The sequence below is a fragment of the Mercenaria mercenaria genome, chromosome 4, assembly GCF_021730395.1.
Source record: "Mercenaria mercenaria strain notata chromosome 4, MADL_Memer_1, whole genome shotgun sequence".
Lineage (NCBI taxonomy): Eukaryota > Metazoa > Mollusca > Bivalvia > Venerida > Veneridae > Mercenaria > Mercenaria mercenaria.
In genome coordinates this window covers 40,663,539-40,780,445 of record NC_069364.1, presented here as the reverse complement: position 1 = coordinate 40,780,445, position 116,907 = coordinate 40,663,539, and the positions used below count along the sequence as shown (strand labels likewise).

General features: G+C 35.0%; 8 protein-coding genes across 12 annotated transcripts; 4 read left to right on the top strand and 4 right to left on the bottom strand.

The window, feature by feature from the left end:
* Positions 1–5,195: 5,195 nt before the first annotated feature.
* Positions 5,196–8,600, bottom strand: LOC123551513 (uncharacterized). Its single transcript, XM_045340500.2, has 2 exons — positions 8,100–8,600; positions 5,196–7,429 (listed from the first exon to the last, which is right to left on the bottom strand). Exons 1-2 carry the CDS (start codon positions 8,408–8,410, stop codon positions 6,094–6,096), a joined length of 1,647 nt encoding a protein of 548 aa, XP_045196435.2. The 5' UTR covers positions 8,411–8,600; the 3' UTR covers positions 5,196–6,093.
* Positions 8,601–11,194: 2,594 nt separating this feature from the next.
* On the top strand, positions 11,195–19,300 carry LOC123551512 (sodium-dependent glucose transporter 1-like). The gene is made up of 3 exons (XM_045340499.2): positions 11,195–11,587; positions 16,003–16,294; positions 18,028–19,300. The coding sequence occupies exons 1-3, from the start codon at positions 11,528–11,530 to the stop codon at positions 19,122–19,124; spliced, it is 1,449 nt and encodes a 482-aa protein (XP_045196434.1). The 5' UTR covers positions 11,195–11,527; the 3' UTR covers positions 19,125–19,300.
* Positions 19,301–21,482: 2,182 nt separating this feature from the next.
* LOC128556322 (uncharacterized) lies at positions 21,483–25,456 on the top strand. The gene is made up of 2 exons (XM_053540999.1): positions 21,483–21,736; positions 23,176–25,456. The coding sequence occupies exon 2, from the start codon at positions 23,189–23,191 to the stop codon at positions 23,933–23,935; it is 747 nt and encodes a 248-aa protein (XP_053396974.1). The 5' UTR covers positions 21,483–21,736; positions 23,176–23,188; the 3' UTR covers positions 23,936–25,456.
* Positions 25,457–25,574: 118 nt separating this feature from the next.
* On the bottom strand, positions 25,575–28,290 carry LOC123551511 (uncharacterized). The gene has a single exon (XM_045340497.2). It carries the CDS (start codon positions 27,153–27,155, stop codon positions 26,070–26,072), a length of 1,086 nt encoding a protein of 361 aa, XP_045196432.1. The 5' UTR covers positions 27,156–28,290; the 3' UTR covers positions 25,575–26,069.
* A 3,065-nt stretch (positions 28,291–31,355) lies between these two features.
* LOC123551510 (exodeoxyribonuclease-like) lies at positions 31,356–60,332 on the top strand. 5 transcript variants are annotated; one of them, XM_053540994.1, is made up of 11 exons: positions 31,356–31,529; positions 39,612–39,665; positions 43,217–43,276; positions 44,448–44,501; positions 46,151–46,210; positions 50,054–50,224; positions 51,269–51,467; positions 52,398–52,469; positions 56,079–56,225; positions 57,433–57,613; positions 58,471–60,332. In XM_053540994.1, exons 1-11 carry the CDS (start codon positions 31,506–31,508, stop codon positions 58,592–58,594), a joined length of 1,146 nt encoding a protein of 381 aa, XP_053396969.1. In that variant the 5' UTR covers positions 31,356–31,505; the 3' UTR covers positions 58,595–60,332. The 5 variants fall into 5 exon arrangements, with proteins under 5 accessions (XP_053396969.1, XP_053396966.1, XP_053396970.1 ...); XM_053540991.1 differs by having other exon boundaries at positions 39,612–39,668; positions 43,214–43,276; XM_053540995.1 differs by lacking the exon at positions 39,612–39,665.
* A 2,812-nt stretch (positions 60,333–63,144) lies between these two features.
* Positions 63,145–66,468, bottom strand: LOC128556743 (uncharacterized). The gene is made up of 3 exons (XM_053542407.1): positions 66,311–66,468; positions 64,613–64,916; positions 63,145–63,393 (listed from the first exon to the last, which is right to left on the bottom strand). Exons 1-3 carry the CDS (start codon positions 66,375–66,377, stop codon positions 63,333–63,335), a joined length of 432 nt encoding a protein of 143 aa, XP_053398382.1. The 5' UTR covers positions 66,378–66,468; the 3' UTR covers positions 63,145–63,332.
* Positions 66,469–74,549: 8,081 nt separating this feature from the next.
* LOC128556742 (zinc-binding protein A33-like) lies at positions 74,550–87,109 on the bottom strand. The gene is made up of 5 exons (XM_053542406.1): positions 86,717–87,109; positions 80,510–81,063; positions 77,063–77,139; positions 76,444–76,584; positions 74,550–74,863 (listed from the first exon to the last, which is right to left on the bottom strand). Exons 1-5 carry the CDS (start codon positions 87,061–87,063, stop codon positions 74,708–74,710), a joined length of 1,275 nt encoding a protein of 424 aa, XP_053398381.1. The 5' UTR covers positions 87,064–87,109; the 3' UTR covers positions 74,550–74,707.
* A 4,857-nt stretch (positions 87,110–91,966) lies between these two features.
* On the top strand, positions 91,967–116,266 carry LOC123552828 (tyrosine-protein phosphatase 10D-like). The gene is made up of 19 exons (XM_053542151.1): positions 91,967–91,974; positions 93,129–93,351; positions 95,071–95,199; positions 95,442–95,508; positions 98,694–98,876; positions 101,506–101,655; positions 103,563–103,701; positions 103,994–104,061; positions 104,408–104,510; positions 104,665–104,763; positions 105,385–105,472; positions 105,998–106,088; positions 108,240–108,316; positions 109,535–109,669; positions 109,924–110,046; positions 111,151–111,311; positions 112,891–113,026; positions 114,281–114,359; positions 115,350–116,266. The coding sequence occupies exons 1-19, from the start codon at positions 91,967–91,969 to the stop codon at positions 115,367–115,369; spliced, it is 2,079 nt and encodes a 692-aa protein (XP_053398126.1). The 3' UTR covers positions 115,370–116,266.
* Positions 116,267–116,907: the final 641 nt, after the last annotated feature.

The window sequence follows — 116,907 nt, the reverse complement described above, 5'->3', positions numbered from 1 at the left end:
CCCAACTCTGGTCAAGCATGTAAACATTATGGCGGGAATCTCTGATCATGATAGAGTACAAGTGCACTCAGATGTTAAGCCAAGGTTCAATAAAATGATATCCCGCCTAGTTCACGTATATAAAAAAGCAGACTGGTCAAAATTTCAGCAGTTCATAAAGTCTAAATCCCCTTCCCTGTTTAAAGGTTACAACATACGGTCTGTTGAAGACCTATGGTCAGAATTCAAAGAGGTACTATCTGAAGGTATGAATCTATTCATTCCAACCAAGAGAATAGGTTCAAGACCCCAACTACCATGGATTATCCAAAGCATTAAACGTCAGATTAGAAAAGGAAATAAGATGTCCCAAAAGGTCAAAAATAACATTAATCCCAAAGTCAAACAACATTACATAAATTTTAAAAATCCTGTAAGGAAAAATATCAAACAAGCTCATGACAGCTACATAGATTATGTCCTTGAATGTCAAGGTGATCCGGATAACCCCCAAACAGGTCAAAACTTCTCTCGCAAGAAACTTTTCTCCCTTGCCAAAAATGCCAAGCAAGATTCCCAAAGCGTTTCCCCTCTTCTAGAGAAAGGCCAACTTCATAAGGATGACAAAAAGAAGGCCAATATCCTCAATCGTCAAATCCCAATCTGTATTCACCCCAATGTCACCTCTCAAATTAGGCAATCTCTGTAAAATAAAAGTGCAGTCTCTACTCTCTATACCAACTGATTACCAGTCAAAATATCCCCTAATGACAAAGGTCACTATCGGCATAAATGGTGTTCAGAAACTCCTCTCGTCCCTTAAAATAGACAAAGCATGTGGTCCCGATGGTCTTAAGCCGATATCATTCTTAAAAATCTTAGTGAACAAATCTCACCACTAGTCACTATATAAGCTCTTTCAAAGGTCCCTTGACACGGGCACTATCCCAGCTGACTGGTCCAAGGCCAATGTCACTCCTGTTTAAGAAGGGCGACAAAAGCAATCCTGCAAATTACCGGCCTATTTCCCTAACTTGTATTCTTTGTAAGTTACTGGAACACATCATAGCCTGTAATATTACCAAGCATTTCCAGGTTGACAATATCCTCTATGACCTACAGCATGGGTTCAGATTAACTGGAATAAACACATCAATTTAGTCACGTCCAAAGTTACCCGAACACTGAACTTTATTAAGCGAAATATCCCATGCAAAAACCCAAAAGTTCGGGAAGTAGCTTATAAAGCGCTAGTCAGGCCACAGCTGGAATATGCTAGCTGCGTCGTCTGGAACCCTTATACCCAACTTAACATCCACCAGATCGAAATGATTCAGCGGAGGGCAGCGCGATGTGTTAATCATGACTACTCCCCTTACAGCAGTGTCACAAACATGTTAAGTCAGCTGAGATGGCGTACCCTTGAAAATAGGAGATCTGATTCACGCCTCCTTATGTTCTACAAAATAGTGAATGGGTTGGTTGCTGTACCACTTCCTCCCTATCTCAGCCCCCATTCCGTCTAACAAGACATATGCATCCCCACTCCTATACCCAGATCCTCACTCCCTGTAATTACTATAAGTACTCTTTTTTTCCAGCCGCCATAGTGCTTTTGAATTCCCTTCCAGTACAACTTGTGCAAGCCCCCACCCTGAACCAATTTAAGCAGGTTGTGACCAAACTTGCACACAATGCTTAACATGATAGACCTGTTTTTAAACTGCTTTTATCTGTACATCCTTCTTGTTTTTAACACTATCAACTGTATTCATGCTTGCAATACACACCGTGTATTACTTTTATTCTCCTGTCCATTCTACTTTTAAATTTCTTGTACAGGCGCGCAGCTGCACGTAATACTCGTAAAGAGGAGTGATGCAGTATAAAAAGATAGATAGATCATGGAATGTGGGAGAAAATATAATGAGTGTGATGTAATTGTTACTTATTCTCCTGTTACTTTGTATAATTTTCTGTGTTCCGGTTGTAACATGTTCACATTTTATATTATTTTGTATTTTATGTCACATGTTTTTATGAACCATAACAGTATTAAATAAATTTTGAAATCTTTCAAATCTTATTTTCATTATGACTGCTCTCTGTTTTATTTGTCACTTGCTCAAAATGAGCCTTACGGAGTAGCAGATACAAGATACAAGAAGCTTTATTTTACATTGGACAATATAACAAGTTAACATTAGCTGTTGAGCCATATTTTCCGACAAACTTATATAAAACAGAAATAATTAAAGCATCTAAAAGAAAGACATAATTATTTATTTACTGTGTTTAAGCATATTTAAAACGTATATGTTAAGTAAAATATGAAGAGATTTAGATTAAACTACTAATATCTATGACAAGGTTAAAAGGGTACATAAGACAGTTTAATTAAAATACAAAAAAACCACAAAAGCATAATAATAATAATAATAATAATCAGTACTTATAATAAATAGTTATAATAGCACCATCTGCAAACCCGCCCGCTTAGCTTAATAGGCAGAGTGCCGATCTACGGATCGCGGGGTCGTGAGTTCGATCCTCGGGCGGGCCGTATGTTCTCCGTGGCGATTTGATAAAAGACATTGTGTCTGAAATCATTCGTCCTCCAGCTCTGATTCATGTGGGAAAGTTGGCAGTTACTTGCGGAGAACAGGTTTGTACTGGTACAAAATCAAGGAACACTGGTTAGGTTAACTGCCCGCCGTTACGTAACTGAAATACTGTTGAAAAAAAACGGCGTTAAACCCAAAACAAACAAACAAACAAACAAAGCACCATCTGCATATAAAACTGAGACATTGAATAATGTATTACCAAAGAAGACATATTTACAATTTACATGCTAAGAATAGCTCATTATGGAAATAAAAGAAAAACAAACAAACATAATGAACATATACTCCAAAGTAATCAGAACTCCCGTCTCTTACCGACGTTTGAATGTCTTACGTTTGAATGTCTTATCTGTCCAACCAGTCTACTCGTCCAGTTGACAACAGATAGTCTTCTCTATGGAAAATAGGAAAAAGCACAAAGGGCATAAGTGTCTGACAGCCCTGAGTATATAGACAAGCATATAAAGCTAACCTTTACGCTGCTATACTTCTAAAATGGACTGGTCCATCATTCAGTTTGGGCAGTATCAATTATTATTCAAAAGGGGTGTTCACTGAAAATTTCGTGACTGAACAGCGAACAGTGCAGACCATGATGTGCAGGCTGATCTTGGTCTGCACTGATCGCAAAGGCAGAATCACTTGCCACCAGCAGGCTAAAGGTTGAGGAAAGAATATAAAATTACAGATTATACAGTATAAACTTTCAGACATCAAGTTTTTACGTATTACTGAAGCTAACAAAACATGCACGTTCCAGTCAAAGGGGGTGTAATTAGGCTGTTAGAAGTAAAAAACAACTTAAGACAAGAATTTTAAGGTCAGACACGCATCAATGCTCGTTATCAACAAGGATAAAAACATTAATAAAAAGCTAGGTATAACGGCCTTTACAGTTGATAATGACTTTAAGAAGTTGTGAAGAATTATAAAACAAAATTTAATTTCGTCGAGCAGAAGATCCAACGACATCTTCTCTCCTTTTCAAGATCACTAGTTGTGATTGCCTATTTAAGGCAAATTATATATATAAAACGATCACATGCACATCCTGAAACTTTTAAAGAAAAGGGTGTAACTAAATAGAAACTAAACAAATGAAATAACCATTGGGAACTTTTATGGTAAGAAACAAACCGGTATTACTTCAAAGAAATACATATAGCTTTTAAACTGTCTGTCTTTTATGAGGATTGAAGGCAATTAATGCCTGGTTTACCGTTATGATTTTTTTTGTAGGGGATTTGTATGACAATATAAATACATATCATATTACGAAAGCCAATTTCGTGTACATTTTAAGCTGTGATGTCAAGGCTGTGATATGCGCACCCCATTGTTAGTTTCCACTTTAAAAACTTCTTGGTTCCTATTACAAAATTATTGATGGATGACAGGTCATTCAATAAATACGTAAACCGATACCATAACTTCAAAACTAGCCCATAAAAACGTCTTACGTTTATATGACTTTGAAACCAAATCTGAAATTATGTTACCATGCATTATGTTAATTTGTGCTATGATCAGTTGTTAAAGAAAGGGATATGCTATGCGGCCCACGTCAGCGACGTCTCCATAAACGTCAACTTTGGTTACAAAATTATTAGTTATTAATTTAATAATGTTTTATATCTTTTGAAAATTTACAAACATTTTTTTATATTAAAATTCAGCGCATCATTTGAAGAATATAAATATTCATTTTCAACAAGATATCACACTTGTTTAATGTAAAAAGACATACATTTGACTAAAGCATGTTGATACTGGGTTTCTTTTATCATTCACTGGGAATATAAAACAGACTATTCATATTTGTACTATTGAATTAATGCTAATGGGTTTTTGAGATGTCTTTTAAGATAGATCAACTAAAATTCTTGTTTTCTACCGTAATTCAAAAGTTGCAGTCTCTGTTTACCAAAAATCTTGTATTATTTCATGTTTTGCTCAGATTTACAGATGTTTATGTGACGTCATTTTATGCAAGACCATATACAGCTTCCCTAGACCAAAAGTTGTTAATTGTAAATTTGAATGACCGATTGACTACATTTTACAGATACATCACTTAAAGGGTATACTCACAATGTTAATGCGATTTGCTTTTGCTAAAAGTAATGTAATTTATTCGCAGTTACTGATCTTTATACATTTAAGACGCCAAAAATGTCGACTGAGCCGCTAGCGCGTTGCTATGGTTATTAAACAACATATAGTCGTTCTTTTTCAATAATTACAATTGCAATTGGACATGTTACTGGTTATAACGGTACCAGTGAGTTATATTAAATTGCGCATAAAGAGGACAAAGCTGGAGCGACAATCTACGTTTTTATTGAACAACCCCCGTAGTTTCTTTATAAGTCAAGTCAACGTTTGTTTACACAGGAAGGGGTGCATAAGTTGCTTATCAATCAATCCGTCGGGATTCTGCAAATGCTATAACACGAAAAAACATGCATTATCCCTACAATATTTAGAGGGTTATCTTATCAAGAAAAAATATGTCGCAAGCAGTGCACTTGTCGTTGAATAAATTAATAACTTTAAGTTTGTAAAGGGAGCAATGTAAAAATACGCATATGAAAGACAAATGATTTTATTTATAAGCATGGTTTGAAGTATATCATTTCGATTCTAACACGATATCAAAGATTATTATTTACATCCTTGACGGCATCCACCAAATATTTGCTTGTTTCTGTGCTTTTGACCCAATGACGTAATAATTGTGATTTACAAACAGTGATTTTGTTGCATAATATTTAACGACAGAGTCTCAGTCTTCTTTGTTTAAGGTAGTTCTGCACGTCCGAAGCAAAATTTTATCTACAACGTAAAATTAGATTAAACCCTGATTTTTCAAAACTTCAGAATATATTTAGAAAAAATCAGCGAGTAAAAAATGATAGAGTCATGTGCTTCATTTTTTGCTAGACTGATCTGAAAAATTTGGACCTCAACATAACAAGAGTCTATGGGAAAATCACAATTTTCATTACATTTTCTCGAACAGAAATTGTTCTACAATGTAGTTTTTAATGAAAGTTCTCACAGTCATAAATAAACATATGGCCTATTATATAGTGAAATAAAATGTAGATCTATAGGTCCGTGTGCTTTGTTTTGAGATATTTACCCTTAATTACAAAGTATGCAAAAATCGACCCTATCTTTTTTTGCCGAATTTTCTAAGTATATTTTGAAGTTTTGAAAAATCAATCAAACCGAGTCTGCTATTATTCTTCTTGGTTGCATTCTTTGCTTCCAAAGGTTTTTTTTTTTTACAGATTTTATTAATCAATTCTACATTGTAGAATTTTTTTTATCCGAACGTCCAGCACTACAGGAAAACAAATATGGCCATGTTACAATACAACGTCATACATAACAACGAGGTGATTGTGTCATTGGTCACTTTTGAACGGAACAGAAAAATATACAAATAATCAGTTTTCTTTTTATTTTTCCTGCTACAGTTTTAATCAAATTCAAAAGCGATCAAATGGTTGCCATTTTTAGTGACCAGAACCCTTGATTTACGTTGGTCGAAGCATACAGAAACTGGGCTTTGTATACCGTCAGATGCATTGATTATCGGACCAATTTTCTCCCCAGTTTGACTCATAAGCATTACATTATGTGACAAAATTCCAGTAATCAGAAGATTGCCATCACCATCTGTGCACACGCCATATGCACCTTTCAGTTCTGACCCAGTATATTGCCATAACACGTTTCCTTCAATACTTAGAGTAATCAGACCTTTTCTGCTATCCGCTACATGAATTTTAGCACTATCATCACTGACGGTAATGTCACGGCTCTCTGAGAATATGGTTTCTCCGTTGTTATCTTGAAAGATAGTTCTTTGTAATTTACCGTCCATGTCGTACACATACACATTCTGACTGCCATCAGATATATAGATGTTGCCTTTGGTTAGTGCAAGTCCAAAACAGTTGTGCTCCATTTGTAGAGTTCTAGTTAATGTAAGTGTGTCTTTGGTTTCGACAAACTGAATCACTCTATTACTCAAGCTAACAGCGGCTTCCCACTCACTTACCCTGCACAATGACCTTGGTGACGCTGAAAGACTACAAAAGCTCTTCACTTCGTATGTTTGTTTGTCTAATAATTTCAATTTGTTGTTAGTGTTATCAGCTATGAGTATGTTGTCGTCTCCGGTTATGCAGGTGCCCCAAATGTTACAAGTATCTGCATCATCGTCTACTTTGATGTCATGAGTTGTCTTTTCTTTAATAGAGCTGAAAGCGATTTTCTGATCACGAACATACCCAAGCGACGAAAGACGGTTGAGGTACGTCTGGATGGAAGAATCACCTTTGAAAAATAATTTTGTTTTCTTTGAAGGTTTACCCACACATCTGTGTAAATCATCGGCGGCTGACGCTAAATTTTTGCAAAGTTTTTCAGAAACAAATAAAGTGGATTTATTACTGTCAGTAACTTTCAGCCGTGCAAGTTGCTTTTCCATCTTATGTACTACCGCATCTATAGACCGTTTATCATTACAAAGCTTCCTGTCTAAGTGGTTATACTTTTGTTCAATTTCCTTTGTCGTCTTACTTTCTAATTCATCAACTATTTCATTTATCTCATTTCGGAAAGCCTTTAGCTTGTCCAAACACGCAGTCTTCATTTTCGCCAATTGATTCGTGGCAGTGAGGCATGCTTCCATCAACTGTTCCAATTTTTCTTTACTGGCAGTAAGTTCAGATACAGATTTCTGAAGAGCATCTGTACTAAACAATTCCTGAGCAATATCTGGTACGTAATGAATATCGTCACAGCCCCTGAAATGTAATACAATAATGTACTTTATGTTGTCAGCTTTAATGTACAGGACTTGTGACACAAACAATAGTCATAAGACAGGATTTCAAATGCCAATATCCCTAAATTCCAATTTTTAAAAGGAAAATATTACTTTTTATCGCACATGGTTTGTAGAAAAAATACATTACGAGCATACATTTATATGAAAAGGATAGATTTGATTTAAAGTGTGAAAGTCAAGCTATTTGATACAACTATCAAAATAAAATGTAGTATTGTTTACAGTATCAGCACGAAATGAATGATATTTAGCTACGGCTTTTATCTAGGTGGTTTAATAATGCTATACAAATATAATATATGTATACATGTACACTTTTCACATAAATCCTGTTTCAAGTGATTGCTTCGAATACTAATATTTACAAAGTTTACTTATTAAATAAACTGTTTATGCGAATGAGGAAGTAATTGTCATAAGTTCGTAAAAACTGAGGTATATACGAATAGATCAATATACATGTAATGTGTATATTTACGTCTGTTCAAGTTAAGTAATCTCATTGAATCAATGAGTTCATATCAAATATCATTCCTGTAATAAATTCTTTATCGTTTACATTCAATTTTCCCTATATTACTTTCATAATATACATACGTGAGATACCAGTAAAAGAAAAATCTTACTTGTAATGAGGGGTAAAACAAACTGAACAGCCGACGATATCGTGTGTTCTGCAGTACATGTCTATACTTTTTGCTGGATGTTTTAAACATCTTTCCGTCGGCACTTGAAGCACTGTTGAACCTGTTAGCTTCTGCGATTCTTCTCTTCCAGTTTCAGTTCCGTCGGTGATCTCGAGCAGTGTATGTTGAGCAAGTATAGAGAAATTCTCGTGCATTCGTACACATGTTTTACAAAAATATTCCTGACATTCAACACAGTATTTGTCAGCTATATTAATGTTATTATTCCTTTTACACGGTAAACAGTTCATAATTATTCCGGATCTACTCAATGATTAGATCTTATATTCTCAGACGTTAAATAGCACGTATTTAAATAGCATGTATTTATGCTAATCCAGATCAGTTTATGTATATTTGCTGTGTGTATATAGGTTGTGTGTAACTTATAGCTGATTAGGAACTTTAAACCCACAGCTTTACTTATGAATCGCTAATGATAACATCTTTAGTATTCTTGTGTCAAGAGTTGTTGGATCAACTATGTTAAAAGGTGGTTCATTGGCTGGAACATATTCTCATGTACCCAAATGCTGGATTTCATCCAACCTTGGTATTTATAGCGCGCGTCTCAGTCTTTTTAATAAAAATAAATCAAACCAAGTTTCGATATTTATAAAGTGATGACATCTTTGTAGGAAGATACTAGAAGACAAAAACTAAATATGTGCATAGGCCTAAAAAATTCTTTGTTTCCGGTAACATGTTCAAAATAATTGGGGTAGGTAGGTCGGAAATTTTTTTATTAAGGGAGACTTTTCGGAAATTATTTTTGTGTCAAAAAATGAATACAAATAGGGGGCCGGGTTATGCCGTTAGCGCATCAGTAAGTTGATTTCTAACATCATTGACCACGTTTAAAGCATGAAAAGTGCAGTTTTGCAACTTTTTGTCAAAAAGTTGAAAAAATTACTCTCCAAGGCCATAACAACATTTAGGGTCGGGTCAAAAATTTAGGGTAGGTCGGGATACCGGAAACAAACATTTTTACGCCATATTGATTGAAATATACACGAATTCGAAATACATTCGAAATTTCTGAAACGCAATTAAACTTAATTTTCACACATGGTTTCCATGCAAATTAATTTTGTAAAATCTTCCACAAATATATTTAAAAATCTTCATTTTTATGGCTGTTCAGTAATTAAGAAGATATAAAAGCAATATAACGATATTATAAATTAAGACATTAATTGTACTAAACATCAGCTTCTTAAATCAATTTGCGCGGGTTGCTTTGAATATCAGACCAACTTAACGAATATGTGTTATATTATATCATGTGTACACGAATATGATGCTGTTTTTCTATGGATCTTAACTTTTATTCATTGAACATTTATCAGTTACTGACATAAAACTATTACTTTACAGAATAATACATACAAAATGCTCTGCAAGATATTTGCCTGATATTTATGGCGATTTCTCATTGATCAAAATCTTGTGAATAGATGGTCTTGATTTAGAAATATAGACCAGTTAAAAAAACTCCTGAAAATAAAAAAGTTTGTACCCTGTTGAGTTTTTATGAAGTTATTTAAAAATATTCAAGAAAATGTGCAATTCCAACTAACATTGCGCTCTGACATGTATAAATATTTTTACATAGGAGAACGATTTTTTTTTTCTCAGATACTGTATATCATATAAGTATTGATCAGATGAGGAAAAATATGTATTTAACAGATAGAACGTACACGTATTTGAATAAATGTATATCGATTGCTGTGTTAATTAAGACTGTAGCACAGCTACGTATGGAAAGCCATTGCTGCCTTCTGGTGATGATATATAGCACTTTATGCTGTACTTATTTCAGCAGTGAAGCGCTAGACTGGTTACAGTCCTTACATTTTTTGCCAATAATACTCAGTCCTCTTATATTTATGTTAAATTGGTATTCTCTTACTGCCGACTGTATGAGTCTATAGCAAGATATTCAACAGGTAGTATTTTTCAGAATGAAAGTTCATTGACTGAAAATGAAAATATGATAAAATAAATTTATTATCAGACTAGCAGCTTGTCTAATGATGAGCGTTACGTTGTATATTAGGTGTCTTTTCATCAGTATGAGCAATGTTTTTAACATAATATATGAGGTGCCTTCAGATGTATATGCGATGCTTTCCTTTGATAGTGCGGTATCTTAAACTGTATATGCGATGCTTTCATTTGATAGTGTGGTATCTTAAACTGTATATGCGATGCTTTCATTTGATAGTGCGGTATCTTTAAAATCATCATGTTGTTTATGTGATGTTTATAATAACATTAGAAGACAGCTATGGCTTTCCATAGCTACGATCAAAATAAGCAATAACATTTTCATTTGATAAACTGGTATCTCGTGATCAATCTTGTTTGTGTTTGTAGGTAAAACTAATAATGCAACAGATGTTTATAGGCTTACAATAGTATTATGTACACGCAGGCAATCTTATCATCATTCATGCGGTTGCCATTTGTATCTGTGGTACGGTCTTCGTCAGACAGAATTGATTTATTTGCTGTTGTTTTCCATTCATTTTTGAAAACATTTATATTCCTAACTACATGTATTAAAACATAGTGGAAACGTATATTTGTATTTGGAAAAATTGAAGCGACTGGTACATATACTACCATTCTCTGTGTAATATCTTAAATAGCAAATACATGTCAGTTTGTTAGCAGATAATACAAATCTGAGAAACATATTGTCAACCGGGGCGATAGCAGATCAAAAACTATTTTCTAATTTCTTGAATCATTATACAATTTAAACAATTATTTAATAAAAATGGTTATCCAAAGTATTGCGCATACATTTTCGATCTATTTTCATGCCGTACCTCACGAAAAAAGCCTATAAATTAAACTAAACATATATTATATCGAATCTATTTCAAATAATATCTCATATTTATGATATTCATTTACACACTAAAAGCGTTGCCTGAGGTAGGCTAGCTGTCGTCTTTTCAGACGAAACATTGATTCAAAAGTAAACGGCTGACACGCGTGATATTATAAAACCTCGGTATCGAAACATTGATTCAAAAGTAAACGACTGACACGCGGGATATTATAAAACCTCGGTATAGAAAAACCAGAGACCATGACAAAATATGTTTATATTGTATATGTTTATACCAAAAATACCAAACCGGATGTGTATAAAAATGTTTAATACTGTTGTAGAATGTCAAAAATCAATAAAAGAAAAACTATCAACTATCTATAAAGATATGTAAGCCTGAAGATATGAAGTACACCAACGGGATAAAATTAATTAAGGAGTATGTAATATATCAAATTGCTCTCAATTTGTATATTTTATAAGTTTATAGACAGTAAGCAGACAACCGGAAATATAAGCCATGGAAAACCGACATAAAAAGATAGTCACCGTAATGTTGATTTCGGCATGGGTTTCGATGGTAAGTGATTTAAGTGATTTCTGTTTGATTAATTGATTGCCGGAGCAAGTGCCTTTCCGGCTAAACCTAAGCATTTTTCCTAAACGACTGACCAGGCAATGTGCGTGAAATTAGCCAGAGCAGCCAGAGTTCAGCCAGAGTTTAGCCAGAGCTTAGCCAGAGTAGCCAGAGAAGTCAGAACTCTGGTTACTCTGGCTGGCCAGAGTAGCCAGAGTTCAGCCAGAGTAGCCAGAGAAGTCGTAACTCTGGTTACTCTGGCTGGCCGGAGTAGCCAGAGCTCAGCCAGAGTTCAGTCAGAGAAATCATAACTCTGGTTACTCTGGCTGGCCAGAGTAGCCATGCAGAGTTCAGCAAGAGAAGCCATAACTCTGGTTACTCTAGCTGGCCAGAGTAGCCAGAGTTCAGCCAGAGTAGCCAGAACTCTGGTTACTCTGACTGGCCAGAGTAGCCAGAGTTCAGCAAGAAAAGCCAGAGTTTCTAGGATGTTAAAATATTCTGGCTACTCTGGTCAGCCATAGTATCCAGAATAGCCCGAGTCGCCTGGATTTTATTTGCTTCGGTTAGTATGGCTAGCCAGAGTAGCCAGAGTTTCTAGGGTTTTAAAAATAGCCAGAGTAACCTGGTTCACAAAACATTTTCCGTCTTAGCTGAATTTGATTATGTAACTTAATATGTTATTTCTATCTAAATAGCATGCTTAAACTGAATTTCAAGTTAATTAATATTTTCAAGTGGCTATTTAGAGTAGTCAGAGTAGCCAGAACTCTTGTTACTCTGACTGGCTGGCCAGAGTAGCCACAGTTCAACCAGAGTAGCCAGAGTTCAGCCAAAGTTCAGCCATAGTAGCAAGAGTTTCTAGGATTCTAACATGTTCTGACTACTCTAGTCAGCCAGAGTATCCGGAGTAGCCCTAGTCACCAGGATTTCATTTGCCCTGGTTACTTTGGCTGGCCAGAGTAGCCATAGTTTGTAGGATTTTAACATGTTTTGCAACTCTGGTCAGCCAGAGTAGCCAGAGTAACTAGGTCCCATGTTCACAAAAGTTTTTCAGTCTTAGCTGAATTTGATTATGAAATTTAATAATTGAGCCGTGCCATGTGAAAACAAACATAGTGGCTTTGCGACCAGCGTGGATCCAGAACCGGCTGCGCATCCACACAGTCTAGTCAGGATCCATGTTGTTCGCTTTTAAAACGTATTGGACTTGGAGAATCTGTTAGCGAACAGTATGGATTCTGACGCGCAGGCTGGCCTGGATCCATTCTGGTCTCAAACCCACTGTGTTTGTTTTCTCATGGCGCGACTCATATGTCATTTCTATCTAAACAGCATGTTTAAAACTGAATTTCAAGTTAATAACTATTTTCAAGTGGCTATTTAGAGTAGCCAGAACTCTGGTCACTATGGCTGGCCAGAGTTCAGCCAGAGTTTAGCCAGAGTAGCCAGAGTTCAGCCATAGTAGCAAGAAACCTGGTTACTCTGGCTGGTCAGAGTAGCCAAGTAACCAGGATGTCAGTTGCTCTAGCTACTTTGGCTAGCCAGAACAGCCAGAACTTCCGAGATGTCCATTGGTTCTAGCTACTCAGGCTAGCCCGAATAGCCAGAGAAAAAAACTGTTATACCTATTGCGAAATTACCCTTTTGGTTCTCTTAGGTTTGACTTCAAAAAATTGTCTTATTTTTCAGACAGCAGCCAATGTAGTCAGACGTTCTAGGATTTTAATATGTTCTAGCTACTCTGGTCAGCCAGAGTAGTCAGAGTGACCATGATTTCATTTGCTCTGACTACTCTGGCTAGCCAGAACAGCCAAAATTTCCGAGATGGCCATTGGTACTAGCTACCCTGCTAATCAGAAATAGCCAAAGAAAATACAGTAAAACCTGTTGCCAGAGTAGCCAGAGTAATCAGAACTCTGGTTATTGTGGCTGACCAGGACAGCCTGTTTCATAATTTTTGCATGGTCTGGCTACTCTAGCTGGCCAAAGTAACAAGGAATAACAGAAATACGCACGGGTTCTGGTTACTCTGGCCAGAACAGCCAGAGAAAATACAGACAAACATGTAAACCAGAGCCAGTTTTAAAATATATGACCCTTTTCCATAAAAATCATATTATACATGATCAGGTTGCACTAACTGTTGTATATAATTATAATGTAAATAAAAAGTTAGACCTGTTGCGTGTTGTGTGTCTGGTATATGAAGGCTGAAATTCACAAAGATAAAAGCGAACAGGTCTATATATTTCTGGTAGATTGAAAATCTTTAAAACAAGCCTAAAAATATCAAATAAAATAACAACAACAACAACAACAACAAAGAAACAGTAAGACGGCATTATTTTCGAACAAAGTTAAGAGTAACACGAATCATAAAAAATGACACTTTCAAAAAAAAAAAAAAAAAAAATAAAAAATAAAATAAACAGGTATATGCAAAGGCTGTCTATTTATATACATTGTAAATAATGCTTAGGTATGTTTTCTTTTATATAAGTTGTAATTTTACAAAGTAGCCTGCCTCCCACGAAGGGTAGATACGACGAAGCGACACCGATCCAACCTGGATCTTCAGTACTTATACGGCTGTATGCCATACCACACTGGACTGTGATTTAGTGCAGTGCGACCTGGCTGTCATGGTCTTTTGTTTTGCATTGACCCATTCTGGATCTTATTCATGGCATATTTTATCCCCAGTGTATTGTCTCATATTCCTTCTGTTGAAAAAAGGCACATAACTGAAAGTAAAAAACACATGTACCTGAAAATAAATACGCTATTAAGATAGAAATGACATATTAAGTTTCATAACTAAACTTAGCTAGGACTGAAAATATTTTGCGAACATGGTACCTGGTTACTCTGGCTAATCACATGTTAAAATCCTAGAAACTCTAGCTACTCTGGCTGAACTCTGGCTACTCTGTAAGAAACAGCCAGAGCAACCAGAGCAAATGATATCCTGGTGACTCGGGCTACTGTGGCTACTTTGGCTGACCGGAGTAGCCAGAACATGTTAAAAATCTAGAAACTCTGCCTACCCTGGTTGAATTTTGGCTACTCTGGCCCGCCAGAGTAACCAGAGTTCTGTGTACTGGATGAACTCTAGCTACTCTTGCTGAACTTTGGCTACTCTGGCCAGCCAGAGTAACCAGAATTCTGACTACTCTGGCTGAACTCTGACTACTCTGGCCAGCCAGAGTAACCAGAGCTATGACTTCCCTGGCTGAACTCTGGCTACTCTGGCCAGCCAGAGTAACCAGAGTTATGACTTCTCTGGCTACTCTGGCTAAACTCCGGCTGAACTCTGGCTGAACTCTGGCTAAACTCTGGCTGCTCTGGCTAATTTCACGCACATGACCAGGCATACAAAATATAACCTACATTTGTTTACGAGTTAGGTCGTTTTGGAAAAAATATCACCAAATCATAGAAAGAAAGAGTTGTTTTACATGAAAATTAAACAGCATATAAAATATATACCAACGCCTACAAAAGAATCATCAATTTGCTCACATATGTATTGAATTCTGGAAAGGGACTGCATGAAGGGGCCATACTTCTGAACAGTTCAACGCCTTTAAACACTCACCATTTTTAAAGAACTGTTACATGTCTATGTTCTGATGCAATTGCATTATAATACAGTAAGGTTAAACATGTATTAGACAGGTAGATTGATGGTAAACATGTTGTTCCTTTACCAAACATTTCTGTGAATTGGTGATAGCCTGCTAAACCTTAAAACTTTTTGTCATGTCCCGAGGTCCTGTCAGAAAGTTTAGTAGTATAAAATTTAAAAATTAGAGAGCCTTTACTGTATATATTTAAGCTTCGCATTTTAATTAGCTAAAGGAACTTGCACTCCGATTAACTATCGGACGTTTTTAAATTGAAAGTCAATTATGACGTCAATGATCTTAAATGATTTTAAATTTTATTCAGCATCAAGAATTTGCAAAATAAATATTGCACTATTAAGTTGCGCTTTATCGCCCTTGCAGAACTTGTGCATATTTCTCGATATAAATCTGATAATATCAGTTTGACTGAATCTGTTCACGAGAGGTAATGAAATGTACAACACCCCTCATCATGCCCCACCCCCTTTAATCAACGTCAATTTCAATATCATATTGTATTCGTCATTCCTTTTTGTCTGGTCTAATTTCTCTAAAATTTAACTCAAAATATGAAATGAAATTTATTTCCCGTTGTGCAAAAAAAAAAAAACCAACAAAAAATAAAACCAACAAAAAACAACAACAAAAAAAATTAGGCAACATTAACTTTAACCTGGATGCAGTGTTCTTCTGTGGTAATCAAAGTGTCACTGGACTGATCTTAACGCAACAGTTGAAACATTTGCTCATTGTACAAAACCATGAAAATAGTCAAAATTATTTTTTCAGGGTCTTTATATGGAAATTGGTGGACCGACAATGCTGGATCTTCGAATTCATTTCGATTCAAATTCTGAAGAGATAGCCCGATCGGTTTCTGCACAGGGCGTAGGCATTTTCTTTGGTGCTCTCATTGGTGGAATATTTGTGGATATGCTTGGCACGTGGAAAATTTTGCTAGTCACTGGGGCCCAGCTGCTTGCTACATTTACTATAGTGTCAATGCCATACGTGGGGAGCCTCTCCGTTTTATGGTTTATGTTCTTTTTGCTTGGATCTGCTGCTGGTATAGTAAATGTTTGTAAGTGTTACAACTCTGGTACTTCCAAAATCTAAGAAAAGAAATTATAGTAATAAACATTTGAATAAAATCTATAAGAAGATCCTTTGGAAGCATATAAACAAAATTCTGTATTTGTATACTTTTAGTGTGATAATTCTGCAGTCCATCGAAAAACCCTAAAACTGTAAAAGTTTCAATTTAGAGACTTATTTAAATGTTTCACAACTGTATTAAAGGTACAAATTCATTTCCATGTAATCCACCAATTATCCGTTCTGAGAAAGCTTTAAATATGACATCACGAGTCCCTGAACGATAAACAAACGATGGGCCATTCCGTGACAAATCATGTATATTAGTGACAAAAATGCTTTTAGTAAGTCATCGAACGCATTCAAAGCAATAATGACGTCATCGTGCATGGCGTGTATATATTTCTATTCACTTTTGGTAGTTCTACACGTTTTTGGGATTTTGCGATAAACTTTTCAGAAAAGTTTGAAATATCGAGATAATTTCTGAAAGTATCGAGAATGGGTAATCTAGCTAATAAATGTCAGTTGTGGACACTTACAGAAAAAGTATCGAGAAAATAATTTAAATAATCACAATAATACTTCAAGGAAACCTTCCACTATTGAGATAATCTTTTCAAAAAACTTCGTTTAAGCTAGATAAATTTTTGAAGTATCGCGATAGGTACCTAGTTATCTATCGCGATAGAAATAACCCGCCATACTATCTCGATAATTTGTAAACTTTCCAGAAAAGTGTGCATTTTTTTCTGAAAACATTTCAACAATAAATAATATTTTCTAGATATTTTTATTTATTTTCTGAAAACGTTTTAGGTCAAAATTTCGCGTTAATGCTTGGAACTGCCACGAGATGCTCGGTAACTATCACGATAATATTTTAAACTTTTCAGCAAAGTTTTTTCTGAAAACATTATGCCAATAAATTATTTTATCTCAATATGCTTTTTATTTCCAGGAAATTGCTATTGCGATAAACTTGTCAGAAAAGTTCGAAATAACAAGATAATTTCTGAAAGTACAGAGAAAGCTAATCTAGCTAATAAATGGCAGTTGTGGGCACTTACACAAAAAATACTGAGAAAAATAATAAGATTATCGCAATATTATTTCCAGGAAACCTTCCACTATTGAGATAATCTTTTCAGAAAACTTCGATTTATCAAATAACTTTTTGAAGTATCGCGAGCTACCTAGCTATATCGTGGCAGAAATATGCCACCATAGGTACCATATTAAATAAACATTTATAAGGATACAGAAGAGAACATGTTGACTTTCCAAAGACACAGTCAAAGATCAAAACATATTAACATTTATTTCCAAGATATGATAGGATAAAGAAGTTTCTTTTTGTTTTAGTCACAATTCTCTCGTTTGTAAGTTATAGAAATTTTATGTATATTTTTGTGACTTTTTTAAAATTTGGTTGAGGCCGTTATATCACAGCATCACTTGACTTTGCTATTTTTTTAAAATGTTAATTCAAATATATTTCTAAATATGTGAAAAATTTAAAAGCATGTTTTAGTAATACAACAATATAAGTGATAGGAAAGGCTTTTGCACAGATATTTGAGCGGATTGGGGGATTTGGGGGAGGGCATTAAAAGTTTCGTAAATTGCATACAATGTATAACAATATATTAACAATATATATCCTTCTATTTTTTTTTCATTCAGTACAGATTATTATTCACTACTTTATTTTTACAGCTGGTCAAAGAATAATCCTGGAAATGTGGAAAGAGAAAGCACCATCACCTATGCATGCTACACACATGGGATTCGGTATAGGTGCAGTAGCTGCACCGCTAATTGCAAATCCCTTTCTGGCCGTGTTAGATTTCAGTCAAAATAATGCTACTGCGGAAGGAAACAAAGGTGTCCCGAACTCAGAGTCTTACGTCATTGTTGAAGAGACACGTGTACAATACGCTTATGTTACCATTGGCTTAGTTTCGTTAATGTTGTCATCGCCATTTCTGATTTATCCGTTTATAAAGTGCTGTTTTATGAAGGACAGAGATCAGTATATCTCCTTTGACACTGAAAAACCATCTAAAATCAGCAAATTAAACAAAGTGATAGACACCATCAATCCTGCAACATATGCCGGAGGTTCCTTTAAATTTGGCGCATTTGTGTTCATTATGATAGCTCTGTATTTCTTGAATTTGGTCGGAGGTGAACAGCTTTTTGGAAACTTCATCAGAACATTTTCTGTTGATGAGCTTCATTTTCCCCGAAATGAAGCCTCATATTTGGACACGGCATACTGGGGAAGTTTCACTATAGGCCGCTTCCTCGGCGCAGTGTTGTCACATTTTGTTCATATTAGGACTTTATTATTAGCTGACGTATCTTTGAACCTTCTTGCGGTAACTCTTCTTGATGTATTTTCTGCAAGAAACAAAGCGATTCTCTGGGCTTTTACTGCACTCGTTGGCTTCTTGGTAGCACCCCTCTTTCCAGCTGGAATATCGTATGCAAACACACAGATCGAAGTCGGTGGAATGGTTCTTACTTTGATAGTGTTTATGGTCGGGCTTGGGCATATGTTATATATTTGGATTGAAGGTGCCTTGTACCAAAACTATGGACCAAGGACAACGCTGTATACACTGCAGGTATCAGCAACATCGGTGTTTGTTATTGCAGTAATATTTGTTGCATTTACGTACAAGAGAGAAGACAGATTTAAGAGACTCGGTGACGCAGAAATGGAAGTAACAAGACTCGATAGTGCAGTACCAACTGAAATGCGGTACACCAAACTAGATGAACATTCTACACAATCGGATGATTATTAATTACATTGCTTGTGATTGTTTCAATTCAATTTTATACATCTTTTCTTTAATTAAATTATTTACTGTCTCGCTGTGTACATTGTGTTGTTTTAAATGAATTATATCCTTGTTACATTTAAATAACTGAATCGTTATGTTACCTTTGCTTTAAATAAATAACTGAATCGTTTATAATATACATGTATTTTGTTTTTATTATTATACGACCACAGGTTCTAATTGGAGTATTCAGGTCTATAATTACAAATCTATAGCTATCATACTTAAAAATATCGATACAGCTGTTTCCGTGGAGTAATTAAGAAGTACGCGACGAGTCGATTCACAGTGTGCCAGATTTCTGTTATATAAAATCGTAGATCAAATATGGTAGCACTCTTCAATGGTTCCGAATAATATGTGACATCACGTGTTAATGACAATAAACATGATCTTTTTTCATATTAGAACGTTGAATAAATACGTTAATTTCATAAAAAAAGTAAAACTATGCCGATATAAGGCCGGACAAAAACTGTCGTCTAACGGTTTAATGTAGATGTATCAATGTACACTGTGTTTCATGTATTAATCGAAACCTTTAAGATTATTTCATTGGTTGTAGGTGCAGCTTGAGGGTACAGAACAGGAGATTCTGCTGAGTTACTTCGTAAACAGTTACCCAAGAGCCGGATATTCTCATCTGTATCTATAACCCTTCTTGAATGCCATTCGAGGGTGATTCAAATAATTCTGCCATTCGTATGTCTAAATTATCTTTCAGACAAATTTCACGTCATCCTTGCAAAATATTCTCCCCTTTTGGTGGCTTGCTATCCATGACCTAAATGCTGCACAGTTGTCTCCCTTTGATATACACTTTTTGTCCTTTTTGCAGTGGCCTGACATTTACCCGGCCATTGTTTGTAATGCCATAGTTTGTCCCATCTAGCATAAACCTTTAACTTCAAAATCTATGATAGACAGTCCTTTCTGAAATGCCAGTAGTCTGAGCTATTTTGGGAAATAGTATGTCGACCATCTTCTTCTACCATACCTTTAACGGCAGCACCGTTTTCCTTTGTTGCTGCAAGTTATGGCATGCCTCGACGGTTACTGTCTTGAAGACCATTTTGACCCCAAACGAAAAACTGTTCTTAACGTTGCTACAAATGTACCATGGATACGACACAATCCAGAACATGTCTCTTTTTGGAAATACCAACAAAGAAACCCAGGCATTAGTGTAAGCCCTGAATTTTCTATATTTTCTTTACGTTTTATCATAACATTGAAATATAGCCACTATATATGAGAGTGCATAATTCAACAATGGCTAACTTGGTCAACTGCAACTGGACTGAATTGATATTTCACAGGTATCCGTTTCCCATGCTGTAATGTACAATGGTTTCTATGGAAGACCGTTAGTGACAGAATTTACTGATTCACCCTCTTATTCAACAAATAGTTTGAAAAATAAAATCAAACAAATGACTTTCTTATTGCACTTTATTCTAACAGTAGCATATTTAATGCGCAGGATATTTATGTCCATAAACAGGAAATATATAATGACGTAATAAAGGCAATCAAATTTACGAGGTCCGGTTTTGTTTTACCAACTGCGGCCATTTTATTTCAGTAAAGCAAGGAATAAAGAAGAACTTTTTTACTTGAACACAGTTCTACGTAAAAGTATAAATTACTGTGTGAATCTGCTACGGATTTGGTTCATTATACGTCATTTACAGCAGAAGAGTAATCTTATACCACGGATGTAAGATCTTTTGGAAGCAGATAAAGAAACCTAGCGAAATAAAAAGCTGACTCGGTTTGATGGTGTCTGTTCATGAGACGAGATGTACAAAACTCGTCACGCTTCCTACCACCGGCTTTTAACACTATCGTAAAGTCATTCGGAAGGACTCGGTAGTTCCAAAAGGACCAGAAAAATACACTTGTTCAAAGTATTTTACGGCGTAGGGCAGCTAAGTCCCTGAAAAAATAAAAGTTAAAGTTTCGCATCAAACACAGCACATACACTTCCATTACATTTTCTTTTACAGCTTTTAATTAGCCAAATAATCGTTAAGATTAGCACACGTTCGTATTAACCAATTTAATAATGATTATCCTACTTATTGTATAAAGAAAAATGTATTAATTACTATTGAAAACCAGAAACTGATATGGACGTAATCCTAATCGATTCAATGTCGTGTCATATTGAAAATGTAAGTAACTAAATACTACAGATTGGATCTTATAATTGAATACGTTCCAATCGCACTATCTAATTCATTATTTATTTCAATCTACGCTGTCTTTAATTCATTCAAAACGTCTTTTCATTTGTTCCTTCTTTCAATGAAAACAGTGTTTCAAAAGGTGAACATGATGGTTATATATAATTAATTGTATGACAAGGGTATCTGAACCACCAATTCGATGTGAATTTGAACAGTCTTTTGTATGATCAATGGAGTGTCTTTAACGCAAATCACCATGACATTCTGCTGGAGAATACAGATGAAATATTAGGAGATAGACAGTCCTGAAGTCATTCCATGTTATACATAACAACTACACAATGTGTTTCGGACAATAACATGGAATTTACTAATTGAGAGGTAAGATTGTCATATTATAACAATAGTTTACTTCAAAAAAATGTTAATAAACACCATACATCTTTTTGATATATATTAATGAGCCAACAAGTTATTTTTTGTAAAGGGGTTTTCAAGATAACGTTATAAGACTTTAATGATTTACCTGGTCCTTAACTGCTACAAGAAGAAATCAGGAACTGCATTATATGACTTCGTTAGGTGGGAAAAAGCATCGAGAGTGAATATGCAAACATATCGCCTGTACCCAAGTCATAGTTTGACTTATCGATGTTATCTGGTCATCAAAATTCCGGGTTAGATCGGAAATGAAGAAAATAATCCAAGTATTAAATGTGGCGTAATGTGCAGTTATAATACAGAGAATTAAAACTCACGAAGGTTTTGCCCAACAACTACAAAATAACACTTATGAAATAAAACATTCGTTTTTTGAAAGAGGGTCATTGTCTTATATCATACAAAAGACAGATTTACGTTCACCATTTAGTGAGTGTATTGTCACTTAAAGTTTGTGCACAGTAATTTAATAATTTAATCTTTTTTGTATTCATAAGATCAAAATTTTAATCCTGTAATACCCTGAAGTTGAAGGAGTGTAGCTATTTGTTTTGATCATTGGCAGGCTGATTCAGAGGATAATCCTATATTTGTCATTTACTTGCCATTGAAATTGCTTCACAAAAATATTGACGCTGAACGATACAAGGCAGTTTTTTTTTTAAATGAATGAAGAATTAAACGAAATCCGTAATTTGTTCAGTAAGTGAAATGTTGGACATATTCTCCCAAAATATATTAAATTGAGGTAAAATGGACATTTAATTTGAAAACGCTCATAAGCTTATCTGACGAGCAATTGGATTGACCATGCAGTGTCATACGGGTGCTGCAAACAGATTTGTATACTTTTTATTTTTTGTTGGGAGTTTTAGTCACATTGACATTCCTAGTCTGACATTATTTCATACATGAGGGTAGTGTTTGGGAGAGCTGGACACAGATTTGTAAAGTTTATAATATTTGTGGTTGGAGTTATAGTCAAATTGGCATTACTAGTCAGGTATTTTTTCCTTCGCGAGGATAGGGCTGAGGAAGCTGGAAGCAGATTTGTATACTTTATATCTTTGTTAGGAGTTTTAGTCACATTGACATTCATAGTCAGGCATTATTTCCTACTAGAGGATGGGGTAGAGGGAGCTGGAGGCAGATTTGTATACTATATTTTTTGCTGGAGTTTTAGTCACACTGGCATTAATTCATAGTCTGACATTATTTTTTTACATGAGCGTTACGAGTTTGTTGGAGCTGGACACACATGAAGGGGGTGGGGAGCACTTGATTCTATTCGAGTTTCAGCAATCATAACCACTCGTCCACAGGTGACAAAAAACAACTAAGGCTATACTTTGACTATGTCTTCTTTCTATTCCAAACAGAAAAAATATCAGAATGGCTTGGCACAAACAAAAACAGTACGACCCTACAGATGCATTCATTCAGAATGAACGGCACCAAAAAGTTCTCGACCTGAAATTACAGAAAATTGACAAGCTTTGGTACAACCAACTTAGATTACTTTCACGTGATCGCCTTCAATTAACCTCGGATTTATTGCGCTTGGAAGATGAAAAAGGTCAACTAGAATATTACGATGAAAACATGGAAGTTCACAAACTGAAGAAATACACAGATGGGTGCATGCTACACATGAAACAGCTGAAAAGAGAACTAACTCATGACAATTTCAATTTTGAAACCACAGGTGCTATTCATATGAAAAGAACTATACAATCCATGAATTTACCGAGACTAGATGGTGGCTGTATTGTAACTCAGTCAAATAGACATAATAAAAAACCAAAGAAACCTGAAAAAAGTCAGTTGAGAAAAAGGCGAAAGTCGAATTTGATGAAATCAAAGATATTCAGCATATCAGATTCTAATCTAGACAAAGTATCAAAATACAAACAAGAAAATAATGAAAGTGACGTTTCCAAATCGGAACTGACACGTGTAACTGAACCGAAATTAGATACTGAAGCAACACAAAAAACTACTTTTCCGAACATATCGAGTAAACTTAAAGTGAGCAGAACGAATGAACAGCACAGGTACTTAAAAGAAAGAATGGCCACAGCTCTTGTACTTCCAACCGTGACAGAAGTGCCTCCGCGACAAAGGAAATTAAGCATATGAAATGACAGTTTTTGCACATAAATATTATACCGAATGTATACCCAAAATAACTTACCTGACACAGGCAAAATTCTTTTTATCTGGTTGTAATTCAATAGACATAAATGATGGTTTGTCATCTCAATTCACAGCCACTGAGTAAATTCAATGAAAGGAGTATGGACTTGGAAACAGTTCAAACAATAGTTGCCTTCGATACACCCTATTCTGACCGCTCTATGCTTACCCGCAAACCTTAACGGAAAATTATATAACGCGTTAGTTTAATCAGTGAACCCAAGACCAGTGAGCAAACATACACGTAATTTAGCAGGGATAAGATTAACCAGACAGAGTTATCATTAACGGCTTCAATGGGTTTAGATAGGACAACTTGCTACAACAACATGCCAAAGTTGACAAAAAGAAACATGCTTCCTCCTAACTTTCGCCTTTGAGAGAGCCAAGCTACAACATTGTAAAGTGATATTTATTTAATATTTTTGTAGAATGTTCTGTTAAATATAGCGGCGGACTACAGTGCTTACTCTGTATTGAACTCACGAACAGACTTGATTATTTTGCTTGGTTGCGTGTTATGTTGTAGGGTGTTGCAAATTTCTTAACGTTTCAAGAACAGACACAATACTTGGTTGCGTTCTATGGGATCTTCTTATAGATTTTATTTATCATAAAAGGGCATGTTGTCTATGAAAAGAGATTATTTTTCCAGACTTTTGGAGGGCACTATATGTTACAGAATTATAACAAGTCCATTTCCTGATATACAGTAATACAAAAGTATTGGAACGCACCTGTACACTATCTTCTAATGTATCACTTGTTTTGTGTTTTCTTTGAAAATGTCTTAAGGATTACAAAAAGGTATATTTTATATCTGTCCAACTCTTAGAACTGTTTGCTATGAATGACATATGAAAATTGCAAGTCGCACAGTGTTTTTACAATTATATTCAGTAATAACCCGTCCTATTTTCTTAAAGTTACAAAATACAGATAATGAGCAATGCAACTTATGAGAAAAAAAAACTGTAGAATGATACCGACTTTTCAGTCGAGTATGGTTAAGTATCAAGAAAGAAATATTCTTTATAGATATGACACTACAGCGCCGGTATCGTTTTCTTTTACCATTTTCCTCATGTTTCTTCCAAAATATGTAACGATTTTTGCTCGTTTGTAAATTCTATTCATTCGCATGCATTCTTGAAATATGATGATGGTGTATTTGATTTACATTGAAATTTTGGTATGCAAAATTAATGTACAGTATACTATTAACAACATATTTTCTGAAAGTATGCTGGTCTCCAAAAAGTATGTTGTGCAGTTTTTAAAGGTGGTAAATTTTCGTTAAAACATTCGTTAATTAAGTGCATGATTATATTCTGACACTGCTCCAATTTGATCAGCTTTAGACGGCTGTTTTCGTATTTGCATTTCAGTATCATATTAAAGGTGCTGTGTACCCATTGTAAAAATACATTATGTATAGAAGAAAGAATAAAATATAATAAAATCAAAAGTTTATCATTCTGTTTCAAGGGCAACAGTTACTGACAAACGCTAATGCTAAAAAGGGTGATAATAACACACTCTTAAATGCCAGTTGTTGTTCTTTGAAGACACTGACATGATACTCATCTGATATTTTATTTCAAGAACATACATGAAATCATTGGAACATCAGTGACTGTACATAACTGACAGAGAGAAAAAGCCTGTAGAATGTTGAAGTTTATTCCATCAAAACGTTAACCAAAGAATTGTATTGAATTAAACTTGAAAGAAAGTCAATTCGTGTTTTGCTGTCAGGAACTGACTGTTCATAATAATAGTTCAGTATGAAACAATAAGTTGTCATGAAAAAAAAAAATAAACAATCTTAGAGATATTAAGGTATGAGCATTAACAGATGACATATTCTATACAAATTTTCATAGTCATGTAGTTCTTATACCTATGGTGAGCATTCGAGATTAAGCATGACACCAAGAACAAATATCAACGTTTTGTAAACAAGTGGTGTAATATATGGACGGAAAATGTTATAAACATGTTTTTAAACACATTATTCGAACATATACTACCTAAAGATATCTACAACAACAAATCACGTGGTAAGAAAGTATGACTAGACATGACCGAATAGAAGGTAATCCTTTATGAGACGCGGTAATGGTAGTTTCTCCACTTTTTTAATCAAATGCATTTTGACACGTGACTGGACCAGCAGTCTTCGAATATTCAGACAGCACAATGTTTTCATTGTCCGTGGAGTAAATGCACACTCCTTCAAAAGTTCAAAGAATTCAGGATGCTCTTTCAATAGAAGAAATTTCTTGCCCTCCTTTCTACACAAGTCAATGAGTTCTAAATCTACAAGAGCACCACAAGATATAAGCATTTCTGGTATTCTTATGTCCTTCGTTGATTGTAAAGCCGTTGATATAACATTGTGACCGTTATAGCCCACGTGATTGGGATCGGCACCATTCAGCAGCAGTATTCGCACAGTGTCATAATCTGCCGCTCGGCAAGCAAGAATCAGTGCGGTTGATCCTCGTAATTGGACTTTATCCACGTCAGCACCACGCTGTATAAGAAGTGACGTCATTTTCACGTTACCTTTCATTGCTGATATATGAAGCGGTGTTAAACGAGTGTTGTCAGCCTTGTTCACGTCGGCTTCCTTAGATAGTAACATCGATTTTAACATGTCATAATTATTAAGATCAGCAGCATGCCATATGGATGTGCAACCACGCTCGTCAAAGGCATTCACGTCAAATCCTGCATTTACTAACATCTTAATTAGGTGGATATCAGCCTGAACAATACATCTATACATGCACGTCAGTTTGAGTTTATCTCTTTTCTTAAATTCTTCCAGTTGATAAGAAAAGTCCTTAATGTTTACAACGTATGTCAAATTGACGTCACATTTCCGTTTTATTAAGATTTTGACGACATCAGTCACGCCGTACAAAACTGCTATTTCTAACAACGTTTTGCCCAGTCTATCTGGCCTATCTGTACTTCGGAAAGCATGGTTTATATCAAGACCTTTCTTTAAATAATCCAAAATTTTACATCCTTTATTCATTACTATGCAATCGAAAAGACCATCCTCAAAATATTCCATCGTCACACAAGAGAATATCTTCTGTTCATCAATGTCTGAAGAATCTTGGTCATTCTTGGATGTTAGTAAACTCATTTTTCTGTCTTACTAAGGCAATGAATAATGAATGTTGTTACAATGTTCTCGACCAATCTTTAGCCATTTTCGTTCAAGACTGTCACTGGTAAAAGCTTATTTGATTCCATCTCATCAATATTTCAAATGTCTATTGCAAATCAATTTACTTCAGTGCAATTAAAGAAATACAGATGTAATTATGATCACGAACACTGCCCTGGATATTGTGCATACTTGATTGGACAGTTGCTACATGCGAAAAAACAAATACCCGGGGAGTGGTAATGTATATCATCTTTATTCGATCACATATATATCAAATATGGATACGTCTTAAGTTTAAATTTCTCTCATACGCTTATAAAACTTTATCACAACTGGTTTAGGTTATAAATCTCTTGAATCCGTATGTACAGCCGAACTATTTTATGTATACAGTGCATGTATACGTAGATTAGTAAAGGTTACTATCTAGAACAAATCTTAATACAAAGTAGGACGTGCGAGAGATATTTCATGGTGATCAGGAATGGTAGGGTCTGTAGTAACTTGGCATCTCAGTTGTCCAAGCCGCGGCAAGCGTACCTGACGATATGACGAAACACCTGAACAGATGAACACTACTTATTTACAACAGCAGCTAATGCCAGCCTATGCGATGCTGCTCGTCGTTTAATAGTATTTCACTTGTAGTTTTATAATTTAGTAACCATATCTAGAAACACTTTGCATTTACAGAAACTGAGAAAGATATACATTTCCACAGTGCAGTTAGGACAAGAAAGCGTCTTTGGTTACACAAACGTCTTTTGATACAGATTATCTAACGCATCTTTTACGAAAACATTTCATACAAATTTCAATGTTTTGTTAGTTTTCAACATCTTTAAAATAATGTTTGCATTAGTTGCTTTGATAAATCAAAAACAAACCTTGTAATTGTTGTTTCGCAGAAATGTGTTTATTATTTTCATTTTATATAAATTCGTTTAAACTTTGGTGCACTCGATTCATTTTATTTAATGTTCTGCCACTACGACATGTATGTAAACATATTTGTGATCGATTTATATAAACTGTCTAATCTCCCCTTGCTGGTATTAACTAGATCTATATAAAGATAGAAAAGATAGGTAATATTACATTTCATAATAAATTAGTAATCTAAATATATTTAATGCACGTACTGTATAAAGAAATGATCTACTATAACAATATTCACTCTGCCGTTTAACTATAGCTATATGTAATTTTGTGTTCCATATTTAGATATACTTGTCCTCGGTTATTATGGTCAAAATACTTCTTTATATATATTTTTTTAAAATCAATACAGTTTTCATGTTATCTGCCAACGTGTTTTGCATTGTAACACAATATGTTTGTCTCGGTGTCGAATAAAAGAGCTTAAAACTACCAAGTAACGTATCTCTTTCTGAAAATCTATGACAAATAGAAGAGAAATCTTATAAAAAGAGGTGAGAGTAGTTTGCCATTTTATCTTATAGGCAGATTGTTTAAAATCAGATTTGTGTCAAAATGATTATGAGCCTGTATAAGACTATTAAATAGCCAACAAATGGAGTGACACTATGTGGCTGCTTAAACAGGTGGTTGCTTAAGTCAGACAGAAATCAGAACAAATGTACGTTCGGAAAGTTAGCTGCCTGACTGCTTATAACAAGTGACTGCTTAATGCAGGTGCTCACTATGGCACGTTTACCTATGTGGAAAAAGTGTCCAAATATGGATCTATTACAGATCATTTTAACAGTTTCAGTTTAAGTATCATTAACTACAACTCCTGCAAGTTCCTTTTCATAATGATAGTCTGTTCATATGACAAATTGTTGATTCTACTTATCGAAAAGAGATTTTTTTTTATAATACTGTTGTCAGTGATCAGACCCCGTATTAATTGACATCACTCAGGTTGTTTGCTTTATATGTCCAGACATTATTTAGAAGTTGATCATGGCTTATCTGTTGTCATTATCTAATAAAGCATTTTTTCAGGATATCCGCCCTTTTGAAAAATGTTTCTTTGAATATTTCATCACAAAATCCAGGCTGGAAATAAATGCTGAATCATTACAATATGGCTATTCTTGCATAAAAAACTACTTTTTTCTCTGGAATTTCATTTTTGAAATGCTTTGCCAGGGACCTATATGTATATCTGCGCAGATTGACATATCATATCTGCGTCTTGTTCCTTCCATAAAAACCTCTTCTTGTAGCATAAAAGATGCAGTCTAGTCCATAATATGCTCTGTCTTCTGTAAAGGCATTGAGTACATACGTTTTTTTTGGTCCTTAATGTTTGCTTTTTATATAATTATACAGGAGCATTTTTGTATTTTACATGACTGTCATGCTTTTTGTTTCCATTACGTGTGTTAGAGATTCACCTGGCGGGGATTACATTTATTTACACTGTCCCGTGACTTGGGCATTTCCTGTTTGAAAATTATCCTTGTTTTTTTTTATGCACACAACTGTGTTGTTTGTGCTGTGTGGCGGCCGTAAAAATTATCTCCGTACACTCATTCAGTGTTGTTCTATATTCATCCTTCAGGGATTGAGATTCGTTCTAAATTTTTTATATCGTGTTGAAGGTTCTGTGTTTACTGACATCCGGGTACATTCCAGTTATCCCGTCCTATTAATTGAATTCAGGGAACACCAGCTCCTTTTTCCTAGGTTTGGTTTAACTGTCGCTTAACATTTTTTCATACTCAAAATAGCTCGAATATACTCTTGAAACTGTGTTCCTATTTACCAATTTTTTAAGTAATATGAAAAAAGATATTGGTAATATCTATATTTTTTATAATAACGAGAGACTTTGTTTGTAATAACGAGAGATAAAAAAATATCGTATAAAAACCTTCAGTACATGCTTTTTGTTGTTTTGTTGATTTCTTGATCCTAATTAGGGATATTTAAACATGTTTACCGTTCAAAACACTTAAAAAGAATAGTGGACTTACACTACGTTCAAGAATCGTGGGTTCCAAATCATCTTCGGACTGGATGGACACAGAAATAGACAGTTACGGCTACAGACTTACACATAGCTTGCAGATAAAAGGAATGTCCTCTCCTTGACGGACAGCTTAGTCTGTATGCGTCTGCTGTGTAATACCTGTAACAATTACAGGACATTGTTACTGTCTATTTTGGATATTTAAACAAACAAACAAAAAAATCCTTGATTAATTTTGTACGCAAACATGATTATTTTGCCGAAAATCTAATATTTACATATTTAAAAAAAAAACAAAAAAACATTTGATAAACATTTTTCCAATAAAAATAGTCATGTGAGTTACATTGGCCCCAAGATGATAAATAAATTGATATAAGAGAATTGCAAATGACGGATATAAAATAAAATCTGAAAAATCATCAAGATTATTACTGATGAGCACGGGAAAATTATTTATTATTATCCGACACACAAAAATAATGTCTAAGCGTGTCTTATACGATGACATAGGCGTTTTAAAATCAAATGATTTAGTTTCAGTTTTATGATTGCATATTTCGTGTTTCGTGATTTTCCTACATATCAGCGATATGTCACATATCTAATTGTAAAGCGCCCTTGAACATATATTTCATATGAAAAGGGCGCTCAACAAATCTGGTATAATAATAATAATAGATCTAATAATAATAATAATAATAATAATAATAATAATAATAGATATCTAGATATACAGCTTTACGGCTTTTCAACCATTAAAGGATACACATGACCAATCCTGACGGCATCACGTGATTATTATGTTGTGCACGGGAAAAGCTATAAACATTTATTGAAATGTACTATGGCATTTAAGAAGTCGACGGCATCACGTGATTATTATCGTTATGCACGTGAATATTTGTCCCAAAAAGAAAAATAAATTGATTTAAAAAGTTTTACAATTTTTGTAATGAAAGAATCCATGGGGTATCAGATTTCGTCTTGATTTTAAGACAAATATGCTGTTTCAAAGTATTGTTTCGAGATATTCTCGAAAAAACAACAACAACAACAGATTTCAGAATTATTTAAAAACCCATGGCATATAATAATAACAACAACATCAACAACAACAACAACAAAAAAAAAAACACCAAAAAACCCCCAAAAAACAAAAAAAAAAAAAAAACAACAAAAAAACCCGGGACATAACCGAGTTTGTTGCCTATATTAACCGAGTTTGGTGCCCTTAGTGTAGATAATCAAGCGCACCGACCGGCAAATCGAAAGTTTTGGAAGAAATTAGCAAAATTGCATCCATATTTGCTTCTCGATTGAGACTTTCATTTAAATTGTTACAAATACAACATCCTTTCGCTTCTGTATTTGCAAAAATGCCACCAAAAAAGAACGTAAAGGTATGATTTGTCATAATGCAACGTAATTTCGCGAGCCCTTTGTGTTGAAAATGCATGCAAGTTTCAAGTTTTATTTTACAACTTTGACCGAATGATATGGGCATCAGAATTATATGTTAAACATTACATGTTTAATAATAATAACATTTTCAAAGAACCATAGCATTGCACATGAACTAACGGGGCTTTTTTTGCAAAAATAAAATCTGTAAAATAACAGGATCAGGAAAGATAACTCTTGGAAACACCTGGTAACAAATTCTTCTTCTTCCAATTGACTCCATACCGCAAAACGAGTATTCTCGAAGTGTGTGACTATACATGGATTTTTGAGGTCTACATAGTAAAGTTAAGATGCTGTAATGTACAATTTAAAAGTAAAAATGCCTTTTATATTTACACGACTTTTGTCAGCAGTCCGGACTTAAAGCCCTTGATGGTTGCAGCTGCAACTGTTTGAGCAGGAACTGAGTTCTATAGTCGAATGGTACTTGGTAAGAACGATGCCTTATGTAACTAACAGTATCCTGGAGTGTGTAATGAGGTATCTTTTGTTGTGGCCCCTCAGTTGACTTGTGTTTGTTCTGATCAATTAAATTTCAGCTGGTACTGCAATAAGATGGTGGACTATGCAGTACACCATGATGACTTTGGCTTTTGAAGGCGTTGTTATAAATATTCCCATGGTAAATTGATTCAGCATGGATGTCATGCTATTATTTCTGCTGTATTCACCATGCTGTGACATATTTTGCGGCTCTTCGTTGAACTTGTTCTATTTTACACAAAAAAAAAAAAAATTAAATGCTCGCATTCTTGTTTTTTTTAAACCTTGGGTTTATTGTGTTGCATAGAAGGTATTTTAAAACTGTGTGATTTTTATGACAGGGAAGTGTGCAGAGATTGTAACACACTGTTTTCCGAAATGAAAGTACAGTGTATTTGAATGGGGTTAAAATTTCATTTTTATTTTTTTACTGAATGGCTGTGTAATCTCTCAGAAGAAATTAGAGGAATCATCCTTCGTAATAGATAAATAAGTCTGACATATAAAAATTAATCAAGTACATGAAGCAGAAAAGATTAGCTGTGGTACATCACTTTTGCACCAAGAACCTGAAAAATTCGTAATGTGCCAAAATCTAGGTCATGACTTTAACACACAATAAAACTTAATCAATAAATTTTATGTTAAAAAAACACAACTGATTTTTTAGCTTGAAGATACGAAGTATAGAGAGCTATCCTACTTGACCTGGTGTCAGCACCGGCATCCTGCCCATTCGGCACTTTGGTTATAGTTTTGATGCACTTTCTCTTTATCTTTGTTATTACTTGATGGATTTACTTCAAACTTAAAATAGTTGTTCCTCATCATCACCCACATCATATGGCATAAGGGTCATAACTCTGGCACCAATATTTCATGAATTATCCCTCACCCTTTTTACTTAGAATTTCAGGTTAAAGTTTTTGCGCACTTTCACTTTATCTCAGTTATTATGCCCCCCTTCAAAGAAGGAGGGGTATATTGTTTTGCAGATGTCGGTCTGTCTGTCTGTCTGTCGGTCGGTCGGTCTGTATGTAGACCAATCCGTTTCCGGATGATAACTCAAGAACGCTTGGCCCTAGAATCATGAAAGTTGATAGGGAGGTTGGTCATCACCAGCAAATGACCCCTATTGGTTTTGAGATCTGTATGTCAAAGGTCAAGGTCACAGTGACCCTGATTAGTAAAATGGTTTCCAGGTGATAACTCAAGAACACTTGGGCCTAAGATAATGAAAGTTGATAGGGACACTGGTGGTAAACGCGCAGTCCAATTCCCACTGGGAATACGCTGAAAAAAAGGTTGCGCGACTTCCGGTGCTGGTGTTGCGCATCAATATATACAAAATCGAGGTAGGTGGGTTTTTGTTTTTGTAAATAATGACACATTTACGAGTGTTTTTGAAAAAAAACAAAATGCTATTCGACACAAAAATGAATAAAGATCATATGTGTGAAATACCAACTTATTAATTTAAGAATCAGCTCTGTTATCACGAAAACTCTGCTGGCGCGAACTGTCAAAAAAGCATGGAGTCATGAAAACTGCAAATTTTCTAACTCTTGTGCCTTCTTTCTGGAAATGTGACGCTTCTAATGATCAAACATGTGTAAAACAGTCATGAATATTGCATACACTTGAATGAAAATGTTGCTTTTGGTGGAAAGATTGGCCAAAAAATAATCGGGAATGGGGTTGCGCCCCGGGAATGGAGTTGCGCGTATACAGTATATACATTATGATGTATACGAACAACTCCATTCCCGGTGCGCAACCCCATTCCCGATGATTTTTTGTCAATTATGTCCCCGTAAGCAAGATTTGTAGCAAATAATTTTGATATTCGTTACTTTATAACCATTGAGTTATCAAAAAAAGCATCAGATGTCCTCAGTTTAGGCATATGAGGTCAGAAACTTCCATTTTTTGTTGATTTCATACTTTTTTCATGCTTCGTGTCGCCTGAGTTTTTGTGATAATAGAGCCGAATCATAAATTACAAACCAGATATTTTACATATATGATGTACTATCATATTTGTGTCGAACAGCATTTTGCTTTTTTCGAGAAAATTTATTCTTGTCTCATATTATGCAAAATCATAACTTCACATACCTCAATTTCGTCTTTTTTTGTGCGCAACACCAGCACCGGACGTTACGCAACCCAATTTAAGCGTATTCCCAGCGGGAATTGGATTGCGCGTTTACCACCCGTGAGGGAGGTTGGTCATCATCAGCAGATGACCCCTATTGATTTGAGGTCAGTATGTCAAAGGTAGAGGTCACAGTGACCCTGAACAGTAAAACTGTTTCCGGATGATAACTCAAGAACGCTTGGGCCTAGGATCATGAATGTTGATAGGGAGGACTGTGACTCAGTGCAGACTTGGAGCATCGGTATAAATTACAGACTCCGGTACATACCGGATTAACTAAATTTGATCGAAAATATCTTAAATGTATATATTTTGTAACCATGGTGATACTAACCCTAACCTTTAGTCAGTATTTTATGCATATTGTACACTAAATCAGGGCTCTCGCGACTGGGCGACTTGAGCGAAATAGGCGCTCTAGAACTTCAAACTTCGCTCAGACCTAACCTCAAAGCGAAATGCAAGTCGCCCGATTTTCTTTGATTTCCGCACTCGCTAATTACTGCTACCCAGACTGTTGACAATTTGCACCGTGTCATAATGAGTGTCGAATACACAAACACACGCCGGCAGCATAATTTAAGCTCCGCCTACCTCAGGTACTTGCGAGATTATCCCGAGAAGTGTGAAAGCGAATCAAATTATCTGATACACCAGATTCTATTGTGTTAAGCCAATCAGCGCCGCGCTTACGTCTTTGACACTTCGCGTTAATTGTCAACAGGTTCGAGTGCTAAAAAAAACCAATGTTTTATTTAAGAAACTGCTGATTAACCATGCGATTAATTAGAATATGGTACACAATTATTTGTTATCTATGATAAAAGAACGACATGTAATGTATTAACTACGTTAAATTGACTTCCATCGATGAATTTATTTGAATATGTATTTCTAGATTACTGTACACATTTTACTTTCAGTTTTATATTTCGAGTTAGATACTGACATTTCTCGGTGAATGACTCGGTGCAAAGAGCTATAAAAAATAAATACACTTCTACTTCTTTGCTGGTGTTGACAATAAACACTTCATACATGTACAAGATATAACCAAAATTCGGCGGGTTACATTTATAGCATCGGCTTGAATTTTGAAAACGACTTTTTTCAGAATTTTGTAACAAAACGATAACCACTGTATTGGAAATGATCTAACTAAGAAAATGAATGGTCACATCAATGATTTTTATCAAGAAACAAGAAAATTACTACCACCTTTCGAATCACTCAACATCATTGCGGTAGAAAAAGTCTTAAAGTTCCCACTTCTCCCTAAAGTCTCCCCACTTCTCCCTAAATCAGCTTGAGGGAGAAGTGACTTCTCCCAAAAATTTGGACCTAGCTAGACCCCTGTAAATGCATGTGGACATGCAAAAATATGCATATTTTTGCCGTGCGCTACAATTGATAATCACTTTCGGGCATGCGCAGAAGACCGCTCCAAGTCTGCAATGAGTTACATCGGATAGGGAGGTTGGTCATGACCAGCAGATGACCCCTATTGATTTTGAGGTTGACCAGTGTGTCAAAGGTCAAGGTCACAGTGACCAGGAACAACAAAATAAACTCAAGAATGCTTAGGTCTATTATCAAGAAAATTGATAGTAAGGTTGGTTATGACCAGTAGATGACCCCTATTGATTTTGAGGTCATTAGGTCAAAGGTCAAGGTCACATTTGCCAAGAACAGTTAAAAGGTTTCTGATCTTCTTGTCCAAAACAACAGGGCCTAGGGCTTTGATATTTGATATGTAGCAAAATCTAGTGGCCCTCTACCAAGATTGTTCAGATTATTTCTCAGGGGTCAAATGTAGACTTATATAGACAAAAACTTTGAAAATCTTCTTGTCCAAACCACAAAGACTAGGGTTTTGATATTTGTAAAGTAGCATCATCTAGTGGTTCTCTACCAAGTTTGTTCAAATTATCCCTCTAGGGTCAAATATGGCCCCACCTCAGGGGTCACATGGTTCATATAGACTTATATAGGGAAAAACTTAGAATCTTCATGTCTACAACCTACATCATTCAAATTTGGATCACATGTATTGTTTTAAGTGGCAAAATGAACCTTGACGTGAGTTGACCTTGATCTTGACCTAGTGACCTACTTTCACATTTCTGTAGCTACAGCCTTCAAATTTGGACCACATGCATACCGGTAGCTTTTTATTCTGATTCAAACTTAAAATTGTTTTTCAACATCATCAACCACATCTTATGGTATAAGGGTCATAACTCTTGCACCAATATTTCATGAATTATCCCCCGTTTTAACTTATAATTTCAGGTTAAAGTTTTGGTGCACTTTATCTCAGTTATTACTAGACGAATTTGATTCAAACTTAACATAGTTGTTTAACATCATCCCTCACATCATATGACACAAGGGCCATAACTCTTGCACCAATATTTCATCATGAATTATCTCCTCTTTTTACTTAGAATTTCAGGTTATAGTTTCGGTGCACTTTTGCTCTGTCTCAGTTATTACTATTATAATACTAAATGGTTTTGTGATTTAAACATAAAACAGTTGTGCCACATCATATGGCACAAGGGCCATAACTCTTGCACCAAAATTTAATGAATTATCCCCCTTTTGCCTAGAACTCAGGTTAAAGTTTTGATGCACTTTCACTCTATCTCAGTTATTACAAAATGGATTTGATTCAAACTTAGTTAGTTGTTTAACATCATCACTCACATCATATGACACAATGGCCATAACTCTTGCACCATTATTTTATGAATTATCCCCCCTCTTTACTTATAATTTCAGGTTAAAGTTTTGATGCACTTTCACTCTAAATTAGTTATTTCTGAATGGATTTGATTCAAACTTTAAGTAGTTTTTCCACCTTATCACCCACATCATATGACACAAGGTCCATAACTCTTGCACCAATTTTTCATGAATTATGCCCCCTTTTACTTAGCATTAAAGGTTAATTTTGATGCATTTTCACTATATCTCAGTTATTACAAAATGGATTTGATCAACATGACACAAGGTGCATCACTCTTGCACCAATATTTCATGATTCATGCCACCTTTTTGCTAAGAATTCTACTTATTTGATGTTTTGATACACTTGATCCATATCTCTTATTACTTAATACTTTTGACACACACTCAGGCTATTGTCCAACATTTCATCTACATTGGAGTCATTAAACACTCCAGTGACAGCTTCTGCCTCATCAAATGTGCCCAGTTTCACTATCCAGCATGGAAATAGTCTCCCGTGACAGCTCTTGTTGTGTTTAGGGTGTAACAATACGCTCACCTTGTGAAACGATACGTATTGTGATACAAGGTGTATGATACAATATGTATCGCGATACGTAGTTTTAGATGAAAAGACAGCAGAAACAATTTAAACACTTCATTACAACTTGACAACACATTGAAATTAATCCCTTGGATAATTCTAAGATTCTTATAATATAGATACAATCAATCTAAAGTCTGTTAAAATGATTCCTAAGTTTCAACTACACTTAATAGTCGAAAGTCAACAGCAATTCATAATTTTAACATGTCCAAAACATTGTGGAATGATACTTACTTCACTTGGGTATTAATTATATTTTACTCGGACTTTATCATAGACTCCCTGTGTAAAATCTCAAACTTTTAACTAAAATAAAGGTATTACATTGAAACAATATTTCAATGAAACTTCAAAGTTTTGTTGTCTGTAGCATCATCTGGGACATGTGCAGTGAAAAATCTTAATTTGATTTCTAAAGTAGTGTGATATTTATTTCTAAAGTCACTATATGTTCATTGTAAATATACTTCGTTATACCCAAGTGGAAACTGGCAGGTACTCGAAAATGCTGCTCTCTGATTGGTCAATTAGAACCCCTAATATACTGTGATGTCATGATAAAGTTATGAATAAAATAACCTATTCCTAAGGACTTTGTTATAGCAAGTACTCGTGAAGAGCCAAAGAGCATTTTCCGTTGCATTGCGTCTTTGAGCTGTACCTCGTCTGCTGCACAAGTCAGAGATGAGCTTGTTCCCTTGTCAGTCGTATCTTTTTTTCTCGGACAAGAACAAGCAGATATGGCTTTAATGTGCTCTGCCATATTGGATGCATTATTCAGTTTATGAGACGTAATGGTAATTATAACAATACCAGCATGTTGTTAAATCTGTCGTCATCCTATTTTATGGTTTTGAAACAAAAATGAGTCCATATTTTATTTATTTAATTTCTGATGGTAATTTAATTCAATGGACGCCATGATTGTTGATTTTTACTTCACTTGAATGGGAGAATGGAAATACACCGTACCGTGCCGTACTTAACGGGGGCATGCGTTGTATCTTAAACTATACTGAAACCCAACAAATTTGATTATCCGTTCAGTGGTAGATAGTTACACCCTTAATTCATACACATATAAGTGTTCAAAAACATAATTTTTATCCTGTAATCCAGTGTGTCAAATGGTTTACTAATTGCGTCTAGTGTGGTGCGCTGTGTGCTTATCACCTTCCGCTTTCAGCCTCTGCCGCTGGCTAGCCCTTTGGGCAAAAAGGAAGCCAAATGTCTTCCCTGCCAGTATATAGCCTCTCTGTAGACAAGCCCTATGCAATGCCTTCTCGTGGGGACACATGGATACTGAGCACCCTGGGGCCACTGGCAGAACTGTATTGGACTCAGAGGAGGTCTGCCCCCAGACATGTGGCATGCACCGGTGCGTGGATATGTCCTACTACCCATGAACAGATCCCCTGTGATTCCAGGGTAGGTCTTTTGGCATGGTAAATCCAGCATAAAACCTAGAGAGCTGAAGACAGATGTACCAAGCCAGTTGGCGCTCTCTAACAAACCATGGTACAATGCACTTACACAATGAGTACGGTGAACACCAAGAAGAAAAATATCCTGTAATAATAACTAACAGAAACGTGATGGTTGTAATGTTGCTATTTAGAGCATTTTCAATGATATGAAAATCATATTATATATATATAGCCATTTGGTATAACATGACTTCTTACAAAAAGAAATAAAAAAAATACTGAGATGTTTTGCATATAAGAAAAATAATCTGTTCTGAATCACTCTCTGAAAATGCATTTCTCAAAACAATAAGCAATAAAACTATTAAGCCAAAAATATAAATGCCACATCTGTATAGGAAACATTATGCCATATTCATACCATATGTCATCAGCAACATGGAACTACATTTTGGACTACTTCACATGTAACACTGAATAGTACGTCACTTCCTAGTTTGTGTAAACAGTCTTTATTTCATGTGTTTCTTTATATGAAAAAAAAGTAGTTCTGTTCCATCTTTGTATAAGGTAAATCTAAATTTGTATTGGGTCTTTTTCTTTACAGACCTCTAAATCACCAGAAAAGTCTGAAGAACAAAGTACAGAACAGACTGCTGTAGTAAGTATACTCATTACTAATGAGCTGCACCATGAGAAAACCAACACTGCCTTTGTGACCAGCATGGAACCAGACCAGCCTGCACATCTGCACAGTCTGGTCAGAATTCATGCTGTTCGCTAATGGTTTCTCTAATTGCAATAGGCTTTGAAAGCAAACCGCACAGATCCTGACCAGACTGCGTGGATGCGCAGGCTGGTCTGGATCCATGCTGGCTGCAAAGGCACTATGTTGGTTTTCTCATTGCGCGGCTCAATTACTTTCACCAGGCAGTAAAATATATCAAGATATTGCCCATGTGTCCAGCAGTAATATTGAGCTGGAAAATCTTGAAAACTGTTTCCCGTATTCTGAAAGATAGAGCTTATAATTAAGACTCGGATCTGAAAAATATTTAAGAAATAATTTATAGCAAGACAGTGCTTTAACACTATACACGATAGATGGTTATACGCCAGGCGCAATAATTTCACCAGGGTGCAGCCTGAATGAATTATTTCGAACGACGTATAACCGCCTGAGTGTATAAATACTGTTAAAACAATGTTTTGCTATAAATTATTTCGATTCTAATATGAATTTTATTGAAAAATTTAGATCAAATATGACAGAACTGTTTCTTTGCACATGCATGGTGCCAACTGTTAGGTCGTCACGCTCTTTGTTTAAGCATGCCAGGACCGGAAATGGTAATACAACTTGTGGAAGAAATGGGTGGTTTTCAAAATAATGAAGCAAAAGTGTGACATAGGGGTTGAAAATTCAAACTTATTTTTTAGGGTGGTCACCTATTTTTTATGATAGCAAATACTTCAAATTTGAAGGAAATAACTCTCGGAAAGTGTTGAGAAATGCCAATAAGAAAATATTTCAGCCTTTAATTCGAAAGTTCAGTGAATTTCCCGTAAGATGGGTGATAAATGTTGCAGTGTTTTATGACAAGGAAATATGTATAACAGTATTTTTTTAAACATAAATGATAAGTAATGGGTGTATGTGTATGGTTTGAAACTTATTTACTCATATGTTTGTGGACATTGGTTTTTAAAATCACAATTTCTGCACAAATCTGACATGAAAATAAAACTTTACCTAGAAAAGTTGTTGCTAAATGCAAAATAACTAACATATAATTATAAAACCTATTTTTTTCTCTCACTTTGCATGTTTATAAACCACATGCCAAATTTCAAGAATGTCCAGTAATTCTAATTTCTAGAATTGTCAACTCAAAATTGAGTTATTGTACAGATGCACAGGGGACACATACTGAAGATCAGTGTAATATTCATCCATTATTAGTTTTCTATTCATAAAAAGACTAATGGTGATCAACTTTAGACAAATACCATTAAAGAATTAATTTATTCCACAAAATAACTACAAAATTGAAAATTTTCACTACAAAAACATGAAAATTCAACTGAATGTAATGCTTTAAATGAAAAAATAAGTGACTTTATACATAACTAATACACTGAAATCATTTAGTTTACATGCAATGCTTATTCATAGTAGAAAAATGACAAAATGCCATGCATGATAAAATGGAATAGTAAAATTCATACATACTTTATAATGTTACTAAAAAGGGTGCACAGGGGACAAATTGTATCAAAATATTTATTCATAGAATATGTTCATGGTAAGTAAAATTCTTTTAACTACACAATATTTACTAGTGAACATTACATATTTAGGTAAACTTAAAGAGCTTAAGAAGCAATAAAATTGATGTTTCCACTTTTAAACTTGAAAATTGGCAACTTCAGAAATAAATGCAAACAATGAATTTTAAATTGTCCAGGGTTTCTTATATAATGCTAAATTATCAAGTAATGCCTAAATTTTGCTTTCACACTGCTAAGAATATAGAACTGCCACCACAAATTACAGTAATGCTATGAAAATTGATATATGTCAAAAAAGGGTGCACAGGGGACATCACTTTTGGCTCTGTGAATGTTTAACAGTCAGTACTATGTGAAGTTGAATGCTGCTTTTGTATCTGTTGTAACTCCCTTTCAAGGAAAATAAAGTAAAATCCCATTTTATTTAAAGAATATAAGAAATCTGACACTTAACAACTAAAAAGGTGCACAGGGGACATTTTTAGGTGTATAGACATCCATCAAGTTTCTGAGAAAGTTGATTTATTAAAGAAAAAAATCATACTGTGTCTTCACAGCTGAAGGGATAAGGATCTTAGAAAAACATTAAGACTTTAGAAAAGTAATAGGGTTATGAAATTGTAGTGTTCAACATTTAAATTTAGTATTTTTTTCACTATTTTTTGTGAAGGGGGTCCCATCACAAGATGTGAAATATTGGTAACAATAAGATGTAGGTAATGAAAAGAAGTATTTTATTTAAATGTGCAGAGTTTAAGTTACACAAAAAAGCCAAAGCTGTAACAATAAAGCATGGTTTTAAAAAGTAAGCCACAGTTCAAAACTATACTTCATGTAAAATGTCACACTTTTTTGGGTGCACAGGGGACAAAATTAGCTATATAATTTAATATAACTTTAAAACTGTTTGATTCATTAAGCTGAAATCGCACACATTTATTGACTACATTGATTTGGATATAATTTGCCCCAAAATGCATTCTAAAACTAAACTGAATTAAAGTAAGGTGAGAGAAAAGAAAAAGCTTCATTATTTTGAAAACCACCCAAATCAGTTTGGGCGCAAAAGGTGGCAAGTTATTCTGCATAGCGAATAACCAACTTAATATATGTGTAAATTAATCAACACAGTTGTTCAATGTGACATTTCATTTTAAACATGCTATTAAGTAAAACATTTGATCAAATTTGAAAGCACCGTTTCTAGATGTATACATGGCGCTAAATATCTCGTCAGCATGACATCAACATTATATTGTTGTGATGATTAAAGCATTGTTAGAATATCATATGGTACCTTTATCTGGAAAATCCACAGTAAAACATTTTTTAAGTTTATATGCAGATGTCAGTTTTAAAACACTTCCTCCAGCCATTACTTTGTAATTGTCAGTCATATTGACTGATTTAGTTGATGTTTGTTTGAGAGTTCATGTTCATGCATACAGTTGTTGCTGCTTCCCTGCACATTTTGTGAAAATCAACTTTATATAACCAGAGTTGTTGCCCCTGATTTGATTTTGTAGATTCATGTTTTGGAAATTGTAAATGTTGATTCCCATAATATTATGGGCCAGACATATGAAATAAACTTGTTTCACTATCATACAGTATGTGAACTTTGACATTGTTTGTATTAGCTCACTGATGTTTTGTAGTAAATCTAGTCAGAATGTACTTATTAAAACCAGAGTTATTGCCCTTCAGTGAGTTGCAATCTACATTTTTTTTTCCACCCAGTGCAATATCTAGGTATTTATATTTTTGGTTTCTGTTCATTTGCCTTACTAATGTAATAGAATTGGTTTAATATAAGACAACTTTGTTACTACAAACTTGTAGAAGAACAATTCCTGCAACAGTCATTTAGCTGTGGAAAATTCTCATTAAATTTTGCTTGTTTATTTCCTGATGGTACAGGCTCAAAGTCCAAAGAAGAGGGGCAAGAAGGCAGAAAAAGAAACTGCAGATGGAGAACCAGTAAGTTAGATCAAAATATATATGCAGGATATGAATGATTTGTGATTTTAACATTTGATCATAATTGTTCATTGTATTATATAAAAAGTTACAGAAACTGTGACACAATTTTGTGTTTATTTAGAAGGAGCCATAAAAAAAGCAACAGATAATACTGATTGTAAAGCCTTGTTTTTTTATTTACTTCATCCATCGTCTGTTTTATCAAGTCAAAAATGTGTCATTTGGGACGCCAACATTAATATTTCAACTATGAGGCTAATGTAAAATGCTACCTGTATGTCAGAAAATTTGCACATCTTGAAAGTTAAACATTTAACCCTTATCATGCCGGACACGATTGATTTTGCCTTTGAAACCAGTGTAGATCATGATCAGCTTGCACATACATGTACGTGCAGTCTGATCATGATCTACACTGTTTGCCATTCAGTCATTATCATTTTAGTATGCACCCCCTTTAACAGTTCATGGTACTGTCCAAATTGAAAGATGGGAAAGTTCATTTTAGAAATTTAGCAGGGTAAGGGTTAATTTGAGGATTCCTTTGTTTATCATTAGTTTTTGGTTCTATATTTATAGCAGTTAGAGATCGTATGCTTGGAATAAGCAGTTATTATGTACATGTATTAAGCCTTGTCTTCTACTGTCAACACATGGTATATCATCTGAAGCTGTTTAAAGAGAAACAATAACAAATTTTAAAATTATCAGACTGAGGTTAACGGCTATATTTTTAGCTTGACTTTTCGAAGAAAAAGTAGAGCTGTTGCACTCGCCCCAGAGTCCACGTTGGTGTCGCTGTTGGTTAAATATCTCTGTTACTATGAAAGCTATTGACTTGCTTAAAATAGTTATTTACTATCAAAGTCTAAACCAGGAGAAACAAACCTCATAACTCTGATTTGAATTTTGATAGAGTTATCCCCCTTTTTGGGGTCTGTCAGTCCATAACATTTCATGTCTGCTCTGTTTCTCCTAAACCCTTTGAAGGATTTTCATGAATGAAACTTGGGTCAAATGATCACTTTATCAAGATGATGTGCAGAACCCACGAGTCAGCCATGTCGGCTCAAGGTCAAGGTCACAACTCACACACAAAAAAAAGTTGTTCTGTTCCATATTTGTATAAAAATAAAACTAAATTTGTATTGGGTCTTTTTCTTTACAGACCTCTAAATCACCAGAAAAGTCTGAGGACCAAAGTGCAGAACAGACAGCTGTAGTAAGTATAATCATTACTAATGAGCCGTACCATGAGAAAACCAACACAGTGCCTTTGCGACCATCAGTCCGGTCAGTATCCATGCTGTTCGCTAACAGTTTCTCTAATTGCAATAATATTGAAAGCTAACAGCATTGATCCTGACCAGACTGCGTGGATGCCCGGTATAGGGATTCATAGTATGTAACAGTTTTACAGAGTGTTGTCTGTGTTGATATGTTGAGTAACAGAAGTCATGTGTAAATATCCCACAAACTTTGGAAATATACACGGTATTTAAAACATTTCAAGACATAATGATGCATTAATTCTTTTCTTACATTGCTAAATAATAATAATTTTGCTAAGTTGTTTCAAATATTGAGCTGGAAAATCATGGAAACTGTTTTCTGTTTTTCTGAAAGATAGAGCTTAAAATTAAGACTCGGAGCTGAAAAATATTTAAGAAATGATTTATAGCAAGATGGTGCTTTAACACTATTTATACACACGGACAGTCATACGCCGGGGGTAATAATTTCACCAGGGTGCAGCCTGTGTGAATTATTTCGAACGACGTATAACTGCCTGAGTGTATAAATAGTGTTAAAACAATGTTTTGCTATAAATTATTTTGATTCTTATATGAATTTTATTGAAAAATTTAGATCAAATATGACAGAACTGTTTCTTCGCACATGCATGGTGCCAACTGTTAGGTTGTCACGCTTTTTGTTTATGCATGCCAGGACCGGAAATGGTAATACAACTTGCGGAAGAAATCAGTTTGGGCGCAAAAGATGGCGAATTATTCTGCAAAGCCAATAACCAACTTAATATATGTGTAAATTAATCAACACAGTTGTTCAATGTGACATTATGTTTTAAACATGCTATTAAGTAAAACATTTGATAAAATTTAAAAACCCTATTTCTAGATGTATACATGGTGCTAAATATCATGTCGACGAGACGTCAGCATTATATCGTTGTGATGGTTAAAGCATTGTTAGTCATATTAGAATATCATATGGTACCTATATTTAGGAAATCATTAGTAAAACATTTTCTAAGTTTATACGCAGGTGTCAGTTTTAAAACACTTCCTCCAGCCATTACTTTTGTAATTGTCAGTCACATTGACTGATTTAGTTGATGTTTGTTTGAGAGTTTATGTTCATGCATACAGTTGTTGCTGCTTCCCTGCACATTTTGTGAAAATCAACTTAATATTACAAGAGTTGTTGCCTCTGTTTTGGTTTTGCAGATTCATGTTGTGGAAATTGTAAATGTTGATGCCCATATGGGCTAAAGATATGAAATAAACTTGTTTCTCTATCATACAGTATGTGGACTTTGACATGTATGACTGTTGACTTTGTTTGTATTAGCTCACTGATGTTTTGTAGTAAATCTAGTCAGAATGTACTCATTAAAACCAGAGTTATTGCCCTTCAGTGAGTTGCAATCTACATTTTTTTTCCACCCAGTGCAATATCTAGGTATTTATATTTTTGGTTTCTGTTCATTTGCCTTAGTAATGTAATAGAATTGGTTTAATATAAGACAACTTTGTTACTACAAACTTGTAGAAGAACAATTCCTGCAACGGTCATTTAGCTGTGGAAAATTCTCATTAAATTTTGCTTGTTTATTTCCTGATGGTACAGGCTCAAAGTCCAAAGAAGAGGGGCAAGAAGGCAGAAAAAGAAACTGCAGATGGAGAACCAGTAAGTTAGATCAAAATATATATGCAGGATATGAATGATTTGTGATTTTAACATTTGATCATAATTGTTCATTGTATTATATAAAAAGTTACAGAAACTGTGACACAATTTTGTGTTTATTTAGAAGGAGCCATAAAAAAAGCAACAGATAATACTGATTGTAAAGCCTTGTTGTTTTTTTATTTACTTCAACCACCCTCTGTTTTATCCAGTCGAAAATGTGTCATTTGGGATGCCAACATTAATATTTCAATTAGGCTAATGTAAAACGCTACCTGTAGGTCAGAAAATTTGCACATCTTGAAAGTTATGCATTTAACCCTTATCATGCCGGACACGATTGATTCTGCCTTTGCGACCAATGTAGATCATGATCAGCCTGAACATACGTGCAGTCTGATCATGACAGGGCTCCAGATAATATTTTTGGCCTATGAGTATTTACTCATCATAATTCTTGCGAATGAGTAAAATGGTAAAATCTGAAATTGACTAGGGGTAATTTTACTCCTGAATATCGTAAATGAGAAGAAAAAAAAACAGAAATCAGTTTTATATCATATTTATTGGGTGTAACACCCATAAATTTGTTTGCAGTTCAGTTTCAATTCAGCATTCAAGTTTTTGCTTCTTTTTCTCCATTGGCTTGCTTTGGCTTCACACTCACTGCCAAATCCAATAGATTATTCCATATACCTTTAACGATGTTTTGGGTATCATTTTTTGTTGGTTTAAAGAATGCGTAGCACGTCTGTTCACTTCATACATTCTTAGAAAGAGACATGTTGTTGTTTACTCCACACCGGAAGTTGATATTTTAAATTGACACCGCTTTAAAATACACTACCTTACCATCAATATTAATTCCCAACAATCTGATTTACACACGCATTGAGTGTATAATATAGTTTAACCGAGGTTTATAGAGTACCATTCAATGCCTGTGTACCTTCAATGTGGCACAATGAATGCTGATCGTGCACTGTTATGTAAAGTATCCAGACGATTCAGATTTTGTTTACGCTTGTAAAAAGTCATTGCATGCGATTCTGTAATTTCATGTACGTTTTTATACACTAAAAAATTAGCAGACATGCGTATATGCATTATTTCAAAGCATAATTTACGCTAATACGCATCTTATCTGAAGCCCTGCATGATCTACACTGTTCGCCATTCAGTCATTATCTTTTTGGTATGCACCCCCTTTAACAGTTAATGGTACTGTCCAAATTGAAAGATGGGAAAGTTCATTATAGAAATTTAGCAGGGTAAGGGTTAATTTGAGGATTCCTTTCTGCTTGGAATAATCAGTTATTATGTTTATGTATTAAGCATTTTCTTCTCATGAGCAAAGTTCATGAAGTATTGTATACTGTCAACACATTGTATATCATCTGAAGCTGTTTTATACCCCAGTCACACATACGGCGCAGAGAGCTACGTCTAGCCACGGATAGAAACGTAGTAATCAGTATCAATCCGTACCTGAGCTGTACGGATTGGTACAAATTGATACGGATTACTACTTTAAGGTACGGCTCAGGTACGAATCGATATGGATTACTACGTTTCTATCCATGGCTAGACGTAGCTATACGCGCCGTATGTGTGACTGGGGTATAAAGATAAACAGTCTCAGCAGCATCAAGTTTTTAAATTATCAGAGGTTAACTGCTTTTTTAGCTCCAATTTTCAAAGAAAAAGTAGAGCTATTGCACTAGCCCCAGTGTTGGCGTCTCTGTTGGTTAAAGTTTTTGATAAAAGTCAAATATCTCTGTTACTATCAAAGCTATTGACTTGAAACTTAAAATGGTTATTTATGTCTCCCCCAGGAGACATATTGTTTTTGCCCCGTCCGTCCGTACGTCCGTACGTCACACTTCATTTCCGAGCAATAACTGGAGAACCATTTGACCTAGAACCTTCAAACTTCATAGGGTTGTAGGGCTGCTGGAGTAGACAACCCCTATTGTTTTTGGGGTCACTCCGTCAAAGGTCAAGGTCACAGGGGCCTGAACATTGAAAACCATTTCCGATCAATAACTTGAGAACCACTTGACCCAGAATGTTGAAACTTCATACGATGATTGGTCATGAAGAGTAGATGACCCCTATTGATTTTGGGGTTACTCCGTCAAAGGTCAAGGTCACAGGGGCCTGAACATTGAAAACCATTTCCGATCAATAACTAGAGAACCACTTGACCCAGAATGTTGAAACTTCATAGGATGATTGATCATAAAGAGTATATGACCCCTATTGATTTTGGGGTCACTCCATCAAAGGTCAAGGTCACAGGGGCCTGAACATGGAAAACCATTTCCGATCAATAAATAGAGAACCACTTAACCCAGAATGTTGAAACTTCATAGGATGATTGGACATGCAAAGTAGATGACCCCTATCGATTTTGGGGTCACTCCATTAAAGGTCAAGGTCACAGGGGCCTGAACATTGAAAACCATTTCCGGTCAGTAACTTGAGAACCACTTGACCCAGAATGTTGAAACTTAATAGGATGATTGGTCATGCAGAGTAGATGACCCATAACGATTTTGGGTCACTCTGTGAAAGGTCAAGGTCACAGGGGCCTGAACATTGAAAACCATTTCCGGTCAGTAACTTGAGAACCACTTGACCCAGAATGATGAAACTTCATAGAATAATTGGTCACGCAGGGTAGATGACCCCTAACGATTTTAGGGTCACTCTGTTAAAGGTCAAGGCCACAGGGGCCTGAACATGGAAAACCATTTCCAATCAATAACTTGAGAACCTCTCGACCCAGAATGTTGAAACTTCATAGGATGATTGTTCATGCAGAGTAAATGACCCCTTTTGTTTTTGGGGTCACTCCGTTAAAGGTCAAGGTCACAGGGGCCTGAACATTGATAACCAGTTCCGATCAATAACTTGAGAACCACTTGACCCAGAATGTTGAAACTTCATAGGATGATTGAACATGCAGAGTAGATGACCCCTATTGATTTTGGGGTCAGTCTATTAAAAGTCAAGGTCACAGTGGCCTGTTCATGTAAAATCATTTTTTGGAAATAACTTGAAAACCACTTGACCTACAATGTTGAAACTTAATAGGATGATTGGACATGCAGTGTAGATGACCCCTATTTATTTTGAGGTCACTTGATCAAAGGTCAAGGTCACAGGAGCCTGAACAGTGACTTGAGAACCACTAGGCCAAGAGTGTCGAAATTTAGCGGGATGACTGGACATGCCAAGTAGATGATCCCTATTGCAGCCAACCATCAGTGTCTCTTTGACTTTTGCTCCTGACCCCTGTTGACTTCTTGCCTATAGGACTTTGCATTGGGGGAGACATGCGCTTTTTTACAAAAGCATTTTCTAGTTACTATCAAAGTCTACACCGGGAGAAATATTCCCCTTAACTCTGTTTGAATTTTGATGGAGTTATGCCCCTTTTTGACTTTGTTGGTAAACGTTTTTGATTAAGTCAAATATATCAGTTACTATCAAAGCTATTGACTTGAAACTTAAAATAGTGATTTACTATCAAAGTCTACACCAGGAGAAATAAACCCCATAACTCTTCTGATTTGAATTTTGACAGAGATTTGCCCCTTTTTAACTTAGATTTTTTGGTTAAAGTTTTATAAAGTTTTTACTGGCAAAGCTCTAATTCAGAGTCATGCACAGAGAAAAGTCAAGCGCACTGTCTTATGGACAACTCTTGTTGTTAAAAATAGTTTGTGTTGAATTAATAATGATAAGGGAAAATTAAATAAAGAAGCCTATTTTGCAAGTAGAACTTATTTTAGCCATATAGATACGAAATCAATTTGTATTTCTTTACTTAAACAGCCTGCAAAGAAGTCGAAGTCTGCAAAGGCAGAGGAAAAGACAAAACTACGTAAAGAGTCGTCCTTGACTAAGGGAATGGATTTCTCACACGATTGCCAGACAACGGATGGAAGAAAACCCAACTGGAAGATTGCCTCATGGAATATCAATGGAATCAGAGCTTGGATGGATGTAAGTTTCACTGGAATCTAAATATATCCGCTAAAGGTTCATAATGCCTTTCTTTATAATGTGGCTGCCACATATTTTTGTTACGACCATTAAAATATGTCTAATACATTAAAATATGTCTGTTTATTGTTAAATCTTATTTTTGATGATTGTTTTCTTATATATTTGCAAGAGGTTTGATTATTGATTATTCTAACACGACCAGCAAATAACCTACATACAAAGTGGAGCAAAATCGATCTCGGGTTATTCTTCAAAAACCACTCTCGTGCAATGACGTCATCCGATACAGGTGCATAGCACGGCCGTAAAAAATAGTTACTATTTTTTCTAACACTGTTGATACTAGTATGTCGTGTTAGAATCGAAATAATAAGTTCCCAAGTGTGATTTCTCGTAGAATAACCCGAGTTTTTCATTCTTATGCCTACGGCCTTCGTGATATATTCTTATGCATAAGAACTCAAAACTCTGGTTATTCTACGATAAACTACGTTTGGGAACTTATTATTTCTTAAACATAGTAGAAAATATGATTGTATCAGTTGTTTATAATTACCTCCTTTTTATGGCTGTAACTGTAGAAGATCATTGTAATGCTTCTCTCAGTATGTAATTATGCATAACAGGCAAACCCCTGGTTTTTGGTTTGGTTGATCAGCAATAACATTTATTGCATCTTTTAGTGGACCTAATGTGTTACTTGAATGATTTAAAGATTTACTGTATATTCCTTAGTTATTCTGGCTAATAAATAAATCCCCCCCCCACTATTTTCAAAAACAAAAATTTTAAGTTTTTTCTAGGTTAAGTGAATACAGGCACTATGAAAGTGCTATATTTGTTAAATTTCATTCATTAGAAGTGGGGCTGATTATTTACCAAAGTATGTTAACAAAAAATAAAACAAAATTTAGGGCAGTTAACAACCACTCACACTTGTTTTAAATGTTACGCTCCTGGGGGCATTGATAAGGGAATATATGGTAAATGGTGTATTGAATATAGTATTTGAATGAATATCTTAATAATATATCATTTCAGAAAGGAGGTCTGTCGTACATCGCAGATGAGAAGCCAGATATCCTGTGTGTCCAGGAGACCAAATGTGCTCAGGAAGATCTTCCAGCCGATGTCAAAGTCGACGGTTACCATGACTACTGGTCCTCTGCTGAACAGGCTGGCTATGCTGGCACAGGCATATACAGCAAAACTAAACCCATTAATGTCACTTATGGACTAGGTATGATGTGTTTATAAATGCATGTGTTTTTGTGGTTCCGGAAATTCTGGAAGTTGAACATTATACTGTGAGTATTGATCACTGTTTACTGAAATGATTGTTACAAATAGTGGTTTTTATCCCTAGAAACAGTCATAGCATCAAGTTATTTCTTAACTCCCTTATTGTTGCCTTCATGGCAATAAATGTTTTGTTGTAAACCTTTTTTATCAAATCATGGCTATCTAAAAATTGAATTTCGAATTCCCCTTAAAGACAGTTTTTTGATTTAATAATTGACTTTCAACATTAATGTCTTGATTATTACTCAGTAGGGAATATGTTGTGGAGCTGAACCTTCTCACCAAGTTTACCCAAGGATTTAGTTAAGGGACCTATGAATCATGTATTTCAATCGATCAAGTTCAAGGACGTACAATCAAATTTCTTTTACAATGGACCAAGGGACAAGTTAATTAAGTGTTGTAGACTGACGGTTCAAGTCCAAGGACATACTAGTTAAGTGTTTAGGACCCATAGTTCAAGTTCAGATCAAGTTTAGTAGACCAAAGTTTAAAAAAATAAAGTTCAGGGATCAGCTATCTGATTCAGTTTGATAGACCTGCGAATCAAGTTCAGGGACCTTCTAATCAAGTCTGGTAGACCCGCGTATCAAGGTTAGGGATATACTTATGAACTTGGTAGGCTCTCTGGGCAAGTTTTGTTAAGGTTCATAGCAATTGTTAAAGACTGTTGCATGAACATTGTCATGAAATAACACAGTTGCTTCTAGTAAAAAAAATAAAACACTGTCTTTATAATAGGGTAAAGTGACTATGTTATTTCTATATTTTGAAAAAAGTATATCTTGGTATGCATGTAGCATTCTGTTTTCTTATTTATAGTATTATTAAATTTTTGTGTCATGTAACATGTACATTTTACATTCAGGTATTAAGAAGCATGATTCAGAAGGTAGAGTGATCACAGCAGAGTATGACAAGTTCTTCCTCGTTACTGCTTGTAAGTTCAGTAGTTTTATACATGATCAGGGGTTCCATTTGACCCGGGATCCCGGGTCCGGACCCGGGAGATTTTCAAAAGACGCTCAAAGGACCCGGCACGATACTTGCCTGTGCGTCCTTCGGGACCCGGGGGCATTTTCCTTTGATAATCCTTTCTCTTATCATTCATTTCCTTCAGTAAAACTATTTCCACGATAAACACGTGTATTCAAAATAAGCACTCGCGGTCATGCCCTCCTGCCTTTGATCTTCTGCTAAATCCCGCCCTTTCTCCTGTAGACATGCCTCGCTGATTTTTTTATCAGCAAGTTACGTCACGGCTGGTGCACATAGGAAACAAGAATCAATGAAGTGTTGAAATTAATTGATAAAGCGTATTGATCCTGTGTACTGTCAAAAAAGGCGCCAATTATTAAATTTATCGTTAGCAGCTGATTACCGAGCATGTGAAAAGTGTCCTGCAGGATTTTTTCATGCCAACTTTAAATTAGAACATTGTTTAGTGATCATATCGTAATTTCAACAAGAAACTTCACAAATTTTGGTCTATTTCGAAAGCAAAAATAAGTTTAGAATGTCCATTCACGAGTCTTAATTACACCCGATGGCATATGCATATTTCCAAAATTCCTTAAAAAAAACTGACTTTCAATGCAGTTTTTAATGACAAGTAGCATCATTATTTGAGGAACTATCTCTGATTTAGCTTAGTTGACCAAGTAAACTGAGTAAAAACTACTTTCCGATGACATTCCGAAAGTGTACCAGTATCCGGATAGTACATTTTGGATACATTTTTATAGAGTGTTATAGCACTGTTATTAAAAGATAAATGAAATATTGAAGAAAAACCTAATCAAAATAACATGAATTTTGATTAATATTAGTTTACAATATGAGACTATGTGACCTGAAACTGACATTTTTATTATGCTGTAACATGATCTTGGGTTTATTGTTTTCTTAGGTAAAGATCTACGTATTACTAAATAAAAAAATATAGTCAATTATATGGACGTGTTGGGACAGGACTCCTGTATTTTGGAAAAGGACCCTTCAAAATTTGGGCTCAAGGGTCCTTGGACTCTTGGGTTTTCAGGTCTAGTGGAACCCCTGATGATATATGTATCACAACTGCTTTAGTCATCCTGTTGGATGCATATGGGAGATATATTGTAATTATGCACATCTGTCTTGTCTGTAATCTATTTCTAAAACCTTCCATGGATTTTCAGTCTGCTACACCAAGTTCACCATCATAAAACCACAAAATACATGAATGATTCAGGTCACTAGGTGAAAAATTGAGGTCTTACCTTGAGGTCAGTTAACTTTATTTCATGTCTTCTCCATATTTTTAGCTCGACTTTTCGAAGAAAAAGTATAGCTATTGTACTTGCCCCGGTGTTGGCCTCGCCGTTAGTTATATACCAGTTTTTGATAAAGTCAAATATCTCTGTAACTATCAAAGCTATTGACTTGAAACTTAAAATAGTTATTGACTATCAAAGTTTACACCAGGAGAAACAATCCCCATAACTCTGATTTGAATTTTGATAGAATTACAATGTATGCCCCGTTTTAACTTAGATTTTTTTGTTAAAATTTTTGATAAAGTCAAATATCTCTGTTACTATTAAAGCTTTTGAGCTGAAACTCAAAATAGTCATTTACTGTCAAAGTCTACACCAGGAGACACAATTCAGATAACTCTGGTTTGAATTTTGACAGAATTATGCCCTGTTTTTTGGTTGAAGTTTTTGATAAAGTCAAATATCTCTGTTACAGTTAAAGCTTTTGACTTGAAACTTAAACTACTTGTTAACCAACAGTGTCTACACCAAAAGAAACAACCCCCATAACTCTGGTTTGAATTTTGACAGAATTATGTCCCTTTTTAACTTAGATATTTTTGTTAAATTTTTTGATAAAGTCAAATATCTCTGTTACTACCGTACCTTGTGATATTTTCGTCATGGTTAATTTTTCGCCTATTTCGCCACCCATATGAAGTGGCGAAAATAAAACACTTGAAAATATACCCATATCCAAAATTTGAAACCATATAAATGTTAACACTAGAATACCTGACATCGGGTATGAAATGATAATTGCTTTTGTATTACCTGTATTGGCATGAAGGCACTTTACTCGTGAACCAGTGCACCCAGGACCTTCAAACTTCACTTGCTAATAGTACTTATTGAGTACACAACCCCTACTGACTTTGGGGTCACCAGAATAAAGGTCAAGGTCACAGGGGCCAATGTTAACTTTTTGCATGAAGGCACTTTACTCGTGAACCACTGTACCCAGGACCTTCAAACTTCACGTGCAGATAGTACTTATTGAGTACACGACCCCTACTGTCTTTGGAATCACCAGGTCAAAGGTCAAGGTCACAGGGGTCAATGTTAACTTTTTGCATAAAGGCAGTTTACTCGCGAACCACTGCACCCAGGACCTTCAGACTTCATATGCTGATAGTACTTATTCAGTATACGACTCCTACTGACTTTGGGGTCACCAGGTCAAAGGTCAAGGTCACAGGGGCCAATTGATGGTAACTTTTTGCATGAAGGCACTTTACTCGCGAACCACTGCACCAAGGACCTTCAAACTTCACGTGCTGATAGTACTTATTGAGTACATTACCCCTACTGACTTTGGGGTCACCAGATCAAAGATCAAGGTCACAGGGGCCAGTGTTAACTTTTTGCATGAAGGCACTTTACTTGCAAACCACTGCACCCAGGACCTTCAAACTTCACATGCTAATAGTACTTATTGAGAACACGACCCCTACTGACTTTGGGGTCACCAGATCAAGGGTCAAGGTCATAGGGGCCAATGTTAACTTTTTGCATGAAGGCACTTTACTCGTGAGCCACTGCACCCAGGACCTTCAAACTTCACATGCTGATAATACTTATTGAGTACACGACCCCTACTGACTTTGGGGTCACCAGATCAAGGGTCAAGGTCACAGGGGCCAATGTTAACTTTTTGCATGAAGGCACTTTACTCGCGAACCAATGCACCCAGGACCATCAAACTTCACATGCTGATAGTACTTACTGAGTACATGACCCCTACTGACTGGGTCACCAGGTCAAAGGTCAAGGTCACCAGGTCAAATGTCAAGGTGCTGTGGGGCATTTGTCACCATTAGTGACAGCTCTTGTTAGACATTGAAAATCAAGGGTAGGACAATTTTTCTATTATACAAAAAAATCAAATGTCAATGAGCGTCAGTACCTGCAAGGCGGTGTTCTTGTTGGTATTGTCTCAATGTTCTGATAAAAAATATGGAAGTTGCAGAGAATATGAACTGCATTTTACGAATCTGCTGAGGTCACACCCTCTACAGCAAGATCATTGAATGAAAAGGCTGGTGCCTTTGACAGCCTCCACTGGACTTTTATTCTATGTATATTACGGATGGCTTTTTATTATTTCAGAAACCTTGGAACTTTTGTCAGTATTTATATTGGACAAAGAAGACACTTACTTAATCAGAACATAAACAAAATTGTATTTATGAATTAATAACACAAAATCTTGTTATTTTGTTATACTGTAGATGTATTTAAAATTCTATTTTTAGATGTGCCAAACTCAGGACGCGGTTTACCTCGGTTACCATACAGAAGTAAAGAATGGGACGTAGACTTTAGAGAGTACCTCAACAATCTCAACAAAACCAAACCAGTCATAATGTGTGGTGACCTCAATGTTGCTCATTTAGAAATAGGTAAAAACCTATTGTTGGGCCTGTAACTTTGTTTTATTTTCATTAATTTAAACAATTATTGAAGCTAAGAATACTAGCAGCAGTTCTTATCTGCCTTTTTTATGGAATAATCATAATGATCGAAACTGGGTCATGTGGGGTCAAAAACTAGGTCACCATGAATCAAGAGAATACAATAGTAACTATTTTTAAAACTAACTGAATATGTAAAGTGAGAAATGAAATGATCTCAATAAAATCTTAAAACATACAATTTATTTATAATGCCTTCAGTTATCATTCTCATAGACCATTTTGAAATGCATTTCAAAAGATGAAAGTTTATTTAGATAGGCCAGTGTCAAAAGCCTTTTAATTTTAAAGTTAGTTATATAGGTAACATGGCTTGATTCTGTGGTAGCATTAATTTAACTCACAATGTTGCTATTTTTAGCTCATTTGAACTTTGTTCAGGGTGAGCTGTTAGTATAGGTGGATACTCCAGTGTCTGGCATATATTGTCCTGCACCAACATTTTTGCTTAAACATCTTCTCCTCTGAAACTACTGGTCAGAATTACACCAAACTTGGTCAGTAGCATGGACCTCTGTCAAGTTTGTTTAAATGGTTCACCTTGGTCCCTTTTTGGGGCCACCTGAGCTAAAATAGAAAAACCTTTGAAGATTTCTTGAACTGCTTGATGGATCTTCATCAGACTTGGTCCGTAGCATCAATGTTGGGTCCGCTAAATGGGGGCACTTGGCCCATATTAGGGGCCACTAGAGCAAAAATTAGAAATGCCTTTAAACAACTTATTCTCATAACCGCTTGATGGATCTTCATCAAACTTGGTCTGTAGCATCATTATAAGATCCTATCCCAAATTTGTTCAAATGGGGCACTTGGCCCCTTTTAGATGCCGCTAGAGCCAAAATTAGAAATACCTTTAAAATGACTTTTTCTCGTTAACCACTTGGAGGATTTTCACCAAGATACTCTGGGTAAAATCATGAAATGGTCAACCGTTTTAACGGGTGCATGTATATGAATATAGTCCTCCATTTTCATTCACTTTATTCATTGTCTGCAGTGATTCTGTAGAAGAAACTGAGATTAGCAATTTAAGACAACTAAATAGTCCTCTTATTAAAGAACACAGGTATATTTTGTCAAGTTTGTTTCTGAAGTTTGTTTCTGTACACTAAAGATCGTAAATTTCTTATTCAAGATTTGGCAAACCCAAAGACCAATAAAAAGACAGCAGGTTTCACAGCTGAGGAGAGGCAGGGATTTACTGATCTGTTAGCGGAGGGATACATCGACTCATACAGGGAGCTGTACCCAGAAACTGAAGGGGCTTACTCCTTCTGGACCTACATGGGAAATGCAAGGGCCAAAAATGTTGGATGGTAATTGTACTTGTAATCTGCCTAATTTTACAAAACCCCAATGACTGCATTATGTGACCTTAATTTTTGTCCCTGAATTAGCCAAGAAAAACAGATTTTGATGTTGTTGTGATAATGATATATGAGCCGCGCCATGAGAAAACCAACATAGTGGGTTTGCAACCAGCATGGATCCAGACCAGCTTGCGCATCCGTGCAGTCTGGTCAGGATCCATGCTGTTCGCTAACAGTTTCTCCAATTCCAATAGGCTTTAAAAGCGAACAGCATGGATCCTGCATTTGCGCAGTATATTTTGAAGAGTGACATCTGTTTCAAAATTTTGATATTGGGATGTAAAACTATATCTTATTCATTTGTTTTGTTGTGTTTTAATCAACCTTTAGTCTGTTGGTTGCAAGAAATTCTGCCTTTGCGACCAGTGCAGACCAGGATGTGCAGGCTGATCATGGTCTGCTTTGTTCGCTATTCAATCAGTAAATTTTCAGTGAACACCTCTTCAAATAATAAGTGGTATTGTCAAATTGAATGATGGACCAGTCTATTTTAGAAATTTAGCAGCCTAAGGGTTAGGCAACACAATGTCATATGGTGACTTTCCAGCTTTATTTCAGGTACAAGAGGGCAGCTGGATAGAACCACTGGCCTTCCACAAGTTAACCTGACAACATCCTGAAAAACTATGCCCAAATAGGAATCGAACCCACAGAGCAAATGATTTCGATATGATGACTTACCACCTGGCCACTTAGACTGCCATTTATTATTTGGCATTCCTCTTGCATACTAATTCCCATTTGTCTTCACTATGAAATACTGAAAAGATTTATTTTGTAACATTTTTATTTCATACTTCCAGGAGACTTGACTACTTCGTGTTATCAGAGAGGTTGAAGGAAGATCTGTGTGACAGCGTTATCCGTAAAGACGTTATGGGAAGTGACCACTGTCCAATAGTTCTCTATATGGCCTTGAAAGAATAAAAAAAAAACTGGTTTCTCCATGGACTTGAAATTAAATAGACTGGTCTCTACATGGCCTTCAGATAACATAGACTGGTTTAAATCACGACACATGTTGAAAAGCAGCCAGAAAATATGTAGGACAGTAGATTTAGTAGGTCAAATAGAGCTTTGTCTGATATTGAAGATTTTCTGTCAGCAGTATTAAAAACAAGACATGTAAAATAGAATTTGAAGCCATTTTAACTTTCTTAAAGGAAGTCATCTATCTTTTCTTTGATTCTGATAAAATATGATTTTATGAAAGAAAGTATTTTCTTAAATAGAAAATAAAATTTGTACAGATCGTTTACTTCTGACAATGAAATTTTACAAGGCGAATTTTAAGTTGCTCTTTAAGAATGGCTTAACTTGCTAAAGAAGACTGATAGAATTTCTTCTTTTGTAAAGTAACCAGCTAGCTGAATATTTGTTAATATGTCTATCTACATGTTAACTAAAATAAAATGGTACAGCATTAAAGTTTGTCCCACACTCTTCAAAACACCTTTAATTTTGGCAGTATTATTGTGTATTTTGTGTGGTAGTTTTAGCACTTTATAGAACACTGCCAGGATGTATATCTTTTTCTACACTTTTAGTGATTGTATTTTCAGATACTAAGAAATTTTGACAATATTTATGCTATTTTGATACATTTTTGACTTGCATTTCAAATTTTGAAATGTAAACCATTTAAAAAATTAGATCTGTAAGTATCTGAAGAAATCAGGTATGTTAAGTTTTATTGTCAGAGTAAAATTTACTTGTTTAAGTGTAACGAATTCTTATTTTGAGACACTCTTTTTTTTCCATTATACCAGTTATTTGGTATATTCGTAATCGAACTGTTTCATACATCACAGTGCTGAGATGCAGAAAAACTAAAACATGTTCATTGATCACCACCACCATTTGTCATGTTCAACATTTGATACAAATGTTAAGGGATTCACACTTCTCTTTGAATTAGGACTAAATTGCCAGCAGGGCAGTAAAATGCACTTGACAGTTTTGCATAAAGTCATTGAGTATATTTGGCATCATTAGATAAAATGTTTTGAAGTTCATACATCTGTTTTTCTTAAGTACTGTAAAACTAGACATTTTTGGGAGGGATTTATTTTCACTGTATTTGCTGTTTGCATTCGCGAAATTAAATACATATGCTGGTGAAAGTCATTGTTGCTACAAATAGCCATATTTGTCTAATAAATTCCAAGTACTCTACAACTTTTAATTTGAAATATAGTGGACATTTAGTATCGCAAAAATGTCTGATTTTACAGTTTTTGCAGTCAACGTAAATTGGGGCTTGTAGGCTTACATTTGATTTGGTAGTGTTCACCCTATATAAATAAAGGAATTGCAAGAAAAAAGTAACTCATCATTGTAGCATTATCTTTCTTACTGTAACTTATCCTACATATTTTTACCTAGTTTCCTGCTGAATATAACAAGTAGAAGTGTGTCTTTTTTGTAAGCAATGGGCACATTGACAATGCAGCTCAACCTATTGCATTCCTTCCCAACATACCAAAAATGATTTAGTCATGCTATCCCCACTTCTCTGACCTAAAATTATGTTTCCTTTGATAAGCTGTAGCAAAATTGATTGGTCATTCAAATGTATATAGTTGTTTTTAAGTCACTGTTGTAATAACCATGTTGTCTACTTTTTGTCTATTTTTTATTAAAAATAAAAAAAATGTGAAACATATTTTTGTCTTTCTATCCTACATTAGAACAAAGTGTTCATGGGGAGTTTAAAGGATGGTTGGATGTTGGTCATTCAACATCAGTTTGTCCATCATCTGTCTGTTCTCAGCAGTTTGTTTGCGAACGTTGTAGTACACACATTTCTTAAGCAGTGTTTACATAATAAGTCGGTGCATACTGTTATTAGATCTCAGTCAAATTTGATCATGTTCAAAGTGATCAAGTAGTTTGAAGAGGTGGTGAGCCAACAATTTAGAGACTGCAGTTTTTGCCTGAAAGACCTGAAACCTTGTCAGAAAGTTAGTTGGAAATTTAATTTAAGTGCGAAATTGTGTAATCTGAGTTCAGAACTAGATCATCAGGTGAAATGGTAGCTGAACTTCCCTACCTTAACTACATGAAACATGGTCAGAGATTAAGATGAAGTTTGATTATGGGCCAGTTTGAAGCAGTAGCCTAAGAGTTGTGCCTTGTATCAGCTCATCTGAACCAATCGTTCAGGATGACCTACTGATATATGTGAATGGTTCTGCATCCATCGTCTGTCATCCACAATTTAATTGTTAGCACATTAGCCCTTACCCTGCTAAATTTCTATAGGGAACTTGTCCAGTTTCCAGTTTGGACATTACCATTAACTGTTAAAAGGGGTGCTTACCAACAAGATACTGACTGAATAGCGATCAGTGCAGATCATGATCAGACTGCACGGATGTGCATTGCTGATCATGATCTACACTGGCCGCGAAAGGCAGAACCAATCGTGTCTAGCACTTGCCGAGACTTCGTTGAAAAATTTCTCAAAAATCAGACAAGTCCAATGCCGTGTCATCTGGGGTCAAACACTACATCATATAGGTGAAATGATGGAGAAAAAAAAACATTGAACATTCTGAAAAGACTGCATTTTCAGTGATATGTTTATGAAATTAAGGTGATAGTGATGATTCAAACTGAGTCATCTGGGGTCAAAAATCAGTTCACTAGTTCTTATTCATAGGAAAACGTTGATAGCTGTGGAGAAGCCACTTTTTCTACATGGACTTCAGGAAACCTGTCAGAATGTTTGTGTTTATGATCTCGAGGCCAAGTTCAAAACCAAGTCATCTGCGATCACTTCGTCAAAAAGAAAAAAAGAAAAAAAAACTCTAAACACTAAACAGACCACATGTTTTTTGCCTGATATGCATGACTCGTGTTCAACTCTTCCAGTTCATTATAATGGTCGCTGATATCAGGATAAACACTGATCTAATTTGCTTTAAATTCCATAGTTGACAGATATTCATCTCAATACTTTAATACATCTCGGACTAGGTTCTATTTACAAAACGTGTTATTCATATAACAGACAAACATTCATCCCAGTTTGAAGAAGAGAAATCAGCAACAGTACTGAAGTATACTGTTGTATTTTCACAACTGCTGTATGTTTCAAGCAGGCCTAGTACGCAAAATGCGCTAGCATTAAATCTGTTTTACTTTTGATCTAACTGATATTCGAACATGGTGCAAGGAAGGAAATATATATGGTAAAGCTTCAGATTTGTTACTTTTTCGTACATTGTAATGTGTGTTTATTGTCTTAAGAAATGCGCGTATAGTGATAATTTGGCCGCACTGTGGTGGTCATATATTTGATTAATCGGTAAAAATACAATCTTTGTTGAGGACCACCAAAATATTTATAATTAGTCTAACCTTTAAGAACGCTTATTGGAAACAGTAACTAATAAGTCCTTGAAAGCGCCCATACTGCCGCCGTTGAAGCACTCCTAATGGCGCAGTGTGTCTCGCGCGCCGGAATCGGTAACCGGAACGGTGACACGTTCTGATGCCAACGTCATATAGACAATCAGTTAGGACGGGAAGAGAGTGATGAACATTTTCATATAGATCCCCAGATATTGATGGCATTTTGGGTGTAAATATCAATACACGATTCTTACAAGTTTATGGAAAATTTGATGAATGATCATACCAAGCTAAAAACAATGAAAATATATACAAATGTATCATAAAAAGGTCAACATACGGATTGTGTGTGCCTTCTAGCCATAATAGCTAAAACCCTCGGGTAATTATGGTCACAACCAATCCATATATTAACCTCTTATTAATATTCCATTTACCCAATAATGCGTTGAAAGTTTGTTAAATTTCATGAACAGTATCCGCCAATATTTCAGTGCCAAAGTAAAAGGAAAATCAAAACAGTGACGATGATATTACGGTCACTGTACCTTCATATTAATTTTGAGAAATAAACGATTGATTGATTGATTAAACACTTTTATTTATTTATAACAACTTAACAACTGTAACATCTTTACAATTGCATTATACAAAGTTGCTCCCCAAATTAGCGAACCAGTTCCTTGTTTTGTTTTGTATTCTCTCGACAAGGGGCAAAGTCTCGTTTGTAGAATTTCTTGCAAATGCCTCTATATCAGCGCTGAAGTTGTTTATCCTGTAGACATTATGGAAACAATACACTAACACATTACAAACACATAAGCTCATCACACAGCACATGCGCTTAACACAATGTATACGTATACGCTCAGCGTAATGCACTCAACTTTATACACATACGCTCAAAATAATGCTTATACGCTCAGCGTAATGAACCTACACTTGTATAACTCATATGCACCCAACTTTATGCACATACGCTAAGCATAATGCATATGCACTCAACATAATGCACTTACGCTCAACATAATTCATATACACTTAGCATTATGCGCATATGCTCGGCATAACGCACATACACTCAGTATCAGGCATAAACGCTCAGCATAATGGATATACGCTCACCATTATGTACATACGCTCGACATAATGCACATACGCTCAACATAATGCATATTCTCTCGGCGTAATGCACAGACAATTTGTATACACATTTTGAAATACTCATTTTGCATGCATATTAGCTCAACAAATTACAAAACAACATGAACGTAGTCTCGGGAAATGCGCTTAAGAGATCTATGGCTCAATATTTCACTTCTTTGCCCTTCTTCTTGTTTTTCTTCCCATTCCACTTCTTGGCATATCTACAACAGACAATGCATATGAATAAACGACGCCAGTCATCTTTTGTCAGCCCCTGTGCCCTTTCTAAAGGTGTTTGTGTGATTTTTGCCCAATCAGCCTCATCCAATAAAACTATATGAGAACTAGTTAAAAGCGGTTAATATATAATTAAATTCTGACAAGTAATGGATTAAATCAAAATTCTAACATCTGATTATTTACACTCACTTATTTAATAAACATACAAAGCCTCTGAATTTATATGAATATTAGAGCTATTTACTGTATTTGTTGAAATTTACAATAACAATTACATATTTAGCCAAAATTAATATTCAAGCTTGTAAAATAAGAATGAGAAATTACCCCCATTTTGGTCTAAATTAGCAGAGAAATACAATAAAAAATAAAAACTTCAAAATCTGAAAAGTATTCTTCTGTCAAGGCTTTAAGCATAACTATTTATTTTATTTTATTAAATATGACCAAAATAGCCCATGCTAGGGGTAACTTTTCAAGGCATCCAACAAAGGATATATATTATGGTGACATATTTCTGCCACGAGATAACTAAGTAGCCATCACGAAAATTTGTAAACTTTCCAGGAAATGTTTGCATTCTTTTTCTGAATACATTTCAGCAATAGATAATATTTTCTAGATATTTTTTATTCATTTCCTGAAAATGATTTAGCGTAAAATTTCGCGTTAATGCTTAGAACTGCCACGAGATGCTTGGTAACTATCACTATAATATTTTAAACTTTCCAGCATTTTTTTCTGAAAACATTATCGCAATAAATTATTTGTTCTCGATATGCCTTTTATTTCCAGGAAACTTTAGGCTATTGCGATACACTAAATATCATGATAATTTCTGGGTAATCTAGCAAAAAAATGGCAGTTGTAGGCACTTAAGCAAAAAGTATCGAGAAAACAATGTAAATTATCGCAATAATATTTCTAGGAAACCTTCCACTATTGAGATAATCTTTTCAGAAAGCTTCTCTTTATCAAGATAACTTTTTAAAGTATCGCGATAGCTACCAAGCTATCTCGTGGCAGATATATACCATCATAGATATATCAGAAAGCTGTCTTTTCACTGTACAAATCGTACTGATTAAAAAACATCTTAAACTTCTCTAATTTAGCACATTACATGACATTGTAATGAATTAAAAATATATACGATATGTAGGAATCAATAATACACTCTGAAGAAGTAAAATAGCGTACCCGTCCATAAGGTTAGCAAAGAAACCTCCAGACTGATTTGTACCATTAGCTTTACGGGCGGCGTATCCATTCATCCATTTCCTCATATATTGATCAGCCATTTGAAGCCATGGATTTCCGCTTCCCGCTGCACCCGGTTCTCCGTTGCCCATTGTACCAGCCCATTTCCTCCATTCGCCAGCCCAGTTTTGTTCCCCGCCACTTTGGTATTGTGGATTTCCGCTTCCCGGTGCTCCGTTGCCCATTGTACCTGCCCATTTCCTCCAATCGCTAGCATAGTTTTGTTGCCCTTGTTGGCAGATTCCTATAACAAGAAACATGAGTATCTTACACAGAACATATATTTTCAGATGTGAAAACAAACTCCAACACAATGTTACTTCCCCTTATCGGTACAGTAGATGCGGATTGACAATATTACTGCGCGGAGGTTGATGTGAAAGGAGATGGCTTCCGGTAGGCCTACGTAAGCCCAATATGCCAAGGAATGGCGGGAACCATAACGCACAAGTGCAAAGTTTGTTTATTTCCGGCACAATATAGTAGCTACTTATGAGCTCTAATATGTATATTTCGTATTTGACCTAAGTATATAAAGAAACTGAGTAATTAAAACACTAACTTCTTTTTGGTATTTTACTCATGATTTCAATATTAACCACTCCTTCCATATCAGATTTTTTAATAACAACAACAACAACAAAAAACAAAACAAAAAAGCCTCAACACCTAACAATAACAAAAATCTAAACGTGTTATCCAGAAGGATGCTTTAGTCGGCGCTGTTCATAAAACATTCTAATCAAGTTACCCATTGCTACATGTATAATCAATGACCTTCCACACAAGAGTGACACATTCTAACACGGCAGTTAAATGAAGAAGAAAGCCAAGCGTTGTAATTAATATCATTCTGCGATAAAACAACGTTTGACGTGCGGACCCGTGAGAGAACATTATAATGTCGAATATGACGTCAAATAGCCGCATGACGCCATTAATTACTAATCAAATGAAGTTCAGCATAATTTCTATTTTCATGTTTTAATAAACGTATTACACGTATAATGAAAATAAACAACACCTTCTTATGGATTATATTATGGATTATCGTCTGATTTCCGCGGTTCATCTTTCAGTTTCTTGGATATTTGTGAATTAAGCTTGTCTTATAGGTTTTATGTATGCTCATTAGATATGTATTATTTTGTTCTTTTTAGAATGTCTTTTGTAAAGAACCGTTGAACAAATAGTGCGATATATATGCAGTATACAACCAGCAAAAAAAACAGGTTCAGTTTATTGTCTTTTTTTCCTCCCATAAAAAAGAACAATATTAAATGTTTTTGTTATTAAATTATAGACTAGGCTAATAATATACTCGTATACATGTAAACATTTCTGAAGTCTACTTATGTTAAATACAGAAAAGGTGTTTTTTTTTTAAACATGTATTGTCTCAATTTACTGATTTTCGAACCTTAAGGGGCTTCCTGATAAATGAGAAGTATCTTGAATTTGGCCGAATGAAATTACTTATATTTTGGGGATCTATTACCTTGGCTGGATGCAATACCTTAAATGTCAAATGCGTTTTATAACTAACAGCGAACAACCCTTTGAAAAGCAATGCTCTATCAACATGGTGATATTTTACAATTCTGTATCAGGAATGAAAAAAAAAGAAAGAATCCCTACCTTCGTCAAGAAATATCACAACTGACAAAATCACTACAACTGCTGATCCAAAGCTAAAATTCTTCATCTTTAACTAGTTGGGCCGAGTTCGGTGTGCAGCTAGATCTGCCACAGCTAACTGAACATTTATATCGACTGCTTATTTGAATAATGGAAAAAAAGGACAACTGAAAATGTCAGGTTAATTAATTAATAATTATGTCTCGAGATGATCTCGTGATATGTTTTGACAGAAATTTGTCACGTGAGTACATCGACATCTTTTATGATATCAAGAATTAGCATATCATGTGCGATAAGTACAGAGAACCTCTTAAACTTTGCGGCTCATGATATGCAAATATATAAAGATTACGCAAATGTATTAAGCACGTGTGAAACAAATTATATAACGCGGACTGTCAAACTGGAGATCATGGGTACGAATCCTGTCACGAGAGCATGTGTTAGTTGTTTCGGACAATTAAATGGAATTTTGTCACAAGAATCCCGGATCACTGGTGATCAGGTGTATATTAATATTAATATTTTTTATGAGCACATAATTGGGGGTTAACCTAGTATTATTGCACTGTGTCTAAACGACACGCTGTATCTGTTGAGTTACGAAAATAGAATTAAAATACAATAACAACAGAAACTGCGTACGCTCTCTATAAAAACAACAACAAAAACAAACACTAATATACAACACGAAACTTCATGGACATAATTTTTGGTATTAACGGAAAACCTTCAACAAGTGTTGATCTTTGTGTAAATGATAAATATCGTTGTTAATAAGTTAGTATCATCTTCAATGTGGTATAGTACGTTATTTTACATTCTAAAATTGCTTATTCTAGTGTTTAAACATGCACATATATTGCGACCACGTGCTTTTCAAAATGGATGAATGTATAATGAGGGGATAGAGCGACATAAATCATGTCAAAGATATATTCAATTTACGAGATCAAAGGAAAATTAGATCTATATGTACAAGGGTCGATACAGAAGTAATGACACTTCGTCCATCGGCATTTATTCATCGCTGTATATTTTTAGAAATTAGATCAAGATATTAACTAATTCAGTTATGATTATATGGATATATCTTCTAAGGTTGTTTCGTTTTAAATACACAGAACTTCAAAGATCATCCCTGACGATATTTAGCCGCACGCAAAAATAGCGCTTCATAAACAGTTAAAAAACAACCAAACAAATACAATATCCAAAACAACATACCTACTCATATGAAATTATATATAATGATGTGTAGTTACGTCTTTTAGTACATTAGTGGCACCTTCGCGGATTTAAAGCTTGCTTATCGACAAATATCAATATCTGACGTCAATAACGTTAGTGACGTGAGTCAGTCTTCGGTACCAAAACTTTCTGTGCATGTCGATATCTAGATAAGTAAGCGACCATTTTAATGCTATTTTCAAACTGAAAGTATTGCAAATAGATCAAGATACTGGAGTAGGATCTTTTGTTGTTGTCTTTTCATTATACACATTTTTATGGCTCAAGTGACACTGCTTTTGGATCCTCCTCGTATTTTGCATCATTGAATGCAACGTTTCTAGAAGAAGATGTAATTTTCGTCAATGAATCATATAGTCTGGTTAAACATAATTTTTGTGGTGACAATCGAGAAGGATTACAAAACATCAAATTTACTCTCACTTAAATAAGTTTTAAAACAAAACGCAACAAAATACACGTAGGAAGTGATGGATTTCATACGTTCCGAAGAGAATCGTTTTGTGAATAAGCATGATTTTTTGGATTCAACAGACCTGTTCACATTAGAGATCATTACTTTGTTACCTAAATGTCAACAGTATCGAGCCAGTTATTTTTAAATACGTTGGCACAATATTTTACCAACTGAAATAAAGGCTGCCTCATTTATACAAAGGTATAGTCTAGCATTGAGTATAAGCGTGTATGGGTTCGTTACGTTCTATTAAGTACATGGGCATTTTTGTATTTCTCATCATATTGTGTCTTTGTTACCATTACGTATTAGGGATTCATATGGTGGAGATAACTTTTATTTACACTGTTTTGTAATTATGGAACATGGTTAGGGTTAAGGCTTAGGTTTGATGCTACAAAAAGAGTTTATGTTTAATATAAGGCATTATGCCGCTGTCCGTTTCAAGGCGGAGTCTCACTGTGTTCCCGTTTTTGTTTGTTTTAACCAAAACTTTACTTATAGCATTTAATAAAATATTCTAATGTTTGCTGACTGGCACACAGTTTTTAATCAACAACAGGTTTTCCGTATAACATGAAATGATGGTTGGCTTCTTTATGCTTCTACACATGTTGATAAATATTCATGGAAGGTTTGAAAAATTAAAATAAGGAAGAAAAACATTTTTGTTGCCGGGTGGGGGGGGGGGGGGGGAAGGGGGGATGGGGGAGGGGCCAGGCTGGTTACCGGGCGAGAGTACAAAACTTCAAAAGTTGATAATAGATATTGATGGAAAATAAAAAAAAAAAACAAACTGTTGGGTAAGGGGCAGGATAGGGGTGGTGGGGATGACTAGGTGAAGTAGTGAGGTGGGGGAAGGGTACTACTTTGCATGTTGATAGATATTCATGGAAGGTTTAAGATGATTAAAAAATCGGCAAAAATGAAAAAAATATATTATGGGTTGGGAAGGGGACGGGGTGTGACCAGGGCGGTTGGGATGACCGGGTGTGGATTACACAATTTCACATATATGTATAAAAAAATTCATGGAAAAAAAATGAAAGGAGTTTAATGAAATTCTACCAATTGGTTAATTTGTTTGGATTTTAAAATAATTAAAGGACAATTACTCCGGAGTAACTGTAGGAGTCCTGACGAAACTGAGTGTGCACTTCCACATTATGGTGATCTAAATTTAATTCAAAGTTCTAGGTCAAATATGTCACAAGTTATGAAACAGAAATTGCCATTATTATAGTACTCTATATAGTCAACACGAGAAACTATTAAGGGCCGTAACTCTGGTGTTACTTGGGCAATCTGACTGAAACTTGACATATCGCGTTTTCCTATAGTGGTGAATATGTATATGAAGTTTCATTTAAAGATTCCAAACCGCTTCTTAGATATGGCTCCGGACGGACGGACGGACGACGACAGAAGTATATATCCCTCCGCCTTCAGCGGAGGTAATAACGACGAGGGTTCACCATCTTCTTGTACCATTAACGCTGGGAAGTCGCCATGTCACATGAATCTCTCCGAAAGGAGACAAATCTACTGCTATTATAGAGAGATATACTTTTTTGTTCAGTGTACAAGGAAGTATGAAAAGATATATAAGATAAATGTTACACTTTAAGTATAGGATTTATAACTGTCACGTACAAATCATATGATGTAAATAAAGTGTTCTCTTTTCGGATTACCTTTGGAATTTTGAAAAACTTTCTATCAGATAAATTGCATTTGGGACAATAAAACTTTCTGTGGCACTCGAAATGTGTGCCTATCTTTTGTGTGTGTAAATTAGGACCATAATGGCGGTGAATCTCAATGAACAGTTTTGATATGAACTTTGCATGTTCAAGGAAGTTAACATCAGTTGTTACATCAATAAAATTTATTTTTCGAATATGAATGTGCATTGTAATTCATAGGTCATCTAATACTTAGCTACAGCAAATGCTATTTAAAATAGAACAGAACAGAACAGAACATATATTCTATTAACGTATACAATACATTTATCTTGTTAATACAACATAAAATTATATATACAATACAGTAAACGTGCTAGACAAAAGCTCTTTAAGTATTAGCAGGGAATGAACAAATATTCTAATTTTAACAATTGGGATGATAAAAAAAATATTACAACGATATCACTATAAAAAAGATGTCAATCGTGTTACATAGAGAGATTAATACACAAGATAATCTGCATTTAAGAATTCAAGAAGTATAGGTTGTATTCTACATGGTGATCAACAGAATAGCATTAGATATTATATAATTAATGTAATCAAAAACAGACGCACAAAATGTTCAGGACATGACTTTAAATTCTTTGCAATAACTAGTTTCTCTAGCATAACTACGGTGGCACAGAGGTGACATCCGCAACACTGTATTTAAATTGTGGCCACAACATAGTAAATTGAGGCCACAACGTAGTGAATTGTGACCACAACTTATTAAATTGTGGCCACAACTTGGTAAATCGTAGCTTCAACTTAGTAAATTGTGGCCACAATTTGATAAGTTGCGGCCACTGTGTAATAACTCGTGAACACGACTTATATCAGCCAATCGAAACTATAAATAGATGGATACGGCCGGACGGATGAATAGATTGGATGGTACCTATATATGTACCCACCTACTTACTTATTTATTTGTCTGTACTTCCGTCCGTCTATCTATCTATCTATCTATCTATCTTCCATTCCTGTCTCACCTGTCTCACGTAGACATTTTGTGCGTCCATTTCGTATTGTTGCTGAATTCTGCCATTTTGAGTCGAGCGAAAACGGGAAATTTAACAAGTTAAAATGCGAAGAAGCAGGTTGAAAACTCTCTGTTTCTGCAGGGACGCGGAGCGAAAACACGATAACTACCGGGGTCGCGGGGCGAGAATTAGTAACTGGTTTGTCGGGGATGGTTAGCGAAAAAACACGATAATTAGCGCTGCTTAAAACGTAGTGTTCTCGAACCGCGCCCGACATTCCAGTTACTAAATCTCACTCCGCGATCTTGCTTATTATCATGTTTTCGCTCCTCATCCCCGCTAAATAGCGAGTTATCGCCCTTAACCCCTGCCATTATAAGTGGTAAATTTCACGTGTTTTCGCTGGGCGCGGTCACCTGGCGAAAACTCGTTATTAAACGTTTAAGCAGCGCTAATTATCGTGTTTTCGCCCCGCACCCCAGACACCCAAGTACCACAATATCCCTGGCGGGTTTTCGGCCTGCTTTCTCGGCATTTGAACTTGTTAATTCTCGTGTTTTCTCTCGATGAGGCCGCGAGACGGAAATATCATTTAATAGGGCTAAAAACGCGGAATGACAGAATTAGCCAACCGAAACGACTGCTTTTTTTCTCCGCTGCTGTATAGGAGTGCAAAATAGGAGCGCACAAAAGTGTCTACGTACCTGCAAATGTTAAACAGGAATAAAAGATAGATAGATGGATGGATCGGCGGAGGGACGGACCGATGGATTGACAGACAGATGGACTGGATGGTACCTACCTATTTACCTATTTATTTGTCTTTCTGACCGTCTGTCTATCTTCCATTTCTGTCTAACCCGTTCTAGGGACGGAGACACTTCTATGCACGTCCAATTTGTAAGGATGCTATATTCTGCCAAGTCGCGTTTTACCCCAATTAAATTGTATGTTCAGCCCGCGGCCCCGTCGAGCGAAAACACGAAAATTAGCAAGTTTAAATGTCTAGAACGCAGGCCGAAACAAATCCCGCAAGGGCGATTTAGTAACTGGTATGTTTGGGGCGCGGCGTTTGATAACGAGTTTTCGCCTGGTGACCGCGCCCAGCGAAAACACGTGAAATTTATAAGTTAAAATGGTGGGTGTTCGGGGTGATAACTCGCTATTTATTGGGGGCAAGGGCGGAAACATGATGATTAACAAGATCGCGGGATGAAATTTGGTAACTGGATGTCGGGGCGCGGTTCGGAAATGCTACGTTTAAGCGACGCCAATTATCGTGTTTTCGCTCTACCCCTGACATACCAGCTACTAATTCTCACCCGTGAACCCGGTAATTATCGTGTTTTCTCTCCGCTGCCCTACTCAATAGAGAGTTTTCAGCCTGTGTCCCCGCATTTTAACTCATTAAATCTCGTGTTTTCGCTCGAAAGGGTCGCAGGGAGATAACAGATAACGCAAAATGGCAGAATTCAGCAACCATACGAAATGGACGCATAAAATGTCTACGTCACTGCAAAGGGTAAGACAGGAATGGAAGATAGATAGACGGCCGGAAGTGCTGATAAATAAATAAGTAGGTAGGTACGTAGGTACCATCCAATATATTCATCTGTCCGTCCGTCTATCCATCTATTTATAATTTTGATTGGCTGATGTAAGTTGTGGTCACGAGTTATTATATTGTGGCCACAACTTACCAAAATGTGGCCACAATTTACTAAGTTGTAGCCACAAGTTACTAAATTGTGGCCACAATTTACTAAGCTGAGGCCACAATTTACTAAGTTGTGGCCACGATTTAATAAGTTGTGGTCACAATTTAATAAGTTGTGGCCACAACTTAGTAAATTGTGGCCACAAGTTACTTAATTGTGTCCACAAATTACTAAGTTGTGGCCACAATATAAAGTGTTGCGGATGTCACCTCTGTGCCACCGTACATAACCGTACATAAGCGTTCGTGCCTTTCCAACCTGACTCCATCATACCTGGCAGACTCTACACGTAACTTACACGTTATGTGCTGATATTTGAAGTTTCGTTAGACAACGTCGTGATGTTTTACATAATAATATATTCAAATTATTTTTCATACAGAAATTTGTTTTGACATGTGAATATAAAGGTGTTTAAAACATTATTTGCAGCAATGTCGGCACACCATTTTTGCTTAAAACAATCTATATTTCTTTGTTTAAAAATGGGTACAAATATTTTGGCTTCAAACTGACCTGGTAAGTTCCAAACTTCAGAAAACCATACTCGCTAAGAAGGCATTTCACAAGATATGCTCATTTTTTACACCATTATGATTACACTATTCTAGCGCATTTTGGCAAAAAACTAAATACCTCCCAAAATAACATTATCTGCATTTAATGATTTAAACCAATACTTAATAAAACAAGTCTATTTAAATCATGTGCTCCCGAGGCGGGACCAGTTTTAACCCCAGGGAAATAATTTGAACAATCTTGGTAAAAGACTACTACACGATGCTACATACCAAATATGAAAGCCCTAGGCCATGTGGTTTTGGGCAAGAAGATTTTCAAAATTTTTCCCTATATAAGTTTATTTAAATCGTGTGCCACCCCCACCCCAAGGCGGGACCATATTTGATCCTATGGGAATAATTTGAACAAAATTTGGACCATGTGCAAGGAAATGTTGCATACCAAATATCAAAGGCTTAAGTCTTGTGATTTCAGTGTTTTTACTATTTTACTATATTAATCTATATAAAACTTTGGACCCCGGGGAGGAGTCTAATTTCACCCCAGGGGCATAATTTGAACATCTTCATACAGGATCATAAGGTAATGTCACATGCCAGATATCGGTTAAATAAGTCTATATAAACCATGTGACACCCAGGGCGGAGTCATATTTGATCCAAGGGGCATAATTTTTATTATTCATCGTAGAGGACCACTAGATGATGCTACGTACCAAATATCAAAGCCCTAGGCTTTGTGGTTTTTGACAGGTAGATTTTCAAACCTTTTCCCTATATTCTAAGTCTATATAAACCATTTGACCCTCAGGGCTGGACCGTATTTGACCCTAGAGAGATTATTTGAATACTCTTGGTAGAGGACCATAAGATAATGCTACATTCCAAATATCAAAGCCCTAGGCCCTGTGGTTTTGGACGAGGAGATTTTCAATTTTTTCCTATACAAGTCTATACAAACTATGTGACCCTCAGGGCGGGGCCTGGACATTGTGATGGTACAGACGTATTGAATGTTTCTAAGCTACATGTCAAAAGGTTTTGTCAAAATCTGCACTGATAAGAAAAACTTAACCAAGGTGTGACATGGGCGCAGACGCCATGTTAGGACAGCTCTCCTAATTCTTCCAATTATCAAGCTATAAACGATTGTTGGGAGTTTACAGAAGCTTAATTATGTCAAACAGAACTTGCAACCTCTAAACAATGACAAACATATAAACAACACATGGCAATTGTGCCTTTTTTCTGGAGCCAAACTATGTACATGTGTACTACACTTCACAAAACTGATGTTCTATAATTCACTGTTTTAGGAATTTGCAAGAGATTCATTTTCGCTATACTCATAACCATTCTGTTTGTATCCATACAAATAAATACGCATGAAAGCGACGATTGCTATGTTTTAAAAAAATCCTATTCTTGCACACATGGCAAAATCGTAGCCTTACACAAATATTTGATTTTACCCCACTTGGAAGTGATCTGACCTGGAGTTTCAAGGAGTTTCTTTAAAGCAAGTTGGGACTAGTAACAAAGACAAAACACACGAAATTAACTTTCCTTTTTTTCTATTCCAGACAAAACTGTATCTTGCCTATATGTGAAGATGTTTAGAGCTTTGTCAATTTGTTTCTTTTCCTGTAAGCTTTTAAAAAATTTGATGAACATGTTCTAGATGTTTCTATGGGTACAAGATTTAAATCTATATGTTATGAGTCTACATCTTTAATCAAACAGTCCGTAGCCCATGTCGTCGTCAGATTCCTCAGATTCTTCCTTCACATCTACCTTCTTTGTCTCCGTGGCACCACCTACTTCCAGGGCGGCAGATACTAAAGTAGCTGTTGCAAACTTGGAGGGATCAGCTAAATATTCCTTAGTCTGAAATAGATAGGAAAGTAATTTTTGCTATCAAACTTTAACAGATATTTTAGTAACCTTTGTTTTATAATTCATTCACGAGAGCTTTGATTTATAGCTGTATTCACTCAGTTACATTTTCTTCACGAAATATTGCTCATCCGAGATCTCCGACCTTATGAAATTTAATGAATATTCATTCAGCGGATTAAGTAGCATCATACTTCTATTTTCGTTTTGCTGTGACGGCCCCCAAATGCATAACCATTCGTGCAAACGCAACAAAGCCTTACCAGGAGTGCTACAGACATAGTTCGATCAATCGAATTCAGATGTTGTTAAAAAGTTCTGGTTTAACTCTGGCAGCCCATACCTTCATTTCGGCAGTGGAAATTCAATAATAATTTTGGAAGAGGACCAAGTTAATCGGAGATCTTTCTTGCGTATAATGCAAAAATGTTGTTTGAAGGTTTTCAAATTTTAGCTCTGACTGCCCTTAATAAACCAAACATTTGAACAAAACAAAATGAGGCCCATGCAAGTTTTGTGAAGATTACGACCACAAGAAGTGATTTTAAGGGTTTTTCTATGTTTTCAGCATCCAGTGGCTCCTAAAAGATGGAAAACAGCACAACTTATACAAACGTGATACAGGTTCATACAAGGATGCTACGGGCCATCTTTGGTGAACATCAAACATGTACTTTATGAGAAGTACATGTAGTTATCTAATTGTTTTTAAAGTTTTAGCACCGGTTTAATCTGTTGTTTGTTTTTATAATGCAGATTCTGGTAAAAAGTCCCGAATCCCAATGGAAAAAAGTAAGTACCCCCAATTCCCCAAAGCAAAGCTACAGTATCGGCCACAGCGGTACCTATGAAATCTTAAACATTTGAAACACAAGACAATATGCTAACTTTACACTTCTTTTTTCGTAATGTACATTTTCATACAAAAGCATCTTTTATCTAGAACAATATGCAATGAATTTTTGAGGCACTTTCCCAAATTTCTAAGGCCCGGCCCAATTCCCAAATGTGAGGGAAAAAGCCCACTGCCACCCATTAAGCTGTTGAAAAGTCAATTTAACACTCTGAAACTCATGTCCAAACATTCCTTTAGAACTTTTTAACTGAACAAATCTCAATCGTTGGACGAGATTTCACTATTCAGTTCTTGGTCACGGCTACAGACTACAAGTATATTTATATAACAAATGACGCGCAGACAGTCCCTGGCAGTTTGTTACCATAGTAACAAGTCAGTAGACGTGGGTTCTGCCATTTCTGGCTCTCATGCTAGACTGGTCCTAACAGGTTACAAGAGACTTTCGTCATTGCATCATGTAGTTTTGATAACACCTCATTACAGTCAATCTCTTTTCGTCCTGTTTTACCTACTGCATTATTTCCAGCAACTTTAAATAAAAACTGTCAACGGATTGGCAAAATTACCAAAGTGAATGAGAACCTAAGATAACACTCTGAACAGCCTTTCTGTTAAGGGTGGTTATGTAAAAAAGTGGGTCAAAGCGAAGAAAGGATTTATTTTCTTTTATCTTATAAGTTTACCTGTACAAGAAAAAAAGAAGCATATTTACCCTCTCTGCTTCATGGAAAGTGATGTCAGTATCACAAGCAACAGCCAAAAGTCTTTTGAATCCATTAGCAACAGAATGAGGTGCTGAAGCTGCTGTCGGGTAACCAATATTAAGAGATACAGCAGCGACGTTCGTTACTCCCTGAAAATTATTTGTAGGGTTAGATTTCAATGTTTCAACATGGTTTGGTCAAGAGACAGTCACTGTTTGGCTGAAATCTTTAAAGCTTTCAAGGAGTCCAAAGGATGAAAATACAAGATGACAAGGACCCATTGTCATCTAGATCATAATTTAAAGACAGTCTAAAAGCTTGTAACTTCTTTTATTGTTAAGTTATGCAAAGCTTTCTCGTTTCTCATCTTTTGCTGTTTAGTAGTTTGTGTAATTAGCTTAAAATGACCAACTCAGTACACACAAAAGTATTATCAAATATCCCAACAGTTATAATTGTAGGAAAAGTTGGAAAATCTCAGCAGTCCAAATGGTCTGTTTGACTATGGAATTCTCAGTCATTTTTCTGAATACCAAACAAGACAAAGAAAATAAGTGAGCTGCCAATAGGGATTTAAATATTTAGTATATCAATGGGATTTAAAAACAAAAACATTTGGTATCTTACACTCATGAATTTCTGAATCAAATCATCATCAGTAATGTCCAAGATCACTGGTTCAAACACATTACCAGAGTCATATACTGGAAGAAAAATAAATATATTTTGTCAATGGTATTGTAAGCCATTACTGCTTCAAATATTTAATACAGAAGGGCCTTAATGACCCTATATCGCTCACCTATGTTAAGTTGTTTGCTTGAACAAGTTTCTTTGCTAAAGCTTCAGAAACGAAAAACTAGGTATGTAGGTCATGGTAAGGATTATTATAGAAAACTACTGAAATATATTAAAGAATTATGCAGGTGGTCCAAATCCCTTTGCTGTAGCTTCAAAAACAAGAAAGTAAATCGGTAGGTCAGGGTTAAGAATACTAAAGATGAGTATAGAATAATGTATCAAAAGTTATACTTGTGGCCTAAATGTCTATGTCTATGCTGTACCTTCAAAAACAAGAAAGAAAGAAAGTAAGTAGTTAAAATTAAAACTTTTCATGATGAGAACTGATATCTGTATCAAACATTATACATGTTGTCTAAATTTCTTCATTCTGCCATGATGGCCCTATATCGCTCACCTGAGTTAATCTGGCCTACTGACCTAGTTTTTGACCCCACATGACCCAGTTTCGAATTTAATCTAAAGATCATCAAAGACAAACATTCTGACCAACTTTCATATAGATTGAGTTTCAACTGTTGCCTTTAGAGTGTTCACAAACATTTCCTTTCATTTGACCATGTGACCTAGTTATTGACCCCAAATGACCCAGAATAAAAACGGACCTAGAGATCATCAAGACAAACATTTTGACCAAGTTTCATAAAGATTGAGTCACAACTGTGGCCTCTAGTGTTCACAAGCTTTTACTTTGATCTGGCCTACTGACCTAGTTTTTGGTCCCACATGACCCAGTTTCAAACTAAACCTAGAAATCATCAAGATAAACATTCTGGCTAAGATTAAAAAATATTGGGTCACAGCTGTGGCCTCTAGAGTGTCCAAAAGCTTTTCCTTTGATCTGGCATACTGGACTAGTTTTTGACCCCACATAACCCAGATTCAAACTTGACTTAGAGATTATCAAGACAAACATTCTGACAAAAATTCAAAAAGATTGAATCACAACTGTGACCTCTAGAATGTTCACAAGCTTTTCCTTTGATCTGGTCTACTGACCTTGTTTTTGACTCCACATAACCCAGATTCAAACTTGACCTAGAGATCATTAAGATAAAGATTCTGACCAACTTTAATAAAGATTGAGTCACAATTGTGGCCTCTAGAGTGTTCACAAGCTTTGATTTGACCGGGTGACCTAGTTTTTGACTCCACATAACCCAGAATCAAAAATGACCTATAGATTATCAAGACAAACATTCTGATTAATTTTCATGAGTTTCAAACTTAAATTGTGGTCTCTAGAGTGTTGATAAGATTTTCCTTTGATCTGGTCTAGTGACCTAGGTTTTGAACCAACATGACCCAGTTTCAAACTTGACCTAGAAATCATAAAGACAAACATTCTGACCAAGTTTCAAATACACTGAGTCAAAATTGTGGCCTCTAAAGTGTTCACAAGCTTTTCCTTTAGTTTAAACAAATTTTTACACACATTTTCACAAATGTGGCCTCTAGAGTGTTCACAAGGCAAATGCTGACGGACGACGCACGACGCACGACGGACGCCGAAGACCGCCGGACAATGACCGGTCACAATAGCTCACCTTGAGCACTTTGTGTTCTGGTGAACTAATTAAAACGAAGGCCCTGCCCTGTTATTTAACTTTTCTTTATTCAGTGTGTTTTTTACAAAGTTAAAGTAGGAAGACACAATTCAAAATTATGTTTATCACATGTAAGTTTTTTCCACTGAAGCAGTGAATTTTCTTCTTTCCGGAAGGATACAAAAAGAGTCGATTCGACGAAGTTGAACGGTTTCTATATCTTGAGGGACAGCAACGTCAACGTTAGAATGACATGGCTTTATATCATCCCCACAGCGTCTAACATGTGATAGAATACATGAAAATCAAAAACGCAGCACTCAGTTGTATGCAAATGTTTATTATCATTCATTTAATGTAATTCAGTATGGCAGAATTTTCATGATACAATGTACTTTGAATCGCGACCGCTATCACCGGTGCACGTTGCGCTTTTGCAGTCAGTTTCAAACTCAAGAACCGCGACAGCGTTTTTGACTACGTCAACTTAATACGAGATCGTTTTAAAACATGAAAATCATCTTTTTAATAATTGAAATACATTGTAAATTTATCATTTAGCTGGGTCGGGACTTTTAACGATATTCCTTTCCGACGATCGCGTGCGTACGAGAGAGATTTTAGTAAAGTATTGATGTATAAATTATATTGCTTAAACATTCATGGTGCAAAAAATCATATAAATTCATATAATGAGTAATATCTGCTAACCACGATTACTGGTGGTTCATATTTGCAAGCAGCCATTTAAAACCTAATGTATCATTATTGCAATTTGGCAAGTTAAATCTCCAATGTTTTAATATATAAAAATTATATATTATGTGAACCAAGGATATGTTTTGTTTTTAGCTTACCTGAGTCAAAGGCACAAGGTGAGCTTTTGTGACCGCTCGATGTCCGTAGTCTGTTGTGCGTCGTGCATCCGTCAACATTTTCTAAAATATATCTTCTTCAAAGTCACAGGTCAGATTTACACAAAACATTACAATAATGATCCTTGGGTGGCTCCCGATAAAAATTGTTCAAAGAATTGACTTCCACACATAACTCTGTGGCCATTGTAACCAGAAGGAAAAATTAAAAAATCTTCTTGTCTAAAACCACAAGGTGTAGAGCCTCGATATTTGGCATGTGACATCATCTAATGGTTCTCTATGAAGATTGTTCAAATCATGCCCCTGGGGTGAAACGAGGCTCCGTCCCGGGGTCTCAAGTTTTAGATAGATTGATATAGTAAAAAACTGAAACTACAAGACTTAAGCCTTTGATATTTGGCATGTAGCATTGCCTTGTGGTCCTCTAGCAAGATTGTTCAAAATATCACCCTAGGGTCAAATATGACCCCATGATTTTTATAGACTTATAAAGGGAAACTTTGAAAATCTTCTTGTACAAAACCACATGGCTTAAGACTTTGATACTTGGTAATTAGCAATGTATAGTAGTCCTTTACCAAGATTGTTCAAATTAGTACTACATGTCCTTGCGAGTTTTCCTTACTTTACAATGCACAATTTTCTAAAAGTTATTGTGAATTAATGGAAAATGTCCGTCATTCATCTTACCTTTCATAGTATAAATTTTATGGTATCACCGCCTTACTATATTGTTTAATAAAATCAAAGAATTTTACTATTTTATTTACATACAATTTTATCGGTAGGAACATGCAATTGGTGAATGAAACAAAATAAGATAAATATAAAAGAAATAAATTCATTACCGACATATTTCTCCGTAGACCAAAGTGTTAGTTTACCAAGAGACTGTACCTCACATAGACATTTCTCTATGCTTCTGTTCACCTCAAATACCAAAGTTTCCATCTTTTTGACAGCAGACTGTCTGACGCAATAACTTCCCGAAGAAATTTTCTCTTCGCAAACCTTAATGTCTACAAAGAGCTGGGCTTCATTGTTCCTTTTCACATGTTTAAGCTTGTCAAGTTGCTGTTCAACATCATTTAGCATGTCATCGATTATCTTGCTTCTGAAAGTTAGTTCATCTGTAATCTCTTTATGCTTCTCTTGTACTTCTTTTATTGATTTTCTCTCCAATTCTTCAATGTTAGCTATAAGGCGTTTCTTAAACTTCTGTATGACATCCAGTACACTATCTCGTTGCACATTCAACTTCTTGAATTCATTTTGCATTTTGGACTTCAGATTCTGCAAGTCATCTTTAACTTTCTCCAAAGATGTTTTTGTTTGGTCCTTATCCTCTTTCTTCAAAAGCCCTTTGGCAATGTTCGGGATATATTCTAGGCCTTCACAGGATCTAAATAAAAAAAAAGGTATATGATAACAGGCGTTTCTCTTAGTCTGGCCATCGACTAGATACTCTTTTATAAAACGCAGTTGTGTGCGTGTGTGCGTGCGTGCGTGCGTGCGTGCGTGCGTGTCGTATTAAACTATACTCCGGACATGTAGTATATCAGATAGATTTGATATTTGAATTAAACTTGTAGCATTGGCATTTGACCTACTGACCCCTTTTAACACTCTGCGTATCGTGTCCTCAACACCTACATATTTGCCAAGTTTTAAGGCAATACCTTAAACATTTTAGTTCCGGACACGAATTATGACGGACTGACACACGCACCATCATCACCATCACGTCCAGGTTCTCCAAAAAGAAAATAATAATAATGTTCTTTTCTTAGGAGTTTAGTAGAAATGTGCAAGTGCGACTGTGTATCCCTGTGTGTGTGGTAGGAGTTGGGAGGGCTATCAGAATCAGAAATTAGAATCCATATGAGATATATGGTTGAGAAAAGTAAAAACGTTACTCTATAGCCGGATTATAAACACTTTTTGTTTCAAACACTGTCTTCAGTAAGGAATATGCTTGATAGATTTATGTGACCGGAACCTAATATAATCAGGAACAACAGGAAATAGATTTTATTTAAATCTGAAACCATCCTCCTGATTTTCTACTGCAAAGTCCACAAAAAATCATTTATTGATCATTTTACTGAAACAATAGAGCTACAGTCCTGCTTTAAAGAAATTAGTATCACGTGAGATTGAAGGTATGTACACTTGTTCATCATGTTGCTGTCTTTCAAATGTATTTCTTTTAAACTGTCGGTAAATTATATGAAAGATAAATACATATTTGATTTATTAATGCCTTCTAATGATAAAGATAAAAACCAACTCGGTAAAATTGAAATCAACCTTTTTGACCAGCACATGTACAACATGCAAATATGTTAAACTTTATCCATCAAAAGGAAATACTCCGATTTAAGGTCAATGGAAAAATAAACACGAAGCGATCAATGACATTAAAAAAAAAAGATGGAATTGTGAAATTCATTTCATTAGAATAAAAGTGCATTTTTTTTTTTACTTGTTTGAAGCCATTATCCGGACAGTTTCACCTTCCGGACACATGTTATAACACGCTTTAAGTGTTATTTACGCGATAGTTTTATCTGGATCATTCGGATATTTGTTATTTTTGCTTATGAAAACGCAGTTTAAAAAAAATCAGTTTGATGATTGTACCTGATCTGTGTTTACAAAGCAAATTTCGGTCATGGATTTAAGGAACAACACTTCATGCTCAAAATATTTTCCGGCTACTTGTTTACCACATGTTGAAAAGAATACTACTTTTCATGGCCTCATTTCAACCCTTGGGTAATCATTAGTGTACGTCACTTCCTAATGCTGATTACATTTCCGAATGCATTAGGACCACACGTTTATGCGTTGTGAGTTTCAGCTACTTATGATAACTGAGGAAATGATTGATGAAAAACATGGACACTTGTCTGGCTACTAGTTCCCAGAATGATAAATTTTTTATAAAGGTCTCTTTTGTCTAAAGTTATTTTTAAACAAACACAGGGATGTAGGTTTATGTACGATTCACTTGTGGAAACGAAACACAAACCGATATCTCAGCAAAAATGGATAAATGAGATAAATATGGTATAACTTTAATTGGCAAACGATGTATAGTCTACCTTTTAAAGTTACAACAGATCCAAAACTACAGTGGTCACAGTACAGAATCAATCTCAGAATCTTAGGAACTAACCATCTTTGTTTCAAAATGGGTATTGTACATGATAACCAATGCTCCTTTTGTCATAGAGCTTCAGAAACTATTTTAAATCTGTTTTACGAATGTCCATTTATAACCACATTCTGGTTAAATGTTAGAAATTGGATGCAAAGTAAGTGTTCATCAATTACATTAGGTGCAAACTGGACAAATACTGATATTCTATTTGGTAACAGACTGTTTCCAGATGTACTTAACCTTGTCCTTAACTCGTGTAAATCATATATTTATTCATGTAAAATGAAAAACGCTTTGCCAAACCTAGAAGGACTGAAAAGGTGTATTAAATACTTATTTAAAGTAAATAAATACAATGCAGTTAAAACTTTTAAGTTACAAAATTTCAAAAGTCAATGGAGAAATTTCCTCCCGTTGATAGATTAGAAATTCTTTGAAAAGAAATTATTGTGATTACTATTATGCCAGATTTATATAAATGCTCTTTCTTTCTACCTTTTATGCTCTTATATCAAAAGATTGAAAGTTAAAGCGCTTCTATATTGTTTGTATCAGGTTAAAAATAGGATGCCCACTCACTCTAAATAAACACCCGGTCACACAGATAGAAGACTCACGCGCTAAACCCCCTTGCCTTTCTATTTTCTTTTTCTTTCTATTTTTTTGTTGTTGTTGTTTTTTTCCTGGAGTACTCCTAGGCTAAATAAAATAATATGTGTGGTTCCGGTTTCCCGACCGACCCTATTTTTTTCCCGCCGACCCTAACTTTTTTATTGTTCAAATAAAAAAAAAAAATAAAGAAAAAAAATCGGAAAAAAAACCGGTTTGGTTGACCCGAGGTTTCGAGTTTTGACCGCGAAGCATCGAGAAAACTCGTATTTGACCCGCACAGAATATGTCCCGTGCGTCGGCTTGACCCGCCGAAATTTTCTTTAAAGCGTCTCGAGTTCGAAAGTTCTGCCTCTTGTCAATCAAAATCCCGGAGAATTTCAATAGTGTACGCCGCCACAAGCGGAAGTAGACGGAGCGTCGTATATTAATTAGCTACTGAAAGATGTCAATCACGCCACGCGCCGGCTGACATGTAGTCATCTCGCGGTTTGTAATTAGTACAATAATGCACGTCATTTTCAAATGTGATCAGTGTGTAAAAGTTTATTGATAAACAATGCGAAGAGCAGCCAATTATCGTGTTTGTACAGTCCGTGTATGATAACTTCGGAGTGACGTCACGTTCGTTTATATTTTCTGGACTTATAGAAATAACAAAATAGGTGAAACAGCTTACATAAACAATAATATTGGGTATATTTTATTGCAACGCATCTGACAGTCCCGGTAGCTCAGTGGGTAAGCATTAGTCTTTGAAATATCGAATATTGCGGGCCGTAAGTTCGAATCGATCGGAGTGTTGTTGTTGCTTTTTTTTTTGTTTCTCTTTCAAGGTAATCACCATAATCATTCATTTCTCCTGGACTATATTTTTATTTATTTAGATAGAAATAGTATTGAATTAATTTCTGTTTAATGAGGACCAAGCATCAGTTCTGTGTAAACACATCGTATTATGAATGCATAGTCAAGAAAACACTCGGAAATTTCGTGCAGGTTAAATTCCTCTGGTATATTGCCAGTATTACTGTAGTCAACATGTCCGAGGCATCCACGTCTTTTTTGCAAAGAGAAACACTGTTCAGTATAAGAATGATGCTTAATGCACACTACAAACTTTTCTGAAGGTTTTTTTTTCAAGCATAATCATTTTTTCATAATTCAGTTCGTTATTATATACCGTAGTGCTGTATTACTGCATTTTGAATATTTTCAATTGTCTTTGAAAAAATGTAATTAAAACATAGATAAAAAGCAAGGATTTAAAAAAGTATAAATCATGTCGGACTCGAACCAACGCGACAATGGAAATATAAAAGAATCGCACATGTAAGGCTAACGCGCTACGACTGGTACTAATCTTCTACTTTAAAGAAAGCGTTTCAGATAGTAGTATAATATAAAAGTGTTTACTTAGATTAATGATAATTATCGATTACCCTCCTGACTTGGACTCGTCCAAATAGTCACTCCGAAGTTATCAGACACGGACTGTACCACTTGTTAATTGGCGGTATAGCCTACTGTTATTAGCGATAATCTACAATCAAGTTTTTACAACTTTAAGTAAACAGATTACAACAGTCTGAAAAACTCGGCGATTTGGATTTCGCCCGGATGCGATAATTAGGAGAAATGGCCGACTTTACAGCGACTATGTAGGGTGATCTTTGGAGTCATTGAAAAAAAATTGTCTCGGCCCGTGTTGTCGCTAGAAACTTTCGCCAACTGATCCAAAATAACGTCAGATTTTGTGGCGACCTGCCTAAAATCGTTATTTTGTGCGCTTGATACGATCATATGAGCCGATCGGCCGTTACGGTCTATAACAGATCATTTTGGCCCAGTAAAAATGCTTTAAATAAGCAGAAAACATAAGTATTGAATAGAAGTAAAATTGAAAACAAGTATTTTATGAAGAATTTGATGCTTGCCTTCGCTTTTTCGTATTTGTCACCCGTTTTCGCGATCGTGATTTTCGGATATTTCTGTATTTTTTTACGAGATTTTCTAGTGCAATATGAATAAACAGTCAATAAAAAGTCTTCATTTAAGAAAAATATGACAACTGTTGCAAAAGCAGTTCTTATATTAAAGCATTTTTCGAAAATAAAAACATGCAAATTTAAGGCACCAAACCCCACCAACTTCTAGACAATGTGCAAAATAGGATAAATTAAAATATATCCTCCAACTGAAAGCAATTAAATATTATTAAAAACAAAGAAATAAAGTCAGTCTTCAAGAAAATATTAGGCTATAAAACTTTACCATGATGATAAAATATATGCGAAATTTACCTTTTTCAAGTTAATTACAAAATGTACAGATTACATCAGATGAGGGCCTGTGCCTGAACATTTTTATCCGAGTGACCTTTTTTCTGGCCTGTGTTTGGGACTTAGTAATATTCAGAATGCATAAATAAACTAAACTGCAGGGAGTGATTAGTAACCAAAGGGTACATAAAAGCACCGGTATGTACTGATATACCATTGTTTCAATACCAACAAAAAAAAAAAAAAAAAAAAAAAAAAAAAAAAAAAAAACTACCTACCTACCCTATTTTTTTGCCATGTGATAGGAACCACACATATTTTTTTTGGCCCTATTGTATTGTGTTCAAGATATTACAGTATCAACTGACAACCTTGTCTTACAAACTAGATTCTGTTATCTTTTGTTGTCTTTTTTTCTCTCTCTTTAACTCAGTGAATATTTCTATTGTCTTAAACAAACTGAAGATAATGATAATCAGTGTACTTTGTAACCTAACCACTGGCAATTTTTTTTTCTGAATACATAGTCTTAGAATGGATTAGGTAAATTAGAAAAGGCATGATTAAATTGTTATTAAGAACAAGAAATATTATTATAAAGATAATTTAAAATTTTAAAGAATAAAAATAATAAATTTTGTTTTATATCAATTTCTTAGCTTTATATCTGTTTTCTCTTCCGTGATTTTAACACAGCTCTACAAAGGGAAACATCTTAGTCAGAAAGTATGTATCATTAATAACAGTTTTTATCTCCTTTCAGTTATCTTGTTCTGTCTATTAGGTGATATCTTTGCTGGCAATAAAATATTCACGACCGTGTTTTTGTTATTCACTGACTTTGTCACTATGTATTATGTTCAGTCATCTGTTTGTAATTCAACATATCATGCTATTGATTTACTGAAAGATTCATGCTATATTATGTGATCATGTAAAAGGAGTTTCTCTGGAAATAATATATAAATTACATTTTTATTTATAAAGGTAATAATTACCTATGTTTCAAAGCAATGCAGACAGTACAACAAACACGGTCATGTTGTCCACAAAACATCTTTATTACTTCTCCCCGATGCTCCTCGCATAAATCCCTTGGCAGTTCATCTGATGATAATGACCTCTTTTGACCGAATAGTTTTGATGTCCTTTCCACAACGTTATGGTTTGCAGTGAATTTGTTGTGCCCTGTCACACATCTGTTACAATAAAACATCTGGCAGTCCAAACACTGAAATTTTGCCTCCATATTCTTGCCATCCTTGGCACAAGGATTACATGGAAAATCATATAACGCTTCAGAAGCGTCGATTTGTGATTTAGCAAACTTTCCATCCTTTGCCATTTTCAAACACTGGCGTAGACGACCTTTATGCTACGCAATAGACGGAGAATACGGAAATGCCCGATGTTGCACGATTGTGGCGTAGCCTATTTTTACATGTGTATTATAAATCTACTAGGAAAACGAATGTAGGATTTCCTTATGTATAATACTTGGAAAACAAGTGTAGTTAAGTTTCAGTCGGTTAGACTTCGTTGATGAAAGTACTGACTGTTTTAGTCAATTAATAACGGCAGTTGTGATTTTGGTCAAAAAATGAATGTAGCAATTTCACTTACTTATTACAATATGAAAACGAAAGTAGTCAATTTGCAGTTGGTTTTAACTTGATAATAAAATTATTTTTCGAGTCAGTCAATTATGTAGTAAACAATTAGAACAACACTGAAATAGTCACGTAAACACAAATAGAATTAGTTCGGTAATCCAATCAGCCTTCCTACGCAATAGACCCGATGTTTCACGATGATTGCCAATCAATTCCATATTTTATGATTATAAACCTCATTCTGTCCAGTATAACCGTAAACTTCAAACGGTAAATCCTGCGACAATGTTATAAAAGCTCTTAAGGTAGTTCTGCACGTTTGGAATGAAAGTATTTCTACTATGTTACACAACTGTTCTATTGTTCTCTACGGGTTAATAACAAAAATTAAATTTGATTAAACTATGATTTTTCAAAACATCAAAATATACCTAGAAAATTTAGCAAATAAAAATGATAGGGTCGTGTGCTTGATTTAGTGTTAGACTGATTTGAAAAATAGGGACCCAACACAGTATTTCATAATGGGAGTCTTTCGGAAAATCATAACTTTCATAACATTTCCGTGAATAGATTTTTTCTACAATGTAGATTTTGATGAAACTTCTCACAGTTGTAAATAGAGGCTTGGGCTATAACTTGATAAAAAAAAATGTATAGGTCAGTGTGCTTATTTTAGAGATAGTTGACCATTATAAACGTAAACCGGACATTTCACGCTAATTTAAAGACATTATTTTGAATTATTTAACGTGTCAGATATTTTAATATCATATTTTGACTTTAGAAATATAGTAACAGTAATAAATTTACTCACAAGTTGCAAATAATTTATAAAATAATTTTTATTTCCGCATGCCGAATCCAGGCTTTATTCTACGATTTCCGGAAAAATGATGTTACGCCATCACTTCCGTTTTTTTTCAAACATGCAGAGTTACCGTACGTAGAAAACGGCAGTAACATAGCGAAAAACTCAGAGAACATATCATTTCTATTTATGTAAGGGCTTTGTCTTGCTCATGTTTGCATTGAACCAGAATTTTGAATGTGAACGTATGACTTTAACTATATATTACCTAAATAGTAATATATCAATGTGACAGTTTGTCTGTTCTCATGAAAACATTTTCTTGCATTAAATTGTTCTTTTGTTTTGTTTTTCTTTTTAATTTAAATTTTGATACTGACAGTGGTCAAAAAAGAATTGAGTACAGAACTATGCATTTTTAAGGCCGTCATCTGTTAAGTAAATATTTTTTATATACTCTTAGCTGGTATTAGTTTAAGGAGGTAGCACACCTTGACATCTGTATGTTCGCATGCCCAGCCGGAAGCTAACATGACTGTTTACGACAACGTTTACGACAAACTAAATGTGTCTGTATACATGCATTTATTCTTCTGAAAAGAAAAATTATAAACATGTCTCTGACCTGATGCTTAATGGGTTAATAAGTTTAACTAAGTACGTAATTCAGAGAATGTTTTTTTTTTATTTGAACTATTTTCAAACAGCTATATTTGCCAAAATCTTTTTTTTTTGTGTTTTTCGCTCCGAATAATGATCAATATTTTGCGGCTTTTAAGTGGTTATAATGATATGCTATGCAGAATGTAAGAAAACAGATGATGGTACCTGATGTTATTTGAAATATAGTTGGGTGAAAGCTTAATTATCATGGGCATTTTCAAATAAGAATTGGGAAGTTTGATCTGTAATACATATTTTTCAACACTGCTTCTGTATTTTTTTAAATGCTATTTATGAGAATAATAACTGCAAGCACAATTATTTTTCCATTTAAGTGTCAGACGAGACGTACTGCTGTAAGTATTTTAAGTTTCGAACTTTGTTTAAATCAATGCAAATAACACGAACATATTACCCATTTTAGGAATAAAATGTTTTGAAACTACATAAAACGAGAAAGATAATTTTATTTGATATTTTTTTAAGAAATTACGATAAAAAGCAAGATATTTTCAAAACCTCTGTTGCCACGGTTACTTTAAACGTTAAGATAAATAGGGTACTATGTAAAGTGTTTGGTATTCTGCTTATAACATTACCCTAATATTTCATGTTAGTCTTTAACAGAATGACACTGAAAACGTCGAAAAATCCGTTTTCCTACATAGCTGTTTAAAAATGAGAGAAAATGCGCCACAATGGAAACACAAGCACCGCGACATATACATTTTAAGCTTATATTAGTAAGCTAACGCGCATACTAGTTAAAATATCAACTATCAACTTGTGACCGTAGTACATTGAAAAGCGGTAAACATCCGTATTTTCCTTCTTCTTTCAATATAAAATACATTTGGAGGGTCATATACTTAAAACAAACCTGGATATATATTGTACTTGTATGGTCATAGATAAACTGGCTAGACATTGTAGCAGCTAAACCATTAACTTACAAGAAATACAATAAATTGCTATGGTTCAACCAATTTGAAAAGGTACACTACCTCCTTAAACATGCAATTCTACTTTAAATTAATACCCGTTTACCTCGTGTATTAAACCAATCAATATATCAAAAAAGTCAGAAAGTACAAAGTCAGATCATCATATTTTGATAAAAACGTTTGTTATCTGGAGACTTGGGGCTGTACGGTGGTTTTGTCGATGAGTGGATGTAACATAAACTGATTGTATCCCCTCGTTGACTTATAGGAGATTATGCGTATGACAGTTGTGAGCTCTGTTTTCACGTTGTAAGGGGACAACTATCTATGTGTATACGTGTAAAATATTTTTGCTAATCCAACTACAGATGATCTGATCATATGTAGATTCATTATTTTAGCTCCATTTCTTATTTTGAAGTGCATTAGTACCCTAATACAGTTTTCAGTATCTTAATATCTTCTACTCTTATGGCAGATTTTAGACTATGATTAGCAAAGATATTTAACTTTTAATTGTATAAATGTAAATAGCACAGTGAAAGTTCATTGATGTTAAGCACAGGCTAAATCGCAACTAAATAGAGTCTCTTGGTAGAGTGGTACTTTCTTCTGGAGTGGGGATGAGGATCATGATCTAAATGTCTACGATTGTCTCCCTGGAATGCTCCCAGTTGTGACAGAGTATGTGTTTTTGGTTAAGTGATGAAATGACAAACTGATAAGTTAAAAAAATCTGTAATTGTGTCTTGTAGTTCTATGTTATAACGGCCATTTACAAGTCTTGTTGGTTAATTTTATGTAATGTTTTATGTATTGTTTTATGTAATGTACGTAAATGGATGAGACAATAATAAACATATAGTAGTACAATTCGGGCTCGTATATAAAGCAGCATCGAAACTAATCTTATTGGGTTAGTGGACTTGCTGTGGCATGTGCGTGTTCGTTTGTACTGCTAGGCGCTTTGCCGTAATTGGTCTGGTATATTGTGGTGGTGATTTAGTTCGTATAAATTCTCTCTACTATATAATAATTTATAATGCGAACTTGTATGCTAGCGGATCTCACGCATGGGAAAAGTTAACTGTTCTGAATATAATTATATCCCATAATGCAAAATATCTCTATATATTCAATGCATCCTCGAGATCCAGTTAACTTTCAGAGAGAGAAAATATAGCTTCTCTGGTCCCAATCAGTAAAAAAGACTGAAATGTCACTACTGATTTGTGAGACATGAAAACTGAGAATTGAGTATACATATATGCAAATGTTGAACCAGTACGAATGTGTAGTACAATTCGGGCTCGTATATAAAGCAGCATCGAAACTAATCTTATTGGGTTAGTGGACTTGCTGTGGCATGTGCGTGTTCGTTTGTACTGCTAGGCGCTTTGCCGTAATTGGTCTGGTATATTGTGGTGGTGATTTAGTTCGTATAAATTCTCTCTACTATATATATATATATACCGTGGATATCCAGCTTTTATTAAAACAGAAAGATTGGACTATGTGTTATAAACGGGCTGAAAAACAAATATTGTGATTAAAGTTGGACTTAATTAATTACATGTAGTTTTATTCGTGTAGTTTGTTGCCGCGAATATTTGTGCACATTGGACGTTTAAATTGAGAATATAATATTAATGTGACAACTTGACACTCCTTCACTAATAATGTAAACGTGAGTATTTTGATCTATATACCCACTTCACTTTGCTTCAAGATTAAAAGTATTTACCCGAAGTAAAATACACCATGCTGTCTACAACTATAAAGTTAATGCCTCATAGTTGATTTATCACACCTTCTCTTTCTTACATCAAACACTGTATTCAAATGGCTTGGATTGCATATTTTACCAAAATAGAATTCCCAGTCCTACTAGAGTCACACGCTATATACTGTCACACTTCCGACTTACAGACATCTACACAATTATTTTGATGTATTAAATACAAAACGTTTTCTTGTGTGTATTGGAGGGGAGATATTACATCAAGAGCATACAAATTACAAGGCAAATCGTAGACTACAGCACTTTTAAAACATGGACAGCCATTTGTGTAGTGGTTTTGTCTCCTAAGTTTTCGTTATCCAAATGTATTTTAACGTAGAATAAATGCTTATGTAAACCAACTTATTAGTTATCTTATATATCTTTCAAACCTATTCAAATCGATACGACTGAAAACGATATATCAAGTGACAAACATGTCTATGTGAGTCGTAGCTGGGAGATAAAACACCGAGGCATAAACAAACTTTTTTTTGGGCGCCATGTGTATGCTCCCAGTCAAAGGGAGATAAAACAACGAGGCATAACCTTTTTAGGGCACCATGTGTATACCCCTAGTCAAAGAGATGTTAAGAGTTTCTATCAAGTCAAGTCAAAGTCAAGTCAAATAGTTTATTTATGTCTCTTCATAAGTACAGCATAAAACATTACAATATTACAATATTTCAAAAACAGTATGCTTTTCTATACAGAAATATAAGAGACAATTCGATCTATACACATTTACATATTCTAAAACCTGATATATAGTAAAATGACTTAGTCACTGACATAAAACTATTAAAATCCTAGTATGTAGGTATACCTTCAAAACGTTACATAGTTACATAAAATTAAAAAGCACGAGGAAAGTGTGAATCCATCTGTGATTAGCTGCAGATAGATGCTGTAGGGAGATTTTAATCTAAGATGTTTTAGGGAAAATTTATTGTCTCTGAAAAAAAAGAAAAAAAAAAGAAAAAAAAACAACAAAAACACAAAAAAACAACAACAAAAAAACAACAACAAAAACAACAACAGTACCCAGTCGATGCCACAAAAGAAACTCAATTTTTTCTCAGTCACAACTTTTGTAGTTTTCTCTACCCATAGATTATAACTTTTAATTCGTATTCTTAAATGAAAACACTGATACCAAAAGAAGTCAGAAATGCGACAATATATCATAACGCAATTTATTGTAGCATAAATTGCACCGTTTTTGTTCGCACTGCGCGTTAGCTGTACCTGCAGAACGGGAAACATTTATTGAATAAGTATATGTTTTCACGTAGGCTTGGAAAGGTCGCATCAGTTTTTTTCACTTTCTTAATGTTTCTTCTTATGTTTTCTTTGTATTCCATACCGAACTTCGAAGGTCTTCTGCCAATCGTACGTCCCATACCCCAACCCCAAAAATATTAACTGATAATTTGTTATTAGCTTAGAAGAAAAATCTAAGGTCATTCGGATACAGCCAATGGGTTCGAATATGTCTGTCCATGAGACGTTATGAAATGCGCAACACTCCTAGCACCAGCCTAAGCGAAAAACAAAACTTTGAGACGGATACGCTAATTGTTATTGTTATTCTTGCAGATTTAGAGAAATCGAGGAGAACTTTCACAATGGCAAGCACTTCAGTCATTTCCACGTTCCTATTTGTAGTTTTGGTAAGTATACATTTCTTCAGACCACTGCAAGACCTGATATTCCAACAGCATCTACCGTTAGTACAACTACAACATCAGTTACATCACCTACAACATCTTCTGATAATTCATCTACATTAGCTGCTTCTGCAACCACGACTAAAGAAACGGTAAAATGTACTTCGAAATAAGAGCCCTTTCTAACAATAGCGCACGATACTGAATGCACTATCTAGCCATGTTGCACGCACAGTATGCGTTTGTAACATCCTGATGAGTATGCATATGTTCTCAGAGCGGAAGCAGTGATCCAGTGGTAACACTGTCTGACTACGAAAACAGGGGTCGTGAATTCGAGCCCCCGCTCCTCCAAGTAAAAATTACTAACAAGAGTCCCGTGTATGGGTGCTTTACATCTGTCACGCAAAAAAAAACAAACAACAACAACAACAAAAACAGGGAAGCTTCTGGAATTGAAGCATCTTCTATATATTGCACTATCCTCCTACTAACTTAACCTTATGATAACCTTATAATTTTCCTACCTGTCTTTAATTCTGCATTTATATAATTATATTCGTATTGTTTAACAGTGCCTCAGCAAGCAATTTGTTTCTTGTTTAATAAATATATAATAAGGAAAAAAATAATTGCTAGTATTTTGATAATAGTCGTGTTTGTATATTTTGAGAAGGGTATATTTTTATTATACCAGATTTATATAGCGCCCTTTTCATGATAAACACGTTCAAAGGCGCTTTACAGCAATTGCAGCCACACAGGGCGCGAAATCATCCTCTACTAGTACAGACACAGAGCGATCTGACCAGAGGGACAGAGTGAGACAAAGCCCCCACAGAGAGATCAGAAATCAGATACAGGCTTGTCCGGCTAACTTAGCCTAGCTCGTTGCGAATAGACAGCCTGGTTCTTTAACGTGCCCAGTGTATAGCACTGATACACGCAAGGATTGCCTGGGTTCCTGACCAGTACACCTCTAGCTGGGTGGGAAACACTGAAAAGCGTTTCTGAAAATTCCCGAGTAGCTGCCGGGGATCGAACCCCGACCTCAGGATTGGAAGGCCAGTGTGCAAACCACTGAGCTATCCGTCCACCCATCAATCTAAGATGTTTTAGGGAAAATTTATTGTCTCTGAAAAAAAAGAAAAAAAAAGAAAAAAAAACAACAAAAACACAAAAAAACAACAACAAAAAAACAACAACAAAAACAACAACAGTACCCAGTCGATGCCACAAAAGAAACTCAATTTTTTCTCAGTCACAACTTTTGTAGTTTTCTCTACCCATAGATTATAACTTTTAATTCGTATTCTTAAATGAAAACACTGATACCAAAAGAAGTCAGAAATGCGACAATATATCATAACGCAATTTATTGTAGCATAAATTGCACCGTTTTTGTTCGCACTGCGCGTTAGCTGTACCTGCAGAACGGGAAACATTTATTGAATAAGTATATGTTTTCACGTAGGCTTGGAAAGGTCGCATCAGTTTTTTTTCACTTTCTTAATGTTTCTTCTTGTTTTCTTTGTATTCCATACCGAACTTCGAAGGTCTTCTGCCAATCGTACGTTCCATACCCCAACCCCAAAAATATTAACTGATAATTTGTTATTAGCTTAGAAGAAAAATCTAAGGTCATTCGGATACAGCCAATGGGTTCGAATATGTCTGTCCATGAGACGTTATGAAATGCGCAACACTCCTAGCACCAGCCTAAGCGAAAAACAAAACTTTGAGACGGATACGCTAATTGTTATTGTTATTCTTGCAGATTTAGAGAAATCGAGGAGAACTTTCACAATGGCAAGCACTTCAGTCATTTCCACGTTCCTATTTGTAGTTTTGGTAAGTATACATTTCTTCAGACCACTGCAAGACCTGATACTCCAACAGCATCTACCGTTAGTACAACTACAACATCAGTTACATCACCTACAACATCTTCTGATAATTCATCTACATTAGCTACTTCTGCAACCACGACTAAAGAAACGGTAAAATGTACTTCGAAATAAGAGCCCTTTCTAACAGTAGCGCACGATACTGAATGCACTATCTAGCCATGTTGCACGCACAGTATGCGTTTGTAACATCCTGATGAGTATGCATATGTTCTCAGAGCGGAAGCAGTGATCCAGTGGTAACACTGTCTGACTACGAAAACGAATTGCTTTTCACGGTCAGACTACGACTTTTTAAACAGACTGTTTACTTTATATTTTTTTATCACTAATAGGTTGCGGTTGAAAATAGTGCCGGGATAGGAGTTCCCTCATTAAATACTACGCGTGTACAATCAGGTGGTGAGTATATTTATGCAATGAACAAACACTGGTCAGTGCCGCTTGCACTAACTTGACTAAGTGAACCATTATATATTCTATAGGAAACCCGCCATCTTGGAATGAGGGTTTTTTTGCCCGCTCGAGCGTGACTTTGCCTATGTAGGAGGAGCAAACTACAATTCATTTGATACATTTTGTTGATTTCTTAAAGACCCAGAACAGAATAACTGCATTTTTTTGCGTGTCGAGGATGGTAACAACACAATCATGATTTGAATGTACGGATATCTAATTACAAATTGACAGTGGCATATAAAAGGCAAAGACTAAAAAATGTGTTTTTGATGTAATGTAGCAGTATATACAGTACTTGATGTATTTAATTGAGTAAAGATCACATTTGGTTTTTACAACATGTACTCAATAATTAAATGTCATGTATTTTGTTTTAGTAGCAGGATTTCTATGTGCTAAGAAGCGGAGTAACGTGACATTTTTTCAGCATCCGCATTAACTAACAACTGTTATTGTTTTAGAAAGTAGCAGAGTTTCCATATGTTGAGGATCGGAGGATCGGGATTTCTTGTATATATGTTAACTTGGCGTCTTTGGTCCCACTATTACAATATACACTTGAGTAAAGAATCAACGAAGCCGGTCATGGGTTTCTCAAAAGTTTGTATTACAACATTTTCCACATAATACATCAGGAAGAACCATTGACAATCTGAAAAGATACAATATTAACAATAATAAATATGAGACATATGAGAGTACCTATGTGAAATGCTATATTTGAAATTCCAACATATTCACCAAGTCATTACTGTAGTCTTATCATTTAAAAATAAAATTACAATAACAATTAACAAAATTACTCTATCCAAGCAATTGCTATAAAGTAGCAAAATACTAAAGTAAATTATACTACCAATACCATTCTTTTAAGTGCATAGAAAAATCTAATATGCACATTAAACTTTCTAATGTACCTGTGCTCAAATACAAAAAGGTCACTTAGAATTATTCACGCCATTAGCAACAGCATAGATATACATATATACATACATTCATGCAAATTTAAAAATTAACATTTTGATCATATCAGCATTCAATTTTCCAGTAACTCTCTCATGATAAGTGTGTATTTTACTATCATCTGCAAAACTTACCCGTTCTGTCAAGTCTATGTCTGTACTTTCTGGTCCAATTGTTCTGAATAACCTGCATCAGTTTCTTTTGTTTTACTATTCTCTAGACTCTATGTCAACTAGAGTGATGTCCCTTTTATCTTTCTCATTATCTGGACCTCCTGCTTCACCTGATACGTTTCTATCCTTTTCAGTTTCTTTCTGTCTATCATCATTGTTGTCATCTTCGTCTTCTCCTGTTCCTCTTAAGAGCAACAAGTGGTTTCTGTGCAATGTCCTTTCTCTATTGGATTCTTCTGATCTAATTTTGTATAGTGATCTGTGATGGCAAGAATGTTTCCAAAGTTTCCGTTTGAGGGTTCCAATATAAAGAAATCAACACAGACAAGTTTAAGTGGGTATGTGGTATTGATGTTTATCAGTGGAGCTCTGGTTTTCTGAAGATTTTCTTCTAATGCAACAGTCACATTTATCTACTTACTGGTCTACACAAGACCACATTTCTGGCCAATAGTACCCTTCTCGTAACAATCTTATCGTTCTCTCTTTTCCAGGATGGCATATATCATAATGAAGTCCTTTTAAAACTACTTTTCTGTAACTGTTTGGCATTAATAATTGTTAAATATCTTCATTTTATCCTTGAACAATTCTGAACAGTATTCCCCTTTTGATCTTTAGGCATTTAAATTGTCTTCTCATAGTTAAGGCCTCCTTGTCCCAACATTTGAATGGTATTCTGTAGTCTGTCACTGCTGTTCTTCATTTGTCTTTTAAGGGATCCTGTCTCTGCATTTTCCTTATTTCTCTTAACTCCCTTTGAGCTAATTCTCGAGTGTCATCTCCAGTAACTTCTATGATGTTAATGTTAAATGATGGTAGAGTATCAACATATGCTGGTTGATCATTTCAGTGACTTAAAACTGTCCGAACGATAAACCCAGAAATATCATAATTTTAATGTCCGAGAGACGTCTAGGCCGTCCAAAATTCGGTCCGGTCACATATAGTTATGTGTTATTAGTAGGTGTCCTCTCTGTCATCCCCTATTCTTGATAAAAATAGGTTTATAAAAAGACAGTTACCGGAAATAAAAAATAGCATCTTGATTCAAATCGCTAAGTAGTGTCAGACGACAATCAAGTGAGATTTTTTTAATCTGTATTTGAAATGACAACATAACGAAAGGGAATAGACTGTTGTTCTATCAAACCTGTTTCCATACCTTTCCATACCATTCCATTTGTATTTCCTTTTGCTTTTTCTTTGTTAGGAATCAACCATGAAAGAAGCAATTAAATTTTACGGAATGATTATGCTAACAAGTAAACATTACATAAGACCACTAGCCTAGTGAGAAACTTGGTGCATATTACATTCATCGTCTGTAAATTTTAATTACTCAAATTGTATGAACATTCTTAAAAAGGTACACTGATTCTGTTTATGCAAAACAATGTGATCCAGGATATTGTTTAGAAAATTAATGTTATCAATCATATGGTGAATTTAAAAAGTATTCTAATATGCTTGTTTCTGTTAAACACGCCTACGATTAAAAATGACGTCACTGTTTCTGTTGCGACCAAGATTGAGCGCGACTACATTTTTTCTTCTGTTTTAGAATAAGGACATATTAGAATCGAAATTATGTATAGCAATATTGTGTTTTGCTTAAATTAATACACTCAAAATCGGTTAGAACTGCGTCGACAGAATGATCCAGTCGGGCTACGTCCTCGTGAAATTATTCCGTGAACGTATAACCTCTTTTTCATGCACAAACAATGATGAAACACGATTTTTCTATAGATCTATTCTATTTCATGATAAAGCAATAAACTTATGTATTCTGTTAAGATTAAAAATCACTGAAAGTCTAAGCAGTTGCATGTAGGAGATAAATTAAATATAGCCAACAAGGACTTATTATCAAAGAGAAATATATTACTTTCGTTCCAATCAAACCGCTGTAAAGGCAAAAAAGTATACTGTTAATAAAAGTGTACAATTTTCTTAAATTAACTTATAAAAAGGAGCTTTTTATTTAAGCCCCTCTTATGCTGGTGGAAGAAACTGATAGCAATTTGCTGATACGGCCAAGTCCTGTGGAAGTGCCAGATAAAGAGAGACAGATATCTGTTCAACTGCCTTTACATGATCTGTTGTGCAATCTTTTCAATGGACAGCCTATACGATGGGGTGTGATTGTTGTTCAAGATGGCAATCAAAACGGTATTTTGTAATTTGGAAAAAAATAATACAACACCGAATATTATAGCTGTAAATTTGTGTCCGTCCTTTGACATTAGCGGTTATTGGTAAGATCTTTATTATACCTCTGCTAAACGACTTGTACGTAACTACATTTGAATCTTATATTTTTGATTTCACTCAGGTTTAATAACAAATTTGTATCATATATATAAAAATTTTAAGTGTAGATCTCGCAATATTTCCGCTGACGAACTCATGCACATTCTTAATACAAATCTAATAACCTATACATGTATATATAATGATTTTAATTTCAATGTTATAAAATTATTCAATCATATAGTCGAAATTTGTTTTGTACACAGGAGTTTCATAGACCCTTTATTTAACTATCTAAATCTGTGTAAAGAGCCTTTTCCTCTTTATTTACTAAATGTGATTGACTAAATTTAAGGCAACCCCTATTGTAAACGAGATTTTGGAGGGATGTATGAATCCACACATGGATAGTTCTTGTTTTATACTTGCTGAAATTTAATAAACACAAAACAACTTACGATAGTAGTATGCAGACACAATCCTTTTACATACACCGATGATTAAGATATATAAATTCATCTGTGGTTGTAAATGATAATTTAGTGCCAACATTAAATCGCCCCTATTGAATGTACGCACGTATTGAGTTTGCAATATACTGGCCGGTTATATTACTAGACAAAATGTCCGAACCTGCTGATTTATTATTTTTAGTTAAGTATACAATACAGGAAAAAGTCCTCAAAAGAAACCAAAGCCAAACTCTGAAAAATAGATGGTATTTAAGGGCAGCTTCCATCAGATTTTAATTTTACAAAGTACTGCAAGTTTATGTACAATAAAATCTATTAAACAAAATATTAGTATCATTTCTTTATTCACATGCATGCATTACATAATAAAGCAGGTCAATAGGCATATATAATTATCGTAACTGCTTATGAAATTTGAGCAAATATTGATATTATCAAGTACACCACCCACCTGCAGAAACATTGTGAATACATTTTTGTTTCACGAATTCCCTATGAATGTTTTTTTTCTTGATTATGACTTTCTTTGAGGTGCACATGTGTGGTGTCTGTTTTAGAACTATGTAACTAAGTATAAAATTTGTTTAGAAATTGACTCCTATGCTCTGAATTTTGATAGCCCGAGGCTTTATGAAAAAGATGGTAAACTACTAAAGGTAGGCTTCCAGTAAGTGCTAGAGCCTAGAGGTCTTAAACTATGTGTTTACTGATATTCAAAGAACACATTTATGATGTAGTATACCAGCAGAAGAACAATACAGCTTATGGTCCACAGTAACGGCCACAATAAGTTTAAAATGTAAACTTTACGGAATTCCAGATGCAATATCTCAACAGGAGCTCGCCGAACACGAAATGCGCCCCCACCCCCACGATGCATTCAGTAACTGCACAAGGAACAGACATTACTTAGTCACTGTGCACAGGACATTAGACGTACCGACCTCAAATCAATAATTATGGGTCATTTACCAGTCATAGGGGAATTCTGTATCAAATGTGGTCATAAACCAAAGCAATCTCTAGTTATGTGGCAAAAAGAAGTTCTACTGTTCTGTGTCAATGTGACCTTGACCTTTGGCCTACAGACTTCAAAATTAATGTTGGTCACATGCCGGTCATCAACAACCTCCCTATTAAGTTTCATGATGCCAAAGAGTTCTCACGTTACCGGCCGGAAACGGTTAAACTGTTCTGGGCCAGTGTGATCTTGACCTTTGACCTACTGACCCCAAAATCAGTAAGGGTCATTAGCACCTAATGACCAACCTCACCATCAACTTTCATGATCCTAGACCCAAGCATTCTTGAGTTATCATCTGGAAACCGTTTAACTGTTCCGGATCACTGTGGCCTTGATAAAATCGATAGAGGTCATTTGCTGGTCATGATTAACCTCTCTATCAACTTTCATGATCCTAGGCTGAATGATTCTCAAGTTATCATCCGGAAACCGTTTAGCTTTTATGTGTCACTGTGACCTTGGCATTAGACCTACTGACCTCAATATCGATAGGGGTCATCTGCTGGTCATGACCAACCTGCCTTTCAAACTTTCATGACATTGACCTTAGACCTACTGACCTCAAGATCAAAAGGGGTCATCTGCTGGTCATGATCAACCTGCCTAAGAACTTTCTTGATCCTAGGACCAAGCGTTCTTGAGTTATCATCCGGAAACCAATTGGTCTTCGGACCGACCGACATACCGACCGACCGACCGACATCTGCAAACAATATACCCCTCCTTCTTCGAAGGAGGGCATAAAATGTGCCTTGATATTTTGAGGATTTTTTTCTAGTTTCATTTCCTTACATACTACTTATTCCACACCAAAAGTTTATGTTGGAATTATTAGTTCAACCCCAAAATTTAAAATGACCAGCTCATATGGGTTAGGTTCAATAGTAAATTGGGTTTAGGTTTAATAGTAAACATTCTTTGCCTGCGTACATTCAATGCGGTAGAATTAATGCCGACCGATAATTTAAGCAAAGTAAAGGCAGTTCTTACGAGAGCATGTATCTATTTTCAAAATAGTGTTATCACTTTTATGTGCTTATGCTCGTTTCAGATGTCCCATTTACTGGAACTTTACAAGGCTTTAAAAGTAGGCGACTATCAGTCTATAAAAGATGTTCACAGGTTAAAGATGATGATTCAATTCCTGCTTACGTTGCAACTCCACTAGACTGGAGTCCTAGATGCTCACCAATAGTTATAGGTAAATAGATGGATAATTATAGTATGGTATGTGGTAAATAATTCACATGAGACGCGACGTAGAAGAATTTTTAGATTTAGTTCTGTTCTTACAAAAATAACTGAAACATGTCAAATATTTAAAATCATCTGCTTTAAAAATATCTGAAATAGAATATTACAAGAAAGATTTTTTTTCTGCTGCCACTGTGTGCACTAGTAAATTTAGGTGTTCTATTGTAAGGCATGTACTACGATTATAATTGTTAGTAGCTGTTTTAAGTAAATGAATATTATTTTAGTATCACACTTTCTTCTGAATCACATTTGACGATTTTAAATGATATATACATCAGCGTAAACTGTTTTGGAGAATATGTGAACTGGGTAAAGTGAAATTGAAAGTGATAGTAGAAACTGCAGGTGTTATGATATTCGAAATATTGGAGATGTAGTTGAAACGAATATACAACGAAAAACTATTTACAAAGTCATTGATTTAAATAAATAGTAAATATCTACAATACATTAAACGGAAATTCAAGCAGGAATCAAGTACTGTTTCAAACAAAAATGAAATGGTCAATTCATTATTTGAGTCGATAAATGATGGCCGAAGGCGGGCACATTAAAATCTCACTGTCTGTCCGTACGTCCGTCTTTGCGTGCGTCCGTGCATCCGTGTAAATTCTTGTTCGGGCTGTAACTTGGCATAAATATTCACCATAATGAGACAACGTGTCATGCGTAAGACCCAAACCCCTAGCTCCAAGGTCAAGGTCACACATAGAGGTTAAAGGAAGGTCAATATGGTCTTTTTCGTGTCCGGTCCATAACTCAACTGCCATTCATGAAGGAATTTTGAAATAGCTTAGCCTAAGTATTTACCATAATAAGACAATGCGTCATGCACAAGACCCATACCCCTAGCTCCAAGGTCAAGGTCACACTGAGCAAAGGTTAACAGGGTCTGTTTTGTGTCAGGTTCATAGCTCAGTCATACATCAAAGGGTTTTGAAATTACTTGGCATAAATGTGTCTCATAATGAGACGACGTGTCATGCATAAGTTTCAGACCAGAACCCTAGCTCTAAGGTCAAGGTCACACTTAGAGGTTAAAGGTTAACATGTCATGTTCCTTGTTCGGTCCATAACTCTGCCATTGATGTAGCTTGGCATAAATGTTCCCTAGACTAAAATGACGTGCCATGCGCAAGACCCAAATCCCTACATCAAAGGTCAATGTCACACTTAAAAGTCAAAGGTTAACAGGGCCTTTTTTCTTGTTCAGTCGGTAACTCATTCATCAAGGGATTTTTCAAATTACTTGACACAAATGTTTCATATAAGGTGTATCATGCGCAAGACCCACACCGCTAGTTCCAATGTCAAGTTTACCTTCTGACAACATTTTTTTGTCAGGTCACAAAATGATTCATGCCTAAACTATTTTGGCATATTTTGCACAGACAACTTGGCATTCTTGGGCACGCTTCGGGGGCATTTGTCACTAATAATGACAGCTCTTGTTTTATAAAGTAGTTGATAAAATGTAATAAATAAAAAAAATATATTGTGGCAGTTTTTAAAAGAATACATTTTCCGGTGATCTTAATATGTACTTGCAAATTATAACAAAATAAAATTGCGATGTTTTGATGTATGTTACCGATTTTTGCTTGCTTCAGTTCTTAAAGAATTTTGACTAAATAAGGGAATACTTTTCACTGTAAAGATTACTATAGACTATAAGTTTGCAACTCATTTAAACTCTTTACATTTGTATTTATTGACTTCATTCTGATGTCCGCATCAAAAATATAGATTTTTTTTTTCAAGAAACAGAGGTATTGTACAAAAGTTAAGATCGTATATAAAAATTGTGAAAGAAGGTATATGCATTAAAATATGTCGTCTTATTACTTCAAGGCAATCGGCAAAATAGATCAACAGATCTAGCTCATGTGATGCCTTACAAAGATTTTGTCGTCGGAAGCCAAGGAGAGTGCTCAGGTGTGCCAGATGATCAGTATTGTAATGGAGAATTACAACCAGGCAGAAGTTACAGGTAAACGTTTTAACAAATGTCAATTAAATGAAAACAATTGTTTATCAATAACTAGTGTGAGCAAAAGAATGCAAAATTGCCAAAGCCAGTTCTGTGAGATGCCATGAAGATTAATTATGCGAATCGACGTTATTTGAAATGAACGCTTACAACGCTATATATATTCTTTAGAGAGGTCAGTTGTTCTACGCAACATTATTCGATAACACCAGTAATATATTAATATATAAACAATAAGCAGTCATATGACAGTAAGGCTTTAAGACGATCAAGAATAAATTGTGTATTATAGAGTGAAGGCGTTCGTGTGCAATTCTAAAGGATGCACGGAAACAAGATATTCTAACCCGATATCGACCGGTGAGTTGTAGTCTACACGTTAAGGTTTTTGAATGCTTTAGAATTATATCAAAATCTAATGTCAATACCCCAACACAGTTTTAACTCTGCACGTTTCTGATGAAAACTATATTTTCTCAAAATAAATAAATTATTATGAGTGCTAATTGTCTGGTAACCAATTTGTCCTAACACAGCCAAATAAAGATAACAATTTGTTCATTATAGCTGAATACATACGTGTTGCCTCTCTCAATGCATATTATTACGTAAAGGAAGCAAACAAACTACCCATGATATTACCATTATGTTAGGTTCTTCTGAAGGAAAACGAAACCAAATCATTGATTAATTTTTATCTTTTTAGACCCAGATTTGACTATACCAATAGTAGCTGAGGCATCATCGGCGATCGTTGTGTTGGTGGTTGTAGTTGTTATTGTTTGCATTTTAAAGAGGAAGCAAATGGTGTATGTATTAAACATTTGATCGCTTCTTTTGTATTTCTTATCAAATTGTCTATAAATTTGCAGTTCCTGAACAAATAAATAACTGGTGACTTATAAAAATCATTTCAACCGTTTTATCTACAGGTTAAATTTATGGTTTTTTTTTCTGCCTTAGGTGTTTTGCAAAAGATTCCGAAAGAAGTCCGCATACACACAGACCCGATGATGATATACATCTGGATAAAATAGAGCCCACCAAAAAGAATCCCTTCAGGTGTTTCTTGATATATAGTTTGATTTTGTGACAGTGGGAAAATCATTATAAATTGAAATATTGAGTATTTCAATTCTAGGAAAACATTGAAATTAATACAACTAAACAAACACGCATAAAGTATATAGAAAAGCTGCTTGTCCTCGAAAATAACCGCTAAACTGAAATTGGAAAATTAAAAATGATTGAATAAATTGCTCCTCGGTAAAATATAAATGAATAGCATATCAACTAAGTAACTAAATTTTGATATCACGGTTTCAATATACACGTACTATTTGATACCGAGGCACAGGTGACTGTATTTCAAATAGTCACTGTCAGCTAGAATTAGACTTGGTTATGTGTTGTATTTTTATTATTCTTATATAGCTTTATAATGAAAACGATAATTTAAAATACTTTGGATATACCGATAAAATTGGTGCAAATATTCATAGCCGCTTGACAGCACATTCAATACACAGTTCAAGTTTAATTTATTGTTTATCAGAATCGTATTGCATGTGAGTCATATCATTATTTAATTAATTAATTTATGTTAATAATGTTGAATATCCTTCCGTTACTCTCTTTTATGACAGCAAGCCAGTTTTTGTTGAGTTTCTTTTGTTTTCATAGACCTGGGCCAATAAAGCTCTCCGATTTCCAAGACACTGTTGACAAATTGCACAGAGATTCGGATTTACTATTTGCAGATGCATACAAGGTTTCTGTGTTGTTTTTTGTTCATATTTAATGAATGGCAAATAAAATTCCTTGTGCATTATACGCGGCTGTGTAATAAACTAGTGTCAATCTTAGTCAATGTTTTTTCGTTTCCATGATCTGTTTTTATCCAGGCATAACAGATATCTACAAGAAATAACATACAGTGATTTGTCGCTGAATTAAGCCATTTTTAGAGGTCACATGCTAAGGAATAATATCATGAGAGGGCAGTTCAAGTAATTTTATAATACGCAGCTGAACATATTATTTCGATTCTCACACGATATCGATGGTTATTACCTACATCGTTGGCGTCCTCCTCAAAAAGTTCCCTGTTTCACTAGTATGTAGTTTTCTATTCATGCGCGCCGCTATGACGTTTGACGCCGGGACTGACAAACTGTAATTTATTGTATAACAACACACAGTTTCAGTTTCCGTTGTTTAAAAAGAAATTGAATCGGGTCGTGTTAGAATCTGAGTTAAATTGCAGTTTAAGAAGTTTAAATGATATTTGTTCTAGCTTTTGAAAGAAAAAAGTCCTAATCACAGAAGGGCAGCAGCAGAACAACAATGTTGTAGACCGAAGAACAGATACACAAATATTCTTGCTTGTAAGTATATGTTAGGATGATTGACACCTCCAACATACACACCTATTAAGATTCTTTTGAATCCCTTCCCTTCACAAACACCACTACCTTAAAATAAGACAATACACTAGTCTGGTTACTGGTTTATATGTGTGATATAAACAATACAAGGCATATGCAGTGGAAATGTCATTTATTTTATATGACGAAAATATAGAAAATATACACCGGACATATGTCTGCATATCAACAACACACATAGGTGGGGTCCAAACCGCCACCGCAATGTAAAAGTTATCAAGAATCAAGTAAATAATAAGACTAGACAAACTTTGAACTCACATCATACTGCCATCAAGTAAATAAAAGACTAGACTAAAAGTAAGCTCTTAAGGTATTAGGCCCATAATAGAGTACCTTCTTTTTGAAGAGTATTCAATTCCTACCATAAACCTACTTTGACTGCAATTTTCAAGAGGGCGTAGGTTCAAACCCCACTGCGACCAAAATCTTTTTTCCTTATTTTCCATTTTTTCTAGTAAGTTTTCATTTCTTTCAAGACTTGTTAATGATTTATTGCATAAAAAAGGTGAAAAATCATTTGATAAGCGATTTCTTGCTGTTCAAAGTGAATTTACCTCTAAAACAGAAGGGGTAGAGTTAGACATCTTTAAAAATACTGATTTACATACGGTAAAAGTTCCTTTTTTTGCCTTCAATCTTTAGATTACATATTGTGGAAGAAATGTAGGTAGGTTTTACTTCTGCCCCAAGGTTATTTTTGAATGAAGCGAGCAAATTCAAAACAGACCCACAGCATTCGACCTTAATTTTTCAATGTTGGAGTTAGAATTCTGTCACATTAAACCCGTTTACTTGAGGCACCCTAAAAAAGACGATATTGACAGTTTTATTTTAAGTTTTATATATGTTTACCAATAGTCTGATGTTTCTTTCATAAAAAATAATGGTAAAATGAATTCTCTGTAAACGTTTTAGATAAAGGCCTAATACCTTAAGGTGTCGCATTACTCTACGATCGAGCAAAATATAAAACTAGACTAAGACAATATTCTTTACATTTTGCCAATTTAAAGGTGGTGGCTGGGGAGGAGGCAGGACCAATTCTTGTCCAAAATTAAATAGCTGCGGCAATGTTTCCGTTATCAGCAGTGGGCGAACACGTGACGTACCCACACTAATTATAAATACTAACAAATCGATAGAAAGATCGTTATCGTCCGAGAAGCCACTCTTCCAGACCGGGTCCTATGCAAGGTGACTAGAATGACTCAAATAAACTTCACTGCGTTCAAATCACATTTGAAGCATAAAACGTAACCAAACAAAATAATAACATACTTGGTTTGACTGAGGTTATGAATTAAGCAACACGCCTCACACTCTCTAGCTCCGGCTTAAGCGGAATTCTATTCTGGCAAAGTGCTCAATGATTCCAAAGGACCAGACAATATAACAAACATTGAGTCCAAGTACAGGGAGACTTTTAACAGCTGCCACACGACACTTTAGCCTGCTGGCAGCAAGTGTGATATGATTAACCAGTACCTCAGATTATACAATATGTATGAAATAGCTATTTAATGTATACAGTGTACAACTGCTTTCCCATTTTCAAACAACATTTGCTATACAATTAATGATAAAGAATAGTTAACAGATAATTATGAAAAATACTGTTTTCAGAACGAATGTAATACGTCAACTATGGACAGGTCTCAACTTCTTTAAAACTCATAGCTGTTATAAACATACTGCGTTTGTTTGGAAAATTTGATCAAGTTAAATTATCTGCAATAAACTTATATTTTTTATTTTGAAGACTGAAAGCATGCCATTCCTATTTTATTATTTTATTTGCTTTCCTATTTGACCATGACAGCTTACTCGCTCAATCATTAATCCAGAAAGGTAAGTCTTTATTTGATTGTGTTTGTATTTGATTTGTATATAGACATTTATGTTCTCTGATTCACTAATGCATAGTAAAATGCCATGTAATTCTTGTTATTTTAACCAAAGAAAAGTTTCATTCCAACCATATGAATTATAAGACAACCAAGTTTGAAGTATGAAAATCTAAAAATGAATAAGCTTAGATATTATCTGTATGTCTAGGTCTTTTGAAGATTCCATTTTACCATATTTCAGTTGATCACTCGAGAGTAAAGCTGCGGCCAACAGTTGACATGGAAGGATCTGATTATATTAACGCAAACTATATTCCGGTAAAATTTCATTTTTTCTCGAAAGTAAAAATGTATCCTTTTTTGACAGTTTATAATTTTATATTATGTACCTAGGAAGCCCAGGAAGTATACCTGAAACAATATTACGTATTCTCCATATGCTTTTTCAGCATTTTTCATTTTTAACGTAAAGCAATGATTGTGTTAAGCTACAGATACGCCCAGAGAATGTCGAATTGCTTACAAACTGCACACACAAATTTCGTGATATAGATGTCTGTGAAACAACAGTTATACCCTGACAAAGCAGTTCCACACTGTATTATTTATGATTTATTTTACCCCTGCAGTAACAGGGGTTTTTGACAGAATTTAAAGAGGTAAACTAAAAGTATTTAGGTTTTAGACTCTTGGCTTGTCTTGGCTTTTGAATTTACTAAAAGACAAAAGAAAGTTCAGGATAGGCTTTTTCAAAGTGTTGAAAGTAGACTAAACTTACACTCTACTCTACTGAATTTATCTAGCTGTTTAAAGTTTTGATACGGGCTATAATTGTGGATATCTCAAAATCAATGAAAAACTGTCAATACAAGAGTTGTCCATTTTAATACAATCGTTTTCTTAAATATCAAATATTTCTATTATTACATGGAGAGGTGGAAAAGCATAACTATATCTAGCAAATTGGTGCACTTAGCTGTCACTTTACACCGAAAATAATCTGTAAAGACGAATTTGAATTTTTCATTAACCATCTCTATGGTATTTAATGTGTTATAATGTTTTTTACTGCTTGTATTTTATATAGACAGAAGAAGTAAAAACCATATACCTTATCTGGCGATTGCGGTCAGAATCATACCATTGCTTTATGTAACGTTAACTTTGTCATTGCAGTTGATGTTATAGTTAGTATTCAAATTATGAGAAATGTTTGAAATCCATTGTCCACATCGTATAACTGTTAAGAGAAAATGTATATTCAATTTGATTTGTTTTTACACTAGTACACTAGTACATAATATTTATCGTGTAAGCCGGTAGTGACGTTCTTGGATAAATGGGTGACTAAGACTTGATTTGTTACGTTTAAAAAGAGCCTTTCATTTTGCTGAAAAAAAAAAACAACAACGAAAAAACATGTATCACACACAGCTACTGTTGTAATAAAGCTTGTGCAGCTTTAGTATTTATCGAAGTGTTGACAAAATACAGCCAAAGTTTTTCATGTTTCAAAATTAAATTTTTTCACTTCAGGGATATACATCTCGAAGAGAATATATTGCGACCCAAGGTCCTATGCAAGCAACATTTGATGACTTCTGGCGAATGATTTGGGAGCAGAATGTAGATACCATTGTGATGTTGACAAAGCTTATGGAGGAAGGACGGGTAGATCTGCTCAAAATCTGAAAAAATTAAAACAATTTCTCATTTCGTTCAAAACTTGACGTAATATTCATGTTAGCTTTCTTTTACTGATTTTCTACAGGTGAACTATTTGGTCAAAACTTTAATAGATTTACCATTGAAAATTAAATGTAGATACTGTTTTATGGACACGAGATCAATTTTCATCAACGTTCGGGCCTCATAGTTTTAGAATATCATATTGACACGATGCATGTATGATTAAATAATTTCAGCAAAAGTGTGATAAATACTGGCCGAACTTGGGTGAACATGTGTGCTATGGGGATTTGGTGGTGTCTCTTCAGTCAGAATCTAATCTGTCAGATTATACTATAAAGATACTTGAAGTAAAAAAGGTATGTATTCCATGATGCTTTTTGCTTCAATTGATAACATGTGTTTAAAGTTTGCGTTGTAAACCTTCGTCAAGCGTTTGATGTTTTATAACATTGCAATTATCTACAAAATAATGAGAATTAACATACCCTTTAAATGTAAGGTGCGGTATTTTTACATGGACATTAATGGGTTTTAAATATCGTAAACATGAAATAGTTCTATAAGTAGCCAACATCTGTACTATCTACGTCTACATTAGTACGTCAAACTCAGACTTGACAGTTCTATGACGATCTATCTATAGACACTGAATATCATTTAAAAAGTGTAGATAAAATTAAGTAATATGCTAACAAATAACAATTTTATAGCATGAGAATTGGTATGTATGTAATAGCGTTGGGCCTATGTCCGTCCTTACTTTTGATCTTTGCATCAGTATCTCACAAGTTAATTTTATCCACTCTTATGAAGTGCTAAGACTTTGAATCTTGTCGGTGTCACTGTAATTAAATCTACATGTGTGTACATAAAATACTCAACGACGACTACACTAGCACTCTAGTAACTGTTTTATGTTGCATCGTATGATATTGACTTTATTCTAAAGTTAAGTTATATATTTTTAATTATCTACACCGATTTTCAGCGTAAAGTCTAGCATACTGTTTTTGTTTAATACCATTGCGCAATTTTTGATTCTTTAAATATTCTTAACGGAGCACGAAAATGAAGAAAATAAAACATTTCCATTTTCTACAATGGCCAGATTTTGGTTGTCCGGATAAACACTGGCCTGTTATAAACTTCATCTCAATGATTCGACAGTATAAGCCCCCATTTTCCAAAGGGCCTTTATTGAGGCATTGCATACCTGTAAATTCAAAACTAAGGGTACCAGCATGTATGAACAGATTTATACCATTAACAACTTATGCAATTGAATGCGAGTGTCATGATTTAAAACTTACGATCTACCAACTATAATACCCGTATTTATATCCATATACCAACATGTATATTTTATGAAAAGCATGCTACTATAGCACCACCCAAGGTATATGTACATGTTAAAACATACAGAACTTCTTTAATGAAATTATTCTTTGCATGCTTTCTAGAAAGAGGAACGGAAAATGGTCAGGCATTTTAGTTACCTAAAATGGCCGGATATGGGTTGTCCCGAAACTCCAAAATTATTGCTTGAGTTTGTAAAAGCTGTTCGACAGTACATAAATCGAGAAAAGAGAACAACATCAGGGCCAACGGTAGTGCACTGCAGGTAGTTGATACTTTATTGAACATGGTATGCAAAAACATGAACTCGATTTATAAAGCAGACGTAATGAAGATATTGCAGATAGTTTAATAGATTCTTACAACAACCATCGCCACATGCCAAAATTGTACTCGCTCTAAAGATATAATTGCATCTGATATGCTTTGCGTCCTGTTTCGTTAACTGATTTGTACCCACAGGCTATTCATATTACGTGAGAGTTTTTCTCTCGATTTTATTTACTAATGTATTTGCAATAACATAATAGATTTTGTATCAGCATGAGCTAACTTGAATGTCGAGTAGATGTAAAGAAAACTTGATATAATAAATATATCTAAGACTCTAATTGTTCATATTTACATCGAGTTCCTTCGTAAAGTGGTAGGAAACATCAAAGCAATATCAAACAGAATAACACTCATAGTGGAATGTGTGTCCCTGCTCAATGCGTATCTTTTCTATCTGCCAAACAACAGAAGACTCGTCATTAAGTAGATAATATGTATAATAATTAAACTTCTGAAATAGTGGTATTTCATAAAGGCAGAAAAGAACCCCATTTTAGAATAAATTTATAGCATGACCATCGCGAATTATCAATATATTGCATTTTCATAAAGAAAAGTAGTAATGTGAGTGTAAAAAATGTTGTCTTCTGATCATTAAAATGTCTACAGCGACGTCTACAGAAGTTGTAGACTTCGATAGAATACAGTGTACACAATGTATAATAATACATTATGTCATAGTGTAACCAGTTCTAAATCTACTTATTCATCAGTTTTGAAACACATTTACACAAAAGAGTTACAGCTTAACAAGGCTTATACTTCAGACTCTGAAGCGACATTTTTGGATTTAAATCTAACATTTGTGAATAGTAATCTAGAAACGAAAATATATGATTAAAGGGACGATTTTAATTTTGAAATTGTCAACTTCCCCCACCTTGACGGAGATGTCAATCGAGAAACATCATACGGTGTCTATGTTTCATACAACTTATTCATTTTGCAAGAGCTTGTGCTCAAAGATAGAGGATTTTAATGATAGAAATCTTCATATCACTAAGACATTATTACAACAGGGTTACCGTTATCATAAGCTACGGAAAGCTTTCAGTAAATTTTACTACAGATCGTCCAAATTTTTAGAAAAATACAACACTAACCTAAAACATTTTTAAAACTTGGACTTACACATCCGGAATACTATGGAGATGTAGTTTATAAAATTTGGAAAATTAAACATTATTATTTTAATCAGATATTTTTAAAATGTGTGAAAAAGATTATCAAAAGAGGATACGATACAAAAATCGTGAAGCATTTGTGCCCCCACATTTTTTGGCGTCCTCTCCCCCTTTACTATAAGTTGGTTTTCTAGACTCCCTTTATTTTGACTGCCGGGGTCCTGGGGCGGTACGCGATTGCTTTTTCCTGTCTGTAATATTTTTCCGTTACAGCTTCTTTTTGTTGTGAGCCTACTTTGCAAATGCGTGGCTCTGTGACTGTGTTTTTAGTGCTCCGTGCTTCCGAGAAATCTACCTTTACCTATTATCTTTTGTTGTATATAACAGTTCCGGTGTAGGCCGTACAGGGACATTTATAGCTGTTGATTACTTGTTACAACATATCAGAGATCACGACGACGTTGACATATTCAGTCTTGTCCTAGAAATGAGAAACCATAGACTCAATATGGTACAAACAGAGGTAAGGACTATTTGTTTCAGTATCTCAGATATCAAAAGAAAGTCGATATATTCAGTCTTGTCCTAGAAATTGGGAACCATTAATTTAACATGGTTCAAAAAGCTAAGGCTACTTGTTACAGTAAATCAGAGATCACGATTAAGTTGACACATTCAATCTTGTCTTTCAAATGTGGAATCATGGACTGAGGGTACAACATAAAATATTAGGATTAGGTTGATTATACAGCATTATCCTATAATGTGTAACCGCATGTTAATATGGTAGATACAGAGGTAAAAATTGCTTCTAGCAATATATGAGAGTTCCCAACGAGTATGATATTTCAGCCTAGTGATAGAAAGGAGGAATCATAGGCTGAATTAGGTACAGACAGAGGTGCGAACTACTTGTTACAACAAATCAGAGATCACTTTGAAGTTCGGTATATAGACTGAGGTAAGGATCAATTGTTACAACATACAAGAGGTCAAACTTATCCTAGAAGTGACGAAAGATAGACTGAATATGGTTGAGACAAAGGTTAGATTTACTTGTAGTAATTTATCAGAGATTACATTGAGAGGTATACATTCAGGCATGCACTTCAAACTGTAGAGGGAACACTGTAGACAGAGGAACAACATATCAGAGATCATGACGCGAACTGAAGGAACATTGTACCAACAGTATTAAGTATAACTTATAGTGTAGCAGCATTTCGTGACCACAACTAAAGTGATTGTTATATAATTTAACATTGTCCTAAAAATTAAGAACTAGACTGGATATGATATAGACAGAGGTAAGTTTTACATGAAACAATATTCCATTGGTCGCGATGAAGATGGAACAAAAGTCTGAATATGGTGCAGGCTGTGGTAAGGATTTACTGCTACAATCAGAGATCACGACGAGGTTGATATATTTAATTTTGCCCTAGAAATGAGGAACAAAAAACTTAGTATGACAATGACAGAGGTAAGAGAATTTTACAACATAATAGAGATCATGCACAATAGGTTCTACATGTACCAACATGCCGAAGATCAGGATGATGTGGATTCCTAGACCTACAGACTTAACATGATACAGACACATGAACGATATACTTAATACATATCTTAAACAATAGTAACAACAACGCGTCCATATTCCAAAAGTGATCTACCCACACTGACATTTAATCTATTTTATGACCTGTTTACCAATGTGTACATTTGCTCTGACTAAAAAAGTGAGCTTTTCGTGAAAATTAAACTTGTATGTTTGAAGGATCAGTATGTTTACATCCATGATTGCCTGAAATCGTTCATTACAACTATTACGGAAGAAGACGAGAATGGAGATAAACGTATGTAAATTCTGATATCTTTACAATTATGTATTTGTCTTAGAAAAGTAAGCTATTTATAACAATGCATCGAGATATGCTATTGAACTTTAATGTCATAATAAATGAAGAGTTATAAAACGTTTTATGTATAAAGACACAATTTGCATAGCGACAAGTTCTTTATATGCATAAAGTTCTGTAACGTGTGTGCAGGAGATTTATGTACACAAGTCTCTTTGTCTATAAAAGAAATAGAATTCTGTTTAAGATATATGTCTATACTAATGGCCTCATGCATCTGTTAGTGCAGAGTGGGATTGTAAAATGAAATTATGTATAAAGAGTGAAAATACTGTGTGTAAAGAACACTTTGCACAGAAAATTCCATTATTATAACATTGTATTTTCTTACGTTGCATTTTCCATATCTGTGTAATAACTGAAGGTTAAGCTTCTTTTTAAAACGCACTTTGTGTGGTCAATGGGTGATACAACACTATCGTGATAGTTTCAGATTCTATTGTTTCTACTTCTATAGTGTCAGTTCCCCAGTTTATAGCTGAGATTTATAGATGTTTAGACAATAGTTGAAAAAAAAAAGAACATGAAACGGGGATATAACACAAAGAGAGGTCGCAGAGCAAACAAACTATGCACTTAAAATTATGTTACGGTGTACATGTGTATTAAAAAAACGAAAGATCAGGAAAATATGTTTAATTTAGAAAGATACTGACGTTATGCGTCTTATTATTGAAAAGTTAGCTGCCAAAAATCTAATGGTACCATTTCAAATCGTTTGGCAAAAGTGAGGCATGTTCTGAGCTAGATGTTTCGTATCGATACAGACTTTAATCATTACAATTACTTTAACATATAAAGTTTGTATTTGTAAGAACATTTACATTAAAACGTTTTTAAAAACATGTACGAATGGATTATTTTACAGAAAGAGTAGTATGATATGTGTATTATTTCTTGATACCTTACTACATTTTTCTGTTGCAGATGTATACGTGAATGCTTGAATACTTCTTTCGGAGCGCAAGAAGAAGATATCTATGAAAATACAGGATATGAGGAGGATTGAGGAACATGAAAACATTATTTAGCTAGAATTTATGCATTTTCGCTACATTATTATATGTGAAATATGTATTTGACAGACATCACATTCTGTATTGCCTTATATGACACTACAATTATTGTGCGCTAGATAGCTTGTAGGGACCTTATAGAGTAACCTATATACAGTTCACAAATATTCTTCTGTAAAGTCTTCCTGATCAGTTACATAAATACGACCATTTTCTCATCAATCAAAGAAGTACATCATATTATCTTAACATGCAACGAAACCTTTTTCACCGATATATTGCCTTTTGCAATCTATTTCCGTTCAAATACCGACTACATTTTCATGATATACATAACTCATACTATCAGGAAGTAAAATTAACAGATTGCATATTTCACTGAAAATAAGTCCATTTTCTTTCAGATGTTACTTATAAATTCACAGATTGCATATTCCACTGAAAATAAGTCCATTTTCTTTCAAATGTTACATATCATACCAAACATATAATCGGTAAGAAATTATATATTGCACTACCAATAAAGTTTCCTGCCATTAATATTAGTAATACCTAAATCTTTTTGTTGCGTAGTTTTTTTTAAATTTTCTATCGTATACATTGATGCTAACGTACATTCACAACAACATTCCTAGACTTGCATTTTTATGTGGTCTTTGCCTTTGTAACATTAATTTGTTTAAATTTCAATTCTGAAAATGATGACGTTGATTATTTTTTCTTTCCTTTTTTCTTCTACTTATTTAACATCCCCAGAGAATTTCACTTATTTTATGTGATATCAAGCTGTGAAACCTTTCGTTTTAAGATATGACCTTCTGATTTGAGTTGTTAGACATTGATTGCAAGAATGGCCCAGGTAATTCGCTGCTATCTATTCGTGTTTTGTGGCAACCAGGCTGTTAATTTCTCCAAGGTTGACCAAGTGTCACTTTAAGTCAGTTTTAATATTCGAATGAAAAGTTTTTTGTCTGTCTGTTGTTTTATTTTCAGTTTGAGGCCCACGTAACGGTTACGCCGTTTATTCTCCTTGTAAGTGATGGCCTACCGATCATTGAACCATCCTCGATGTACTTGAAAATAGTCTTCATATTGTTTGTGTGTGTGTGTGTTCATGTTTAACGTCTTTTTCAACAATTTTTCAGTCATATAAACGACGGTGTCTACGTGTAGCAGTGAGCACAATGCCCAACTTTATAGTGCTGCCTCACTGGAATATGACACCGTAGACACGTGGCATGAAACCCCACCCAGTCACATTATACTGACACCGGGCTGACCAGTCCTAGCACTATTAATGCTGAGCGCCAAGCGAAGAAGCTACCAGTACCATTTTTTACGTCTTTGGTATGACGCGGCCGGGGATAGAACCCACGACCTCCCGCACTTAAAGTGGACAACCACTAGGCTATGATAATTTTACTTACCACAACGTTTACATAAAAATGTGTATTTAAGCTTAAAACATT

Excerpts from the sequence above, each read along its gene's own strand:
- LOC123551513 (XM_045340500.2), bottom strand. The coding sequence starts at position 8,410 with ATGAACTGTTTACCGTGTAAAAGGAATAATAACATTAATATAGCTGAC. Across the intron at positions 7,430-8,099 it reads TGTTTTACCCCTCATTACAA|GGGCTGTGACGATATTCATT; the intron begins GTAAGATTTTTC and ends ATTACATTTCAG.
- LOC123551512 (XM_045340499.2), top strand. The coding sequence starts at position 11,528 with ATGGAAAACCGACATAAAAAGATAGTCACCGTAATGTTGATTTCGGCA. Across the intron at positions 11,588-16,002 it reads TTTCGGCATGGGTTTCGATG|GGTCTTTATATGGAAATTGG; the intron begins GTAAGTGATTTA and ends TTATTTTTTCAG. Across the intron at positions 16,295-18,027 it reads TGCTGGTATAGTAAATGTTT|CTGGTCAAAGAATAATCCTG; the intron begins GTAAGTGTTACA and ends TTATTTTTACAG.
- LOC128556322 (XM_053540999.1), top strand. The coding sequence starts at position 23,189 with ATGGCTTGGCACAAACAAAAACAGTACGACCCTACAGATGCATTCATT.
- LOC123551511 (XM_045340497.2), bottom strand. The coding sequence starts at position 27,155 with ATGAGTTTACTAACATCCAAGAATGACCAAGATTCTTCAGACATTGAT.
- LOC123551510 (XM_053540991.1), top strand. The coding sequence starts at position 31,506 with ATGCCACCAAAAAAGAACGTAAAG. Across the intron at positions 46,211-50,053 it reads AAACTGCAGATGGAGAACCA|CCTGCAAAGAAGTCGAAGTC; the intron begins GTAAGTTAGATC and ends TTACTTAAACAG. Across the intron at positions 56,226-57,432 it reads TGTTGCTCATTTAGAAATAG|ATTTGGCAAACCCAAAGACC; the intron begins GTAAAAACCTAT and ends TTCTTATTCAAG.
- LOC128556743 (XM_053542407.1), bottom strand. The coding sequence starts at position 66,377 with ATGAAGAATTTTAGCTTTGGATCAGCAGTTGTAGTGATTTTGTCAGTT. Across the intron at positions 64,917-66,310 it reads TGTGATATTTCTTGACGAAG|GAATCTGCCAACAAGGGCAA; the intron begins GTAGGGATTCTT and ends TTCTTGTTATAG. Across the intron at positions 63,394-64,612 it reads TTTGCTAACCTTATGGACGG|ATATGCCAAGAAGTGGAATG; the intron begins GTACGCTATTTT and ends TGTCTGTTGTAG.
- LOC128556742 (XM_053542406.1), bottom strand. The coding sequence starts at position 87,063 with ATGGCAAAGGATGGAAAGTTTGCTAAATCACAAATCGACGCTTCTGAA. Across the intron at positions 81,064-86,716 it reads TGCATTGCTTTGAAACATAG|ATCCTGTGAAGGCCTAGAAT; the intron begins GTAATTATTACC and ends TTTTTTATTTAG. Across the intron at positions 76,585-77,062 it reads TGATTCAGAAATTCATGAGT|GGAGTAACGAACGTCGCTGC; the intron begins GTAAGATACCAA and ends AATAATTTTCAG.
- LOC123552828 (XM_053542151.1), top strand. Across the intron at positions 101,656-103,562 it reads ATGCTCACCAATAGTTATAG|GCAATCGGCAAAATAGATCA; the intron begins GTAAATAGATGG and ends TATTACTTCAAG. Across the intron at positions 104,062-104,407 it reads TTCTAACCCGATATCGACCG|ACCCAGATTTGACTATACCA; the intron begins GTGAGTTGTAGT and ends TTATCTTTTTAG.